We start from the raw sequence: 129,107 nt of genomic DNA, 5'->3' as shown, positions 1-129,107 counted from the left end.
AAAAATGCCCTGAGTAGTATTCTGAGTGTGAAAGACAGGTTGTTCAACCCTCAGCCCACATACCTCACATGTATGGGGTGACTGCTCCAAACTCACCTCCGACTTGCCTCGTAACAAGCTGATTTACATATTGTTGTCCCTACAGACTCACAGGCCTCCAAAGGGACAAATTATTTGATTGATGTTTGTCTTTATTGTCTAGGATTCCCTGCCACCATGCGTCATTGAGATAAAGTGAGTTTGTACCCTAAACTGTATGCATCTGAAGACTGATTTCTATTTCAAGGTTGGGCTCGGGCCAAGCCTGTAAAGACTTTTGGACTGATAAAGTCTGTGTCTGCACAACGGAAATGAAGAGTTACATGTGGAAAAAGTTACCTTTTTGTGCCTCATTGTTACCCCTGAAGTCGGCCTACTTTTTAACAGGAAGAGGTGAGAAAGTGTCCGAACCCGTTGCATTCAGACAAACACTCCTCCCATAAATCATGCCATTTTGTGGCTGTGTGGCAATTTGTTCGAGAGGAGAGATTGATAATGTCCTCTCCCTCGTAGACTCAGCCATTCTCGGTTGAACATACAAATTAGCAGGTACAGCAGACTGAGAACTGTTGGGCGTTTCTCCCACTCTGCTTCATTTCAGCCTCCCCGGAAAACCAACACTGTCTCCAGTTCATTAAAGATCTTGTCTGCAGGAGTAAGAAACAAAGGCCACCAACAAATAAACATCAACAGACTGCTGAGTTTCACATGGGCCCACGTTGGGTGTTTGTTGGCTCCGTTTGACGATCGACTCAGTGACCCTATGTGAACCCAAGAACTGAGCTCAAATACCTCATCCAGTTTTATTAATTGATGGAATACAATCGTAGGCGACCCACCAAAACCTCTTGATTAAAATTTTACAAAATGCTACAACCTGGGTAATATTGAAAAGGTGTCCCCGGTTGAACAGTAAAGGACATGTTGAAAGACTTTATCTAGTAGCAGTTGCATTTTGTGTGTCATCGTCAACGCTGATATTGATCACTGAATTAAACCAAAGATGAATCCTTCCTGATCACCTTGTTTACCAGGCTTTCAGTCTGTGGTGGAATGACTAATCAGGAGGACAAACGTCTGCCATCTGTTTCCGTACCAGGAAGTTATGTTTTCGGGGGTGGAGGCAGGACGCCAGTTGGCAGTAGGAGGGAATGAGGAATGCTGGGAAGGTTTTGGAGGCACAATCGGCCCACATTGAAGGCTTATTACAGTAATGAAACAGCTAGAAGCTGTGATTGATCCGATTTATTATCCAACGGCAATTACCTACGGTTGTGATACGTCTCGTTAAGGTTCTGTACCAAATGAAAAAATACAGTACAAGCATTTGATTGCTCCCCCTAACATTCCCCCACACATGTCACAGGGTGTGCTGGTGCAGGCTGAGGGAGGCAGGACTCAAAAGCAGTTTCCAAAAGTGCTCTTTAACCAAAAACGAAGAGACAAAAGTAGAGCCGCGCACCAACGACAGGTAGACTGAACAATGACGTGACAGGGGACAACAGGCACACAGGGCTTAAATACACTAGGAGGTGCCGGTCATTGGACACAGGTGGAAACATCAGGCAATCACAGGACAAGGCAGGAAGTGAAGCTAACCTAGGGACACAAGAGACATGAAACTACAAAATAAAACAGGAAGAAGAATCAAACCATGACAAACCGTTAGTGTCCCCTGAGCTATCACATTTTAAGCGCCTACATGGGTTGCAACAGTTTGAGGCAGTTTGTCCTCAAATTGAGAAAGAGACAAACGGACTGAGAGCCTTCAGCCACAACAGCGCTGTGAGGCTGTACCGATACAGCCGAGCTTAGAGCAAAATGCTAGCGTCACGATGATAGCGAAGCTGGATTTGACCCAAGTACACTCTGGTGTATTGCGACGGTTCAAGATAAGACTTAAATAATCACCACGGTGGCATTTACTATCTATCCAGCATTATGTGAAGTAATCCAAATCCACCCCACCTTTACCAGATGAAATGTTAACCCAATAATATATAAGATAATTTTCTAAAATTGACCAGTATGCATGTAGATTTCTGTACGTAAATGTATTTTAAATATTGATGCTAGTGGCGGCTGGTTGAGGTAGGGCTACCCATTAATTTCAGCAGACATCCCAGAATAATTTAATGCAAAACTGTAAAGGTATGAAAAACAAAAAACTTCCTATATCTCAAATCTATTGCAACACAAAAAATAGTTGTAAATAAGAGTTTAACATATTATTTGTGTCACCCTCAAAGGAAATTCAGAATAATATATTGATAATATATTGAGTCAGTATAATATATTGAGTATAATATTAAAGTGTAATATGCTAATACTGTAGTATTTTACTTGAGTAAAATGTGTAATACATGCATTTTACTCTGGTGGTAGCGCTACTTTTACCAAAGAACAGAGTTCTTCTTCCAACACTGCACCCTGACTTGGTGTTCTGTAGTTGAAAGGCAAAGGTTGACCTGCTTCAAACAAGCGCTGCTGATAAATGAAGATAGCTATTAGTGGTGATGTAATTACATTATAGCTGGTTAATATTAACAGAATAATGGGGATTGTGAAATGAATGTTGGAATTGATGAGTTACGCATATGAAAGGCTGCGTTTGATTTGATTTCATCACCTCCCTCATGGCCTAGTTGAATCAGACGTTTTACAGACGTAAATCTCTTGTCATTGCCGCTTAATGACAAGCATGGTACTGACTCACACACAGACATACACAAACATTCAGGGCTGAGGAACTGCCTTAACTTATGACCATGATCTATGCGGTCTGCATGGTACACAGCCTTCATTCCTTGTCTGTGTTTCGACTTTTGTTTATTCCTTTGGGGCTTTTTTGGTCAGGAAGGGGAGGAGGTAGACGAAGACAAATACAATTACTGAGAATAAAAACCACCCACAAACCCATTGTTTTCTCTCTCACCTTCAGTTATTCTGCAGCGTACTGACAGCAACACCTGGCTGCACTTCCTGCATCGAAGATGATGCCGATGGATTCACAAGCCTGGTTGTTAAATGTAATTACAGCTACAGAGGGGGAAACTACCTTCTGATTGCTTTGGCATCTGCCTGTATAAACTATAGGGAAGGCAGTGGATGTGAAGGTTTGAGCAAGGTGGGTCCTTGTATGGTGAGTTAGCAGTTTTTATAAAGTACAATCCTGCTCAATGAAAAAGGTGGACTTCATGCTCAGGCCATTGTCTTTCAATTGGCATTACATTTTTTTAAAAAGCTGTTAATTTAGCTGTTTTCAGTTGGAAACCTCTGTCATAAGAGCAGTGGGAAACGGGTAGAAGACCAGACCTGCTGTTTTATTTTTTTTTCAACATTAACCAATGGTTTTAAGCAGTTTCATTAAAGCTACAATTGAAATCTGGGATTTGGTTCACTGGTTAAAAGAGGAGTTTAAGGTGTTGCAGGGACTGTAACAAACGGAGCCAATGGGTGAAGAGCTTGAGGTGAAACGGTCCGTCTCTCATGTACATAGGGTGTGTTCAGAGTCTGGCGGAATAAGAATTCCACAATTCCCCCAAAAGCCATTGCAGTTTTACGAAGTGGCAGCGCGTAGATACAAGTTTGATCATTGGCGAGAGGAAAATCTAAACAAGATGCACATTTTCTCCTTTCGGGTACTTTTATGAGGTTGTAACTGTTTTTGTTTTGGCCCTGAACACAACACACACAAAAAAGCTGAAAGGCGTCGCCCCCGCTGAGCAACTTCAGTACCATGGGAGGAAATGGGTGGAGGGGCTCCTGAGGGATGTTGCACTTCCAAGCCTTCTGCCATACAAACATACATACATACATACATACATACATGATTGATTCTTAGCTCTCTCTCTCTCTCTCTCTCGCTCTCTCTCGCTCTCTCTCTCGCCTTTTCCTACAAGTTCATACATGACCTTCCCCCAGCACCTCAAATCAATGGGCCCTTTCACTGATCACTCCTCATAATGACCCACTGTTTGAGCCCACAGATATTTGGGGAGGTGGAAAAAGAGAGAGAGCTTTGAGCTGCAGCTTTTCTGTCGTGAATTATTAGAGAAAGCTGGGTTGACACGAGTGTACGAGATTGATCATCATAGGCCTGGGCGGGTTGCAGTCTGCACGTACAACTAATTATTAACTGAAAATATGCAAATTATTATCAGCATTATGATATAGAACTGCCTTGCTCAGTTTCGTCTCACTGGAATTAAGGATTCCGACTACTGAAAAAAAAGATTCCAGGTTCAATGTTCATCCTCAAACCATTATCTTCAGTCCACTTGTGTCCCAGCGTACCCAGTCCATACAGCGTTTGTGTCCCAGAGCAACCAGAACCACTCTCTGGTCCCATTGCACTTCTCAATTTCTAAAACAGTTTAAGCTGACAAAGGTGAATGTCTTCAGTAAACAAGGAAGTTACTTCCTTCAGGATCCAGTAGCTTTTTAGCATTCATTCATGTTAGCCGGATTGCACAGGTCACGTGTCCCTCAGCACCCGCGCCGGCTGTTAATTCAATCATTTATCAAGATAAATTAAGATAAATGCAGGAATTACCAAGGTGCACACTGCTAATAACAGCCACTCCCCTATATTTTATTTGAACTGTGTGTGAGACCAAACACTGAGCTGGAAAATTTGGCTCGAGAGCCAAAAACATTGGCGTCGCTTCTCTGGAGCTCCGCCCCCCTGCTGCCGTAGTCCCACCTGCGGCTCCTTCTCTGCTGATTGATCTCCTTTCTTTTGTCCACCAGGACTCTTAACTTTGATCCTTGATGCTACTTAAAATGCAGCAAACTACATCTATTGTGATAATAGATAAGCAAAGTAAGTGAGTTAAATTACAAATTGTGAAAATCACATCTCAAAACAACTAGTTATCAGTTACTTCGATCCCTGGTATTAAACAATACGTTTCTGTCTGTCTGTGTGTGTGTGTGTGTTTTACTTTAGTGCATGAAAATGCATTTAAAGGTTTGCCTCTGAACCAAGAATGACAGCAAGATGAAACCAAAAAGAAACAACTGCAACTGAACACATTGAACATGAGACAGAGCGAATGGCAGAGAAAGTCAAAGCACTACATGGCATTAGGCAGAATGAGCCGCAGAGGCGTCATCATTGCACTTCAACAAAAACCCCTTTCTTCTCCGGGAATAAGGACAGGGATTAGTGTGTTAACCTCGTCCCACAGTGTGTTGATTTAACCCTCTGACCCTGCAGGATATGTGAGTGTCTCATTCTTTCAACATGCAAACACTCCAAGGCATTTCTTATCTTCCCGCTTCATTCTTATCGAATGAAATCATTGCAAGCATTTGTTTTCTCAGAAAAAAAGAGAAACTCTGTAAATCTTGCATGGGAGATGTCAAACACTAAATACTTTCACCAGCTTTGACATAATTTCTCTAATATATGCAATGTTCAAGCTCAACAAAAAATGTTAGTTTCCATATCCGCCCTCCTCGCACATGTCTCTTAATCCGGAAGTGAGTTTTGAATTGTGAAACACCCCTCCTTTTCAAACCCTCATAATAAACAAGAGCTGCGTCGGGGATAAATATCACATTTCACCATGTTTGTCTCATCGTGTCTAAACAGATTTACACACTACGGATCCGTCTGCTCGACTGCAGACCTGAAATGTTGATTCCAAATGAGCTGGCAGATGTGTATAATCTGCAAAATAAATGTTTGGTGTACAGTGTTTAAGTTTTTGCAAAGTGGAGCTTCATGTCGGACCAACATTTGAGCCAACTTTTGTTTGGAGCATTCGCTCCACCCGGTATGTACACATTATTATCAAGATATGAGACAGGCTTTGTGGAGTTTGTTCTCTTCTGGGCGAGTGCTTTGACTGCTGCGGCGGATGAGGTAAGAAGACACTTCACAAAGACCTATTCTCTTCCTCTAAGGCAGAACACTGTCATGTATGTGCTGTACAGCAGCAGCACAGGCTCCCTGGATCTGACAGAGAGGTCAGTGAGAGAGATGTCTATTTTTGGTTTGCCTTTTTAAAAGAAGCTTGGCTCTTAAATGCCATTGGCTTCTTGCTCCTTTGAGCATTACTGTACCGGAGCACACATTGCTAGATCATCAATCATGTCCCGGCAACCTCAAGTGTCCAAATACTATTCCTTTGCATTCATGAAAGAAAGGGGCATGGTTTGAGTTTTTCGTTGGCGAGGGGATGGTGGATGTTCCAGGTGCATGCAGGTCTGTGATGTGGAATGATGATTTTATTGCAGCAGGGGATTATGGCCAGCTTGTGTAAGCATAAGGCCACACACAGTTTGAGGGGCTTGAAGGTGATAAAGGCATACATACTTATCTGTTGTACAGGACAGGCTCAGTAGTCGGACAATCTGCATAGGAAAGTGCTGCAGGCCTCAACCAAGGAAGATCTTTTAGAGGTTCTCAAGTCGTCCAAGAACAGAAAACCTCAAGAATCTTTCCGCGAATGTCAGTGCACAGTAGATATTTGCTGATTTGAACAATTTTGACAATTGTATTGTTTTGGGGGGAGGGGGGGGATTAGGTCAACTTTCAATTACACATTCATATTTCCATTTTCTGCTGATAACCAGGGTTGCTGTAGCAAGTAGAATTGGTCCTCCAGCTTTTCTTGCAGGCCACATGGGGTATGTAATCCCCCGCACGCCGTTCTGAGTCGGCACCACGGTCTCTGCCTGTAAACCCGCCAGTGAGAGATACGTAGATCCACAAGTAGGCTTCACCACGACACTGCAAAGAGCAAAGTGCCCCATTAATCTGCCCTTTACTGTCAGGCTCCATCTAACCATCACTGAGGTCTAACAGGATGTCCACGGTAACCTGGGCTATTTTTCTTGGAATAGTGACAAACCTCCAACGTCAAAGCGAGCAATCAAGCCTAATCTCAAAATCTTGGGCAGAGACGTAACTTCTCTGAAAGGTTGAGTGTTTCTCAAACGTACTGACGAAGGTGCCGTGACCCGCCTTCACAAGTCCATCTTTGCGGCAGAACTGTGGTTGCCTGTTAATTCGCACATTAGATTCAAAGGAGCACGTGTGACTTCAGTCGGCCTTTCATCACATACAGTCTCGGCTCTGAGAAAGCTGGCGTTCCAACCATTTACCCAAATATTTACTATCAAAAAGGTTATAAACTGCATGTGGATCTAAGCAAGACCTTTAACTAACTGTCCCATTACTGTTGGAATATATACATAAATATATATTTACTATATATACTGTATTAATGTTTGTGTAGGTGAGAGAGAGAGAGGTAGTGAGGTAAAGCGTCCTATCACATCAATGGCGGTCTGTTTGGCACGGAGCAGAGCTAAAAGACCATTCAGTTGTCAAAATAAAGCCTGTGGAGTGCACTGCGGGTCACTGCTGCCCTCTGAGTTGGTTGATTAGTGTGGTCTGTGTCCAGCAGTAGGCATCTTTTAATGTGCAATGCAGAGGTCCTCTAATGCCACTGCATGGTACGACATTTCAGTTTTAGCTGTAGAGCTGTTACATTGTCTCCCTTTTCACTGTTAGACGATCCATCAAGTGGTCTGCTGTGTAAAAAACAGGCAGGCAATGTATAGATTGAGATTTCAGTCATGGGTTGGATGCCCAGACTCATTTTAGAATGAGGCGGAACGTCTGCCTGCTGACCCATGGCGGTACATCTATCAAACACCTGGACCGTCAGAAGTTTTGGTCGACTGGGCACAATAAATAGAGAAGGACGGTGTGTGCTCAGCTCAAAGGTTCCCTGTTTCAGTGTCATTTCTCATATTCAATTTTAAAAATCACTTAATCAATCAGTTTCTAGTAGGTACCCATATTTCTTTGACTCTGTTTGTTTATGTTAAATTCATGTTATTTCTTTCCCCAAAGTATCGAGGTGGCTAGAAATGTTTCCATGCCAACTGGGGTGTCCACCTCGGCGCCGCCCGGCTCCTGGCCTAAATAAGTGTAACCATGTATGTGACGAGGACAGCGGTGGCTTTGGAACCCAACAGAAGCTTCAGGAAGGCCCGTCAGAGAGCTGTGGGTGATGTCACAGGCACAACGTTTTTTTCTTTTTTCCCACAGTCTGTGTGGCATACGCCAAGCTTCTGACTTTGTTATAAAGCACCCGAGTGTGTTTACGGCCGCAGTGGTATATTTTCATTGCCCGGGTCAATCTCCTTAAATGTAGGTGTTTCATTAGCATGCTAAGCTTGGACGAGGAATCGGACCACACCCAGAGAGAGAAACGTAGCTGTAGTAGTGCCCACATGGACGGGCGTCCATCCGGATCCTCAACGTGCCCGTCGGGGGTGCTGCCCACCCGGGGATTCTCTCATTCACACACAGACTCAGCGACTGGTGTAATTTTACAACCAGTTTGCCGACATCAGCCGAGCTGCTGGGAAGCCTCCTGTAAATCAAACTGACGGACAGAAGTGATTACAAAAAGATCAGGGTCAAATCCAAATCCCCCTCCAGCCAGATGTGTATCCTCACACTCTCTCCGCCCTGCACTGGCTCCCAGCCTCTCCCTCATCCCACGCACGTCACTGTGCCTTTTTCTCAGCTCATCGAGACTTCTGTTGGCTGCTTGATGCAAAGAGTAAAGAGATCTGAGAGAGTCTCACTTCTTGTTACGAGGTACTCGAGGCTCAGAGACACCGCTCTTCAACCAGACAAGGTCTCACATTTCTTTCTGTCATGCATGATTATCATATACATATATATTCATACAATTAAATGAAATCATATTTAGAAAAAAAAACCTCTTAAGATACGATACCATGCAGGACATTTGCTTTATGTAAATTCTTTGATTATGATGAAGGGGGGTCTACATCTACCTCAACCTGTTATAAAGTAACAGGTTGAGGTAATATACCTAAATTCAGCACATATTGGGGTACTTGAGGCTAGCAGGTCCGGGTGGTTGTTTTGACAAGGAGGAAGTGTGTGTCACACAAAAACATTCTGCCTCAGCCATTTTATGCTAAATGATAAAATGCTAAATTGTAGCATGAAGGAAAATTGGACATGTAACTGTGAATTTTTTAACATCGTTTAAAGGAAAGAGAAAATCATCTTTCACCACTTTCCTAAAAAACTTCTCACGTTGTTTAATAATCTGAATGCTTGTTGGAAGCCTCAGGTGAAAGTTCACAATATAAATGAAAGATTATAGAAAATAACAATGATTCTTCCTCTCTCTGGGTAATCCAAAACCTGTGATGTGACAAGCACTTGAGTAAAAATGGACAGTTGTGATTATTAAATCAACACATTTCATCTTTTGGGTGCATTACAGTTAAAGCTTCAACGTCTGGTGTGTGCACCTCGCTGGACGAAAAGTGCTGCATCTGTTGTGGCTCGCACAGCTCACAATGGAAAAGGAAATCTATTGTGGAGTGAGCAGCAGAACTAATTCCTTCCCAGTCCTCTGAAGGTCCGGCTGCGAGGCCTGCTGCACCGCGGCACACCTCCCGTACCGGGCTGCTGCTGCTGCTGCTGAATAGAACACTGACTTCACCCAATTCAGCAGTTAGTTGGATCGCCGGGTCTTGTCCCACCCACATCTGAACAGCTTTTGTTACAAGGGGGGGGGGCAAAAAAGGCCTTTTCAGATTCCTTTTTTTTCACTCCTCCCCTCCTTCCTTCCCTCCCTCCTCAGCATCAAGTGCAGCCTCAGCGGAGCGCCCCAGCTGCAACTCTCTCTCTCTCTCAGCAGAAGCCATGAGGAGAAGAGAGCCGTCACCCTGCTGATACCAGGACTCTGGGATCATATTTGTACATTTCTAGGGAAAACAAACAATACATTGCGGATTTGGCATATCTATCAATCGGATGCAGGCAGGTAGGAAGCATTTGTCATTTATTGCTGTTTATTTATGGAACCATGAGGGAAGTGTGCTCTTTAAAGCTTTTTTTCCTTTTTATTTCTAAGATGTTTTCAGTTTTCTAATAGACTTTAGTTTGTTTTTTGCTATTTTTTCTGGATGGGTGGACCCCAGAAGATTTAATTGGATTGTTGTACAAACCATTTCTTATTTTTATCAATTTTGAACTATGCTTTTAAAAAAAATCTGTTTAAATAAGTTACTTTGCAATTAACAGATTAAGGAAGAGAGGAATTGGGGTTTCTTCACATTTGAAATCTAATTTAAAGGTGCATTTATTTGTATTATAAAAGCATGTACAGCTGATGGTTACCTTTAGTTATTTTTGAATGGAGAGAGACTAGAGATGAAGAGAGACTCGTCTTTGATAATTACTAAAATATATTAAATTGTGTTAAAATTATGTTTCTTGACACCTTATTGTCAAGACCTAATGAGGTATTTTCCCTTGCTTTTCACCCTGGAAGCTCTGTTCCTAAGATGAAGATGTCAAAATCAATGAAACGTTTTTTTTTTTAATTAAACTCGACATTCAAAAGAGATCCATGCCTCATCAGCACTTTGGTCACTCTGTCTCCTGGGCCTCTAGCTATGGGATGGAGTGGGGGCACACTTTTTTGTTCAGCTGACTGCAGTAGGAAAACTTGTTCAAATGAGCGCCTTCTATGACCAAGAGCTATCATGGCAGCATATCAGCTTCCACTCAATGGTGAATGTAATTGCAGGCTTTCATCTGGATATTTGTTCTGTCTGAGTCTAGCAGTGGGACTGTGAAGCTGAACAGAAACTTAGAGTCACTTTTGTATTCTCATTTATTGAGGCTGTTTTACAGCTCTTGTGGGCTTGTATTTTATCACTTGGGGCCGGTTAGATGTTAGCCACTGGATATGTTTTATTGGAATCCGTGGTACACCGAAAGCCGACTGGTCTCCTTTGCATTTGCATGACAATGCACTTATTGGCAAACAAACCCTTGTTATGCCTGCAGAGGATGGTGTTGCATTTGAATGGTTCATAGGGGATGCCTCCCTCCCTCTCAGTGGCGTCTACGTGGAGCTCTGCCAAGGCAGGCGCTGTCTCATTGACAGGGAATGTGTGGTTGTGGACCCTCCGGATTATGCAAGTTTCAGCTGCATTCCACAGTTGGACAGTCTGTCCGTCACACACCATCTAACCCCTATGATTTCCCCTATTGTGTGACTTCATCACCGACTCTCCTACCCTGTAGTTAAGTGATGGTCTGCTGAATGTATTAAACTTTATCAGGGATATTGGCAGCATCACACTCATGCAGTAAAAAGCATGCACCAACAAGCTGTCCGGAACGTCATTTGAATGCCCAACGAGGAGTCGAGTGGAGCTAAGGAAACCAGATATGGCCATTACTGAAGGAGAAGGTTAACCATTGTGGCAAACCTCCAGGCCACTGTCTCTGCCCATTCGGAGAACCAGGGTTCATCCTCTCCTCCTTGCTGCCCGCAGCCTCCAGCAAGAAACAGAGGACATTAATCTCCTGTCAACCACACAGCTAATGCTTTATATGTTTTACTTTTCTTTCCCTTTATAATTGCAATGAGTATGAATCCATTTTAAAAAACTGGACAGTACTGAGTGTGTTTTCTCTTAGAGAAACGCGTGTCTCTATTCTGGGCTACTCTGCCTCCCTGTGGCCATACATGAGTCTGTTTGTGTGTCCTCGACCTGTAGGCCTCAACATCTAAGCTCAGAAATGTTTCAAGCTGACAAACTGATATTTTAGGGAACAGAAAGAAATCATTCAAATCTGGAATCAACAGGAATCATGATTTAAAGGAATTATGAAGGGTGTGGTAATGGTCTTCTGATATATTCGAACAGGGATTTGATTGCTTTGCCTAAATGAGTCCAGTGGTCTGCTGATGTCAAAAGAGGAAATGTCACATGGTGCCCAAAGTGATTATCAAAGAGGGGCAAGCACATGTGTACAGAGCTATAGATATTATACAATTATTAAATTTTTTCAGCTCTATTACAATGTCTAAGTCTTCCCCTCCACTCTTTATATTCCAGAGCCAGGCCCAACTTAACGATGGGCCCCATTCCCCTGTGTGTGCTGCTTCCGATGACGGTGCTGGCCACGGTGGTGGCTGTAGCTGCTGAAGGGAATGCAGTGGACGACGAGTACACCTGGCCACAGTGGAAGGTGCCTCTGGTAAGGAAAAGACGTACAGTGCCTCTCGGCAACCCAAACTTTTCAGCCCATCCTCAGCCGGAGCTGAGCGGGACCTGCGGGATAGAGTGCCAGCGCCGCCTTCCCGCCACCTCCCTGGACGACCTGGAGCAGTTCTTGTCCTACGAGACGGTTTACGAGAACGGCACCCGCACGTATACCTCCGTCTCGGTGCAGGGCCTCAACGAGGTGGCCGCCTGGTCCGGCAACGCCTCGTCCGGCTCGCGCCACAAGCGCGAGGTTTACGGCCCGGACACCCGCTTCACGATCTCAGATAAGCAGTTCTCCACCAAATATCCCTTCTCCAGCACCGTGAAGATCTCCACAGGATGCTCCGGGGTTCTCGTGTCGCCCAGACATGTGTTGACTGCTGCCCACTGCATCCACGACGGCAAGGATTATCTAGACGGGGCGCAGAAGCTCCGTGTTGGTATTCTGAAAGATAAGTCCAGACGAGGGAAAGGAGGCAAAGGGAGAGGAGGGCGAGGAAAGGGCAAAAGGAGAAAGGGAGACAAGGGCCAAGAGGAAGTGCAGAAAAAGGGAGAGCCAGGAGAGAAAGAGGACCGTAAAGGAAAAGGCAAAGGCAGAAAGACCAGGAGTCGGCGAAGTGCAGAATCAGGGAAACCTTTGTTTAAGTGGACCGGGGTGAAGAAGACCCAGGTGCCTAAGGGCTGGTTCAAAGGGGTGTCCAACGGATTGACTGCGGATTATGACTATGCTGTTTTGGAGCTGAAGAAAGCCCCGAAGGTCAAGCATATGGATCTGGGTGTAATCCCCTCGGTCAAGAAGCTCCCATTCGGGAGGATCCACTTCTCTGGCTTCGATGATGACCGCCCTGGTAACCTGGTGTATCGGTTCTGCTCCGTCTCTGAGGAGTCCAACGACTTGTTGTACCAGTACTGCGACGCCAAGCCCGGCTCCAGTGGCTCCGGGATCTACATCCGCCTCAAGGAACGTGGCAAGAAGAAGTGGACGAGGAAGATCATTGGGGTTTTCTCCGGGCACCAGTGGGTGGACGTAAACGGGAACGGGATGCAGCAGGATTACAATGTGGCGGTGAGGATAACACCTCTCAAATATGCCCAGATCTGCTTTTGGGTCCATGGGGACTCGAGTGAGTGCCAGGTAGCCTAAGAAAAACACCAGCAAACACTCTCTCCACACAAGGGACACCCTACCTACTCTCTTCCCCCAATAGCTTGCCATCATCATAATGTAACTAGGGGCCCAGGCGACGGCCTCTACTCCTCCTGCCTCCTTATCACCTCCCTTGCCTCCTAGGGACTCCTGCTACCGTGATCCACACACACAGCCATACAGACTCACTGTTGACAACAACAAGAACTCGTCAGTGCATCAAGAGAACTGTGGCTCTTCAGCGTTTCTAATTTATTTGCTAGAAAAAAAAACAACCAAGAAAAAAATATGTTTTGTATGTACTTAAGATCGTTCAGATCTGCTGTTTAGTTTTATATATATTTTTTAAGATTTCATCTATTTGAATATTATGTGGGAAGAGTGTAAATTAAAATGTTAGTGAGTTGAGCCCCTACATTCTTCTCAATTCCACCAAAGCTTTGTTTGGAGAGTATTGCAGTTTTCTCCACCACCACTGTAAAGATGACTTTGACAAAAGACCCAGATTAAATATATATGTAACTTTGGTTACAATTGGACTAATAAGAACTATGACATAATTGGTTTTATAAATGTTTTTAAATTGATGTAACTGGTGTTTTGCATATTGTTTATTGGGAAATGTGTTTCTTCTTTTCTCTTCACGGTGAAATGTGGTTTCATTGTTGCACATAATTGTATTGGTGCTTATCCAGAGGACGGCGTGGTGCTAATTTATGGAATTATAAACCGTTTTGGGGCTTTAGGGGGTACTAGGAGACTTTTCAGAATATATTTTGATAGCCCAGAACTGTAACAATGTATTTCATATAAGGCGACATCTGGGGTGTTAAATGGAGATTAAACCATTGAAAGATTTCTCTAATTCTAAGGGTTAAATGAGATTACCAAGGAAATATCACAAATTTAAATCTGCAATATTATATTTTTACTTTTTTAAGTTGATGTTCCAAAAATGTATGCAAGAATCCTTGTAAATACCAAATACCTGAAATCAACGATGCCAACTGAAGACTACCAACCATTAAACCAAGATTACTACATGCGTGTTTGTGTTTGTGATTATCCTAATAACAAAAGATCTAAACTATACACTGGTAAGTGGGCACACAAAAAACCTACTAACTCAACAACAACTAATTGTTTTACTGGGGGGGAGAATTTATTATTGGGCTCCCCTTAAAAATAAATGTTGAGGAAATCTGCATATCATGTTGAATGTCTCCATTAAAGCTGCCCTAATGAATATATTCTATATGTTTAATGAGACATGTCATATAACAGCAATGAACTATTTGGCTCAAAGCTTTAAACAGGCTGGTGGAGTTGGCAGCGAGCTGGGGCAAATAGGGGAGCTTATAGCAGCCAAGGAGATATATTTCTCTCATGTGATGAATACCGAATGAGAGTAAATATTGGATTCATGTCTGTCAGCTGGGAAGAGAAATAAATAAAGTGTTGCTGTGTGTCTGCTGTAAGTGTAAATAAACATCTGCTTGGCGCTACCCACCAACTTTATAGGGTGATAATATGTAGTTTGTCGGTGGTCAAACATCTGTTTGGCAAAGTCTCAGGATGAAATCCCAAATCTGCATATTACAAGCAATGCACTTTGAGCTTTTTGGGGGTCTAAGACCTTGAGCATTTGCCCACTTTACCAAGCTGCAATCTGGCCTTAGTGATGAGCACACTGCTGGGATTTAAATTCATAAAGAGCAGTTTCAAACTGACACGTCTGAAATCTTTGTGATGTGGAAGAAAATAAATCCTCAGTTCACTCCGTCATTGAATTTATTGCACCTCAAAGGGCTTACATGCACTGGGGCGGGCCATCATAAATAAAACAAATTCACAACTAAACAAAAATACAGTTTTAATTATTCAGTTATGAAAAACGTTTATAATCTCCCATTGTTTTCTCTGAATCATATCAGATTCAAAAGATCAATTGCTTATTTAGTCCACTGAAAAGACAATACGCAGAGCAGGGCTACAGCGCAGAGCCGCTGGTTACACAGCAGCTGTCCACATGCATATCAACACATTGATTGCGTTGTTAGTCTGCCGGAGTAGAGGAGCTTTGTGTTAGCAACGACAAAATGAACCACTTGGGACAAATACGTGTTCAGACAGAAATCACCATTAAGATGCATTTTTCAATTCATTTGCTTTAAATATAATATTGTCAAAGCAGCATTTGCAGCCGTAAATGCTGTCTCTCGGTCCGTCCTGTTCCACAGCAACGGTAACAATTGGTCAGTACAGCATCACGGAACTCAAAGGGACCCTTTAGAGTTTGGGCCACCCTTTGTGTGTAAACAGCATACGTTTTACGGTTTTCAAAAACTCGCTTTTCAAATGTTTCATGAAGATATAAATTAATTCGACACATTTTCTAGGCCTCAATGATGCACCCAAAGCCTATTTGGTGAGGAACAGTGAGTGTAAACAGAACTTTATTTGACTGCTACAGAAGAGCTTGCTGCTGGATGTTAATGTTAATTAATGCTAATCTTAATTCATTTGAACACAGTTTAGTATGGCAATGTAATATTGTTTTACACTAAATACTAAAAGGAATCATACTGACCTGGTATTAGTTATAAAGAAAGCACAGGCAACAGACATATCCACACGGGGAGAGTCAAACCTCAGGTAGAAGCGCGTAGTTATACAGAGGGATAGTTTGAGATTACCACTCTGACTTTTACAGGAGTTAATTGTAAGATATTTGCTTTAATAGCCATGACAGCAAATATTGATTGCTGTTCGAGGAGGATTATTCTAACAGAAAAATAACATGGAAATTTAAGACGGGGCGATCGAAGAAACACAAATAAGCCACAAGTTAACAAGAAAATGAAAATGATCCCTTGCTGTTCTGGTATGATTCAGAAGCCCATGGAAGTTATTTCTCAATAGACAGTCACCATGAAGCGGTACTTATATTGGTTTCCAAATACTTTCAGAAGATGATGGGAAATAGAAGGATACTCACACGACTTATTACAATTTCATGTCAGATTCACATTTATATTTCTCTTCAACAAACATACAGAATAGAGAAGCATTCCTCCCCAGAGAAATCTATGTACATCAACAAGGAACTTTCTGTAAACAACACACAACAGTTTTCTCCCGAAAAAATCTACCGGGGCTTTGTTTACCACTCTTCTCCAATCAGAGTGGGACAAAGAAGAGCTCCTCCCCCTTTATAAGGAGGCGGGACACATGTAGGGTGATGGGTGGGGCTTAGGACACCAAAGCACAACCATCACTCAACACTGGAAAGAAACCTAAACACATACTGTCTTTCACTAACTTTTGTGAACTTTTTTTTTTTGTCTGGGTTTTGCGTGATTTTGCTTAGACAAAAGACTGGTACATCTACATAAGCACTCGGTTGTATTTTTTTGTCATATATATATATAGATATATATACATATATCTATATATATAGATATATAGATATATACACATATATATAAATAATCCCTATATGTTTCACTTTCACAATTTGTGCTACCACATGACACAGGAGAAGGGGGGGGGTGGGGGTTGTTGATGGTCGGGTGGAGAAAAGAGGCTCTTATGGTAGCTGAACATCCTGAGATGTTGACAGACACCAGGTAAAGGTGAGAGGACCCTGCTCCAGAGAAGAAAGCAGCTGGAAGACAGGTAATAGAAAACAGTCACATTTTAAATAATGCAAAGCTGACAGACAGTGATTTAATTTGTGTTCTACTCCCATAAAAACTGATAGTGTGTTTGTATGGTGTGTATTTTTTTCTTAAAGAGGTTCAAGCACTACACAAACAGTCAAAAGAGTCCCGTATGGAGGATCTGGTGACATCGGTGAGGTTGCAGATTGCAACAGACTTTTATTTTATTAAGTGAGTAGGACTGCAATGGCCAACGTGAAAATGCCAGTGTTTCTGTACAGAGCCAGTTTTTGGTTTGACGGGATCTGCGCTGCTGTAGAAACAGGATCGCAGGACTACGCTATATGAAGATGAAAAACATCTCATTGTAACATGACGAAAATGTGTTTCTTAGTTTTCGGTAATTATACACCAAAGATAACATTCTGAAATGATATCATGTTTCATCAACAGATTCTCCCTCAATACGTAGCAATATACTGTTAGTTAACACTGAATAGTTGACACTGATCCATTAAAATCAAAAACAATTGTGACTCCTATTTTTGAAGTCATCCCTCAAGCGTCTATCTTTGTCATTTAAAAATATCATATATACCTCAATTACCACAGTATGTGACATACTGTTCTGCATAGACTATACTGCATGTTGGGGTAAAAGCTCTCACCTGGGGCATTATAAGAAGTCTTTGAGGTTAAGATCTGCCAAAGGGTCCTTTGGCTTCTTGGGGCTCTGGCTTGCGGGTCCTGGAGGAATCTGACAAAAAAAAAAGAACAAAAACATTTAAGCATCATTTCACGATAACATGAATCTTCCTGAAATTAAAAAAAAGAAATGTATTCATTATCCACTGTGGGCTTTACTATGGATGGTTTGTTACCGATGCTCCGGGCGGAGCTCCTGCTCCCCCGGTGAAGGGAGGTCTCATCATGGGCTGTCCCATCATAGGCTGCCCCATCAAGGACTGCCGCACAGGAGCAACCGGCCCACCTGCAGGAGGCTAGTAACACAGGAATAAACCCATAGACGTTTAAGGGCTATGCAGATGTATGCATCACAATGATCTGCATTTCACATATTTGTAAACTGCAATGGTCAATCCTGCTGATGGAAAGTCGATAATGGTTCTGGGGAGACTGCATGAAATGAAGCCCACCATGCCAAAGCCAGGCTGTGCGCTCATTGGTGGCACCATGGCTGCTACTGGGGCCCCAGGAGCTCCAGGGGCGGCACCGGCCTACAAAGACACGGAGAAGAGCATGTGTAAGATTTCAATAGTTACATTGGCAATCGCCATGTTCATTTTTGTCGTTTGTGATGTCTATAGAATGGTCTGTATTAATATACGGCCTTTCTTCTTTACAAAGCAACCTGCCTCACATTCACTCATTCATACAGGGATGAAGGCGTAGCTGCTGTGCAATGTCCTGGGCTGCCCGTCGGGAGCGACTTAGAGTTCAGTGTCAGTGCTCAGTGACAGTCACGCAGTAAAACGATTTTATTTTAATTACGTGTGATGTTAAGGTGTATTGTGGATGCAGTTCTTACCATGGGAGCTCCTGATGTAGCCCAGCTTGTGGGAGCAACATGTGGCATCCAGTTGGCTCCTCCTGTTAGCTTCTTCTCACTCTGTGGGTCCCTTATGAGAATCAAACACAGGGTTTTTATTCATCTAAAGGAACCCGTACAAAATCAAACGACTGCAGTAGTCACATATCACATATTTCCCTCTTAAAACTTGTAATGAAGTTTAAAACTTGAGTGTGGTGCTCTCCTAATTTAGTATTGAAGAAGTCCAAAAACACAACAGCTCTCTGGGAGCTGTGCATACACGCATACAAGCCGACACAAGCATAAAAGTTACATTTGTACGCATACACTTACTTTTTCTTCACACCAAGGTCTGCACAGAAAAAAAGAAAGAACAACCAGTTACACATCTATTACTTAGGAAGGGAGAGGAATGACGTCCCGACGAAACAAGCGGCTGTGTACCTCCAATCAGGTTGGCCAGCGACGAGTCCAGGTCCCCTCCAACAGGTTTAGCTGGGGGTAGTGGGGCGGGGGGAGCGGCTGCATTGCCCCCCGCTGTGACAGTTCCCATGCTTCCCGCTGTGCTTCCAGCAGTGCTACCGCCGGTGCTCTGGGGCGTTATGGAGGGCATCAGCAAGTCGCCTAAACCACCAAACACTTGGAGGGAGGGTTCGGAGTGACGGGACATCAGAGAAACAACACGCATTACAAACCTGCGAATCCCTAACCTGGCTAAGATGCAAGCAGAGAAGTGAGATTATGTGAGAGCAGTCACCACGGTGAAAGGGGAAAATCCGGTTGTGACAGCGTCAGTAATCAGCTGAGCACCTCATGCACAATGCAGGACCGTCCCGTAGATCTATTTCAGCATTCGAGTTAGAGCAACTGCACTCACTTGGTCAGCTGCTCTGCTAGTCTACACATTCATCTAAGGGACTAAACTGGCTGATTTGGGAATAAAGCACTGTTTTTTTAACAAGGTGTCATCGGATCTCACAGGTTTCCATTGCAACGAACCTATACAGACGCATTGTGTCGTTGACAGTTGGTTTAAGGTGTATTTGCTTCACTCAAACCTGCCTGACGCAAGTGTCATGTTCCAAATATGCTCATCTCAATTGATTTTAAACTAAATTTTATACACAATGAATAAGACCGATAATGTCTTTGTGTAGTATTATTTAAAAGGTTTTAATTGACATTTTGGTCTGTTTTGAGATTGAATTTAACTACCACTACGGAGATTGGCAGAAGCTATACCCTGTTTAAACCCTTTCAGCTAACTACTTCAACTGCAATACTTGAAGTTAACATTTTCCAGCATTAAACCATTCCAATAAGCTATATTTCAACACTAAGTACTTCAAGCAACCATTTTAACTCTTGGTTCGCTTAAATCACTATTTATGGATTACTTTTAGTAAACTATTAACGATACTGCTTGTCATTACAGTTTCAATATTGTTTTAACTATTTAACCATTACTTTTAGCCATCTGTTTAGCTCTAAGCTATATTTCAACTGTTTATCCATTGTGTTTAGCTAAAATCACGAAAGAATAAGGCTTCTCACTACAATGTGATGCTGTTTGATGGCCTATAATTTGTTATATTATAATATAAAAACTGCAGACTCAACTGCCTGCTTGGGCCTTGATGGCTTGTGTTTACTATAAGAGCCACTGCTCTATAACAAGGGTCCCCAACTTTTTTGCCTCACAGACCGGTACCATCAGACCGGTCTTGAAGGTGCAGCAGATTAACACTCCGAGGGGGAGGGATTAGACGCTCAGCACAAGAAAAATGCTTGTTTGACGCTTGGGAAGAATTGTTTCAAAAGAGAATTGGCGTCAGTCATTTTCAAAATCAGAAATGTATATATATACAGTACATATATATATAAAAGATATATTTCAACCCAGCGGTTGGAGACCCCTGCTTTATAGGACAAAGGGAAATTAGACAACAATACAGTCTGTCTTGTCTCATGCAGGAGACAATCTGGGGGTCATACTGCAACATGCAGAGATGCAGAAGGGAAGACGTCCAAACTGCACATGATGCAACGCACTGCCGGGTGGAACTCACCGGTTACAGATTAGAAGAAGCAAGCAATGACCCAGCAGAGTAGAAGAGGATGTGGAGAGAGGTGAAGTAGGAAATCAATGAAGCAAAAGATAGAGGGTGTGTATCGAAAAGAACAAATAAGACAGAAAGAAATAAAAAATGAAAGATCGCGGAGAGGTGGTGGGGTGAGCAGGAGGAGGAGAAAGCACAGCAATTGTGAATGTATGAAAAGTACAAGAGAAGAGCAATAGAAAAGAAAAATCATTGCCAGAAGTGCTAAGGTGCTGAGGAGTTGAGCAGTGAGCATAAAATATTTATGTATGAGGAGTGACAGCAGCACGGGTCAATCATGCGATAGTCAGGCTCTCAGCAGAAAATAGTTCAAGGTAGTTCAGTTTTAATGATGCACCGCAGATTAATGAGCATCAAACAAGTTACCTGTGCAAATATCAATGAATACTTGTTGAGATTCTTTAAGATTTTAGAAGGCATGACAATGAGACAAATTACCTAAATGAATATAGGGGGAAAAAAAACATCATAATTATTTACTTGAAGCATCAAAGCCACCAGAGGGCACCGGTGTAGTGGTTCCAGGGTCTTGTGCAGATGGTACTATTGGAACCTTAGCCGGTACAGGCGCAGCTGGAGAGCTGAGGGATCCCAGAGCATCAAAGCTGGATTCCAGGAGGTTGTTCTGCAGCGGGGCCAAAGCTGGAGCCAGAGGCGGGGCAGCAGTGGGAGCCAGGGTGGGGGACATCAGGCCTGGAGGGGATAGCAGACAGAACTGTGATACGTAGCACTGGTTTCTGACTCAGCTGAATTCCACGGGGAACACTATGAACGTGATCACTGAAACAACAGGAGGCACACGAGACGTCTCGGGAGCTGGTCCCCCTTCTGGTCCCCCCCCTTTAAGACCGCACGTTTTCAAACCATTTACAAGACCCAATCTTATTAAGAACAATACGTAGAAAATGTGATACATTATCTGAGCAGGACATCGCAAAGCATACCAGAAGGAAGTAAAAAATGTGCATGATTTTTCAAACATTCAACAATTCAATATTAAAAATAGATCAGACTAATCAAGACAAATCTGAAATAACAAATAACAAGTCCTGCAACACATAAAACTGTTTACTACAATATCTTCTGAAAAATTTCATTTTTATTGATATATCAGTTAAAGAGGCTTTTGATATTTACATTTTTTTGATAAAATTGTACCATCATTTCAGTAGAATTTTGAATGCAGGACATTCACATCATGGAATGGAGTATTTCTACATCGTTGTACTGGTATTGTTAATGGATCTGTTTTTTGACATCCCTTTGACGGACATTCTGCAAACATTTTCAAATGAGTCCGACTCCAGTTGGAACTGGTGTGTAATAAAATGTCCCTGCCAAGTCTTTGTCATTATTCATTTGAGTGCAATTCCGTGCAATTCATTACTTCCTGCATGATTTCTTAATCTGCATAAAACATTTCCATCGGCCGTTTGCGAGCATGAAAACGTTTTGCAATGTGCTGACATCTAATCACAATTTGCTGCTCCGCTCAGCCTTTGTAATCAAACCATTATTTCCATAAAGACAGAGGAGGAGATTCACCTCCCAGCAGGTCGTCCGCAGGCCCTCCAGGAGCAGAGCTCTGCGTCTCCTCCACAGGGCTGCCGAAGGAGTCTGCAGGGCCGTCCAGTTATCCACGACGCAGCATGGGGGCAAGAAAGGGGGGGAAAGGGTCAGCCCTGGACCTAATGCAGGGGGCATATCATGTTGACATCAACTATGCAGAGCTGGTGCTGAGGGGAATCTCTCCCTGATTATCATTATCATTACTGTGACTTAACACGCCGCCCTCCTGTTCTACCAACCGCAACAGCCTTTGTTTTGAATGGTGAGAGCAGTGCAAGTTCAGCACGCGGGTTTGCTTTAATATTTCCTATAATAATGGTTGAGCAAGAAAATCTGAGAGACGTAATCTGAATGATATCAATTTATGCAACAGGTGCAGCAGAAAAAAAAACTTCCGAATGTTTTTCTGAATTTTGACCAATGTCCCATTGTTCCTGAAACTACTACTAAAAGGTTTCATCTGGGTATCTGTAACAATTCTCGTGATCCGTGATCCCACGATATTTCACCCAAGCTCCAATGGTGCAAATCCCATGCAGGGTCCAGGTAACTCTCCCCTGAGAACCATCAATGTCAACAAAATGTGTACCAATCCATCCACTATGTCGACATGCAAACAACTATCTGATAGTTACTTTGGGTCTGAGGTGCTGAAATGAATTAACACCTGGAGAACATCACACCATCTGGACAGCCTCACGGGTATAAACATTAACTAAATCATTTACTGTATCAAATGAGAAATACATTAGGAAATAGTACGATTATACAATGCACACGGTCAAACAGCTGTAAAAAGATGTGTGCGTTTATGTTTGGATGTACAGTACCCAGCAGGTCAATGACGGGGGCGGGCTCTGCTTTGAGAGGAGAGGACGCCTCTGGGCTGCAGGTTGCGGCAGTGGCGATGACAGGAGCGACCTCGGCGGCAGCAGCAGGAGCTGGAGATGCAAATGAGTCTGAACAGAGACACGTGCAGAGACAAAAGCAGTAAGATTAGATTAAATGACTCCCAAGGCAGTGTGACAGTGTGACAGTGTGACTAGATTCATCACCAACAGTGTTATCCCAAAGAGGAGAAACTTTGCTCATGAACTTGTATGCCTGTTCTGAAAGGCCTGCAGACATGCATCTCTGCATCTCCACTGTGTATCCACAACCTCGAAGCGTGCACCCTTTGGGACCAGTACAGGACTAGTGTGCATGTGCATGCGGACACCATGAGCTGTGGCTGGCTGCACACTTTGTGAAAGAAGAAATGGAAAATGGTGATGCGGTAAAGATAAAGCAGCTTAACTCACCGGTCACAATGTCTCCAGGCGGAGCCAGCTCGGGCAAAGGAGAAGGCCCGCGTGAAACGGCAGGCAGGTCTAATTGACCAGCGCAAGCGTGAGGCAGAGTGCGAGAAAGAAGGAAACCATGGAGCAAAGTAAAGTGTTAGCGCGGCAGGTAGAAGGACAGCTTAGATAGAAAGAAGCCACAACGACAATCCAAGAGTTTACATGCACAGATCTCATGCCACTAATGGGGACAAACCAAGACATGGGGGGGGGGGATAAAAAACAGTCAACAGAGGAGTGGACGTATGGAAACCAGAAGAGGTGAAGAGGTTCCACACACAGAGAAATGGTTATCGACTCCTGTACCTGCACCAAAAAGGTCTACGCTAGGAGTGGTAGCGGCTTTGGATTCTGTGGTAGGGCTTTGCTCAGGCATAGAATCAAACATATCTAAGAACAAGGACACACAATCAGATGTGCATTCAGATTTCAAGTCCAGTGAATACAGAATGATGGATTAAGAGGAGAGATGAGGGGTTATTAATTGGGGTAAGTTGCTGTGTATTAGTTCAGTGCGATGCAAATTTAAACAGTGCAAATGTTAAAAGGTCATATTGCTAAATTTCAGGATGAGGATTCCCGCTGTTCGCATCCGTGACTTTAGATGTGCTTTTGCTCGTTTTAGGCTTAACGTCTACAGCCACGTTAGTGGCTCCGTAGGGCTGTACGTAATGAGTTAGATTTAGAGTTAGAGTTCTCACAGGTTCACATAAACCGAGCTAAAGTACTAATGCTTGCAAAGTAATATTTACCAGGTTAGTTTGATGAGTTCAGCCCTTTAGCTTGCTGACACTAGTAAACTAGCAGCAAACACAAATAACACTAATTTAAATGTCTAACAGTAAAGGCCAAAAACGACTAATGGCGCAAAATGTAAAGTGAGATGAGTCCCCCCCCGTGGGGAATATGAACATCCGCTTCGTCTGCAGGTTTGATGTCAATCAATCCAACAGTTACCGAGATGCTTAAGTCTCGACCAAAGTGGTGGTACGATTACAAATGCAAAATGGCTGGAAATACATCAGCCCATCCATCTATTATCTATGCACATCTGTGCAGGGTCACTGGCAGCTGGATCCCATCATAGCACATATTGGGCCAATATGAAAACTGACATTGAGCAATATTCCATTTTAACTAAAGTGCCTAAGCTAAAATAAAGCATTCTCAGCTGTCAGTATGTAAAAAATTGGTCACAAGCGGGGAAAGAAAGCTGTTTTTAACTTTCATATTTAGCAGGCTGTCTCTTAGTATGTGTCACGGTTTGGGCTCTCTTCCTGTTTTAGTTTGAAGTTTAATGTCTCTTGTGTTCCTGGGTAACTTCACTTCCTGCCTTGTCTTGTGATTGCGTGATTGTCTCCACCTGTGTCCAATCACCTGCACCTCCCTTGTGTATTTAAGCCCTGTGTGCCTGTTGTCCCCTGTCGCGTCATTGTCTAAATGTACTTCGTCGTTGGAGCACGTCTTTGGTTTGTTTGTGAAATAAAGATCACTTTAACTGGAAAAACTCTGCGCTTGAGTCCTCCCTGCATCCTGCTTCAGCTGCGATCGTGACAGTATGGTAATCAAGACAAGTTCAGCAACATCCATTTCCTCCCCAGAGGCCAAATTAACACTGAGAATTTGGTCCCCAAACAATATCTAAATAATGGACTATAATAAAATGGCATACACAATAAATGTCATTTTAAATGTTTTTCAATATATAAATTTAGCAAAGGAGGTCAAGCTGCTTGATTGACATGAAAAAATGACTTATATCTCCAACAAAGGCATCATGGAAAATACAAATAAAAAAACAATTCTGAAATGTAGGGACTGGGTATAGTAACATTGCCACTACTGTCTTCATCATCATCATCATCATCATCATCATCACTAGCAAGAGCAACACAGTCATCCTCAGTATCAAAACCTACATCATCATCATCATAATGCAGGGAAATGCAGTGAGAGGCGTAATGAGAGCGAGAGGACTTTACCACCAAAGATATCTAGAGTCGGAGCGGCGGCAGACTCTGTGTTGGTGGTGTCGGTGGTGGTGGTAGTGGTGGTGGTGGAAGAAAGGGTGGGGGCAGCGGGGGCAGCGGGAGCAGCGATGGGGGCGACGATGGTCGGCGCCTCACTAGAGGTGGGAGGGGTGACGGCGGAGGCCTCTGTGTCGGCGGGCATCATGGCGAACAGGTCCAGCTCTTGAGCGATGGCCCCACTCCCCTCCGTTGTAGCGAAGGGGTCTTCAGGAAGAGCGGCACGGGGGGAGGGGTTGATTGATGGGGTGGGAGGGGGCGGGGGATTTATGATTAGAGAAGAAATTAAGGGGAGGGTGAGCGGATGAGGAACAGGAAGGGGGGTGTTGGGTTTGTTAAAGCAACACACACTGTACAAAGCTAAAAAAAGAGATTTAGCACCTAATAATAATAGTAATTAAGCAAACTGCTTTCTGCTTAGTTGAACTACACAGAGACCAAGACCAGGGGAACTATTAAAAACAAGCTCACAGTGATATAAAAAAAACATTTACATAGTAGCCATTTCTAGCCAGTTGGATACCTTGTCTTTTCTTTTGTGATGCAGCATGTTAATATGTTGATGTTCATTGTCTCAGTTTCGACTGTTGCTAAACGGTTAGATAATGAGTGGAAAAAGTTTTCCTGGTTTTCTTTCTATACAGCTTAATAATGGAGGTCAGAATAAATGAAATGGCCAGGAATGACATTGAGGGCCCCGGTCATTCTCCTGCTATGTAGAAAGCAAAATAAAGAGACTAAATAAACCTATTGAAAAAACATTGAAAAAGAAAAAAAAGCTTATTGTCATGGTGTATCAGGGTTAGGTTAACTACTGCACTGTGCTTTTTACTGCAGTATTCATTGGGTAAATATTAGGAGGAGAAGAGTATTTGAGATGAGGGAGGAGCGGGTTCATGACTGGGGCATTAAAGCGGGATTTGGGTGAGACAGTAGGCCCTGTTGGCTACTGTCTCCTATGTCAGCAGGAGCAGCTTTGATATAATAAAAGCAACAGCTTTCACATCCAAACACACCAATACACGTTTTGTCACCCACCAGATCCACCAAATGCATCGGCAGCAGGGCCCGCGGCGGCAGGACCGTCTCCTGGGGAAGGTGCAAACGCATCTGGGGTATTGCAGACGCAAAACATAACAACCGACAGACACAATGGATGTAAGGAACAAAAGATGAGTAAACATGAACAGGGAAACAGAAATGAGAGGTCAGCATCAGGAAAAAGCAGAGAATACAAGAAATATGCAGCCCAGGTCACTGCAGCAGAAGACCTGATTGGATCAGTCACGTGGCGAGTTTCAAAGGGCTGCATAGTGCTGCATTCAATGAGTGCACCACCTGTGCAGGTTTGTGAAATGAGGCAAGTTGTCACAAGTGACTTGTACTCTGTGACAACAAGGGGAATGTCGAGGTCAGGGATGGACAAAGTCTCTCTTTGAAAAAGAAACTCAATTGTTTCTTTTCAGCAAATATTAAAATGATAAAGCCAGATTGTAAATTTAAAAAATCCAGCTACTCATCTTCTTGACATGAAACTGTTAGTAGGTCATTAGGGGAAAATCATTAAGGGTGATGAATAAAACAAGCAAAATTCCTAAAATACCAGTCATAATAGCAGATTGATTGTATTGCAGTGGGTTGACTGTGCACGATTATGAAAAAACACTTCAGTGAATGTTTACAACTTATTAATGTCAAAACTCATTCAAATCTTCTTGGGGCAATTATACAGCCTCGAGCCAACCCAGAGAAAAACAAGCAATCCACAATACTGGCTCATATTTTTGCAATTTGTGCCACAAATGATACACTCTTTGCTCTGTGCTCAATGCTTAGTTGGTGTACATGGTTGCAACGGAGCACGAAGTATAGAAAACCATAACATTCGAGTAACAGCTGAAAAACACATAACCGTCAAATCTTTGAACATCTCAGAAGGTCATTGAATAACGCCTATGATTGTTCTGAAGATGTTTCCTTCATCCTTCATACCGTGGTAACTGGATAACGAAGATTCTAATGCCTGATATAAAAAAGTGCAACTCTTTTGGTGTATATCAGGACATTTCTTTCAAATATTTTATGTTTTCAAACTAAATAAACCAGGAAATGTGCCATTTACTGTAAAATATAGTAACTTAGGAACCACATTAAAAATATGTTTGGGCAGCAGAAAAAAACTACCCACATGGTTGGAGGAGTCTTATGGTTTCTGGCAATGCCGTCAAACAGCATTATGTATTTCTTAAACAAACCCATGATTTTTTCAAAAACTGCAATTATCTCTTACTAAATATAAGATGTTCTCTTCTGTTGATCAGATATAATGGAAATACATGAGAGGTACATTGAGGCTACATTTAAATAAATGTTGCAAATATATTGCATTTGTATACATCTGGTTAAGAAAACAGTACAGGTGCTTGTTGTTGGAAAGCCAGAAGGCTGCCATGCTGAGTATCCTGGTCTATATTCTGTCTTTGACCAGACTGACCTCCGAAAAGGTCCATGTCAGCAGCTGAGGCTGGAGCTGAGACGGGCAGCGTGGCGGGTGCCGGTGTGGCTGCAGCGGCAGTGACAGCGGCAGTAACAGCGGCAGTGACTTTGGGTGCCGGAGGTGCAGGGGCAGCCACCACTGCATCAGCAGCATCAGATCCTCCCTTCGCTAGGAGAGCTTCAGAGGCTTCATCAGCTGCAGGCGGAGCTGCTATGTGGATAAACCCCCGTAATCCAAACACCACGGCCCAGTTAGAAACGCCCCGAAAGAGGGAGACAGGAGGCAAAAAGATGGGGAGGAAGGCGGTAGTGTGAAAACAGAATTGAATAGACAGTCTTAGCAGGTGAAAAGGTGAAATAGCTTGATACTAAGACAATAAGAATTTAAGGTAGAAAGTCAGGTGAAAATGAAAAGCCTGAAGGAGTTTCCCCCATGTTCTGTTTACAGCAGAGTGCGAACAGAGGACTCACCCTCAGCCAAAAGATCTGTGAAACAGACAGACAGAGAGACAACACATTATTTTGACCCATGGAAATGACCTGATGAAAATTCGTATTCATATTTCATTTGCAAGCTGCCAACATTAGTCAGGAATCAAGTCAGTAAAAAAAATCCACATGGGCCGATAGTTAAGCCCAATAGCGCTAAAAGCACCTTCATTTGCTTTGCAGTATATTTGGACTGTGGCCATCTTCAGTCTATCAGTGGAGATAAGGGGCTAAACAGAGAGCATGCTAAAGAGAAACAGCAGCTTTATAATGATTATAATATACATAATCACAGCCAGATTGTTTCAGCTCATTCTCCACCAAGTTCCACTTGATATTAGTACCAATAACTTTCCAGAACAGACCATAACTTTGATTTGATCTTCTTCCAGACTTGACTAAGACACTATTAGCTTCTATTAATTTTACTATGATATAAAATTGCTCTGGAGGGACTTCAAATCAGTGAAAATTGTCCTAATATCCAAAGATTGTTAGTTGACATTAAACAATGAAATTAAAGTCTGTCAAAATGCCATGTCATCCACTAATACTACTTACTCTGTACATACATTTAAGTTTAGGAAAATCTATATCTATTTTCAGTGCATAAAAATGGCAAAACTGTGGAACTAGCTTTAACTAGCTAATGCAGTTGACCAGTCGATCTTGAAGGCAGTACCAGTCAATCGTGTGGCATCGATAAAAGAAAATGACGTCACGTCACACATGCGCTGTGTGACAAAGTCTGCAGGAGAATTCAACCAAATCATTGAGTTAATGTTAGCCAGCTAGTTGGAGCTGACAAAATAAGATGGCAACAGCTTTTTCAAAAATCTACAGTGAAAGAATTGCAAGGGGTGAATCTCCCATCACTACAAACTGCAAAATTGTGCTTAGCAACCGTAACTAAGGTGGTCGGGGCCTTAATGGTCAGGTTCTGACGGAGCTCAAAGTTCTCACCTCCCCATCCAGTCGTGGAGGATGTTGCTGCTGCACCCTTTGCTGATGAGGATATGGGGTCTAGATCCAACAAGAAGCCATCATCAAGAGCACTAAACAAAAAGAAAGAGAAAGCGAGAGGGCTGATGACGGAGGCAATCCGTCTCAAATGCAATTTTGACGCTCAAATATTGATGCAGCACATCGTAATGTTATCGAGCGACTCTTACTTGCTGATAGGAGTGACGGCGGGGGCTGTCGCGGTGGGGGTGACAGAGGGCGGAGGAGGTTTGGCAGGTGGCCCGGGTCGAGCTGGGGGCCCACCGCCAGGAGTAGGAGGGGCACGCCTGGCCGGCGCAACAGCGGCAGCAGCTGCCGCCGGCACGCTGTTGTTGGCTGTCGCATCCTGCTGCAGAGAAAGATCCTCTTTTAACGGAGTTATGTAAGCAGCTTCAAAACATCTGAATCACCTCCTGTTTGTCTGCAAAGATCTCAATAACTTTGCTATATATATACACGTAAGCAAAGACTGCTATTATTACCGCTAGATTGTCATGAAACCCAGCTTACCTTAGTGGGCGACCTGCAAAAACAATGACAGCACATGAGTTAAAGAGTTTAAAGATGCACATGGTGACACATAATGGCTTACACTGACATGGGAGGCAAAGTGACAGCTTAACTATCACTGTGGGGTTTGTTCCAGGCAGCCAGCATTTTAAAGCAATTACACTCAGTACACATGTGCAATTAAGGGACGTAAGTCGCACGGCTTAGCAATAGCTAGCATCTTAGCCTCTGCTTCTTTTGGACAAAGCTTCCCTTTCAACATTGCAGACAGAAAGTGGGAGCTGAATGTTTCGAAAGTGCATGCGTCTAAAGCTTTGCAAAAGTCAGGGCTGATTGTGCAGAGGATGAAAATGTTAGAAGGGGCATCAACTAAAGTGCAAGGCTTATCAATGTTCTTGATGACATTGACAACAGTGATGCAAATTATGAAAGGTCACAAATGAGAGCATCACGTACAAAATAAAAAGTATTTTTTTTTCCGTAGAAATGGTTTTTGAGCAGGATAAAAGTTGGCAACAATACAATTGTCAGGTGCTTGCTCAGATGTAATTTCTATAAAATATGGTCTAAATACAAGTCCTTTTCTTTTTGATACTTACTTATCCTCTCTGAATTGTGTAAATGACACGGTAGAGTAGTATAGGGGAATAGAAAGAAGAACATTTGCAGTAACACAAAGATGAAACAGTCAACCAACCAAGGTTCATGTTGTACTGCCAAGCTAACAGACCTTCAGCATGGACGCAAGCATTACACTGTGTAATTACAGGATTATTGACGCTCCAGCTCCGTGTTACTGCTGGTAAACAATTCAAACGAGAAACAGCTTGCAGATATATTGAGCTACTTACGGCTTCTTCCCCTCCAGCGTGTTGAGGTGGGTCTCCAGGGACTCCAGAAGACTTTCTGGGGCCTGTAGAGCAATAAATAAACAAGGTGAGAAGAACAAGGACTGTAAACGTTGGGAATGGTTATAGAGGACTGGCAGCACTGATTATAACCCACAAGAAAAGAGAGTGGACCATATAGTCAAATAAAAACGTAAAAACGCCGGAATAAGAGTTGTTATATAAAACCATTCCCTTTGCAGCACCTTCTGCTCAGGTTGAGGTCATAGTGGTTTATCTTCTTCATCCTCAATGACAGATGTCCACCAACATGGGTTAGTTACTGTCACGGTGAGGCCAGGCCTCCTGCTGGTATCATGTGGAGGGGCGTGGCTCCAAACTGAAGCTCATGCTGACACCTGCTCAGGCAACCAAACTGCATTCAATCAACCAATCACCTGGCAGTATCTCTACCCCGGTTCTTCATCCACTGGTCACCAGATCGTTGTTTGAACTAACCTGGTAGTGACTACGCTTGGCTGCTCATTTGATAGGCGTTTCAGAGATATTGGCTTATTGTATATTCTATTTGCAATACAATTTACAGTACAAAAATCTGATGCTTTCCTAATTGCCAGTTTGATTTGGGCCTGCTGGATAGCAATATTTTTACGAACCAAATGTGTTTGTAGCATTGATTTTCCACAATTTAAGGGGGGGGGGGATTAAACAGGGTAAACAAATGTAACCGGTGGCAGAAAAGAAAACAGGGAACAAAGTTCCAGCCAGTCACGAGGCAAAGCTGCAGGCTCGACCAAGCTAAGTAGCACGCTATCACCTGCCGACATGCAGTCACATACTGTAGTTTGCTTATTAAAAGGTCAAAGTTAATACAGAAATTAAAAAACATGACGTATTCACTTTTACAGACAGATGTCTAAAATATGATCTGAAATGACGGACCTAAATCTGCCTTGACAACACTTTGACAAAGCCAGTCGGACAAAACAATGTCTCTTGTTTGTGCTGATCTAAATCCTCCAGGAGGGAATAAGAGTGGAAAGTGGTGACGGGAATGAGATCAGTTCAATGAAGTTTGATGGATCTGGATCTGGAAGACTAATAAGCAGTTGCTCACCCGGTTGCACAAATAAAACCTCATCTCACGTACAGTATTCATGTTTTAAGACGGGACTCTTAGATATGTAGTTAGGGCTTACGGAGTATTACTTGAACCACTGGTGCACTATCGCTAGTAACAAAAAGGGAAGCATCATTCAGACTAACCAACTATTATAGAGATATTACTTTGCTGTTATTTCCAAACATAAAATCAGATTTGACCAAAAATCAAAGTAACATTTCACTATTAACAGTGTCAGAAAACTGCTGCAGGATTGTGTGAAGACAATTTTTTTTTATCTGAAACAAAACATCAAGAGTATTTTCAACTAAAACGGTTGAGGTTGACTATTCTGTTCACTTATAGTACATGTAAACGTACAATTGGGTGCAATCTGTGCAGGTTGCATTATCTGTCGTTCGATATGAAGTTCAAATTAAGCTGAGTTAATCACCACTTGGCTCCATAGTAATGGATCATCTCAGCTAATACATTGGATCGTTACAGGTTATCAACCCCCCCCCACTTCTATTTCAAGTAGTCTACAGTGTCACATTGCAGTTTGTTCATTTCGGCATGCTCAAAACAATTAGCTTTCTGTGTCCCAACAAGCCTGATTTTAATCAGAGTGCATCACAGCGCCCCCTCTCATGCAAGTCATCCTTACTGCTACGTCCACGCTCTATACAACTGTGTTACAGCCATAGAGCTTCCACAGAGGATATGTGTAGATACCATTGAACCAAATCAGGAAAACCACAATAGAAATTGGTTCTGTGATTCTGGGAATCACATCGAAAATCTAAAAAAATAATAATCAATGACCCAAAAATCAGGTTTTGTGAAAACTCTTCAGCACACCTTAAGGATAACAATCTGCTGTCCCATGAGACAGCATGTTTGATTCAGCAGTGGAAAGCAGCCACGTCAGCAGCATTGCTCGGCACATCGTCTCTTTCAGTCACATGGTCCCACTTCACCAGAGCGGCCCAATGTCTGACCGCCGCGTGTACGCTCGCTGTGCAGTGTGCCTCATTCAAAGGGGAGTTCATAATGTTGGCCTTAGCTAAGCTGTTTGCTCCCAAAAGCTAGCCGTGTGCTCGCTACTCACACTCTCGGCCTGAACGATCAATCTGCACCTCTGGAAGTGAAAGGAGAAGGAGGGGCCCGGGGATGGAAGTGGAATTCCTTTTTACGACATAGTGTGGCCGTCAGTGAATTTCACAAATATTATAATCTAATAATGGTGGATGTAGCCAGGAGAAACAACAGATGGTAGCTTTTTGACATTTACACGACATGCACATGTACAGTTACGAAAAACACAACACTAACATGCTCTTGTCAGCATGTCGCCTTAACAAAAGGAACAAGGAATAACAACTCACTGTTAACAAATAGTTGGGAGGAAAAGCCTCAGTAAATCTTACCTGAGTGAGTTCAGGTATGTCATTTTTGTCTATCCCCACTTGCTGTAAAGGAACAGAGTGACGTTTCAGTGCAACAGGTACTAAGTAGTACAATGTTCAATTGCTGTCAGTAATATAGACTACCTCAGCAATTTTGAAGAATTCTGAAACCCGAGTCATCCGTGTCAGGAATCTTTTGTAGATCTCCAGCCCGTCTTTACACTGGCTTCTCTTCATCTGGAAAAACTTTTCTGGATAACAGAGAAATGCCAAACGTGAGTGTATATCTTTGTTGAATTACATCTGGGGAAATTCATTGTTCGTTCTTTTGGTCAACAAATCCCCCGAAACATCCAGAACCACCATGGAAATTATACCGGAGCACCGTGGTTTTCCACAAAATGAACTGAAACACATCACTGAGCCACACCGTTGCTCTGGGTTACAAGTTCCTGACTTCCTTACTACGAACACACACTGCGGGTCATCGTGTTCGGCTGCTGGAATTATTCACCAGAGCACCAGATCTCACAAAACAAGGCGACTGTTTACTTCGACTTGAGTGACGTGTGCTAAGAAATACAGACGTCACCTGTTCTTGTGGTATTTTTGTCCTAAATTCCATCACATAACTTGGAGCTAAGTGCAAAAGACAAGTTAGGGAGGTTGTTAAATGACTATTTAAATAGAGTGATTATGTTTTTAGAAAATGAATAATAAAAATGATAATGAATAGTAATAAGGCCTGTAGCCTTTAGAGGGATAAGGATTCCAATTAAGTTCTTCTGGATATATTTTATTCTCTACTTCATTCGATATCTATCATATGAATACAAGCATTCAGCTGCATGATGTGCCACCACCATCACCAGACGTGTGGCACGGTCGTACTTTTGAACTTTTCTGGAACATCTGGGCACGATAACTGCCCAACGATATCCACAGCACCACCACCGGTATTGAGCCGATCCAAATTAAATGGAAGAGCGCATGTGCGAGCAAAACACGTGTGTCTCTTTGTGGGATCGAATGCAGGCATCATTACTCCGGAGTAGTTTCCCGGGCGGGAGAGTAGTGGTTCATTACCCAGCAGGTTAATGATGCCGTCGTTGTAGCAGGCGTATAACTTGATCAAATCTTTGAAGAGGAGGAGAAAGCAGGCATTTATCACCCCGTTGTTCAGATCCGGTGCTTGCACCTGAGGACAGAAATAAAAGCCAGGATGAACAGCCTGATATGGATTTTGAGGATGAACAGAAGGAACTCAAAATAGATTTTAGGCAAACAACAAATTCACTTAAGCAGTGATAAAAAAAAGCGACCATACAATTTCAGCCAAAGCAGATATTGTTACAGGTGATGATGTGGGTCATCTCCGGTAGTCTCTAGCCTTCCTATTGAAGTTACAGATGCATAATTGCATAATACACAGTGAAGAACAAGAAGGGGGAAATCTGCATCATTCGTGTACATTTTTGTTTCACTGATGGAATACACAGTTAAATTCAACCCTGCGACAGTGGGCGTCAATGTGAAAAAAGGGCTATTATTGGCACGTCTTTGTAGATGCTGCTACAGCATTAAGCTATGTAAAAACCGAGCTGATAGCCTTTTCATCCACTGTGCTTATCCCCAGGGAGATTCATTAACCTCGTTTTGCGACTTTGCTTGCGAGTCACTCACTTCAAAATCCAGCAGCGCGTCGATCTGGCTCTGCAGGGTGGGCATTCCTTTCAACAGCTTCTCTACTGACATGGTCCTCATCGCTCCGTCCGCTCTGAGATCCGGAGGGAGGCGGAAAGAAACGGAACATGTGAGAATTGAGCTGCAGCTCTCAGACAGAATGACTCGGATCCACATACTGTTTGTCCGTCAACACATGGGATACCTGCGTGTACCTGTCACACGTCCTGTATTATCCACCCTGCAGTTACATCTTTCAGTGCCAGCTAATGTAGCCACAGGGACCTTGTGTCGGCCAGATAAACAGAGCCGTCCACTCTGAAAGCATGAGTAATAACCCACTCTGTATTCACCTACAGTACGCGGCTATACTGCGTGCACTGAGTGCAGTATAGCCGCGTACACCAGTGGGATGTGTGTTATTCTGATAGATGTGGAGGGCGAGTAAGAAGGGAGCATGTGCAGGTCACGGGTAAAGTGAACCAAGTAAAAAATCAATATAAAGGCTGAAATAATCATGCGGCTTGACGTCACGAGGAATGATGAATCGTTACCCTTTCTTGACTCGACCAAAGTCAAAAGCCATCTGTCTGTAGGAGAAGGCCTTTTCGTTGAGATAGCGGCTGTAGCGCCTGATGAATGTAGAACTGTCGTAGCCTGAGGAAGAAAGAACCCACGCGTAAACACGACAACGGGGGGGGAAGAGTTTCAAAATGTCTTTAATGTGATTGTAAAGAGTCTTTTGACCCTAGACCCTACCTGTTATAAAGATTTGGGCGATAAAATGTCAAACGTGGAAGTGGATCTCTCATCTCTTCAACCTTGTTGACATTGTTGTGAGAGCTGCATTGAAAGATGCCACCATACGTGTGCCTATATGCTAAGCATGGAGCTAATGTTACGCTCCGATTAGCTTAGCATAAAGTTCAAATTAGCGGGAAACGGCCAGCTCGGCTCTGCCAGAATCCATTTATTAGCATCTCTAAAACATGTAGCCTACATATAATTATAGGATCAGGCTGGCGGTTTCCCCCTATTTCAGACCCCGTGCTAAACGAAGCAAATGGTCTTTAACGGAAAGATATGACAGTGAAATCAATCCGTATATAACTTTTTTTTTTCTATATGCCTAAATAACCACACAGAGCCAGAAGTCTGTTAGTGGAGCTTAATGACTGGAAGCATGGAGGAGACAGATTATAAATTATAAAATGTACTGTTGACGAACAAAGATACCTGAAACTTCAGAGATGTTGGCAGTAAGGAGTTTTAATTAATTAGTGTTTAAAATGTCTAAAACGTCACTCATTTGCTTCCTAAATACTCCCAATACTCCAACCACACTAGATAACACCATTACCAGAAAAAAAGACTGACTGTGTGTTACATGTATTAAATGGAGGTGCGAAAGAGAGAGCGCGCGTGGTACACAGAAATATACACGGGTAATTCATTTACAAAAGAACGGACACAATGAAGGGAGGACAAGGACGGGAGGACTGGGTGAGTCAAAGACAGGGAGAAAAGAAACTCCACCCACCGTGGGAGCCAGTTTTGTCCAGGAAGTTGCTGAGGTTGAACAAGGTGTTTCTAGATGCCAGGAACTGCAAGAATCTCTGCAGGGGACAACAAATAGGTTTTCTTTCTCTGCTGGACCCTGAATGTCCGAGGGGGGGGAAAATGGCTCCAATTGAGGCGAAAAAATTGCTTAGTTAGATGATTCTTTATGAAACGCACCCAAGACAACATGGTGCCGGACAGATCTTTGATGGATAATAAATACCAACGGAACTAAACTATTAAAAAATATATAAACCAGAATATACAACACACAGTTATGAATAAACACATTTTATTCCAGCAGTCATAGCCTGTTATATACCTCCACTGTCATGTCCTAACAGAAGGCTCCATTTTAACGTGTAAAAAAAGGAAGGCTTCTTTAAGGTTCACACCCATCTCAGTAGAGCCGTTCAGCGCTTCTAGCACTAAACCTGTGAAAGCGCCTGCAGCAGGAATGGAATTAACACGAGAGGTGTAATTCTAGGCTAGTCTTTTTCATCAGGGGTTAGCGAGACATCCAGCATTAAAGGAGCAATAAGGCAGCCTTTTTCAGTGGGAGGGTGTGAATATGAATCCGACACATGAAGGGTTTCAGAGACCATAATAAAGACACACACAAGAAGCATACATGCATACCATGCACATGCAAAAAAGTGCATTTACACAAAACGGAGCATACTAACATAAGGGGAGCAAATACCACTTCATTATATTATTCAAACACAAACTAAGCGTATTGGTGATATATGGGTACAGTGTCCCCATAGAGGTTCATGGCACCACAATAGTTTTTGCATCAACTGCAGAGGTTAATGTTTCATATCACTAAATCGCTTCTGCTCTCCACCACATAGATGCCGGGGGGGGGGGGGCGTCCCTTGATTTTGACCTGCGATAAGTATTGACGGCAAACGAATAACTAATTAGCTGAGGCATGAGCTCAAAGGATCTAGTACAGCACACTCTCTACCACTGCAGAATACAGTCCCTCTTCTTTCTCTGGCATGGTCTCTCTTTGTCTCTCACTGTCTCTCTATCGTCATCTGCAATTCAGTAGTTTGGTAGTTCGGTCGTTTGGCTTCTTTGATGGGCCGTAAAGGAGCATCGCTTTATCTCTTTTGAGTTGTCCCTCGGTGCCCATTCAGAGCTTCAGCTGTCAGGAGATACATTGGGTCACAGGGTCAGCACCAGGAGTAAGAGGGCCAGTCCCTTGCTAGTTCCTCGTCTGCAGAGGTCCACATTTACAACCACGCAACAGATATAAAAATCTAAACGTGATTGTGCAGACATGGGGTGTATTGCCAGTGGCTCACAACAGTGAGATGTTTTAACATCCCTTAACGTAGATCTAAAAACAAATTATTATTTTTGGGCTGGGTCACTTTATTTAACGTAGTTCTTAAGTGATGGCAATGGCAATTTTCAATCAGCTATAGTCGCTAACGGTCCACTGCTGTTTGTTGCCATGCGGTTAGCGTACAAAAAACACTCAGGTCTGGAAACCTCACTAATGAGGGAACTGAGAATATGAAATAGTTCAAGATTTTTATTAAAAGCTGTTCAATGTGTTTATGCATGCGCACATCCCATCATCTAAAAAACGGAATAAAGTACTGCAGGTTTGATAAGGTTAGAATATGAATTTTTGGATATGTATAAATATTAAAGATAAATAAATTAAATCAATTGGTGGTTAAAACTATTTTAGCTTGTCTTGATAAAAAATAATTGTCGCGCAGTTGAACCGTTCCTTATATACAGTTATTTCTACCTTTTTATACTTAAACTATAACTTACTGCATGTGCAGTTGATCTGTGCTCGTGCATGTTGTGTTTTAGAGCAGGACATTGCGTATCCAGCGCTGCCCTACTTTAGAACTGGGAGCTACAACCGGTCAGCTTGGGGTAAAATCCCTTACTCACGGGTTTCTGAACACTCACCCACTTCCCCCCCAAAACATTTAAACCAGCAACCACCATATGTGCTCAGGGTGCGTGTAATAACAGTGTGTTGTAACCTCACCTCGTTACCATTCACCATGAGGTGATGTGTGGTGATCAGGGCCTTGAAAACCACCACCCAGCTGGCGTTGCCGACCCTCTCCATCAGAGTGTCGGCCATCTGGGAGACGTTCACGTTGGTCTCCTGGGTGGCCTGGATCAGGTCTGGGAGGCGTCGAGGAGAGGAGAGACAGAAGTTCAGATGGTGGATATTAGCAGCAGGGAAGAGACTCGGCTCTGCTACAGCACACGCCGAAGCCCTTTTCATTCAAGTGATGAGAGCAGATGGGCGAGAAATGACACACAGGATCTGATGCGGTGGTACAGGGTGTGGGCTTTGCAGCATTTCCAGCCGCACTCACTTGCATCCTAATTTTCTATTTCATACACGCCGTGCAGTTTCCTGAGCACATAAAATGAAATTAGAAATGTTCACGTGATTGGTATTAATCCAAAAATTTCCCTCCAGCAGCAAGGTGTTTTGTACCTTTTTAGATTTGGAAAGTGTACGATCTGTCAGCTTCTGCAGGGTGCAATGTGTGTCTAAATCAGCTTTTTTTTCACATTATTCTTTCTTTGGCAAGTAGCACACTCACCGCAAGCAGGAGGGGTGAGTTTTAACAGAATTGCCTCTGGAGGCTGCCGTTTCCCTTCTTATTGAAATGTGATATATTAAGTGCATCACATTACATCACCAGTGCCTGGTGTGAGTGAGTCACACTGACTCGTACCAGCACAGGCAGAGGAAGAGTGGAATATGTGGAGAAACTGTCGTGACCAAAAGGGAAGAAACGATTGCAGTCTGAATCACAATCAGCCACGAAACACAGGCGGGGCTCCATGGAGTGGTGCAGAGTTAATATCTGTAATACAGCACCATCTGCAGATGATTGACTCTACAAATCCACATATTTCATTCTACAATAAATAATAACGGTGATATTGCAACTAAAACGATCTGCTAAAGTGACCTGCTCTGTGTTGTGATAAATAAAACTGTCCTTTCAAATGATCTCTGCAAATGTTAAGCTGCATAATGGAGCACGGCCATAAAGACAGTTTCTTCTTGACCCCTGCTGTTACCCGGAGCTCATTTGAGGCCTTCTAGCATCTGTAGGCGCATTTTTCTGGTTTCACAGCGGAATCTGTGTAAGTTCCAATCACAGCTTGCAGCTGTTCCCAGCGATGAGCCCACACTACTGACAGGCTAAGCGGCTTTTGGTGAGTTTTTATTAGCTAATGAGAAAGATATTTTCTTGAGTAGGTGGTGGAAAAAAATGAGGTAAAAGGAGAGCAAATATTACATTTGTTGGGAGACCAGAAACACAACTCTGGAAATATATATTCATATATTTGGTGATATTCAGGTCAAAATGTGTTGGTTTTATACAGCTGCTTCTGCAGCCCTCCGCTCAATTAATGCTATATATGATCGTAAGAGCTAAACCCGGGTGACTTCGGAACTGTGTTCCCCCTTTTTGTACACTAGGTGACGGTCCACTAAACACTGATTAGCTTGTGGACTTAGGTTGTGGAATTTACGGTGTTTGACCCCGGAAGGACAAAGGGCTTTGACCGCCAAACCGGGCATTTATACCTACCAGGAACTGTTGCATGTTAAGAATGGAATAAATTGATTCTAAAACGTAAGCGTGGGCTCGATCTAATGCTTCCCACTCAACATTGCGAAAATAACAACAACATGCAGAGGACTCATCAACGGTGCGTCATCCAGGTCGTTCCCGGAGGTCGATAGACCTCAGTAGCTCATGAAAAGTTGACTGAGCTCCTTTAACAATGACAAAAATGTTCATTCCCTAAGCCAGCATTAAAACTGAATAATGTGATAACTTGATTTGTATAGAAATCTGCTATAAAATGGCTATTCTTCTCACTTCTATTCAATATCTATATCTATTTTCTTCCCTGGCTTAATGTAGACAAACTGATGGCACATCTCACACTTTGCACACCTCACACTCGTTACATCGACATTGAATAATATCGGGTTCGTTTGATCAAGTGCGTGCAACTTACAAACGTGTCAGAAAGAACCATCGCACCACGGCAAATCCTTAAAGAACCATTCAAATTGTCAAAATGCCAGCACTGACAGAGCAACTGATGTCTTCCACTACTCCTATTCTACTAACTTTGTAGTACTACGGTTCCCTGACAAAGAAAAGATACTGGTTATTTATTATTATTCATTAAACGTCCCAGAATAATTGAGTGAAAGCTCAACAAATGTTAATAAGATTTAAGTAGGCCACATCGTCATTTTAAGTAAACAATGCAGGACCGTTTTTAAGTGTGTTTGTAGTTTCCATTTTATCATTACCAGGAAATAGCTTTTCTAAGTTTTGAGTAGACACCCTTCTTGTTCTCTTCCAACATTCCCAGTTAGGGAAAGGGTGAAAAGTAAAGCAAAACGTAATAATTCACCTGAATCACTGAATCCGTCCCTGAACGTTGCTTTTATCAGACAATGGGATGGTTAGATGCACATAGTAGAGGTAGAGTCCACATAGGGGTATTCTTAGTGTGATAAGTAGCTATCAAGTCAAAATGGTGGCTGTTTGGATCATGTGATCGAACTGTGAGATTTCTCTCATTGGTGTGTGGCTTAGAATTAACTGAGCATCCGTGACATGAAATGAAAACTATTTATTATAGGGACTGTTCGGGGAAAATGGTCAAATCGTTTCTTCTGCTCTATAATTCATGGCGCTATTACCATGAATACATCAAGTCCGATTGCCCACGGACCGGAGGAATAGTCATGCAAAAAAGCCTTCAAGGTCACTTTTCTCTGACGCCCGGCTTCAGCTTCCTCCGTCATGCTTTCATCATGCGGGAATAACTGCTATGCACGTCCTCTCCAGTGGTGAAGCAGCACAGGCACACACGCAAAGAGAGACAGACAATCCCCATCGGGAGGATGAGTCAGCTGCCTGCGCCGTCCTGTGCTTTCCATCGCTCCGTCTCTGTCCTCCTGTCTGTCTTACTCCTTCCTGTCTCTGTCTGCCCGTCCTTCTGTCCGTCTCACTCCTTACTGTCTCTGTTTGCCTGTCCTTCTGTCCGTCTCACTCCTTCCTGTCTCTGTCTGCCTGTCCTCCTGTCTGTCTCACTCCTTCCTGTCTCTGTCTGCCCGTCCTTATGTCCGTCTCACTCCTTCCTGTCTCTGTTTGCCTGTCCTTCTGTCTGTCTCACTCCTTCCTGTCTCTGTTTGTCTGTCCTTCTGTCCGTCTCACTCCTTCCTGTCTCTGTCTGCCTGTCCTTATGTCCGTCTCACTCCTTCCTGTCTCTGTTTGCCTGTCCTCCTGTCTGTCTCACTCCTTCCTGTCTGTGTCTGCCTGTCCTCCTGTCTGTCTCACTCCTTCCTGTCTCTGTCTGCCTGTCCTTCTGTCCGTCTCACTCCTTCCTGTCTCTGTTTGCCTGTCCTCCTGTCTGTCTCACTCCTTCCTGTCTCTGTCTGCCTGTCCTCCTGTCTGTCTCACTCCTTCCTGTCTCTGTCTGCCTGTCCTTCTGTCCGTCTCACTCCTTCCTGTCTCTGTCTGCCTGTCCCCCTGTCTGTCTCACTCCTTCCTGTCTCTGTCTGCCTGTCCTTCTGTCCGTCTCACTCCTTCCTGTCTCTGTCTGCCTGTCCTCCTGTCTGTCTCACTCCTTCCTGTCTCTGTCTGCCTGTCCTTCTGTCCGTCTCACTCCTTCCTGTCTCTGTCTGCCTGTCCTTCTGTCCGTCTCACTCCTTCCTGTCTCTGTTTGCCTGTCCTCCTGTCCGTCTCACTCCTTCCTGTCTCTGTCTGCCTGTCCTCCTGTCCGTCTCACTCCTTCCTGTCTCTGTCTGCCTGTCCTCCTGTCTGTCTCACTCCTTCCTGTCTCTGTCTGCCTGTCCTCCTGTCTGTCTCACTCCTTCCTGTCTCTGTCTGCCTGTCCTCCTGTCTGTCTCACTCCTTCCTGTCTCTGTTTGCCTGTCCTTCTGTCCGTCTCACTCCTTCCTGTCTCTTTCTGCCTGTCCTCCTGTCTGTCTCACTCCTTCCTGTCTCTGTCTGCCTGTCCTTCTGTCCGTCTCACTCCTTCCTGTCTCTGTCTGCCTGTCCTCCTGTCTGTCTCACTCCTTCCTGTCTCTGTCTGCCTGTCCTTCTGTCCGTCTCACTCCTTCCTGTCTCTGTCTGCCTGTCCTCCTGTCTGTCTCACTCCTTCCTGTCTCTGTCTGCCTGTCCTTCTGTCCGTCTCACTCCTTCCTGTCTCTGTCTGCCTGTCCTCCTGTAAGTTAATGTATACCACTTCAATGTTGTCATTAAAAACGACAGCAAACACATGTATTAACTTGTGTGCAAATACTTTTTCTTTTTTTCTTTCTATTTTAAGTGTAAAATATTACAGAATATGTCCACGCTACAGCAGGTTAATGTCAATACACACACATCGTTCTCCTTCAGCTTGAAGCCGTCCTGACTCCATAACACAACGGAATGTAAAGTTAGTTTATAAAACAATAGAAACCAAAAGGAGCAAAGGAAGCTCTGTTTCTTTGAGTATTTCTTTGTGTAATTTTACTGATTTCTGTTCATAATACAGAGTATAAACCAAAATTCCACTGTAGTTCATACGACAAAAAAATATTTGATATAACTAAATCTAAAATGCTTCTAAAGTGTGGTGGTAGCCAATCATGAGTTGGTATTTGATCTCCTTTTTCCCAGTTTGACATTTCTGTGTCCTCACTGACAGCACAAAGAACACGTCCTTCACAAAACGCCTGCAGATCTTTCTGTAGTTGTTGCACAAGGTTATTGGTCACATGAGGATTACAAGAGCCTCTACATGTTTTTACAATGTAATTCTTCTACACAGCCGCATACACGCATTCTAGCAAGAGGATGTGCAGGCGCATGCGTATCCTCCCCTCCCAAGTCGCCATTGCAGTGCAGCGAGGGAGCAACGAGAGGGAAACCATTGGTTTGACGTGTTCCCATTCTCAACACAGTGTGGGTGTCTGTGTGTGTGTGTGTGTGTGTGTGTGTGTGTGAGAGGTTTCAAATAAGAGGCGGGAGATACAAGAGAAAAGGACACCTGTCTGAGGGAGGGGGCGCTCGTTTACAGGCATTCATGCGACACCTACACTACACTAAATAACAGACACTTGCACTGCACACTTCAGAATGCAAGCACGTATAATGAGTCAGCACTTTGTTTGAGACTGTGCATGCCACATGCAGCCTCATCTTTTATGCACAAAATGTCCGACGCAATCTTTCACAAAGCGAAATGGTAGCACGCTGCAAGCTGACACTGGGGAGAATCGCTGGCTCAAAAACAAGCAGCAATGAACAGATCTTTGAAAATATTTCCTTTTTAACGACAGCTTGTTATGGCGTATTATTCCACAACGCTATGGTTACACAAAAAAACAATTAAAAAAAATCTATTGAGTTGCATTCAAGTGACAGTAAACCTGTCCAGTGGGGCTGTGCATTGCTTCTACTATTTGCATCTCTGGAGAGCTGCTCTGTGTCAGATGATGTCACCGAGCACACATCAGGGATCAGGGATGCAGTGCCTTTTTTTATATACTACTTTTCTTTTTAACAGATGCTAGGTATTAAACACAAATCATTCCAATAGCCCTTTAATGCCATTTTAATTGCTTTCAGATCTACCTGTTCTTCTTCTTTACGCTTTGAACTGATGTGCTTGAATGATCTCCAGAGTGTCAGATAACTGTCACTGAAGACCACATCCGGCCGTCCCCTGTATTCTGCTACAGCTAACAGACAGGAATCCAATTTCAAATAGCACCTTTTACCTTATCAATAACTGAAAGTGATTACCAAGATAAGTGTGAAAAAAGGCAATGGAGGACACGGAAAAAGCATAAAAAAGCATATACACAAGCCTGCATGACGCACATCCCCCCCATATTTTTGAGATGAGAAGATAGAAGATATTTTTTTTAAATGTAGCAATAAGCCGTAAGGGGGCGTGTCAAGGTGGTTTCCTAGACAACAAGTCCTTGTATCATCAGTGGCATCAAGGATACAGTAGAAGTCGGAGGTATCAACTCCGATTGCAGCAAACTGATGGGGCTCATCCAGCCAAAGCCAGATGTACGTGAGTCACAACAGCCAAGTGAATCCACACTGACCTCAGCAACAAATTCATATGAATTGTCAGTGAAGTAGTTGTCTGATTGTTGTTGAGCGCTCTCTCCCTATGTATGAGAGTGCATAGCGCAGTGCCCCGCTGCATGAGCGACGCCGCGGCGAGCCACGCCGAGCGTTTATTTATAGCTCCTCTCAGCCTCAAGCAACATACAGGGGGGGGAAGGAGAAAAAAATACCCAGAATGCACTCTGTCCCAGTGTAGCGTAGCACCGAGGTGGCGTGGCAGCCAAACAAAGAGGAAGTCATTGGGATCTAGAAACGGTGGAGGATGGAAGTGACATTAGAGAGGGGGTTGGGGGGGGGGGGGGGGGGGGGGGAGCTGGCATCCCACACAAGTTGCTGCTACTGCTAGTGGACACAGATCGCAGCGGCGTCCTCATTCAGATACATTTCATTTGGTCTTTGCTGCTCATTGGGAAGAAAAATCCACATCCGTCGGGTTTGTTTAAGATTTTAAAAGTGACCGATATCAAAAGCTATGTGCGGCCGTTCAGCTGAAGACAAACCGCCGGGCAAGCATAACGAAATGCACCATGAAGATGTGGCAAGGTGGGTCTTATTGAGATTCTAAGGCCGTCGAACACAGATTTACACCAGCTTTTAATGCAGGGTATGCGTTTTTTAGATTTTTAAAAATTCTCTATTAGCCTTAACTTCCATATGGTATTAAAAAATCCAGATGCCGATTAACTAACCAGACTTAAGTTTTAAGCGCTGTGGGTTCTAAATGATGCATTTTATACGTATATTTTATACATTTTATGATATGAATGGAAATGGATTCAGTGGTACAGTATTAACTTTGAAAGCAGTTCTCCTCTTCCACTATCTATTATTCAAGAGCACCGTTGCTGCATCTTGAGCTTTGCTTGCTGTCCTATGGACTGCTATAGCAAATATAGCTTCAGAAAAATACAAATAAACAACAATTTGAAAACACCCAGATATCCTATAAAATAATGTTCTACTTACTTCTTACATCTCCAATTTATGGACTACGGTACATTAAATTCCTCCTCTCTAGCTCCCTTTACCCCTTTTAAGTTGTTCTCTACAAATGGGGCTTTGAATCCCCCCATATGGAACAGAAAAAACAGTAGCTTGTGTGTTTCTGTTGGGTAAAGGTTCTCCTCCAAAGAGGCAGAGACAGATACTCAGTACATGTACTGAAATGCTAAAATCAACCGGAAAGAAGATCAGGAAGCTGCAGAACTAATGAAATAAACTAATAAATTAAACATGGTGGGAATAGAATAACCGCTTGAGAACCTACTGAAAACGTTCAAAAACATCAAGGAAAATAATTGTATAGAGCTTCACAGTCAGATGCATTAATAAAGAAAGTTTGAGCTGTCTTATGTTTGCAAATGATCATACTACCGCTGTGGGACATGGCTGCGTATTCCAGATTTAACAGAAAGCACCTGCCTGCTTCTTGACATTTGGTGGATGCAGGACAGTTGAGCTAAATGAAAAGTGACTGAACGATATACATTCACCCCCACGGCGAAGGTCCCTCTCAGAGAGGCTGTCTCCAAACTTTGTGAAACCACATAAGCATCCCCAAAGGGTTCCTTTCATCTGATCATCCGTTCAGTGGAAAGAAACATTTTGTGACACTTTACTTTTATTTTTTTTGCAAAGTCTGGGCCTGGGGCAGAACTGCAGCCGTTATCAAACGGCAGGAAACCTGAGCCCCCCCCCCCCTCCTGCATTATTGATATGCCCATGTGTAAACATGGCCCTCTAACGTCTGAGCTGCTGCTGCTTAACTGCACACCGGGTCACAGGACTTCTGGGTACAGCAATCATCCGGCCCTTTGTAAGTACAATAAGTCTCCCGTCTGACCAACAGGATCCAGGGCATCGTGACCCGAGAAAAAGAAGGTTGGAGGAACATTTCGAAAGGAGAAGCCGATGCATCTGAATCAGCTACTCGTATTCAGAAGATAATAGTCTAATAGCAGCCGGATAAGGGGGGGGGGGGGGTTCTTGTCCCAGCTCATTAATCTGGCCACACACTGCTGGTGGGTTTGTCCACCTCCCACACAGTGTTTTGCACTAGAGAGGAATTCTGGCGCCCCGTGAGATCAGCACTGCAGTGCACGCTGAGTCCCTCTTACCCACCTCCTTCCGCTTGCCTCTGTTCTCTGTGAGTCGCCATTAGGGAAGCGTCGCAGTGAATCATCACAAAGTAGTAAAGAGACACAGAGAGCGGTGGTGAAAAGATTGAGTGGGCGAGGAGGAAAGAGGGAAACGGGTGGCGACCAATTCAAGGAACAGAGAGAGACGATTTTTCTTCTCTGCCTTTGTTCTCACACAGTGTGCAATGTGCATTCATTTCAGAGCGGTTGTAAGCCTAATAGACACGTTGCCTCTCACTTTTATAACAATAAACTCTGGAGGTGCTTCCTTTTATGGTTCGTCATAACGAGGTGCAGAAGGGTTGACTGCTGCTATGTACACACCCAAATGATCCATGAACCAACGCATGAGGTATAACACCTACAATGCCCATGTGAACACGGCGCTTCTCAGCGAGGAGAACTAAAAGTAAGCTGAAACAGCGAATCGATGAACATGCATATGTGCAATACGCAAAGGAAGTGAAGGCTACCTTCTAACTGCACCACCGACTCAAAGCAGTGGGCATAGAGGGCACGAAGGTCACAGAAGAAGAGGAGAGGAGATGCACTAAAGACAGTACTACGAAAATAGATAATGTGGATATTCAACTCAAGATTACAATTATCCATCAGTAAGTTGACTGAAAACACCTGGTCTGTAATCTGTTGAAAGGCATTTTTTAAAGGATTTAACGTTTTTGTACAACAGTATGGCTGGTTATTTGGTTGTTTAAGACTTTTATTCAAAAGAAAGCAAAATACAAGTGTAACCTATGTTTAATTCGGGTCACAGGTTATTGCTCGTTAACGTGGGTTTAAATGGAGATCTCGGCCAGTCACAACCTACTTGAATGATTTATGTCGATCAACTGAATTGTTGATCTCTTCTGTGTTTCGGCTCACTGCAGAATTTCGAAAAACACCCGAGGTGTCATGAAGGTGGTGAAGGTGTCCTGCTGCTGCCTGTTGGAAATCTGTCCTACACTGGATTGCAACTGTGAAGCAGCATGAAGAAATAACTATATTCTATGAAGATATCCACCCTGACAGCGGTGGGTCTGAAGGCCCCAAGTTCAATGTTTTTCTGGAAGGAGAAAACAAACATGACTTTTTACTCATTTTACTGAGTAAAGACTGGACTGAAGCTTCCTGTTGGAGCTTTTTCTATTACAGTATTTACAGATTGACAATCCACGGACACGAAAGTCTCAGCTGCTGTTGCCAGGAAACATTAAATCCTTTCTAGAAATATGAATACCTAAAGTAAAAACACAATCTCAGAGCCGATAACTAACAAATGAGCTGCTAAGAAGTGAGAAGACTCTTTGTTAATGGATATATCCACTGGCAACAGCCAATACAACTTTAAGGCAATGTAATTGATGTTGGGTGAGAAAATTCATACCACCAAAATGAATAGGTGAGTTGTGAGGGATTAAATAGTGATCCATCAAGGTGCTGGTTGTGTCAGTCAGGCCACGCCATGAGCCGCCTTAATCTACCAATCAGAGGCGTCGTATACTTGATGCTAAGCTAACTAGCTTTATATTTATTGTATCAGTCTTCTCATTTGATACCGAGATATTATGGTATACATTTTGGTTTTATGGATTATGCAACAAAAAAAACGTTTAATGTGCGCAAACACACATGAAACTTTACTCCTCCCCTGCCCCCATTTCAGGGAGACAATCTGCCCCTCAAACATGGTAACACACTGATGGTGACTCATGTTGTGGTAACAGCACCTCAGCAGCCAAAGGGGACCCTGCACACTGTTTATGTTTCTCACTGCTTATCCTGCTGCTTCCTCCCCCCATCGCCAAGCACACTCTCTTGCACACACACACACACACACACACAGCAGGTCATGTGCCCAGCATTTCTCTGAGCCAGGTATAATCACATCTTTGCGTTAACAAAAAACAACGCTAATTGGAGCGACTAGATTTCCAGCGGTAGCAGATCTGGTGATGATTAATGCAGCAAACAGACAGAATCTGAGCCATGAATAGGTTCCTTATAGGATAGACATCATCTCTGTGGTTTCAAGGGTTAGGGTTGGGATAACCCTTAAGCTACAAAGGATCTTAACAGCAGGAGGAATGAGAGGTTGGGGGGGGACATGAGATGGAGGCTGTTAGGAGCTGGGAAAGCGATTGGGCCTGCTCTGCGGAAACAAAGCCATCTGCGTTGGGCAGGCTGCTGGGTTGTTTTTTTTACGTGAGGAGGAGCAGCAAAGAGCGTCGCTACAGCACTAAAACAGGAAGAGGGAGCCGCCGCCACTTCACGCGTCACCCTTCTGATTTTGTGACCAACGCCACAGAACTCTTGGCTGGCAGTAATTATCCTAATGGCAGCCCATTCAGACAGCCGACTCCCAGCTGCATCGCCTCCTCTGCCTTTGCAAAACAAAAAGAGACACTTGCGTCCTCGTTCAAAGTCCTTGCTTCTCCGGGGTGGGGAGGGACACGCGTTGAGCGTGTGAGGCTGTGCACGCATATCGCACATCCAGTAAGCCAGTGGTTCCCAAACGTGTTCAGTCAAGGGCTCCTCTTTGTTTTTAATTAATTTCATTAAAATGTATATACACTCTTTAGAGTGTATATACATTATATCACTCTCCCTCTCGCTCTCCCTCTCCCTCTCCCCCTCTCTCTCTGCCTCTTTGCTGCGCTCGACCACTTGTAGCCTGAGTCTCTCTGGGGTGGTGCGTGGTTCCTACACAACGCATGTTAAGTATTCATGTTTGTTCCGCTTTGGTTTTTTGTTAGTGTCGTTGATGAAGCCACAACCCACCGCAACCCCCCCCCCCCCCGTTCGGGGACCCCGCTGCAGTAAGCTATCAAGAGCCTTCGCTTAGACACCCTCTGGGCAATCTGTGCTGCTGCCTTAAGCCCTAATCGTTTGCGAGTTTAGAGGCCTTCTGATCTGTATCGCAATCATCTGTAAGGCCTCCTAAAATGAATGTCCAGAGACACGGAAGTACAAGTTTTATTAAAGCAACAATACAATTTGTCAGTGATTACAGTTCATGTTCTGCTGCTAAATCATTTGACATAACTGCAGTTGCTACTGTATGTATTAATGTGCTGGAGACTTCCATCTGAAATCCTGTGATTTATCGTGAAAAAAAAGAACATGGGTGGAGAGGGTAGATGACCATTGAGCATTGATGCAGTAAACTAAAGTTGGGCTTTAATTGTGCACGGTAAAACATTCTAAAACGGTGATAATAATAAAGAAATGAATGAATAACTTCCCCTTAACAAAACCGTCTCACGGCTTTACAGTTGCAGGTTTGTTTTGGTTCTGAAAACAAGTGTCTGTTGATAGGTGCAGCTCCGTGCCCTGCTGCTCTCTGGAAGTCATTTGGACATTTGGATCAGCTGAGCAACAGACCAATGCACATTTAGCTGTCAGTGGAACAATCCATAAGAGATTATTTTTAGATTATAGACACTAATCCGGGCCTGGGTTGGGGGAAGATAAGAGAACAAATGAATCCTCAATTTGTTGTCGTTTTTTACAAACGTATTATATAGGTGAATGGATGTCACATGATATTGCTTTGATAACGCTGGTCAGTTCAACCAACCAGGACACGTACAGAGTGACAAAGAAGCAAGATAAGAGCTTTCCTTACATCTTTCCAACATCTTAATATAATTATAAATGTCAATTACATTCATAGGAGTCAGAATGTCTGTGAGACTGGGTAGATGCTATATAACATTAGCATGATGGGGAGATTTCTGAGGGAGCATTATAACGATGACTATCCATGATTGTCTTTTATCAATATAGATGCTGTATAGAATAGATTGGTTTCACTATGGTTACATTGAATATCATAGTTAAGGGTCTTTTTGTTCTCTTTGAAATAGGACATGGAGGTAAGATGAATAATGTGACCTTGTTGATAGTGTGCATGTTCTACAACAACACGTTTCAGGTTTCAAGGATTTTTGTGGTCACCAAAAAAAAAAAAACGATGGACTTCTGGGTGTGGGTGGGTAAATGTCAGCTTTGAATGAAATGATATATACTGTCAGATATCCCTGTGGCAGTTCCTCTAATGTGACATTACCTCACCTTTCATATATTTCTGCAAACTCTTTACTTTATGATGCAGCTCACTGGCCTAAACGAGCAAACCTCTACTGATAACCGTCCTTCTGGTCTACTTTACACTTGGCGAGCGTACTGCTGGGGTCCCGTGGATGTGCAGTGTGAAGATGGTGCGAATTGGAAACGCGCCACATTATCGCGTTCATTACATCGAACCGCTAAGGAGTCCATGCAGAAGCATTGCAGTTTCATTACGAATGACCACGCCCGCACTACAAACAGCGGTTTTGGAGAACTACAATTGGCAAAACGTGACCATTTATCAAGTCTTGAGTCTTAAAATGAACTGCAGACCTGCTACAGTAATGTGGACCTAAAGATAGTAATCTAGGGTTAAATGAATCGTTGTATTCAGCGTAGAATTAGCAAGAATCCAGTGGGCAGCATAAGCCTCTATCTCCCTGTTAAAGGATTCAACATCTCCTTACTAAGAGGAGGGTGGAGTTCTGTCTTCTTATGAAAGAAACATGTTCTTGGCTCAAGCGGAGGCAAACTGCAACACTATGTGAGGAATCACTTTTTTGTCTGCGACCTGTGCAACGCAGCGGCACAAAGTGCAGACACAAACTTTGGCACGTGGGCGAGCTTTCCACTTGGTTGTGCTACGATTGAATGCGGCCCATCATTCACTTCGGAAGCCTGGAAACAAACAGACAGGCCGATCGATTTCTCCCAGCAGGCCGGGGATTGCCGACTCGGACTTGCTGCCGTCTCCTTCGGGTTTTCATACTGAGGAGATGACGGCGGCGTGATGGCTCTCATCGTGTGTCGTACAACAGTGAAGGGCTGCTGTTACTCGGGCGTCCGTATCCAGTAATAGTCGCACAAATATAGCTATTACCGTCACTATATATCTGTAGGGTTCATGTTTAACATTTCTCCATCTTCGCCATCTTCATTTCTTCTTCTATGGTCTGCACCATGAATCCCTTTGTCATCCTTCACCACCTATACCCCTTAAGAACTGGTTTGCCCGGTGTTATCATTCAGATCTGCCCAAATGTTGCCCAAACGTTGTTTTCACTACATCATTGTAATGTTCACATTTGTCACTACAGATATTTCTGTGCATTAACCTTTTTCAGTAAATGTTTTCAGAAGCACTAGAAGTTACGGTACACAAAGCTGACGCTCCCCTTTCAGTGCTAATCATTAGCATCCTTTAGTCCGCTTTTCACAAATTGAATGCCAAAGGTTCTTAAACAGACCTATACTACAAAATAGGAATAAATGTCAAATGGACTGACCATGGTGGGGATGTCTTACTATTTGCATTGGTAATGGCTGTAACCTGAAATTGCATCAATAGGTAATAGTAAATGCTCTCATGTATACAGCACATTTAGATTTCTGTACTCAAAGGCCCGCTCCGTATTCCTAGTGTTTGTAATTGAATTGGCACCGTAGCCTCCATCATTTCCCTCACGTGTTCAAGTCTAAGCGACGACAACTCAACAAATTGCATGGGGAGAAAAAAACGTCGGTGATACACGCTGCACTGCCACATTTGTGATATCACAGGGGACACGAGTCAAGCCGAAAGGCCTGCATGAAGCGACGAAAATGTCCTGTTTTAAGACTTTGTACCTTGGTTCTGGTTCTACACTGGCCCTCAACTGCCAGCACGATGGGGGAGGAAACCCCCGCTGTAATAATAATGATGGTTTGCCGTTCAGTTAGTCTGAATTAAAGTAGTGGATTCCTCTAGCAGAATGTGTTTGTGTATGGGTGTGTGAATATGCATGTGCATGTGACCATGTGGCTGATGCCCCCCCCACTACAAGCACATTAACACACCCTGGAGGGATGGATGGGAGGGGGGGGGGCACCATGGCTCTGGTACATGAGAAGGATGGATGGGAGGGTTGAAAGGACATAGGATGAGAGCCATAGGGGGTGTATAGATCTATAGATGTGTAGAGATAGATGGGTGGGTAGGTAGGGATAGATAACTCACATTCCAGGTGCTTTTTCTTTGGAGCGGTCTGTTCATGTGTGGTGGCTTTACACACAACTCGGGCGACGTCGGATCCCGTCAGGCTGTACTGCGCCGCGGCGATGCGGTCCGTCAGCGTCTGACCCGACATCTTCTCTCTCTCTCTTTGGATTCAAGCTGCTGCTACCGAGCGTCTGCTTACGGTCCTACCCCCCCCCCCCACCTGGCCCCTACCACCACCACCTCCTCCGACTCCCCCCCCCTTCCCCCCCACCGGCCCCCGCCTTCCCCCCACCTCCAAACCGGAATGGACGACCGGCCTGAGTAGTCCCAGCCGCTCTCGCAAGCACCGCAAAAGCACAGCGTCGAGGAAGAAGGAGCAGCTCGCTTCCTACACAACTGCGAATGATAGGAGTTGCATAACAATGCTCGGATTGGCTGATCCCCAGTCAGTTGCGTTGGATCCGCCAAATCATGAATTGACCTTCTTCCCTGAAGACTGGTATATTCCTTATACTGTATATTTATATACAGGCAATTGGATAGATAGATAAGCAACCATATCCAAACGAGCAATCCTTGTCCGGGTTGTACAGGCTTTTCTTACAGTTCCGTGTTATTTATCGGCATCTCTGACAAAAACGGTCCTCTCCGGATGATGCGTGTCGCTTCCTCCAGCCTCCTGGATAATCCTCACCACGACCACCAGTCAGACGGTCCTTGTGTATCAGAGGGGTGTGCAGCGGAACATCAGCTCTTGGATGGCATCATCATCATCATCATTATCATCATCATCATCATTATCATCATCTCCCACCATCCAGTGCAGCGGTTTTCCCTCCTGCTCTTCCTCGCGCGCTGGGTGCTTCCTCTCTGCTGCGGCACACCGTCAGCTTGCAATCGCCAGAGATGCGCGCTTCAGGCCGGGTCGTTGGATGGCGGTTACCCTGGTGGATTTACATCCTCTTGTTTATTTCATTATTAAAATACTTAGAATTTCTCATCCCGCCCCGCCTTCTTCTCTGAGTCAGGTGACGCAGTGTTACCAACCACTCCCGCTGCCTCTTTTCATCGCGAGAGCTGGGTGGAGACGAGAGCTGGGTGGAGGTTGTGGATGCACAGCCAGGCTTGATTCACGTCGGGCCTCTACCACACCGTGAAGGTCACATCAAGCTTGGTGCCTCGGATGACGCTGTTCTTTGCACACAAAGTCACGCGAAACCGCAGGCAGACAGCACGTGTAGCTGTCCGTGGTGCTGATGTGCGCTCTTTACCGTTAGGACATCGGTCCGTTGCCCACTGGTTTTGGATCAATTGGATGACATTTATTTCCCAAACCCTTTTGTACAAAGGCAATACATGGACATATTGTGTCAATAATATTCAACGCAGTCATTTCGTACACATTAAGGTCATGTGCTTTAAAATAATTTTATAGAAATGCATTTTGCCTGCTCTCGGATATTAGCTACATCCATTTGTATTTAAAAAAAATGGTAACTATGCAAACAAAAATTGATTTGGCTAGTTTAATCCTTTACATTGTGTAATATCACCTCATCCTATTGATTTGTAAAGAAAAGTCATGACCTGAAAAATACTATTGCTGTTAAATACAAGTTGTGAACAGTCAATTGTATATGTCCACCGAACACTAAATTGTTTTACTCAACCAAACAAGTGGCTTAAATTTATACTTCCATTAAGTATCATGCACATAAGTGCAGATCGGTGCCATTGACCACATCAAAGCATGCAGCTTAATAGGTCTTCATCACGGAGGACACAATGTGTCGCACCAGGAAAAGCACAGGTGAACTATTTAACAGATGAAATCCATTTAGCTGGTTGCCTTTAAATGCTGCACAGCTGAGACACCTGAAGATGACTGAGCCTTCCACCTATAACAAGTCGAAATGTACGCGGTTAAAAAAAGGCTGTTTGACTTACTTTATAGTTAAAGGTTCTAAATCTGTGTACCCATATGTACAACACCTGTAATCCCAAACAAAGCACAATCACAAAATAGACTAGAGTATGTGCATAGTGTCAACGCATTTTTAATCTCATGACAACAGTGAGAGCGCATCTTGCCCTCCCATTACAAATCTTTATTAAGTCACGTCGATATGGAATGGCACAGCATCTTCACTTTTTTCAAAAGGATTCACATAAAATGTTAAAAGTCATCAAAGCTGCTCCATATATACAAATAATTAAAATGAAATACAATAGTCTTTAAAAAGTGAAATAATCATAAATACATAAAAAATGTACAAACTACCTTTTCCCCATTTGTATGTTCCTTGTTCTTTAATGTACAAGTTGAGGATTTTCACTAGTGTTGATAAATTGCGTATTAATTGGCCTCCCTCTCCCTGTGTGTGTTTGTGTTTTCACGTCTTGATGAGTCCTTCTAGAAAGTCCTTTTCTACCATTTCCTCGATGTTCTGTCGAGCTCGACTCCAGAAGACTTTCTGGCTCTCCAGTTTGTGGCCCTCCTTGTGGCTGGGGAAGGAGCCGTCTGCGGGGTTGTGGGCGTAGGCGGGGCCGGTGCGGCAGCTGGCCTTGCTGGTGAACACGTGGCTGAGCAGGTTGAAGAAGGGCAGAAGCTGCTCCATGCTGCGGATCACGTAGAGGGTCAGCATCAGGTGGCCCGGGTCCCAGGACAGCATCCGGGTGGAGCAGTCTTCCTCTGGGTTTTTCTACGGGAAGGGGAAATGGATTATAAAAATGGATGCGCCTTTCTGCACCCCGAATGAAGCGGGGTAGATCTGATTGAGAAAAGGGAGGCCTTAAATGAGTTTTTCCTGCATGTACTCTTGGAGTCCTTTGAATCCCTTTTAATTACTGTGTATCCAGGGGCAGAGGGGTTGGATACCTTGGCTCGTTTCCTCAGCAGCTTGGCCAGTCGGACCACGTAGGGTTTAAACTCTCTCTGGTGAGTCCCTTGGCGTCTCACTTCCAATCCTGAATCGTCTGAAGCCTCTGGGATGAAGGCCCAGCGGTACCTGTAATGAGACAGGAATAAACAACTTTCATCAAATTGATAAGTCAGTCAGTGTTTTAAGGGATCCATGCATTCATCAAAAATAGTGACAGGCTAGCATATTTAGCTAATTAAGTCCAACTGATTCCACAAAGAAATCACAGAGGCAATTATGACCATGGGTCGTCTGTACTGACATTTGAAACTGAGGCAGGCTCTCAGGAGGCAGGGCCAAAGCAAGGTCCAGGAGCTTGCAGGCAGACAGATAGAGATTCAGCCAGCGCTGGCTGTTGTAGGAGGTGGAGAAGCCATTCCCACCAGAATAGGTGGTCTCTAAGCCGGCCACGGACGGCCCTGAAGTCCTACGGGTGGAGAGAAGAGGATAAATCATCGAGCAAACACAGGCAGAAGTGAATTTATTATGGAACTATCCACTCTGTATTAACAGACAACATACCTTGATATGTCTTCATCTGCCATTAGCTCCTGCTCCATTAAAAGAAACACTTGAACCTGCAGGGAAACACATGTAGAATGTGTAAAGGAGTAGGAGTGTGTGTAAAATATGTGGAAAGGGCTAAAAGGAAGAAAAATGGAAAGATTTAACAAGTGAGCCAAAGGGAGAAAGCGACATCCAGTTCTCACCAGCTCAGTGATCATGGTTGGCCACAGCGAGGTGAGGTGTTGAGGGGACATGCGCAGCAGCAGCACTCTGAAGAACAGGAACACCTGGGCATGAAGGATGGGCACCTGAGGCAAACGCAGGCTCTCCACCAGACGCTCTGAAAACATGCATACACGAGCCTTTAAGTATCTGCTCAGCGCAGTCAAAGATGCAGGTGAATAAATCGAGTAGAAACCTCAGTACACAACGCAGGTACATGTTGAAAACGCTGCAGCATTTACCTTGTATGTCAGGCAAGTACTTCTGGTACTGGTCCACTTCACTGCTGTAGATGGTGAAAGCCAGGCGTTTGAGCAGCATGGCTCTCTGCTCCAGCTCAGCATCTCTGTTAGTGAACAGACTCAAAGAGCTGCTCTGGGCTACAGCCACCCGGGCTGAAGGGAAGCACACACAGTCTAATTTAACCCCTATATAGGCTACTATGTTTTTTCCTCATAAAAAAAGGATAGTGGGTGTCAAAAAGGTTTTAAAGATAAATTGATGAAAATATGTAAATTGTGAAATGTGGCATTAGCTATGTTACACCCACAGATATTTTTTCTCATGTGAACGGGCGAAAGACTTAACAGGAGTTTAAATATGAGTGTGTGTCTTCATCCAGACACATTTTAGGATGAATTGTGTCTGGTATGAGGCACAAAAAGGGCAAAACACTCATCGGTCTGCAAATGTCAGAAAGAAAACACGCGATGTGCTAAACGGTGTGAAATCACACCCACTGGTGACATGTACACGGTTACAAATAAACAAAAGAATCGTAAAGCTTACTCATGAGGTCTCTAAATGTAGTCTTGTCATGAGTCATCAAGTGGTCAATGATGGCTCTCCAGCTGAAAGATTAGAAAAGTACTTAATTAACAAACTTACCTTGAGCAACAAGACGAACCCTTCAATGCAACACTTATGTAAAATACGATATTTACTTTAATGAATCTCCGGTGTCCCCGAGATCTTATTTATCTTTTCAACAAAAAAAATAATAAATGTCCTATTTAGACAATAGATGTGTACCGACAGGGCACACACGGCCATGCTTTTTATTCATTACTAATTCAAACATTTTAAACAAAATATCAAAATGGGTCAATATCTAAGATTTGTTTGATTACACTTTGCGGATGGCTTGCTAGAGACAACGAATAAAGTTCATTAGCAATTAATACAATTATGCCCAGCCATATGTAAAAACAATGAACACACACATTTCATACACACACACACACACACGTGTATATACATACGTAAATATACACGCGCACACACATACACATATATGTACATACATACATATACGAGTGCCTCTTTCAAGAGTTATTGGGTCCAATATCATATTAGTTCTCGCTCACTTTCTTTTATAGCTAACATCTACTCCAACTACAGTTTCCTCTCCTACTCACTGGCTGACACAGGAGGAGTCCATTTGGAAAAAGGTGTGGTCCATGAAGAGGTCGAAGGCCTCCTTCTTCCAGGCGCGGCGCGTGTACTGGTACCCACTTAGGCTGCTCAACAGTTGGATGCAGGCCCGGTAGCTGGGGGCGTTGTGAGCACTGCCAGAAGGAGCAGGAAACATGCAACATAGACAGTTCATGTATTAACCAGTTAAAGCCATCGCACAGTGAAGATGTGAATTGAAGATGTTAACTTTGAGCATTTAGCCAAAAAAAAAAAAAGAGGGAGAAGACATCCCCACCTGTGGTTGCGGAGGTAGGGCACTACGTAGTGCATGATATTAACCAGCAGTGGGATCACCCTCTCCTTCTCATCACTGTAGAACACCATGTCCAGCAGATGAGCGAGCACCTAAGAAATGAATTCAGCATTCACTCATGTCAGTCTTACACATGCTTTTAGCAGCTTCAGTCCTTTCCAATTCAAAGTAGAACGTAGGAGTTTGCCTAGAACTATAAAGTGTACATCTAGTATATGCAGTAAACTACTGCACCAACCAACAGCATAATGAAAGTGCACTTGGCTTGATGCATTGCTTTGAATGAGCACATTAATCTATCAACTGCAAAAAGCCGAAAAAGCAGACGCACATCTGAATAATTAGCTTCTGGTTTAAATGGTACAGCTCACTTACAGCTTCACACAAAGCCTTCACTGGTCCACTAATAATCATTAAAGTAAAGGTGGGCAGGTGGTGGTAAATGCGTTAAGAGGAGAATAGCTGCAGTGTAGGACGGTGCTTCAGGGAAACAGGCGTAAATCTTGCTGGTAAATGTGAGCGAGAGAAGCTTAAGATGTCACAGAGATGAATAGTGATAACAGGCTGACAGGAAACAGGAAAGTTTTGCTGAGTCACAGAGTGCTTTACCTCGGCCAACAGTGTGAGGGCGTGAACGCTGTACACTGATGGAGTGAAGCTGGAGGCCTCCATCACTGTGAGCATTAAATCTATAAAACACATACCAAATGTTAGCAGCAGCTGCACAGCAGGAAGAGGATTAACGCTGCCAAGCAGCCACACTGTGCACAACATTCAAAGTGCTCTAATTTGACCCCCCCGTCTCACATTCAGGTTCTTCTTTTACACTTAATTTTAAGAGGGACAGCATCCAAGCTGCCTGCTAAGTCATCACTACTTCACAATCATCTGATAGAGCAACAAAGAAATCCTCTTAAATCAGGCAGCAAAAGTTTTTCCGTAGTTTGGTTTAGAATGGATTTAAGATCCATTGAAACTGGATTTTTTAAATGATATTGCATATTCAATGACACAGGGATTCTCCAGAGTAGTACTAAGTCCTTATAAACATCAGCCCACCTTCTACATCAGCTTCCAGGTTGGTTCCATCCACGACTATCTGGGGAGAGGCCTTCACCTCCAGGTTTCTCCTCAGCCATGTGGTTTGCTCCAGAGAGGAGCCTGCGATGGTCCCGATGGCCTCCACCACCTTATGGGTCACATCCTGCACACGCCAGGTACATACAGTCACTTGAGTTCAGCACAACTGTGGCGACTTTACAGCACGACATCAAAGAAGAACTTGTTAGTAAGACGATGTTATTGTGTGTTAAAGTATGTAGTTTAAGAAAAAAAAAATACTAAATAAAAAATAAAAAACTCTTTTTGATTGACAAAATTAAGAGATGAATAGCAGTCAAGGTGGCTCCAGTAATAACCTGCAGCTCCCGTTGGTCCTTCTTGCTCTCCAGATTTGGATTCTTCAAGATAAACTCATTTAGAACTCTAGAGAAAGCAACAGGAAAGGGTTAAATAAGGAAAATGAGCTAGTGAAAGTTGAATGTGTAATCTCCAGTGAATGATTCATTCATTTAGAACCACACTGTGACCATTTAACTCAGACCAACATCCACTAAAGTATAATTGTACAGGTTATACCCTGATTCGAGTAAATTGGCACATCAGCACCACACTTAAAAGATGAGAAAAAAGAGAAACCAACCCGAGTATGAGAAACTGTCCGGGGGCGGGCAGGCCCAACGGTACGGAGTCCTTCAACAGTACCAGCAAAGATGGCCAGCTGTCAACTAAACTGGACACAGAGATCCTAGGACACAAGAGATCATGAATGCAGAGTAAGGAGGTTGGAAGGCAGACACGGTGTCTACAAAAACGAATATATACACTACTGTGTGCAGTGGACTCACCTCTGCACATACGCATAGAAGAACTGCAGCATGCAGACCTCCAGAGAGAGATGCTTCTGTGGTGAAATATTAATATAATATTAGTGCCACAAACGACCATGAACAAGGCAAAAGGAAATGGGTATCAAAGGACTGGAAAAAAATGATCTAAAGATGGCAACAACAACAACAAAAACAACAACCTTGTCCTTTGCAATGGCAGGTGGCTGCTTGAGGACCTCTTTGACCGTCTGCATGACCGTCTCAGTGCGCATGGCGCTCACTGAGCGAACCAACTCCACCAGCAGCAGCTGTTCCTCACTGGCTAAAGGAATCACCTGAAAGACATGACATACATTAAAGTCACACTGAACAATGCGTTTACAGACTCAAAGAAGAGCTTAGTTTTTCCTTAACCACCGTTTATCAGAACACTCACCTTATTTCTGACCGGAGTCTTGACCTGTTTCCTTTCATTCCAAACATAGGCTATTGCGGCCATAAAGTGAGTACCATGGTTCATGGAGATCGGACCCAGCAGCTCGAGGATTTGCTGCCGCAGGTTCTGTAGAACGATGTTAGCAAGGAGGTACGGTCAGATTTATTATGCAAACTGTTTCTCTTACAGGCCATACTGCCACAAGAATATATTAAAGTGTGTAAAAACAGCTAAAAGCAAGAAATTAATCAACTGTATTACTACAAAATCAAATGTCCCACATTGTCTGCATTAAGGTGAGCAGCTAGTCATCTGTAAAGGCTGCAAATCAGCTCATTGAAAATGTAAAACAGCCACCTTTAGAAAAATTAGACATAATACTAATACATAATAATAATCAGGACATGGGCAATATGTTTTTACAAAAACCACAGAGCTGTGAAAGAAGTGACATTCTTTAAGCTCAATATTGAGATTCAGTTCTTACTGCTATTTTCATTATTAACCATTTTGAAAAGAGCTATATTACTTTCTCTGCAGAATAATTTTGGCCTGGCTGCAAACACATCACGCCTGTTATCTGTGAGCATTTCTTCTACTCAAAGTAACATCGCCTGATGTACCTTAGTGGAGCCCAGGTTGATGTTTGACGTAGAGGCAGCAGAGGCAGCCGTTGGCTTGTCTGAGCTGTCCGCCTGGTGGAGCACACTCCACAACAGGGTGACAGAAGACATGATGGTGTGGAGGATGGAAAGGATGCCTGATCGAGCCTCCGACAGGTGCTTCTGGTCAACACTCACTTGTAACTGAGAGGCAGAATGTGCACAAAGACAGTCAGTGTACTTTATGGTGCCAAAGATGTAGATCATATCAAGCATATCTTAATAAATTCCAACAAAAATATTGGTAAACTGCGGCAAAGAATTCTATAATTGCTTTATATTCATTTCATATTTGTGTGTGCGCGCTGAGGTTGTAAAAAATCGCAGAGGACTGAAGGAGCAACTTGTTGGTGCTCGGCGCCCTCACCTGGTGGTACTGGGAAGTGGGATCCAGCAGGCAGTAATGGATGATGGCTGTCACCCCCTCCAACACAGTCAGAATTAGGTCAGGAGGGATGCAGAGAGCCATCCACTGGGGTCTAGAACATTGCAATTATGAAATATGTTTAAAAACAATTATATGCAAAATTATGAATGCCAAACATGATCACCATTGATTCATCAAAGAGAAGGATGATATGTTGTGCAGCTATCGATAGTGCCATCTGGTGGCCGAGCTGAGCCTAAGCTTTATGACATTGCAATGCCTTGGTAATGTATGATGGTGCGTCATAATAATACTTCTCATCAGTCAAATCCATGTAGATAGATAGTACCTGGTGTCAGTTAGTCCTGTCTCGTAACGGTACTGATGGAGAAGATTGTCCAGGTTCCTGCACAGCTGCAGAGTGACCGAGGCCACCACCCTCCTCAGCACCCTCCCCATGTAAGGGAGAGTGGCCGTGATTAGTCCTATCCACTGGGGATGCATCTTACACGCATGGTGCTGATGCAGCGCCCTGATCACGGCGCACAGGAACATGCCCTGCGCTGTGATCGGCTGTCCGTGGAGGTATTGCAGTGATGTCATTGGCTGCTGAGGGTTGACATGCTCCACCTCCCCACCCAGCATCTCGAAGCCGGCCCCAGCACCGCCTCCTGTTCCTACGCCTCCCACACCTCCTCCCACGGGTCCCCCTTCTCCTCCTTCCTCAGCTGGCACCAGGACCCTGTGCTCGAGAACGACTAGGCTCTGCAGCAGTCGGAGCAGCTGAGACTGGACGGCGCTGCAGCTGTCTATCTGGTCCTCTGACAGGTTGATGACGCTGTCCTCTGACAGACCTTCCTCCACCGTGGCCACGTTGGCCTCTGCCACCTTCTGCTCGTGCCACTTCTGGGCACTAAATATGGAGGAGAGCAGGCAATGGAGAACCACTTTCTGGACTTTGCACTTAGAGAGGACGTCACTGATGAAACTCGCAAAGCCCTTGGCGGAGCCACCTGTGACTTTGACCAGCTCACTGAAAAGGAGCGTTAGGACCTCGACGCTGGTCAGCTGCATGGCCCGGTTCCCCGCCAGGTCCTGAGGGCCAGCTGTCAGGTGGGCAGAGTAATAGCTTCTCAGGAAGTACAGACAGAGGGAGATGATGATCTCCAGGTACATGGCACTGCGGAATGAGTGTGAGTGCGAGTCCTGGGAGATGGGGCAGTAGAAGTCTTTGCCCATGACGGAGACCCTGTGGCGGGCAAGGAGATTTTGGAGCAAGGACAGCTGCGGAGTGTAGGTGTTGTTGATGCTGGTGGTGGAGATGGCACTTACAAACCCTGAGGGAGCGGCTCTGAGCATGGAAGCGATGGCCGACAGGGCGTGTAGCGCCCGGGAGGAGTCGTACAGCTGGAGGTAGAGCAGAACGTGCTGGTAGAGAGGATGGATGTTAAAACGAGGCGGGGCAGAGGATGATCTGCGTTCCGTGACACTGACACCCCCGGAGGTCCCAACGGATCCCGCGCTGGGAGATCCGCTGTCACTCTCAATCTCTGACACCTCACCTTCCCCACAGCTGTACCAGTTCTCTAGATCCAGGCTGTCCCCAAAGAAAATACTGGTCGGTCGCAGTTTTTCAGCCTGAATTGCCATCTTTCGCTGCCTTGCCTCCTCTTTCCTCTTGGCCTTCTTGATCTTGGGCTTGGCCCCAGTGGATTTGTCTGACAGCCTCTCCATGATCTTCCCTTTAAGGCTGAGCTGGGTGCTGCTGTGGCTACGTTTACGGGACTGGAGGTCGTCCACCTGCAGGTTGTGGTCCAGGGTGGCAGGGTCAAAGCCATCCGGCAGTGTGACAATGGACGGTGAAGAGCTGTGGCGAGTGATGGTCTCTCTGTGCTCGTCCTCTGCAGACACGTCAGCCTGCGAGACATGGAGGAACTCCAGCGTGCCTCCAGCCAGCATCTCAGGTAGAGTCTGGTTGTTGGGACCCGGAGGAGGTCCGGCGTCCTGACAGGGACCAGTAGAGGTTTCTGAGGAAGTGCTGTCTGTGTCTGTCTGGAGCCAGTTTTCATGTTGAGATGAGACTTCAAAAAACGATCCATCGTCTACTAAACTGGAAACACGGTCCATCAGCTCTTTCATAACAGAAGACACAGCGTTCTCTATCGAGTCCTCAGACGCGTCACAAGAAGAACCAGGCTGTTGCTCCGAGCCATTGACTGGGCCAACCTCTGCTTCCTCAAAGCTGCAATTTTCCACTGTAGATGATTGAGAACCACTGGACTCAGAGCTCTGGAGCTCCCCCTGTTGTGCCGCGGGGTGATAGTCACCAGCTAGTTGCAAGTTCTCACTGCTCAGGCTCAGCAAGGACAGGCTGTCGCTCAGGGGGTTGACAGTGAGACAGAACGGCTCCATGTCCCCCATCACAAGGCCTCGGAGCTCCTCTTGTGTCCCCATCACCCCTTGGATCTGACCGAAGTCTTGAAAAGGAGAGAGAGAGGGAGAGAGAGACATGTGGATCACATACAGTCAATGTTTAAAGAAGGTACACCATACATGGCAGTGAAACTAAAAAGGCAGTATTACTGGCATTTGCTTACTGTCTGAGAAGCCGGAATCCCTCGTGTAGAGGGCTTCTGATGGCTCCTGTTCATGGGGTTCAGGGCACACCTGGGCCCAGTGGCGCTGGGCCTGCACCCTCTGAATGGATACTCGGTGGGTCTTGGGATGGAGCAGAACTAGCAGGAGAGGCTCTAAAACCCGAGCAATATCATGTCTCTGGAGAACCTGATTCAGCCAAGCCCGGCCAACAGCGCTAGTGCACGGATCCCAATAGCTCAGACTGTCGAGCATGATGAACAGAGATCTGAGAAGGACAAAGTGAAACGAAGATCACAAGGGCCCTTCTTTATACAAACTACAGTTCAAGAAAAAACAGTTCAATGTGGCTGTATACCTGTCAAAGGTGCGATTAAAAGGCGAGGATTTGTTGATGTTCAAATCTCTCGTCAAATGCCACAGCACAGAGAACTTCACATGGGCCTCCAGCTGAATTCTCTGAAAGCGAAGTGTGCATGAGCATGACTTTTTTTGACAGATAATGATGAAGCACATGCAGCTCTTTTGTGTGTGTTTCGTGGGATGTAGAGTGTCTAGTGCACTAACTTTGTCTCTGTGCATGAGCTGCTGGCTGATGACGTCCTCACAGATGCTGGAGGAAGGCACCAGGTTGTGGAGCTGGTAGAAGAGCTCCACGCTGCGTTGATGGTGCTGAGGAGTTCCTTCACTCAACTGGTCCCATAAGATCAGAGCTACACTCTGAGGGGGGGGGGGGGTGTGGGGAGGGAGATTTAACGGGGTTGACACAATAAAAAAAAATGTTTTCCACCGTTGGCTAAAGATGAACTGTACCTTAAAGAAGTTTGTCTTGTCAGCGATATATTTTAGGATTCCCTGAGTGAGTGGTGGCCTGATGACGACAGCTACCCGACCCTGGCTGGGGCTCATCGGCTGGGCGGACTCTGAGCTTCCCCCGGATGCAACGCTTTCAGCGGTCACCATGGCGACCGACTGGGTGAGTCCCACAAGGTCCATGACCAGGGAGATGGCCACACCCTGCAGGCTGAAGTCACTGGCCAGGCAGCAGGCATCCATCAGTGTCTGCAGCCACACTGGCAGACGGACCTGCTCGCTGACTGTATTGAAGGTGGATAGAAAGTATTCATGTCATGAATTGGACTGTAAAACAGCTGTACAACATACTGTTACTATGCCTACCATTAAATATTAAAAAACATCTTGTACACATCAAAACAGAGGGAAGATATTCTACTTAAAACCATGATCCCAGTAAGCCTTTCTATATACATCACTTTGAATGGCTTTGGGTATACCAGAGATAAGGAGGAAATGTAACCAAACTTACTGAACTGCTCTTCCTGTGAGGGTGAGGACTTGAGATTGCCTTCTGCGATGTAAACAGGGAAACTGGAGCATTCCAGGAAGAGTTGGCAGGCAGCGGTGAAGGCAGCAACCAATTCCCTCTGGACCAACCCTGCTTCTGAGCACGAGTCTATACGACCAGTGGGCTGGGAGCCTTCTAAAACCGGGGGCTCCAACACTATGATCTCGCCTTTTTCCCCCTGCGCTTTGTCCGCCTGCCCAGGCGTAATATACAAGGTGATGAGTCGGAAGAGAAACTGCTGAAAGTGCTCCAGGCAACACTGCATGACCGGTTTGTCCAGAGGCTTGTTCTGAGATGGGCCTGAGGAGCGCCGGCCTGTCTTGACCACTGTTTGGGGATGAGGGATTTGCTCAGGCTCATCCGGGCCATTGCCCTGGTACTGGACAAAGTCTGTGAAGCCACTTTCGCTTTTGCTTTGGGGGACTTTCCCATCCTCAAACACCTCACCACTGCCTCGCTCCAGAGTGGAAGGCATAGCCTGCAGGAGGAAAAAGGAGGACGTGTGAGAAGTGAGTGGAGAAACAAAGAGACCTAAAAAAAAGGTGGCTAAATAACTTACGTGTCCCACTGAGTCTTTCCCAGTGAGCCAGCCGCATGCACAATATCTGTGCACCTAAATACAATGCATTCTTTACACAAAATGTCGACATGATCCAACGGTCAGCCCCACCAACAACATCTGGAACATAACAGCCTGCCAACAATTTGATTAACAGATCATTTAGCAGAGAGACCCGCATTATAATAACAACTATATTTATTGTATTACATATATGTTTCCTATGGTTATGTTGAGATGAAACATAAGCTTAGATGTGATGTATTCCTATCTAGAATCAGCCTGAAGACTTAATCCATATCCCCTATATTGAGTAAATGCATACCTTAGAAGTAGTTAGTTATAGCAACAATGTACACACAGCTGTTGGGCTTGACCCAGGGGACTGCAGACAGAGGGGGTTCTTACTGCCTACAGTCAGCCTTTAGGAGCCAGAGGGCAAAGCATTCTGATAGAGGCAGCCTTCCCACTCTGGGGCCTGGACTCAGATGGCACGTTTGACAGCAGATTCTCTTTTATGTCCCTCAGGGTGGATGGGGGGGTTGCAGTAAGTATTTAGTGGATGTATGTGAAATGTTTTCCACTCCAATGGATGGGGCTCACCCACGAGGCATTGCTTGCTCATCTACTCTTCTTATTCCTGGGAGAGGAAAGGCGACCCGGGCTCAGCTGTTGGGTAACCATCTTCTGCGCCCTTCTCCCCCACGGGCCTACCTCAATCCATTCAGTCCCGACCCATCACCCGGCATTGGACCCTTTGACTGAACGCCTCACTGAGCCCTTGAACACTTAAAACAACCAGGCTGCTGGACGGGGACCAGGAGCAGCAGGACGGCCAAACGATGCATTTGGTCTGAGCGTGTCTTCAAATGCCTCGTGTAGAGGGAGTGCTGGATGACAGGGCCAGTCATGGGACCACCCAGCCAACACGGGCAGGAGAGCCGGAAGGGCCCCTGTTCAGGGACCAGGTCACACCATCAGAGCCTGATCTGATGGGCGTTTAGACTAACTTGTAGGGGAAGTAGGTCGAACTGGGATTTACGCTGAGTTGGGCCGCAACGGGGTCCATGCGTTTATCAAAAGATTTTTTAAAGGATCAACGACCAAACAGAGTCATCAGCTGGCAGGCTTTTTCAAAATACTGGCATTTGGCATGGCTGGGGCATTACATTTGTTTTGGTGCTTGTGAACAATTTCTATTTCAAACTGACCACTAAAGCAAAGAGACACTCTGATCCCATCGGAATTTAAGTGACAGAAAAAAAAAACTGACACAAGGATGGATGGAGAAGAGCATTTCCCTTACAATTTTGTGGAACTTTTCCCCCACTACTTCTCACCTGTTTGCCCTCCTTGCCCCTGCTCTCGTCACTTGCCGGGTCTGAGCGATTGGCGGTGGGGTTCAAGTGGCCCTGGAGGCCCGACGGCAGGGCCAGAGGTGACACCAGCGGGGGCTGAACTTTGCTGAGAATCTTGGAGCAGAGACGAAGGCAGTGGGTGAGCTCCCCGAGGCCCAGGGCCTGCAGGTGACAGGTCAGGGCTGCCAACATGCGCAACAGCAGCTGAGGAAGGTGCTCCGTCTGGATCTCTATGTAGGTCTCCTGAAATGTTGGAGACACGCAGAAGGGAAGTTAGGGCGAGAGGAAGCGGAGTAGTTATTGGGTTTCTGGAAGGAGGTGAACCTGGTAGAATGTAATTACGGCCACTAACTAAAGCCGATAGGGGACTTTAATTGACACTTTTAAAACTATTGATTTTTATTTATTTTTTTAAATAGTTTGCTTGGTTTAATATTATTAAACACAAATTGAAACCTCAATTAATCTCATCTCTTATACTCCTAGTTATCAGAGTATGAATAGCATACAAGCGAGGTAGAGGTAAAAAATGCAGGAACAAAGTATAAAAAAACTTGAATGTTCTATAAAGAACAAAATCTAATATGCTACGGTCAGGTCCAGCCTCCAAATAAGAATATTAAAGCTTAGATTCCGCGGTTTACCGTTTTCCAAAGACATGCCTACAATTTTCCATTTGGTTTTTGAATGTTGGATTTTATTTTATTCTAGTAAAAATATATACACACAAGGCTGACATTATTTTCCTGGAAAAGGCTCTTCCCAGTTGGATCAGACCCAGAACCTTCCTTTTCCCCCGTTCTCATGAGTTTGGTTTTAAAAACAAGTATTTTGACTCAAGCAAAACACGTTATGTTAAGAACAAATAAATCATATAGAAATTATCGTAACATGAAGTAAATTAGAGGAGTCATATTTCTTACAAATATGTGAGCAGTGCAATAGCATAGAACTGCATGCATGCTAAACAGAAAACACACTGGGCAGAGATTTCATTTTCACAAGATCCGCACCAAACAGCCAGGGTAGGTTTTCACCACACATAATGACTGTTAGCATCCCACTTCACCCTCTGGATCATTTTATTTAGTATTAAAATATGTCTGAAATGATCACTCAAAGCAGGGCAGGAACAACGCTGGCCTGGGGGATGTTGGCAGGACGTTGCAGAAATGTTATCGTAGCCTCAGTGAAGCAGGGCGAGGTGAAAAAGCAGGAAAGAACAGTACTTTACCTGGCAGATTACCCTCATGCTTCTAGTAGGCTTAAGGAGAAAGAGCAGATCGTTTGAACAGACAGGAGCAAGCAGAGCACACGCCACACAACACCTGGTTTGTAGTAACACACTCTGTCTCTCGCTCACAGAACGCAAGGTTCCCTTTGTCAAGCTCTTTCAAGCAAATACACACAGACATTCAAGCATTTAGAGGGTAAAACAAGAGGGAGGGGTTTCCAAACTGTTCGGATAGGAAATTCTGTATAGACAATCATAGTTCTATGTAAGTAGACACAGGCCTTTTTGAACCGGATGGCAAAAACATCCCAAGGCTGGAATTAAACTTTTTTTTAAGGGTGGAAAGCCCAAGCCTGGGCAGGAGACGAGAGACTGTAGATGAGGGAAGAGAACGGATGTTTTGGAGGGACACACACACACACACACACACAAAAAAGAGGAACATTTTGAGGAAACTGAAATCTCTAAAATGAAACTTTCAAATATGGGAAGAGAGACTGAATAATGGCAACAGCATCAAGGGAAACATAATGAATGGAAAAAAAGGTTTAAGAGTCTAATGGTTGAGTCAACGCAAGGACAGAAACGGGAAGACAAAATTGTGCAATAGACATTAAGGCAAAATGAGACAAAAAAGACAAATAGAGAAAAAACAAAGCAAAATGGAAAACTGACAGAAACAAATAGAAAGACTGAGTAAGAGACAGGGATAAATAGATGAGAAAGAAAGTGGAGAAGAGAAGAGACACACACAGAAAAACAGATCGAGAAAGACAGGTAAAAGAAGAAAGAAAGAAGTTCTCACCAAAGAAACAATATCCAGCAGGAAATCAACCAGCTGACAGAACTCCACCAATGAGAGCTCTGGAGGCTCAAAGCTCCCAGCATGCCGTGGGGCACGTGTGTTGCTGTTCATTGTCCTCCTGCAACACAAGCAAACGTTAGTATTTTTCTAGATGTTGAGCAGTGAACTAGTGTGTAAACCTGTGGATCCACTTTGTTTGAGGTCAGTAGTGGAGTTCTGCGGTTATGGTTGTGGGAAACGCATGGGAAACTAGCTCTGGCCTGCTGATATTTAGTCCGTCCATAAAGTGCCAGATTGTGTACTTACGCACACATGAATTTGAACAAACAAACCTGCAGCACTCCTCAAACCAACGAGCGATGTAGTCCCACATGTAGTACGGCTCAAACGAGTTGAAGAGGAGGTTGGCCGTTTTAATCAGTTCGGCCGTCTTCTTGTTCTCTCGTAGTTTACTATGACAGAAGGTTCGTTTAGCATCTTTGTGTGAGTGGATAAAAAAACGAACAGAATTCTCCGTTATCATGTCAGCCATGTTTCAAGTTGCTTATTGTGTAGAGATATCACAATTTTATCACTTCAAGTTCAAAACTTGAATGTAAAATACAACATTTTGACTGACAAGTCTTTTTGATGGCCATTTCTCATTTTGTTAATAAACTTATAGCATGCATTTTGCTACTTTTGTTTTGCCAGTTAGCAGGCTGTAAATAAAGGTTGCTCAAGGTAGTTTAGAAAATATTCTAATGCTGAAATGATTAGACTATTTATGGTTGTAAGGTCAATTTCCTTTTCATCAGATGCATGGGCTGTGTATAACCTGCTGAGGTGCGTCTGATCTTTGCTGAAGGGACTCTGGCTCTGGAGGTCCAGCTCTGTTCGGCACTGCGTGTGAAGAGTCCGAAACACCTCGATCAGAACATCCTCTAGGATTGCTGGACCTGGAGAGATAGGTACATACATTTATTGGCGGCCTGTGTGACATATTTACATCACTAACTACACTGTCGGACTCTACATCCATAGACTGGTTACCAAGTTCTGGTTTGTCCAGCAGACTGATGAGGATGCGAAATGGCTTGAGGTCGTGCATGAGGACGCTCTCCTCTTCCCCGCCCCGGGCCTTGCCCTGCAAGATCCCCACCATTGCCTGAAAACACACAGTCACACACACACACACACCTCTATTACAATAAACTATCAAAGTATCTTAAGTCCAGAGCGTTTTTTCTCACCATTTTGCCTATAATATTTGGCACAACTAGTCGCATTCCAATTTAAATGTTTCCCCTGGGTGTTTCACGCTTCGTCTGCCACTTAATGGTGTGAAGTCAAGAACAGACGGTCTCTGTAGTACCAACGCTCTCCCAATGGAGGGAGCTCCAATAGCTTTTTCAGAGCAGATGGCGGACAAAAATAATTACGATTACAAAAGAAAAAGCACATTGAAAAACAAAACTTGCCCTCCTGTCAGCTGTTTGCCTCCCTCCTGTCATTCCAATGCACATCCGTTTCAAGCATGACAGGACAGACTACACAAGTGTGTCCATCTATGCAAAAGACTGGGAGGATGGAGAACTTCAAAAAGACACACTACTGGGAGTGGGAGAAGAAAGCAGGACGCACATGCAAACCCCAGAGGACGTGGAGGAGAAAGATTAAAGGGACGGGATAAATTGGGCGGCTTCCCAAACAGAACAGGATCTGCCAAACACACTTGGTCTTCCCCTCATAGACATACGTCTCAGGATTTTTTCAGGAAGTTAAATTTAAAGTAATCAAAGAACTTTTTTTTGCAGTTACCTGGACTAGCATGTCTTTAGAAAAGGTGTTGAAGTAGTGGCTGGCGTGCTCCTCTGGGTTGCTCTGCCGAGTGCTGCGGGGGCCTGTTATCACCCCGTTGTTGTCGAAGCCTTCAAAATGAAAAGACGTGGAGTCATGATGGTGTAAATACTCAGATGTACATCCAGAATATGTGAGCACAGGGCGAGAAGCAAAGGACCTGTCCGGAGTGACAGAAAATTGAGTTTTAATCTTTATGGGTAAATGTATTATTATTAATAAATACAGTATAACATTTATTTCTATCTTCTCTTCTTTGAAGTTCTTCTTCTTGTTGTTCCTTTTTAAAGTCCTAATGGGCTGTTGGAAACAAATTTCAGCCGCAGTAAAAAAATATAAGCCAGATTCATAGTGGTACAAGCCATCAATCATCATTCGCGATTCATTGAAGGTGCGCCTTTTAATCCAGTGCGCCTTATAGTCGGAAATCCCACTCATTGAGGAGGAAAGCTCCCTGACTGACCCATAATCAGGCTTCAACTGGAATTAAAACTGTTCAGTATTTAGATAGTTTCGTTTGTTTTGGATCACTTATGTTGATCTAAAATCTGACATATTGCAATATAGTGACTGTTGCAAGTTGCTTTGGAGGTCAGTGTCCATCATGAGCCATGCAGACACTTACCAGCATGTTCATCCACAGTGTTGCAAACAAGAGAAAATACAGTAAGACAATGACCACAGCATACAATAGAACAGTCACTGAATGTGCCACACAAAAAACACATTTCGGTGTATTCCTGTTTTCTTTGACCAAATATGAATTCCTCTCTAAATATTCCAGAAATAAAGTTTTTGAACCTTGGTACATTAAAATGTTGGTACTGTGCCTGTGTGTGTATTTCGCACCCAGCAGCCAGGCGTAGAGTCTGCGGTTGAGCGACATGTCTCTTCTCAAAACCACATGCAAAGCTGCTGACAGGATCCGGATCATGTCAGGGCGAGTCGCCTGGACACAACAAAGAAGTTTAAAAAAAATGACTTTGTGACTGATTTTGTGTCTCACACACTTCCGCACTTCCAGCCCTGACAGGTCCAGACATTTTTTGGGGAGAATTCAACAAGCAGCCAGCATGTGCCTCAGAGGGACCTAATCATGATCAAACTCATGCAGATGCACAAGGAACAAGACACAGTTAATACTGGGCTCTCGTTATTGTAAGACACACAGTATCATTTCTGTTAGAGGAATTGAATGTATTGTATATTTTTTACATTGTTGATTCTGTACACATGACATCCATTGCAGTCTGTCCATCCCGGGAGAGGGATCCCTCCTCTGACGTTCTCCCTAAGGTTTCTTCCCTTTTTTTTTCCCCCATTGAAGGTTTTTTTCATATTTTGGGGAGTTTTTCCTGTGCCGATGTGAGGGTTTCGAGACAGAGGATGTTGCATGTGTACAGACTGTAAAGCCCTCTGAGGCAAATTTGTAATTTGCGATTTTGGGCTATACAAAATAAAATGAATTTAATTGAATTACCAAACTGTGGCTAACACAGCTCTCCTTACCTGGCTCATGTGGAAGGGGAAGCAGAAGAGGATGAGGTCCAGGGTGCTCCTCTGCACCAACACACTGGAGTCCTGGACTGAGGTACTGACCGCCTCCACCTGGTGAGAAACAAGACACATGATTAATCAAATTGCCTATTCATGTTAATATCATTTTAATCTAGAGCATTAAACAAAATTATAATGTCAACGCCTCAGTCAAAGATCTACGGGGAAAGTGGTACGTTTTAATCATCTGAGAATGGTGTGCAAACCTTTTCAGTGTAAGAGCACACAATGCTCTCAATCTGTATTATTGAGAAAAGGATGTTGGTATTGCAATGAACAGTCACGTACCATGAGCTCGATGTCACTGCCGATGACGTAGAGCTGGTCTTCCATGGACAGCTTGCGATTGAGGTGCAGCAGGACAAAGGTCACCCCGGGGAGACGCACTGCAGGGCTGGTCAGGATGCTGCCCCACAAGGCACTGTAGAAGGCCGCCTGCTCCACCGCCGCTGCCACCTTCTCCAACAGGGTGTTGGTTCTGATGAATAACATGGGAACATTTGACACGAAAACACACACGTCCGCGGATTGAACTTCTGCTACACGAGCACCTCAGAGCGATCCCTTCCCAAAAGCAAAGCTGGCACCTGGACCTAAAAAGAATACTTGTAAAGGTTGTTGAAGATTGACTAGTGTGGAGTCAGTACACCAATGTAATCGTCTTTATGGCGAAAAGAGCCACAGGGAGAATGTTCTAGCTGGTTGTGTCGGAGTCACATATTGATAATATTTTCTGAGTTGCATTAGTTGCACAGATTTGAGTGCTTCTTGGTCAACTAAACATCTCACAGTACGATCACATCATGAAACAAAATACATTGAGAGAGCGAGCGAGAGCGAGAGCGTGACATTTGGAGCTCATTGCGAAGCTTTGATCTCACAGGTATCTACACATACTGCATAACAAATGTAATTTGGGAAAATAATGTGGTTTTAGGATTTCGGCTGATGTGAGGCAAATGTCCTCGGTGTGAAATAAAATGACTATCACTCACAGGACAAGGTAACATGATGTAGTAAAATAATCTTCGGTAAAACTTTCCTGCTAAACCAATTTAAAAGATTTACCGTGACAATTTAAGCTTAAACTATAACAGCAACGCCCTCTAGAGGCCGTGAGAATAATTAACAGCCGCACTGATGAGTTAAGTCAATTCACTTCTTTTTTAACATCGGAGACAGCTTTCACAACTATATGAACAGAAAATGGGAACACAATCAAGTCAATATATGACAAACAAATCGATAATAGACAGACTTCAAATTTCTAGATATCCTAAATGTAAACAGCGGACACACGTCCCTGGAATCAAACCCTAAAAATGTTCAACTGAAGAGACAAAAGTCTGTGCCATGAGGTTGAAACATCAATCTTGCAATGAGTCACATCTCAGTCAACATTTACACTATGTGAAATCAATTCCTTTCCAAAATACGCTTTAAAAGTCCTTTTCCTAATGGCCTGTTCCGGTAGCCCCGGTGTGCATTAGAAGTGTCTTTTCCTTCCATCCCGCCTCTTCCCACCTGTCGTAATACTCAGAGCCCTCCTCCAGGCCGGGCAGCACCCCGGTCAGCAGTCCCTGTAGGCCTGGCTTCAGAGTCTTTCCCAGGGGCAAGTAGTAAGTCTCGTAGAGCCCCAGCAGCACCGGCTTCACAGACATGGCGGCATTGGAGAGTAAAGGGAAGAGCCCAGAGCTTTGGGGATGTAACAAAAACAAACAAAAAAATATCAATTATTTTGATACTAGCAGAAAGATTTATGTCCAGCAAACTAGTGGCCAGTGTGCGTGCAACTACAGCATCACCTGTATAGAAAGAGGTCTTTGGCCAGCCTCTTGGGTCCAATGATCTTGAAGATGATCTCGTAGGTCTCCAGGGCCTTGCGATGGACCCCGCTGGGCAGCGCAGGGTGAAGGCATTGGGCCAGCCGTTTGCCTATCGTCAGCTTCTTGGGAACCACTTGGTATTTTGCATTGTTCTGCAAAACCTGAGACAGGAACGGTGGACATGAAGCGTGAATTCACAACCAGTGTACACCGACAACATTCCTCAGTGTAATTCACGCAAGAGCAGATTAAACGTGACTTTGTTATAGCATGCTAAAAATAAAATGCTTGCATTTTTAAATGTGCATTCAACCGTTCTTGTTTTTCGGTGCAGGAATCAAAACGTGCAGCATGTAAACTATAGCAGTGTTTGACGGCAGCCTGACGGAGGTCATCACCTTGTTGAGCTTGCCCAGCGCAGAGATGAGGTCTGCCCACTCACTAGAGTACTCAAAGTTCTTGAGGGCTTTGTCCACTGCTGCCACATAGTTCCTGTACTTGGAGTCACTGAGCAGCTCCACTTCCTCTGCGTTCATTCTCCTGGGTGGTTATTGCGCTAAAGTGATACACCAGGCACACATATGTACATCACACCGCAACTGAAAAACAACAAGAAAAGAACAGAAGGTCAAAAACACCAACTGATAACGGGTTGAGGTCGATCTACATGAGATAAAAGGCACTTTACGTTGGTCCAACCTAGTACATGTCAGAGTGTAGCTATGGCCACTTTAAAAGACAAAGTATGGCACAAACGCACATTTACAGTCTGTTTTTTTGTGTGTTTGGAAAAGGAGGGATACCATCGAGAATGACCAAGGATAAAACTCTGCAAAAGCTGGATGAGGATGAGGATGAGGATGAGGGTGTGTGTGTGTGTGTGTGTGTGTGTGTGTGTGTGTGTGCAGTCCATACCACACTGTGAAGCTTCGCCCCTCTTCTAAAAGAGAGTTTGATCTTGATTAGACACAGCCATTGAGGGTGGAACTATTTACACGGCTGATGACTCAGTGCCAAGAAGTTAGTTAGTTAGTGAGCCCTCGAGCACCCTGCAGCCGGGCGGTGACTAATTAATATTACACACACCTGTGCCGTTCCCGCTGCGGCAACTTCACGTTGGGTCAAACAAGACGCCATAGATTCACTGAAAGGAGCCGGGCTCGTATCAGACGTTTGGATTGTAATGAAGTACAGTTCTGAAACGGCAGCGTCCGAGCGCAGGCTTGTAACGTTATTCAAAATGTCAGGGGGAATTAAACGTTGTGTGTCTTAGCTGACTGGAGTACGTGTGTCAACCTGTCGTGGCGGGTAACACATAAGGGAGGAGGGGGGGAGGACATATATTATAAAACGCACATTTGACGTAGCTCCGGGATGAATTGCGTTCAATGTGCCACTAGCGTTTAGCATTCCTGTTTTAGTGGCGCGAGCTAGCAGCCACCTTGCCACTAGCTAGGTGAGGTGATTTCTGCTAACGGATAACGTTACATTGCAGCGTTGACAAATCGAGCCGATGAAATTGCTTACCGTTATACGATATAGGACAGCAACTGTGATTCAATCATGAGCCCGGTTGGCTGAGTAGAAACCGCTGACAACTTCGATAATGTGACTGGAGAGCAACCTAACGTAACGTTTGTAGCAGGTTGTTTGAATGCCGGAGATGCAGGGCCCGGCTCCGATGTCTCCCGTTCACATGAGTTCCCTTGACAACAAGGCGTCGGAGGCAGACGATGTGTAATTGTATCCTACATATTCTTACTCCTCTTTGTGTTGTCCGGCGGTGTGTAAATAAACACTGATGCGCGCATCAGTAGCTGCCAGGGCCAAATGATACAAAGCGAGACGATTGACAGCTCCCAGACTGCACTGCAGATTAGCTGTACGTCCAACCATAGCGTCCAACCGCCCCGCTCTTCCGCATGGATGTTTTCCGCCTCTTAGTTGTGTCAAGTCACCAGAAATATAATCGGAAGTATATATATTTTTTCATCAAATTTAACTGACTTCGAAATGTGTCTGTAAGTTGCCGTACGATTCAACTGTTTAGCTGTAAGCATGTGTTACCACGGTGACAATAAAAAGAACAACCAGAGCAAGCTTTTTTTAAATAATGTTTGTGACTGGACAAGAAAAGATTACCAGCAAATTCTAACACACAACTGACAATTGGGATCCAGAATATCACCGGCCTGAAAACTCAAAAGATCGCTAAACCTTGGTTGTTCTTTTCAAATATTTGCTCATATAATACCAGCTAATGCCATGCATTTCTGGCTAATCGTGTGGTTCTGTTTTATAGAAAGATCATGTGTCAATCTATTTATATGCACTTATTATTGCTATCACGTTCAATATATAAAAATAAAAATTGTATAATCAAAATGCTAGATGGCTGTCAGTACTTATAGAAACAAATAGTCTGGTAAGCATTTTGTTTTGAAATGTGGGACCGGATGCTCTTCTTTTACTTATGGTGTGCTTAATGTTGGCGACTTGCTCAGACGTCACGCTGCAGACAAGTAACGTCAGTAGCCGCTGGATTTCACGAGCGTGCTGAAGCAAATACATGTAACTTTATATTTACCTTATTTTGGATGTAGTGTCGCCGAGTTTCTCAGCCAAACTCAGATTTGATTAGTGCGTGATTTTAAAAATATATATTTTATAATTCCTTGCCTAACGTTAAATGGCAGAACTGGAGGGGCCAACCAAAACACATGGAGTTGGAGTCTTCTTAGAGCTGAGAAAAAGACTGCAGAGTGGACTGCTTATTGTCGGGTGAGTTGATTATTTTCAATAGAAAGCTAGCGAGCTAAACCGTAACCGTTAGTTAGCGGTATGTCATTTTCTGGCAGGCTAACGCCAGGCTAGCTAAGCGCATTAGCTAATGTAGCCGAATGAATGTGAATGGATGCTGCGCCTTTACTATTGTCGTTAGTTCACTATTGTTGTCGTGTCAAATGTGAGCCTGTTGTTTCAGTGGCACGTTCAGACCTCTGAACTGCTGTTGGCCCTGATTCTTGCCACCCGTGTTGGACAATCTGCAGAAGTTAGAAGCAATATTTGGTAAATCACAATGATCACACTAATAGATTAGTATATTTAACGTTAGTCATTACATTTCGTTTACACCGGGACGAACTAAAATATAAAAATACACCTCCATATATGACAATGACCTTTTGATATAAGTTACCACTGGCAGGAACTTTTCTACATAATGATTACTTCTCTACAGTACTACAGCACTATACATGTATACTCTATATTGAGTGCAGGACCTTAGTAATGAAGTACTTGTGATATTCCCTCTTATGTAGATGATTTGATTGTTTCGTTATGCATTAGTTGCAGTGTTTGTATGAGTGTTTGCAAGGCACCTTGTAAACGTCATACTGCTTCATCTGTGATGATTTCTTTCATATATTCAACGGACTGACTACATATTACACTATTTTTCTAATAACAACCCCCTGTGCGTGCTGAATGTGGTGTAGTACACCTTTACTCTCACTAGATGAGGCTAAAGACATTCGCAGACAACCTTGCAAATCTCATTGGACTGTTGTGCTCATATTATAACATCAGATTACTTGAATCAGGAAAAAAAAACAATCATTATATAATTGGAAATATATTTTTGGCTCACCAAACATAATAACCCGTGTGTGCGCGTGTTTGTATGTTTCCGTGTGTGTCCGTGCTGTCCTCTGTTTACCTTTTTATATTTCCACTGGTTATCTATTTTATGTCACATCGCAATGACTTGTGGGTAATTGCCTTGGGCAAGGTCGGCATCCAATGCTGACTTATAAAAGGCACAGAAAAAAAGTGTATCAGGGTTAATACCAGTGGCTCATATTAACTTTGGAGTCTTACGCTACAGGTGTTTCCATCCTTCAAGCCAAAATTTTTTTCTCCTTGCTCGAGTCTGACATCAACTATGAAGCTATGAGAAAATGTTTAGCTTATCATCTCATTTTGGGCTACAAAAGTGTATTTTTTTATTTTTATTGTCGCACACAAACAATTCCATGACATTCACGTGATGGGAGACCAAGAAGCACCTTCTTATGATACGGGCCTCCATGTGCTTTGGAAGAAAAGCACACGTCTGCCTCTTATGTTCCTCTTAAACCCGCGGCCTCAAAGCGTCTGCTCGCCTCTGCCCTCCAGGAAAAACGTGGCCACCAGTCCCGCCGATGTGGTGGTGACGGGCGGGGAGTCATCGCTCCACATCAAGACTCCCAAAGGCGAGCTGAGCCTGACTCTGCCAGCAGGAGTCACCTTCGAGCAGGGCTCCTGCACGCCGACACCGGCGGGAGACTTCTGCGAGGAGGAGCTGCATTTCCGACTGCGCATCGGCGTCACGCGAAGCCCAGACGAAGGTAACGTCCAGGGCGACTGTGGGGGAAACGCACCCAGGCACGTGCCACCCCCCTCTGCTTCGCTCAACCAGTCAGCGCCAAGGCGAGAACAAAGTCTTTTTGGGAGCTATTTAGAGCTCGCTTTTTTTCTGACATAATTGGAGTGAGTCTCATCGCCATTTGAGAGACTGTGAAGATGTACATTTGGATTTCCAATGGCCTGCTAGCAACTGATCATCTGAGTCATGAGAATACGCCCCTTTTCCTCTCATAACATCAAATGCGTCCCCCCGAGTAATTGCATAATATCCACAAACTGACATCTTTTGGCAATTTTTCCTGGCACTCCCTGGGCAAGAAGTTCTAACAAAGGACAGTCATAGACATATCCAATCAATATCCCACTGATAGCCCGCTTCCTGTCCAAGCCACCTCCTCCAACCAGTGTTTTTATTGACTCTGTGTTCTGCGGTACAAGGTTACCATCCTTTCACCACATGCAACTCATTTATTTGTTTCCACAGAGACGTCTGACAGCGCGATGGAGACACTCCGGGCCAAAGAGACTTATTGCTTCCACTGCCAGGGCTGCATGACCAGGCTGCTGGAGGACAGGTGAGGCGAAGACGCACAAGCACTGTTGGTATTGGGGGGTTTTATGTTCATCCTCCTCGGCAGGAGGATGAGGAGCAGGTGTTTATGGACTGTGTGATCCGGCAGTTGAAGGGATGGTCTGGGATAGAAAAATTGATGAATGGAGCCACAGTCGTCGACTTGACTAGTTTAGAGTAACACAGTCTGTGTGACGTAAAGGTCTGCCATTAAAAAAACAATTGTTTCTCACCTTGAGGGTGTTCAAGCGGACAGTGGTGTTGTTGTTAAAACCCCTGGCTTGCATCTTTCTCCGGTCAGCAATGTGACATGCTGAAAATTGCAGTCGCTGTATTAAAGAGACCCTCGGCCTCTGGCAATGTTTCTCAGCAATAACCTAATAAAAGTTCCTCCAAAAATATGTTGTTGCTTTCTGCAAGATCTGTGGGAAGTAATAATGCCAAGAGAATTGCTTGCAGTTTAAAAGCAACATTTTGCCTCATTATGCCTCAATGTATTCCATGATATGGCTGATCAGAGGAGTTAATGGCACCATTGACTGCAACCACCACAATGTACAATGAATGAACTAAATGTTTTACTAAAGTTGCTCCAATCAGGGTTTTATATGGCCAATGGGTCAAATAACCTACATAGTGGGAAATGGTCATAAGTGACGCTCTGCAGACGAGCATCCACAGTTCCACCGTTTCAGCTCAATGTTTTGGTTCCAGAGCTCAACATGTTCTCTCATGGCTCTCCTCAATCTTGTCAGATGTTTTGGACAAAATAAAAGAGATTAATGAAACCTTTTGCAAGTTACTCGCACAGCACCAACCATGGTCAGCGACTAACTGGTGAACACAGAGGAGCATTTAGCAGCTTAGGTGCCGAAGTTTCCTCTGAGACCAAAACAGTGGGTTCATATTTCAAACTAAACTCATGTGGGGAAACTGGACTTCAATGGAATGCTAATGTTGCTCCTACAACGCGACGAGGTTCATCCAACCGTGCTAAGTGAAGCAATGTGGTCATGGGATCAATGGGATTGGCTTTTTTTTGTGTCTCCTCAGAGAGTTTAAGCGCGTCCTTCCTCTTCCCAACTGCAACTGGAACGCCATCGTGGACGACTGGTGCTGCCACCCTGATCCGTTCGCCAACAGGAAGCTTCTGCCCCGGGCAGAGGACTGTTTGCTGGGCGACACCTTCCTCCTGCTAGCCAAAGATGGCGGCTGTGCAGAGACCCTCACCGAGGAGGTGAGCCTGGTCGGCTCCAAGGACAGTCCGGATTCCAAGGTGAGCAAAACGAGCGGATCTATCTCTATGGTTGGTTTACGCCACACAAACCATCCTCTCTACCAGGAGTGAAGGGGCGGGGCCCTAAATGGTCATTTAGAGATTCACGATTTCTTTTTTCATACATGAGACACGCTCTCCTCCTCTTCTAACTCCAATCGTGGCTAAAGATAAGGGCCTGTGTGCGCGCTGTGATGTATTTTCATTTTTTCTTACCGGTGTCTGGTGCAGAAGCCCTGCCGCCGACTGGCACTCATCTCCTGCAAGAGCTGTTCGTTGGTGCTGGGAGAGGCTGTTGCACCGGGTAAGAATCGCTCCGTGGATTATAATGATGATCTTCATTTTTCTTATGCTCACAAGGGTTTTTCCCTCTTGTGCCTTGCAGAGACACTGAAACTGTACATCACACAGGTGGTGGTGGAGCCCGCTGTGGGAGACAGACAGCCGGAAGCTTCACTTAACAGGCAGGTTTTCATCCAAACTGCCAGTGGTGACGATTCGCTGTTTGAAGCACATTCTTTTCTGGGGTATAGATGAAAAGGGGGGCTTTTTCAATTCAGGCTTCAGACTAAAACGTTTTAAATATTCCCAGCGGCTGCATACTTTATAGATTAAGCACACGGTTTGGCTTTTTTTTTCAGTCTTTTGGGAACGTCCCTTTTTTTAAAGATTCCGTATTTGAACATAATGTATTATTTGTCTTGCAGTTCTATTTTCATAATTAGTACAGTGCTCACTCGTGGCCATAAAACAATATTTTTTCCATAAGTTTATCTTGAAAAGCTGCGCCTAAAGAATAACACGGTGTCATCCGGGCCAAAAGTGATCGATACTCCCATCCTGTTTTAATGTGAGTGCTTGACCTAGACGTCGATATGCTCTATAAAGGGCAGAAATGCATGAAGGAATGAGCATGAGCGCTTGTGTACAGATCGCTCTTCCTGGAGCAGACTGTCGCAGCCAGGCTGTTGGGGCTGTCCACCTCACTGAGCACCTTCCACTTCTCCATCCAAACTCCTGATGGAAAAGCCTTCTTATTGGTAAGAACAACGTGGCGTAGTCAAGAGTAAAAATAGACTCCTCAGGTTGGTGATTAATGGGACAGGGGGAAATGTCAGGTTGTTACAGCAATACAAAAAGCTGATTGAAAGGGATTTTTTTTTTTTTTTTAGCATACTGCCAGGCTTTCAGCGTCTTTAAAATCAGCAACAAGTGGCTCTTTTGTAGAGCAACGTTGACACGCCACTGCACATCATTTACAGGAAGTTTGAGGGTAAAAGTGTGTGCCATTGCGTTTATGATCTAATAATAATGTGTCTTTAACTGCAAGGTTAACTGGCAGTTGGCAGGTGATGTTTGTTTGCTCACCATTTGCCTAAAATATGTTTCTGTATTACACAAAATGGTATCCTTTAAGAATTTACGTTACATTTAAAATCCTTTTGAATTCTATAATGAATGTAAAATAAAAAATAAATAAAAGTAACCTGCATCAGAGGTGCTCAGAGGCCCACGTTGTACCTTCCATCATATAGAAGGCAGGCTTTTTGCCCTCAGCATGTCGGTGTGTCTCTGTGTAAGAGGGTCACGACCGTACTCCGACTTTGTTCAGCGTGCGCGCTGGTTCACCTTCCCACTGCAGGAGCATAGACGTTTGCCAGGTAAATTTGAGCTGGGTGAGACGGTTCCAAGCCAAAGGACCCGGGTGGCGTCATGTCACCTCGGGCCCGTGTGACACTGTCTGCCCCTCCCAGGTCTGGCTACTGAACGGCGACTCGGTCACGGCGTCGGTTCCCGAGAGCTCTCTCGGCTGCCCGGATCCTCCCGGAGCCGCCCGAGCCCTGAAGATCCTCTACGCCTCCCCCTCCGAAGCAGGCGCCCAGCAGAGAGAGTAAGCAGATCGAGCGCATCCCCCCCCCCCCTCCCCCTCCCTCTTCAATCCCCCCCCCCCGCTTCCTAATCTTATCCTTTCATCTTTCCAGCGCGCACCCTCTCAATCAGCACCTGTCTGGGCTCACTGCGAGGGGGGATAAAAGAATACTTTGTTGACTTCGGCCTTGAAACCCTTTCCTCCGAGGGTCCCTGCTCGCTCATAATTGTCCCCGTGGTTTTTTGTTTTTATTTCCGCAAACGAGATTGCAGTCAACAGTGTTTATTGCGTCCGCGTCGTCATCTGCCGGAGCCGCGCTGGCGTGTGCCGCGGCCCCCCACGCGGCGGGGGCTGCTTTGACAGAGCGAGGCTCGTTGTTCCTCGCCGCGATGCATTAACAGGGGTGTAGGTGGATGTGCCGCGTTCATCCTCGGTACAGCAGCACCCCACCCGAAGAGCCTTCCACCCCAATTATTTTCAACTAAATCAGCACTATGCTTCTTTTTCCCTCCTCCTCCTCCTCCTCCTCCTCCTCCTCCACCACCACCACCCTGCATCGGGTGAAGGCAGAACGGAGACGTTTTGTTGTTTCGACTGTTTTGACAAGCCCACGAGCGGAGAAAGGGTAATTAGTGGTGAGACTCGCATGAAAGGAGACAGGCTTGTCTTACTGTATGCAGTGAGAGTGCATCGCAAATGATGTGATGGACTGTAGGAGCTGAGTGATGCATAGGAAACCGCTCCGCCAAAGGTGCACACTCGCTGCCAAGAGAGAAGTCCTCCTCGGGAAACCAGGCACGACAGCACATTTTGACTGGGGAACAGCTGTTTTCGTTAACACATCACGGGGAGGAAGAACTTTTCCCTTGTTTGTGAATTATGTCAAACTGCAGAGTGGATTTCAGCTTAGGCTCGAAAATGAATGAATCCAATGATTGTGCCTGAAGTTTAGACAGAAAAACAGATGCGTGCAGAGCTCAACATTTTGCTGATGTGAACTGCTTTCTTTCTAAATTACTTTTTGTCATTGAGCACACAAACGCCGACAGCAGTATACCTGCAACACGCTGATATCAATCTACCTGCCTGGCCAACTTTACCAGTCAAAATGTCTTTTATTTTGCTAAAATGTGAACGATAAATGATTTAGAGCATCAATAAAATGGTGAAAAACCGTGATTTACCATGTTTGCACTGTAGTGCTTTTAACACCAGTAGTTGCTAGCCAACCGCTCCGCCGCCACGTTGAGGTCGACAGAGACTTTCCCTCAATCATAGATGTCGTCTAAATGTCGAATTCAGCACCGTTCTTCAAAGTGCTTCACATCTGAGCTACTGCCACCTATCCTTGATGTTTCTCTCAAGTCTTGCAGAGCTAAACGCCTGTGTTACTCACACTTCAGTTTCCGTTTTGCATCATTTACCATTCATCACTCATCTCTGACATTTTCAAATGAAATGTTATGCCTGGGGAGCTGAATTCCCTAGATGATGCCCCACTTGTCCGGGATACAGTCGGCTGCAGCCCAATGTTGCCGTGTGTGTTGTTAAAACTACCAATAATTGGCTGGAGAATCGGCGAGCAGGCTCCTAAAGTGGATTAGGCTTGTCACTAATGGCGTTGACTCGATTATGAGTTGAGTGGAAGTTGCAGGCACCATCACGGTCGGGTGCAATGTGAATGAGGCCTCATGGATACGGAAATTGAGTCTAATGCAAGTTTTATTGGCGACTCCTTTTTTTTGTAGACTTCATTCTGTGCAATCAAACCTCACTGGATAACATTAATTACATTTCCATGCGCAAAGAATGAATTTGCTTTGCCGTGTCAACAAACCCTATTAACAATTTTCCTGTGCATGTAAACACAGCAGTCGTGTTTCCCCGGTGTGAATAATACTGCTCACGGATGGCTAAATATACTTTATTACCACCACAAACTCTCCTTTCAGTCCTCTTCTGTCTCTCTCTCACACACACACACACACACACACACACACACACACACACACACACTCATCATCCATCCACTTTTATGTGTCTCCCTTATCAAGTTCAGTTTATGGTTTATAGCTTGATTAAAGCATCAAGGCATCAATGCAATTCCTGGCTTTGTCTCGGTTGTGTAATGCTGTGCGGACGTTATAAATGACTCCTTCTCTACTGTGTGTGTGTGTGTGTGTGTGTGTGTGTGTGTGTGTGTGTGTGTGTGTGTGTGTGTGTGTGTGTGTGTGTGTGTGTGTGTGTGTGTGTGTGTGTGTGTGTGTGTGTGTGTGTGTGTGTGTGTGTGTGTGTGTGTGTGTGTGTGTGTGTGTGTTTTCAGCATTGTAACGAGTTGGGAGGCCAATGCCATAGGACATCCAGTGGTGCTGCCACTGAGTGTGTGTGAGGAGCTGCTGCAAGTGATTGATGACAGCAACTCCACACTTCCTGCGTCCATGTGCTGCATGAGGTCCTATGAGGTGAGACGGTCATTATGTACCAAAGTGACGATGAAGACATGCTAGTGTCACGACGCATTTTTTTTGTGAAAGGCTTTGTTTTCGGGATAAATGAGATAAAAGTGTTTTGATTTGATTTATTTGTATCCTTATCCTGTAGCTGCCAGGAAGCACTCATTTGACATACTTACACACCCTGTTTATCCGGTATTCAGTAGTGCTTGACTTGTGCTTTCATCATTTCACGATTCAGAGCTTTTCAGTTCACAGCTTCGGCAGAGGGATTATGTGGGTCAAGTGTAAGGTTTTTCTTTTTGTCAGCCTGTTTCCAGCTTCTCTATACCTGTAGTTGTGCAAAACGTGTATATTTAGCTTGAGTTGCGAAGGAAAGGCCTTTGACTGCAAAATGAGAGGTGCGTTGGTTTCGCTGACAACTCCATTCTCCCGGCCCTTTTAAACACAGGGGTGGGTAATTAGCACCAATCTCCTCCACCTCCTGCTCAGGAAGTTTAGCAAGTGACTACCTCCACTTTGTCATGCTTTCCATCTGCTAAAAAGTATGAGAGTCGGAATAATACAATCTTAGCTTGCCGTAGAAAAATAAGTGTGTTGTTGGACGTCATGTGAAGCTGCTTTTGTTGAATGCAGAGACGGGAGGTGTTCGGTTTAGACAGCAAGCCTTCGGGTAACTCATTGAAGAAGAAGAAACCTTCTTGCCTCAAAACAATAACCTGTGCAAGAATATATTTTTGTGTAAGGACTTGGTGGAACAGAACATGAGAACATGATTCTGTGTGAGGATGAAACATTAAAGGGAATGTTTTTTTTTTCATTTTGATGGCCACCTTCACTCATCTTTCGTATAAATACTTCAAATGTTAATACAAGTTTAATCAGCTTTGTAGTGGAAAAACGGTGGTAATCCTTTATTTGCATATCTCCTTCATGGATCATCACCTAGTAAGGCTGCCAACTTACTTTCTTTTTGCCGTGACAGCTTAAGCCACAGCCTTTAAGACTTTGTATGTATTCATCCATCAAGTGTCTATATCTAGGACCCATTCTTTACCCAATCCGCCGTTAACGTTTTCAGACAGAAACAAGAAGCTCTTTTTTTTTTTAATTGACCATTTTGTAAATCATATCCCCATTTCAAACCTCACCTCCAAATTAGAGTAGTAAACCTGACACCCTTATTGCAAGGGTTAGCACATCTGTGCAATACAAGAATGGAAAGCTTAAAATAGCAGCACTGAGTTGGACAGTGATCGTTCCATAATACCAAAAGGTTTGGGTTTACTCCGACAAGCTTCCAATATGAAATTCAGCGGTGCGTCACCTTTTTAAAATAAGTGGAATGGAGGGCTCAATCACACCCGGATGCCAGTCTAATTATTTCACACCCAGTGGGATTCTGTCATGCCATCACCGTACTGTGCCTCACACCGCTTTCCACTTTCTCCAGTTCTGCTCTCACAGCGCGAGCCCTGAGAATTTCCAACTGTGACTTGTCTCACACATTGGGGATCAAGGATAAAACGAATTGGGGGGGGGGATTAGGAAACCGTTTTTACAGAAATTAGGCTCTGCTGAAATGTTGAAGGCTGTAGATGGAGCGACCCGGACACAGGACACAACGTTTGGGTGGCGGGAAGCGGCTACAGCTGCAAAGTGGAGTGCGATAAAGCGACACACTTGAGCCCTTCCTGATAGCAGATGCTCACTCTGGAGGTAATGTGGGCCATCTACAGTACCGGAGGTGGTCAGGGACCTACTGTCGCACTTTTTTAAGGCCTAGGTGAGAAATCTCCTTTATCCCTTTACATCGGTGACTGGCATTATTCCTCACAATCACTTCTGCCTCATTCAAAGGAAATTCTACGATATGATAGTATTTTACCCTCCTTGCTGCGAATAATATCTGCATGGCTAGATCCCCGCAATTCAAAATCACGGACTTTTATGAGAAAATGAAGACCCTTCCTGGTTTGTGAGATCACCAAACTCTGTGTTGATGGACTATGCTTTCGTGGTGTTTTAGTACGTCATGGCTGTGTAAGCACAGGTGTAACTAATTGCCTCCAGTACTAAATTTAGATGAGCCAGTTCCAGCGCTCACTGGTCCACTTTAAGGCAACGAGCCATCATTAGGATCATCATTAGCGATGCTATGCCATGATGAGTCAAAATGCCTGCTGTGCATTAAAATTCTGCAGGCCAAGGAGGTGACAATCTAGCACAATGTGTAAACAGTTCTGAGGTTCATTAATAATGAGTGTCCCGCTACTGCTATTGTGCATGCTAGCTCACTTGCACACTTTCAAAATATCTGCTGTGGAGATGGATTCCACCAGCACCCTGGGACCGGCTCACATTAATGGCATGCTGTTGACACGGTTATAAATAAATAAATAAAAGGGCAGCAGCCTAAGCCAACATGGATTAATAACCAAACCATAACGTCCCATAATTGATATTCACTTATTAGGGAATTGAAGGTTTCAGTTCAAACACTAGACGTTGCTTCCATCCACTGTTACAGCACAAACAGAGTGACACTACTTTCGGGTCATTTAAGTTTCCTTCCGTGAGGTTCAAATCCAGTGGCCTCCAATCGGCGGAAATGTATGTTTATTAAGACTGGAGTTTGTTAGTTTGGTATCTCTGTGTGTGTGTGTGTGTGTGTGTGTGTGTGTGTGTGTGTGTGTGTGTGTGTGTGTGTGTGTGTGTGTGTGTGTGATAATTTCAGCCCTGCAAATGGATCAAAGCACTGCACTGTAACCCAGCCTGTTATTATTCTGCATGTGGAATGTCTACTGTTGTCTGGGGGCCCGCCCTCTCTTCCCTGGGCCCGCTGGTGTAATGGGGTGTAAAGTGGCCCCAGCTCAGTGTCACTCTTTAGCTTCGGGAACACACACCTCCTCCCCCCCCCCCCCACACCTCGTTAATCTCCTCCTCACTCCCACAGAGACGGCGTGTATATTAGACCGAGGCTGAACTAAAAATGGCAAACTTGTATTGTTTAACTAACGTTAAAGTTGTATGCTGCCTTGTTAAATTGTTGTCATTGACTGGCAGCAAATGTCTTGGAGGTGTGACTAATTTATGACTAACCTGGGTTGGGGGTGGGGGGGCAGGGGGATTATTATACAGTCATCTTATTGGTACCTTATTTGTTATTTTGAGTTACTGAAGACCATCTTGACACCAATTGGTAATTAGTGATTTTACATTTCAATTCCATTATACAAACATTTGACTGAAAATGTTACAAAATTCTGAAATCATAAATGTCATTATTTCAGGATTCATCCTTTCTGGCCAGGAGTTGCTGTTAAGAATGTGAGGGGATGTTTTTAAATAATTATTTTAATAATATAATTATTACGCCTCTCTTAACTAACAATAGAACAATGTTGCTCATTAGTTGTGTGCCGTGACATGATACAAACTGCTAATAATTTGACGGTAAATTCACGCACTCGCTGCTCAGGTTAATTCGTAGCTGTAACAGAAAGGGTTAAATACTCGAAAGGCATTGATCAGTCCACGTGTCTCCGTTTGGGACGCGCCAATGTCTTTGCCCACGTGTTGCTTGCAAGGCTGTGCAGGAGCGTTTGATTGTAATGTTTGTGTGTTTGGGATGTAAAGGCCGGCTTCGGACTTCATGCCTGACTCGGACTTTGTCTCCAAATCACACCCGCATGCAGTCGGACGGAGATCCCCTATTTTATAGTTAGCTATCCTCTCCTCAGGGTGGGGAGGACGTTCCACCCAAGGACCGTAATTATGTATATCAGTGACTACACCCCTGTTGGTCTCTGCTCGAGCTGCAGGGTTTCCCGGTTCGGGGTGGTAGCATCTGCCGCAACATGTTTCTTTGAAGAAACATTCTTCATGCTGCTTGTCAGCTTGGAAGTGTTGTGCCAACAGTCCCTGCCACAACGGCCTCAAAGAGTACGCGTCTGCTCAAAAGACTCTCATGCCATTGTCTCAGAACCTTTTAATACCCCGACATTTCCCCTTGTTCTGTAAAGGCCCTTCTACTAAAGAGCTGCAAGAGCTTTGCAGTGAAGTTTCAAATGGTGTCGTGCTGAGGCCCTTTCAACGAGATCAAAGAGTAACACGTTTTAAGCATATGTTCTGGGAAGACTTGCTAACGGCAACGCTACAAGTTTCATGTCATTTTCCCAGTGCCCTTTGAAAAATCTGAAAACCTTTTTTGTGTGGTGTCTTATGATCTCCGTTAGGATCTTAAAATTTTTAAAAAAAGAACTACACTCTGCAGAAGGAAGTGGAACACTCATTAGTTTGACTCAAAATCCCAAACAAGGGAGTGTAGCTCTGTCTGTTTTTTGTGTTTCTTTTCCACACAATGCCCAACTTTTTCTAGCATGGCCTTCCGTTCTCCTAACCCAACCAGCGCAACATCATTAAAAGACACCTTTAACCCATTGCAGCCCTATGTGGGGACAATGGACACTTCAGGAGTTGTGGGTGTTGTGCCTCGCTCATCTCGACCTCAGCAACCTCGGCAGCCCTCCGTTTCTTACCCAGACCCTCTCGCCCCTTCTAGGCTCCCGTCGCTCTGGTTCCTCGTTACACTTTGTCTTATTGTTTTCTCACCCTCGAGTTCATCTCGAGTTGCAAATTCCCATTGATGCGCCCGAGTGGTGAGCAGATACTGGCACGGGGATGGAGAAAGACGGGGCCTTGAGTGAGGCAAATGCCCTCATCCATCATCCCGATTTTAGAGCTCTCAGTGGAGCGCGACCATGGTCTGCAGCAGGCAAACACCCAGGAGTAGCAGATGGTGCGAGAAAATGGAAGGGAGGGGAAGGCAGAGCTGATCCGTTTTGCTCTGCTTTGTTTGTCTGCATGCGTGTTTTCTCAAGTTAATTAAATCACTAGTACCTGAGTTTTTTGTTGTTTCAAGACGGTAATGGAAGATGATGTGTTTCTGTTGCGGATCAGCAGACCTTAGAGATCCAGTGCATCTGTGCTTGGAGGAACGAAAATCCTCATTGTACAGGATTAACCTTTTTTTTTTAAAGTGTATTCTGTTTTCATTTTATTTGCCACAAGTAGAGAAATGCATGTAATTAAACGTTTTCTAAATGTTTCCCTGTTATCCGTAGGTGGCGTATCTCAGACTCTGAGGTCAAAAGGCCGATGCCGGGAGGTCCAGACTCCACTCGTTCCTCTTGGAGAACACATACTGTATGCTTGTGTACGTTGAGGTCATATCCTGCACAGCTGTCTAGTAAGTAGGAGGCTGCTGCAGAAATAAAACGAAGCAAGCCTGGAATAGTTTTTTTCTTTCTTTAAAAAAAAAAAAAAAAAAAAAAAAAAAAAAAATCCAAACAAGTTGTGTCTTCTAGTTGCCTCTCCACATGTTTGGTGGTGTCGTCACCTGCAAACCAATTCATGTTGAAACAAGTTGCTGCAACGCATTTAAATGTTAAAATATAGTCCCTAAATGTAGAACTGGATGAGATTCACGGGACAATCATTATTGTTATTCATTGAATAAAAAGTTTCTTGATGGTACATCCTAATGTTGATTTATATTGGCATGTACCATACTGGTTGGAGACCACGTATGTGTACATTGTATGTTTTCCCATTTCTAAGCTTTATTTTCTCTTTTTCATTCTCAACAAACAGATTAAACTGTTGTATTTTTTTGTAAGATTCCCTTCTTCCTGTTTTTTTCTCTGCTGGAGAGCACTCCAGCTCATATGTGGGACATTGTTCTTGAGGTGGCTCTCGGTGAAAGCTTATTATAGAGGCACTTCAGCCCCAGGGTGCAGCAGTCCATCCTCCACTTGAGTGTAATTGCAGCTTGTGAAGCTCGGTGATTTTTGTCTCGTTGTGGCTTTATTTGTGTGCCAATGACTGATGACTGATATTTATGTAACATGCGTGGTAACGAGAATCATTGGTCAAAGTGTAATGGTTAAACACTCTTCACCTTCTAATGTTCATCGTGATATGGGCTGGTCAAGTAGCTCCTGCGTTATGTCAAAGTACGTTTCACACATAGTGGTGGGAATCTGCCGACCTGGTCAGTCCAACACTGACCGAAGACTAATGTATTTAAACCACTATTGAGTGCCCTGCCGTGCATTTCTATTCAGACATGCATGGTTCCCAGAAGATGAATCCTATTGGCTTTGATGATCCACTGACTTTCCTGATAGCGCCATCATGCATTTCACAGTTTTAGTCTGTGAAATGTAAATTGGCACCAAAACATCAGATGGATTGATTAAGTCATTTTTCACACATTCGTGGTCCGTCATTTTGTTTGTATGTCTGGGCTTCCCTGATTTAGATGATCCCCTTACTTTATCTTGTTTAAAGATTTCAACTAAAGCAGAGAAATTTCTCAATATAGTAACAATTATGTATTTTTGTATTGCGTTAGTCTTTAAATGTAAATCATGTTGTTTTTATTCATGTACACGTTTCTTCTTCTTTTTAAGGATGTGTGACATTTGAAAGCTTTGACTTTTCCTGCGAATCAACATGAGCCCATTTGGACTTTGATAATAAGCCCAGCTTTGTGCCGAGCTGGGTCAGTTCAGTAAAGCAAAGAGATCACAACTGGACCTTACGTTGGCGTCACCGCTACTCTGCGCATAGTCATCTCACTACCCATTCTCCATAGGTTATAGCTGACCAGCAATGCAGCATCATTTGTACCTCCATGTCTGTTTTAGTAGCGACGGGGGCACCATTTTTTCCCCCCCCGCTCCTAAATACATGCCTAAACCTGCTAAATTCTGATGCGGCAAAGGACAATTACTTTAAGGAATACAGAGACGTATTGTGGCCGCTAAGGTGGAAAGGCATAGAGTGAATTGGCTAATTAAATACATCCAGCGCTGAACCGCCAAGGGGTTCTCGTTTCTTTTCGGCCCTTTCTCCCCAAGTGCAAATGAAGTAGGCCCCAAATAACCCATTCGTTTCAAGGCCGCTGAGCAGAAGGAGCTACTCCACATTACGTGCTGCTGTTTTGAACACACCGAACGACTCAGTCACCCAGGAGCCATAAAGAGTTTCAGACACTCTGTCTTTCTACCCTTGAAGGACAATAGAAGCGTCAAATTAAAAAGTTTTTTGCCCAGGATCTTCTGTTGACGCTGTGCAGCTCATTAGCCTTTTCGGTTATCATGAAAAGATCTGTCTGAATAAAGGTCTTCTCCATATTCAGCCTTAGTAATGACTTGTTCATGGCTAGAGAGTTTTGGCTCGCTGTCCTTATTCATGTGCACAGCAGATTTGAGGGTAAGAGGGAAAGAATATCCAACTGTAAGCCACAGATTTGCGCTGCTGCTTACTTTTCCCGTTGAGGTGACATCCCACATAAGGAGTGATCAAGTCTACGTGCGCCACAGTATGAATTTCAAATTGGGTTTTCCAGTCCTTTGCCTTTGCTAATGTGTTTGATATTATTTTCGGATTAAGTGAGACAGTAGAAAGAAAGAAAGATCCTTTTGGGGGAGGTCAAGCCACCAAGCTTGTCTTGTCTCCAAGAGGAAATGAGGCATCAGATTGAGTTCCTGTCACCCGATCCTAATGGTTCATCTATCCTCAGAATCCTGGAGTTGTTTCTGCATAACAGAGATACTAGTCTTTTTGTTCTCCTCTTTTTAGGTGTCACTATTAGGGTGGAAAGTCAAGACAAAAGCATTAAAAGTTTTGCTTTTGCGCTTGAAAAGCTAAATACCTCCAAAGGAGACTCGGGTTTTACAGCCCTGCGGTTGATTGATTTAAACGCCGTCTCAGCCGATATTGGCTGGGATTAACTCCAGTGATTCACATTCTATGAGATCAAAATTAGAGGATTTTTGTTATGCAAAGATACAAAATATCACAACAATGTGTAACTTGTGATACATATTGGGCCACATATTGAAGAAGCAGATGTTTTAATTAATGTCTGTATATTGTCAACAACTTAGTGTCAAATTAAATAAAAAAGTTAAATTGAGTGTCAACATTTATTTATTGAATTTTTCAATTGGACTTGTGGATTATTTTCTTTGCCTTTATATCAAATGTTCATTTTGTGAGTGAAATATTAATTAAAGACTGGTCTCACCACAAAAAAATATTTTTAGAGAAGGCCATTTGAAATAACTTCTCTGACTCAACATTAATCTGACCATTGTTCAACCTCTCGTCCAGTGTTTCCTGTGAGTTAATCTCGTTTGGAAGAATATTTGAAACACATATTGGACTGGCTGTGTAGCATTACTTCATGTGTTTTATAAAGCATGTAACTGGTCAGTGGGTTTCCCGTAGCTCCGGATGACTGGTGTGAATTCTGCAAAAACCCTCGCCCACTTAAAATTCCAGCGCTCAGCCAGAATTCTTAATATCTAATTTTTCAGTCCACATCCGTATGCAATGGCTCCTGGGTAAGCCCCTGGGCCGGGGTCCACCTATTAGTTGCCCTTGCCTTTTTAGATGTGTTTTTGTTGTACCCTGCTTATAACACGCAAATATCTCAAGAAGCATTGGAGAGATTGCCATGCAATTCTGTATGGACTTTCATTAACCCCAGAAGGTGAATAACAATTACTTTGGTCATCCCTTGAATTTCCCCTTAATAATCTCTTAAAATGTCTGGTAATAAATATCACATAATGTTGTATGGACATTCATGGTTGCCAAGTGATGTGTCCTAATGATTGTGGGATTTCCCAGTTTTTTATCCTCTTTTGTTTTTCTTGCTAGCACTGTCCTTGTGATCATGTTAGCCTTGAGCTGTGTCCAAGTACTGAAATCCTTTAGCATATCTGTAGGCTTTTAATCTGGTTTCCTCCAAAGTAATACTGTATTTTTCTCTCACTTCCCCCAATTGCACCAGAACTTTAACAACCACCACCCCGCCTCCTACACCAATACATCCGCCTGTCTCTCACCCTCTGCAACTCCCCCATCTTGGCTTTCTAACAAGGCCATGGGGCATATCAGTGGAGCCTTCGGGGGCTCATTCGCTTGTCCATTGGTCCTAACAAGTCTCATTGGCAACCTTTGAGCAAATCCATGCCAAGCCTTCCAGCAGGACAGGCCACAGTGTCAACCAGCTCCCGGAGAAGACTGATACAGCTGCCTCAGTGAGCACGAGGCAAAAAAAAAGATGACTCCAAATAGACACCAGAAAAAGCCCTTTTCATAATTCTAATGCTTGTGACAGCTCTATGACAGAGATAAAACAGCCTACTATCACGAGTGCCTGGTCCAATATGAGAGTACAGTGTGTGAAAAGGATACTTGTCACATGCATCAACAATATTTGCGTTGCTTAGGTTGCAGGATGCTGGTTTTAATTTGTTAAAAACATGATGCAAAAACTCTCTTAAATTTGGAAAGAAAGTGTGGTGGTAGAGGGGCAGACAAACGCGTACTCAGTTGAAAGCTCGGGTCTGACAGACAGGAGACATTTTTAGCTGACAGCTGACTGAGGAGACGGAAGCCATGCTGGAAGTGCGGTGTTAGAATAGCGTTTCTGCAGCCAGATATCTCCTCCCGCCCGAGGAAAGATGAATCGGATGCTGCTTCTGAGTCTGGAGACCGAAGAGCTTTTGCATCTCTGTTCGGGAGCGGTGAAATTTGTATAAGCGGTTATGTTCGTCATGTATTATGGAAAAATGTTCCTGCTGCAGTTAATCTGTATTTCCTGAAAGACAGTATGCCTTGTGTGGGTTTGTATTCTAGAAAATTCTGGTGATGGATGGGCAGCAATTTAAAAGAAAGAGGAAAATCGTATATAAAATAGAAATCAATATAAACGATTGAAATCTTTTAACTATTTAGCAAAGCTACATGATTAAGCTGTGTCCCACGAATGAAGTGACAGCTATATGGACTACTGTACTGCTTCGGGGGGGAGATCTAAATGAGGGATGGATAGTATTGGGCACAGGAAGAGACGGAGAGGGAGATGTTAACGACAAGGCAATCTGTCAGCCCTCGCGGCTGAGACAAATGATTTACCCAGGCTTACGTTTCCTCTGCATGCCTCTGGGGTTCATCCACGGCTGCTGTGGTGTGGCGTGTTGGACCTTTTGAATGAAAAGTGTACAAACAGTAGTAGGCAGTTGTAAGTGTGCTCTGCCTCAGATCGGAAATATCACTCAAGTCTCTTTCCTCCGTACATTTCTGGAGCAGATTCACAAAGCCCCATGATAATCCCAACTTTTCCCACATAAATCACACATTCTTATCTTTGCTTCAGCTTGGCAATTCGTACCAATTTACATCTTTTGATGAACTTTCTATGCAAACATGCAACCCCTTAAATTAGCTTTGTGTTTGGTATGAACATAACCGTTTTACACTCATAGCAGCTCTTTACTGTTGCATTTTAACCGAGAGGAGCTTTGAGCTAAATGCTAACACCAGCATGCTAACATTGTCCCAATGTTCTGATGGTAGGTTTATCTATGTAAGCATGTTAGCATGCTAACATGGGCTTATTAACACACAACACAAAGCATAAGGCTTATTAGCTTTAGCCTATGTGGTTTTTTTTTGTTATGTATTGGATGAATTAACTAACACAAGATTTATTCAAATGATTCCTGACAATAAGTTATGTATTGCTGCAAAAACGATTAACGACAACACATTTTTGAGCCTATTTTAAAGCTATTTTAGTTTAGGTTAGAACAGACCTCTGCCATCCAACTAGTTGTAACAACACACAATAATCTAGTTTTCCCCCCAAACGTTAAAAGACGAGCGATACGTCGGAGCGTCCATCATCACAGCATTTGTAAATCCCAACAGAAACTATAGCCAAGGTGAACAATGCGAGGACACAAAATTGCTCAGCACATTTCTCTCCTGTCCTCTCCCTCTCCTTCTCCAGGAGTTTTGGCTGATTGTAGCCCCGGGATAAAGAGGCCCTCTGTTTGTGTAGCCGACCTGGCCCCTAGAACCTTACAGCAACTCATCCATCTCAGGATAAACCCAAGGAAAGTGGAAACCTGGAACAAAGGCGGATAATAGGCAGAGACATGTTCCCACTGGCCAACTGGGATTGTTTCCATTTGTGCATGCATGCCAGATTGTGTGTTACCCATTGCCAAAGATAGGCCTTCCATTGCAATATATTTCCTAAAATCTATCTTTAGATGGGATCAGACCAAGCCAAGTTTTCTGAATTGTTCCAGCACTGTGCACATTGTAAGTCTGTGAGGCACTAATGTTTTTGAGGTGCAAGTGTCCTATTTCCTGGAGCTTCTCCTAATTTATATTTGTAGAAAGAAAATGCTTAAATATAATGCACCCTTCTTAATTTCAACACTTTCATGTTTTTTTCTGCTACAGCCTCACTTAGTCTGGTATTGTCAGGACTCGGGTGCAAGGGCAAGGAGGGAGGACTCAGATGCGGAGTATTGGAAAATAAAAGGACTTTAATAATCAAAAAACTCAAACTCAAAATCACTCCAACCAAAAAAGGGGAGGAAGGAGGCAAAAACAAAACAGACAAAAAAACAGGGACCTGGACTTGAAAACATAGACTTGACTTACTTGACAGGACACAAGAACGTCGACATGTAATGACGCCACCCACGACAAGAGACTCACAGGACTTAAATACACAAGGGAGGTGCAGGTGATTGAACACAGGTGGAAACGATCAGGCACGGCAGACAATCACAGGGGAAGACAGGAAGTGAAGTTACCCAGGGACACAAGAGACATGAAAACTACAAAATAAGACAAGCAGACCCAAACCGTGACAGGTATGACCAGTATGGTGGCTGATATTAGCAAATTATACAGACTTAACATAGTCAGCTGACTTTATTAGGCATCTTTTACGTCACATTTTAAAATAAAATGTTTATTTCAACACAATATTTCATGAGAGCAAGCTAAAATCAAGTGTAATGTGTGGATTTTGTCAGGCTTTAGCAGCACATCTCTCCAGTGTTATCATGCCACTAAACGACGCCTCTTGGGGAAGTCAGCGTCTTAATCAGGGGATGCTATTACAGCGGCCTTTTTCCTCTGATCTTTCTCCGTCTCTTATTTGTCATCCCGTCACCCCTTCATTACTCCAACAGCTCCATCACCACATCACAGAGTCGCTCGCTGCAGACGCGACCAGCGGGCCACAAAGACCAGACTCTCGTCACTCCCGTTCTTGTGTTTCATTTGTGGTGCTTTTAAGGCGCAGTATGCACACCTTATTGTCGCTGGTGGCACAATGCGAGGGGGACTAACTGGCCTATAGGGATGGTGGTGTGATTACAGTGTGTGAGCATGGACAGCCGATGCGTTGTCATTAACATTTTACACTCCTCTTTGTAACATCAGTGTACCACCGTATTATTTCCGGTGGCTTTTGCCAGCAACCATGCCAGCGCTGTTCAGGATCAGTGCTGATGAAAACTCTGTTAATGGGCATGAGGAGGAAGTGTTTCATTTTCTCACAGCAGCTGCCTGCTTGACTTTGTAGACTCTTACACACACACAAACACACACAGGCACATTAATTAATGTCTGCGTTTACTTGATGTACTTGAAGTTAAATGTGCGTGCCATTGCAGCTCTGGATTTTCAAGTTGCTTCCTTATTTCAAAACAACCACAAGAACCCATCTTTGTAAATTGAATATTCATGCACATAACAAAACATCCCTTTTTAATTGGTCAGGTTTTGTAATCAAAATATCAAGAGCAAATGTACACTATAGTTGCTTCAGACTTTGTGCAAGAAATCTTGTTATTTGGAGATTTGTTTTGTTATTTTCTGAATAATGAACCAACAACACAATAAGAAAATTGTTTCAGGATCCCGATTAATGATTTCTGTTCTATGTCACAAATTGTTGTGAGGATGAAAGTATTAATATCTTCATAACCTGTTTTATTTATTTTGGCATTATGTAGTAATAGTTTTAGGCATGGGCGCAATTTATGTAAAAATAGCAATACCATAATTAACATATTATCAATAGAAATCCTGGCCTCAAAATTTGACAATGGTAAACTTCCCAATAATAATATGAGCAAGTGTCAAGAATTGGGTGTCATAGTTGCCTCCTGGTGGGTTTATTTACTATAAATGCAAGACTGACTGACCTTTTAGTGACAAATATTTACATATTAAGGTGACCTGCTTTGTATAGTGATGGATATTCTCTGTTGAAGATAACAGTTGACATATTTTGACAACACTTCTTATAAGACGATGTATTGTTTTGTATGTCAAATAAAAGAGCCAGTTTTCTCAGCTTCATGCAAAGTCCAAAACACAAATGGATTCTGCGACAGCCATGAGATCTTCATTTGTCTGCAGATCTAACTGGTCACACAGGAGGGGCGAACAGAAAGAGACCCTGCTGAAATTAGGTTCTTTAATATACAGAATTTTTCCTCCATCAAATCATGGAGAAATTTGTCGGGTAACAATGCCCCCAATACATCATTCCATAGTTCTCGTTTGAAATAAATGGATCTTCAACAAATGGCTTTCTCTCTGAGGGAAGATGAAGGGAGGTGGGAGGCATCAGGAGAAATGACGCATTTTATCTCAAATTGCAGTGACTTGCCTGCATTCCTTTGTCGTTACTGAATGGATACCTTTTTGGGCTGCCCACTCATGAACCTGCTAAACCACAGGTTCAGCTATCAGACCTTCTGCCTGCCACCATCCCCCACATTGTTTAGCGGATTTGCGGAAGAGCGTGATGGATTAATTCCTCTTGGGTTGCACTTTTTGTATGCTTCAGTGATTTGCAAGAATTTGGTTTCTTCAGAAGTGCAAAACAAAATATGGAGAAATAACACAGAGAATCTGTAAGAAAGTCTTAACTTGGTGTGTGAAGTTACAAAGAAAATGTGAGTTGGTATGTAGAGCAGGATTTTACAAAAAGCTAATTGAGTTTTTATCCCTCTCATCTCATATCGGTTCTCATAAAGAGGAGTAACCAGATAGATCCTAATTGCCCAAAGCGTTGGCTTGCGGACGGCAACACAGAAATCGTGGACCACTATCTGGCATCTACATATGAAGCTCATGTTACTTTCCACTTTAGGAATATTGTATTTCATCTGTCTGAGCCTTTACTGTATCTGAAGCCTATTTTATTATTCTCTGGAGCTGCTGCCAGACTACTCCGCTGGCATGAAGACTCGTCTCATTTCATACACAGAATAAAAAATGACAAGATGGAGGGCATGAGGGCGGAACGACGTAGTTGACAACTGGGAGCCCGAGATTGTAACGGGGAAATGTGAACGTGAGTATTTTCGTATTCACTGATCTTCTCAGGAGAGAGGGCTCTATTAGAGGGCTTGGTTATTGTACGCACATATGGAAAGCTGACAAGCTGCATAGCTCTGAAGGACCAAATGTTGTGAAAAGTTATCAGACAATTTGCTGCAACATCAACAAAAAAATATTGTTGCATTATTTATTTATTTATGAAACAATACATATATATATATATATGCATATACTGTGTGTATGTTGTATGTGTGTATATGTGTATATATGCAAATATACACATATATATACGTATATATATGTGTATATATATATATATGTGTATACGTATGTACATATTTAACTACTAACTACCCTATAATATCTCTCTTGTCCTCAGCAAGGACAATGTAACGTTTGGAACTGTTTAAACGTTCAAATTATAATAGTCATTCACTTAAAACGTGTAAGTGGTCAGTTATTTATTGTTCGCGTTAAAGTTTGTTCAGTGATGCTAGAATGGCGGTACCTGGATGACATGTTACACGGCTGAAAGTACATGGACATGACAAAGATGACATGTGGTGTTTGCCAAGTCCAATAAGGTTGTGATAAGGAGTCAGAGAATATGAACGCCGTGTGGTTATATCATTTCAACATCTCTCCAGATATATACGAGATCACCTGTAACACGAAGAAATTGTTTTTTCCTAGACTAAAAATGTAAAAGACCAGAGAGGTGCAGGTTTTCCTGTGAGGCTGCCTTGTGTTAAGACCTGTGAAAAATCATTCTAGGCAACATAGAAAATCCTATTTCCTCTGAGCGTTGCAGCCTGTGGACTTGAACCAGTGTCCACTTCAACACCTTGGGTACCAACAGATTAATGGCAAGAACACAGCTTTCATTCTCTGTGTGGGTCGCGTTACACTGTCTTAGCAGGAGAAGCAGAAACATTTTTACATTTTGCGCCACGCGACCTTGCAGGGCGCTGGGGTCGAGCTCCTCCTGGCTGCCTCTGCTCCCGGATCCTCCCAGCTGCATGGCTGAGGTCATTACTCACTTTGGCATCCTGCGATGATCTATTCCACATCATATATCCAGTCGTTTAACGTTGTTCCCCTCACAAAAAAACACCCCCAAGAGGAGCACCAGTACCAAAAGCCTGATATGGATTGTCAAAGTGCATCGTTCAGCAAACTCTTTGCGCTGCGCTCCTATTTTATTGGAAAAACTTTTGAAATGTTTGCTTTGCATGTGCTTTTCATATTCTGTTGATTGTCAACTGTAGTTTGAAAAACATCGCACACACAAAAACGAAAGCAGCCATCACAGACGGCACAATGATCTAATTCAGTTGTATTTAGCTCGGAGACTGCGGACTCGTCAGGAAGGTACCCACCTACTGTCACATATTACGTCATGTATGGAATCCCCTACAAAGACAGACGGGTTGTGGTTTCTGTGACTTCTGGAGCATCGTTGCTTGGCGACTTTTGACTAGTGACAAATTTAGCAAACTCTTCACACCACTGGGAAAAACTTCTATATACAAATACTGTATATAGAAGTACAATACATTAAGATTATACAAACCAAAAGATAATTTGGAAAATATAAGATCTAAAATAGAGAAATAATCATATATTCAACCAGACAATGTAATGTCAAATTTATTTAATTCTTCACGTTGATATCTCATATCATAAAAGCAATACCTCTTTAATACATTAAGTAAAGAAATAGCTGCCATTACATTTAATTACCTTTTGTAAACACACAAAGTCATAACAGACATGCATAACATTACATTCCTTTACTAAACCAGGGGATTATACACTGTTTACTTGCTAAAGAGTTTGTATGCAGCTAACTACAGAGCTGTTATGCATTCTGGCTTCACACATTGCTTACCTCTTTAATCAGGTTTACACTCAATCTGGGCTCAATCATTGTAAATGGCTTTCCAGACAGGGCTGTGTGGATTGGATCATGACCCAGTGTAAACACGGCCATGGTGTAACTGAGCAGCAAAGTAACATTTTTCCATTAGCTCAGAGGTTCACTGTTATCTGGTCCAGATCACATTTCCAGGTAAACAAATCCAGAGAGTTGATCTAATAACTTACACCCTAGCTTCCTTTCTCTGCAACCTCATTTCTGTCTCCGCACAAATGGTGCACTATTGTTGACAAAGGGTCCAGCTCCAAGCGGTATGTTGATCATCAACAATCTTCCTTAGGCTTCTATAATGAGCATGAACATCGGACGCCATGTTGTTTTATTTATTGTTGCTGAATAGTTTGACATAAACCTCTTAGCAATACCCCAAAACTATAGCGCAGCATTCTTCTCACCAGTGGGAACATCAGCTCATGTTAGCCAGGGTGAAAACACATCTCACTTCCTGTTGAAGGGAAAACACGAGAGAGCACTTGATGGTCAAAAACATTACTGTAAAAGAAGCCGGTGGGGTCCTTATGTTTAAGTTCACAAAAAAATAGCTTTGAAGGAAAACACCAGCGTCCATTTACACTGGCCAATTGATCCGCTGTTCTATTGAGTGAGGAGAAATTAACACAGAAATCCCCCCTGTGTGCCTGACAGATTGGTAGCTGTGGCGCTCGGAGGTCACGCGTCAACATTTGTTTCAACCATGTTGAGTGAAGACTGACTTTTAAGACACAAAAACGTTGTGGTAGATTTTTTAATGAAAATGAAAAATCATCAACGTGTGTGCATTTGTGTGTGCAAGTATATGCTGTAAAGCTACTCATAAATCTCTTTATGATCTAGTTATTTGAGCTGTATTATGTTATTATGTTCCCATTGAGTCATTACAAAGGTGGTTGTTGCTTACACACACACACACACACACACACACACACACACACACACACACATCATCCCCCATCATCAGCACAGAACAATTTAGTGTCTATAATTAAGATACGCTGTATGCTCTTTCTTCAGAGGGGATTTATTTTATTTTTTTATTAAAACTTATTCTTTTAAGTCCTCCAAGAGTAAATGTCACCCGGGAAAGGTCAATTTGTCAACATTATACACCGTAAGTGTTCTTAAAAATTCTGTGAACACAAACAAGTAGCCTTACCTGAGCCACAGCGCCGGCGATTCTACGTATAAAAGGTCATTCTCCGAGTGCATTTTGACATTTTCCATGTTTCGCGGTGAGTTCTGTCTACAAGTCGTCCCACACACATCGTAGCCGATCCACGGTGCAGCTTTTCGCCTCTAGATCTCTCCCATCCCTGCATCCACACGTGACCGATGGTGCGCGGCCGAGCTCGCCGAGGCGCTGTCAGCTCAGATCCGTCTCTGTTCGGGACGCCGCTCGTTCATTAAGTAGAACTTGGCTCAGCGGGGGGGAAGGGGGGGGGGGGGGGGCGGGCTTCCGCAACACGCTCTCGGACCACATCATAAATCCACATTATAGAAGCGGAGGCATCTCATGTGGAGGGTGGATGCGGTTGATGGGGGGGGGGGGGGGGGGATGACAGGAAGCCAGGGGCGTCCACACTCTGCTGCTTTGGTTAAAGGATCTTGATTGTGATTTTGGTCTACACACCTAATATGACAGCAGTTTATGTCACTGATCCTTTGGGCCTATGGGAAAGGTCGCGGGCTGGGGTCAACATGTGCCAGGTGTGTGTGTGTGTGCGGTGAATGTAATTATGGGACTCTGATCTGCAACCCGATAACCTGCCAGTCTGTCTCTCAACATCGGGAAAGTCAACTGGCATATTAAATGTGGCTCGCCAAACACAGTGGTGAGGGAGGGGGGGGGGGGGGGGCAGGGATTGTATGCGCCGCTGGGATAGAGGCTGGGGCAGGGCTCGACTGGTGAACAGGTTTTTGAGGGTCAGTATCTTCTTCCACAACAGGTGGCTTTTAAATGAGATTACTTCATCAGAATAGAGTTTCCTAACACTGTGTTTAGTGGAGACTTCTGTCCTGATGATGGTTCCTTGTCTGGAGGGAGGCAGGGAACAAAAGGTCTGTACGGTTAAGACCACAGATTACATGAAGAGATTGCGAGAACATAATTGGCTGCAGGCCCGCTCTGCAAAATGGACAGTGATTTGTATCTGGCTGGGGTGAAAATAAGGCTCCAAAAATGGGAGTGACATACGAGGCTTTTCTGTACCCAAATCCCTTTTAGCCAATTTTTTGTACAATGTTCCCTTTCGGAGCTTCAGGGGAGGATTAGAAACGCGAGGACATTATTTTGTTCCGAAAGGCTAATTTTGCAAGATATAGTGTAGTTCTTTTGTGGGAGATAGAAGTGAAAAAAACATATCCTTTGGGGGGGAAAAAAGTAACAAAATAACAAAGTGCGTCTATATCCATTTCGTTATCACAGCATCCAACTGACCATCAGTATAATATACATCAGTCGTACCATTGGAGAGTAAGTCTCAGGATGTCAAATCCATCTTCCTCGGGGAGAATAACACTTATTCAACATCTGCTTTAGCAAAAGCAGAATAACACATCCATACACAAAAGGTATCTTCCCTAGGGGGGACTGTTCAGACGAAAGGGCATCCGTGCCCCCCCACACACACACACACCTCGGTGAGACACAAGAGCCGGCGGGCTGCGGCGTCTGCGACGAAACCCCGCGTCAACTGACGACAAACAAAAAGCCGAGAGCCGAGGGAGCTGCCCGAGAAACAGCGCTGCCTCTCTGGATCTCTGCTGGCACCGGAAGTCAGTGGCGGGTTATTTGGAAGCTGTTTGGGAGACCGGCGTTAAGAAGCACAAAGGGGCCAGTGAGTGAGCCGGGAAAAGGTGTGCCTGGAGAACTCGCCACAGCCCTCCGATTTATTCTCCTAGCCCCCCCCCCCCACCTTTTCACTGTAATTACACCCGCTCAGCCAAGCGTGGCTCGAGGCGTGGCCGGGCAAAATCACTCCTTAATATGAATCTGCAGAGTGTGCGAGGACATGTCTCTGTGGAAACATCAGGTTGTAAGCAGCCTGCCCCTGGAGGTTCCTCCTGGGACAAAGAGGTAAGGGAGCCTCACTTTGGGGGATTGTGTGCGTGTGAAGTGTGACCATCCGTTTCCAAATTGAACCTGCAACCATCACAAATCCATGGTGAGGGAACAAGTGACGGTAACCGCCTTTGGGCTCGGCCTGAAATCAAACCTGCAAAGTCCCTAAAACACTGTTTGAGGCTTGCACCATAATAAACATTCCATTTATCGGCGTTTCTGAGACAAAGACATTTTCCTGGCGGGAAGTGTGAAGCTGAAGGTGTGACGACACGTCTTCAGCCCGAGCGTCTGCTGTGCTCTGAGCCCCAGAACAGACGGACGGCGAAACCAAAATTTATCCTTCACACCCCCCCCCCCCCCCCCCTCGCGTTGAAAAAAAAAAAAAAGCATCATCGGAGACAATTACTACTGCAGCAGCTGATGGCACAAATGAATTAACTCTGGGAAATCTGTGCAAGAAGCAACGCTGTCAACAACGCGCGCCATGTTGCCGCAGGCTACCTGGGAGTCCAGTTGGACATGTTGTTAGGGGGGGGGTTTTCTCACATGTGTGCGCAAGAGGGAAATGATTACCTATTCAGGTGCTCTTCACCGGGCCAAGGAAGGTCATTCCTGAGCGAAGGACGCATTGAAATAATCTTCATTAACTTATCCTGCAAACACGCATGGTGCACCCTTCAAAGAAAAAGCACACGCTAATGATTCATCCATACTATACTTGACGGCGAAAGTTGCAATTGACAGTCTGGTATAAACGCTAGTGGGAAGCACTTTGTCCATGGATACCAGTTCCCTTAAAATCGGGGCTGCATGAAAAGCCGCCGGTCCTCATCTCCATAATACTCCTGTGTGTGTGCGCGCCGCCACAAGAACTCAGTTTGCATGTATCAAATGTCATGTAGCAGTTTTCTATTTTGCACCTGGAGTACATTGAAAGGCTTCCATTACATGCTGGAGTCTACCGAGAGGGGTTGTTGGATGTGAAACCTGCCTACAGGGCTGTGGCACACAGATGTTATTTTGGGGAATTGGCTGCAGAGCCAAGTTTTTTTTTTTTTTTATCAGATTCACAGCAGGCAGCAAATTGGATGGGAGATTAAATAAAATAAGGGAAGAAAAGAAAAAGTTTTGTGCTCTCATCCCCTGCAGACAGTGCATTTAAATTCAGACAGAATGTCCTCTATTCAGCTCATTAATTTGACTTTATTTCCTGCTGCAGCAGCTCACCGCTTCAACTGTTGCCGTAGAGATGTTACAGTATAAAATGACGTTCCCACACATCGTTGAACTGGAGTAAGTGTTAGTGTTCGCCATTGGCTTCGTCTCAGGAGGGAGTGAAAGCCGTGGATCGCACAGTCCTAACATTAAAAACTGCCCTTAGTTGAGACAGATACCAGCAATCCAGACGCATTTTATTTTGCCGAATATCTTCACAAAAAAAAAAAAAAAAAGACCAATTACATCCACCAACTAAATCCAATAACTATGCAATGTGCACTATAATCATTCAGAATATGCATACTCTATTTCACAAGTTCACATAATAAAAAGAACCAAGTCAGAAACAAGCAGTGCAGCATTTCTCTGCATCAGAGGCATAGTAACAGGGATGCAATGCTTTTTTCACCTAAAAGTCAATCTGCTCCATACGTTTATCCTTTAGGAAAACTAATAGGATACATCACTCCTTGTAACTCTCCAAAATAAAGAAGAAAAAAATAAATCCTTGCCGTTATCCATGCAATGTTACGTGGAGGATACTCAGCCCACATCACAGCTGCCTTTATATTGGACATGCAGCAGTTGTTGAATGGAGGCTCTGATGGGGGGTTAATTAGGAGCAATGACAGATGCAACATCTGGATAGCATCATGGGGGTGGGGGTGAAGAGAACTTTCATGCATATTTCAACAGTATAAGTCATGTCATATATGGATATAGAGATAGATATACAGTATATGTATCTATATCTATATGGATATGCATCTCACTGCGGGGTCCCAGACAGTGTCCCGTCCTCGCTCACACATCCGAATTGATGCTCAGGTTTGCCAAACGCGGGTCAGAGTTGATCTCATACCTGTAATGGTACCCCTCCATGTGGTCCCTACAAGCGTCCCGGATGTTGTAAATCCACCGCTTGATGCCCTTTCGGTTCAGGTAGAGCACCAGCAGGAATATGACGCCAATCAGCGCCAGCACCAGCCCCAGGAAGACGTACGAGGTCTCCAGCACGCCCTCCATGTCGCCCGAACACTTGAGCTGCGACCGCTCCACCTGCAGGAGCGGCCGGCGCCTCAGGGCCTTGGGGTCGGCGCAGGTCAGGTTGTGCGCGTCGACGACCTGGGTGGAGTTCTTCAGCCACAGCAGCATGTCCTCGAAGAAGCAGTCGCAGCGCCACGGGTTCCCCGCCATCTGGATGCGCAGGGCGGGCTTGAGGTCGAGGTCTTCCAGGGTGGCGAAAGGCAGGTCCCTCAGGCTGTTGTCCCTCAGGTCAAGGTCACGCAGCGGCGGCGCCTTCAGCGTCCCGTTCAGAACAGAAATGACGGAGCTGTTCTGCAGGCTCAGGTTGATCAGGCCGGGAAGACCCGCGAACATGTCGTCCGGAAGAATCACAAGGTCGTTGTTGGACAGGTCCAGGACCGCCAGGTGGAGGAGGTTTCCTCTCAGTAGGACGCGTTGGACCACGTCCATGAAGGAGTGGTTGTGGAAAGACCTGCTGAGGTTCAGGAGCTGCACTTTGTTTTCCAGCGGGAAAGCCCTTTCGCTGAAAGTCTCGATCCGGTTGTTGCTCAGGTCCAGCCGCGTGAGGTTGGGCAGGTTGTCGAACACCGTCGCATCCACGGACTCGATCCCGTTCCCCCCGAGATAGAGGTCCGTGAGGGACGGCAGGCGGGCCGGGAAGGAGTCCACGCTGACTCGGGAGATGCCGTTTCCCGTGACGAACAGGGACTTGGTGTTGGCCGGCAAAGAAGCCGGAATCGCATCCAAGTCCTGGTTTTGGCATTTCACAGTTTGCGAGAAGCACGTGCACTTGTCCGGACAGCCGTGACAGCACGGCGCGGCTGCAAGGAGGAGGACAACAACAGCCAAATGCATTACGCCGCACATGTGTGTTGTCCCTCGGATTTCTCCGCACGACGGGCTCAACAGGCGCATCTCGGGTTGCACAAACGGGTGTGTGTCTGTCTGTGTGTGTGTGCGTGCGTGCGTGCGTGCGCGGAGCGTGCGTAAAGATTACTTTACAGACAACCGACCGCCTTGTTTTTCCACAAGGGAAAGTTTTTTCCACTGTGTTTCCCGCCGTAAAGCTTTCGAAAACCCGCAGCCAGTTCCAACCCAGACTCCATGGACCTACCCCCAAACCATCTTCGGGGAGGATGACTCTACGTTTCCATAAAGGTGGTGCAGGACAAAGCTCGCAAACTTCCGAGGTTCTGCTCCTCGTTTGTCTTTCCCAAACCTAAACCCCGTTTTCCTCCCACTTCCAGCAAAAAGAATCGAGTCGGAATGCTGAAAGTCAGATCGGAAAATAGCTTACTCGGGCAGCTTGTTCCGAAACAGAGAAATCCTCGCCGTGTCCCGGAGGTGCCATGGATCACTACGTACGTGCATCCAGTTCGCTGCTTTCTTAAGCCGGGGGAGTCTGGAGGAGAAGAAACCACAGCAGCAGCAGCAGCACAGTGCAGACCATTGGAAGAAGGGAGCGTACCATTTACAACCAGAACGGGGGGTGGATAGAAACTATTACAAGTTTCTCTTATATTGTAATTTTCCACTGACTTCTCTTCTTATTGTGTCTTCTTTTGTGTAAAACACACAGCCCAAATAAACAAACAAATCATTCGATCCACTGATGATAATGTCACATCACTGAAGGACTCATTAAGATGCACCCTCATCCCTTTAACAACCATTGTGGATGTTATGGGTCTCTAAAGCATAAAAGCAATGAAGACAATGAAAAACACCCATAAGAATACATAGGTTATAAGATAACAAGCTCATAATAAGAGCAAAGGAAAGATGACTTTGTGTAATTTGAAAATGCCAAGTGCAATAATGAGAAAAGGTTAAACATTTTATAACATCAAGGGTTCTTCAATATTTTGTCATTTCAAAAAATAATCCAATTATTTTAACTATTTAAATGCACTGTATTTTCGCATCCACCTTTTATGAATGATGGGTGGAGTGACACCGAGTTCTGAAAAAAGAAACCCTCCGCTTTTCGCATTCGGCGCTGCTGGATAGGTGAGAGGGGGACGTGCTCATCAATATGTCATATTTGGAAGACGTGGTGTAGATCCCAGTGTAACCCTAGCTTCTCCCTACTTTGGCCCCTTACCAGTCTTACTGCCGGTCACTGTGACAATCATCTGAGTAATACCATGAAACCTTAAATGAAATTGATCCTCCACATGAAGTCTAGCAGTTGATTATGAAGCAATTGTAATAGCTCACACAACTGTACTCACAAAACATATAATTACCTTTATTCCCTCAAATAAGTATTTCTCTGCCTTTTTTGCAACTAATTATGAGTGGAAACTTTCATAGGAATTTAAACGTTCATGGTTTTAAACCACTGTGAATTAAGTATAAATTAATCACATGTGTCGTTTCCTTCTATCATTCAAGATTAATTCACAAATATGTTACGGTTTTTATACTAAAAAACATGTTTTCAACGTTTGATCATGCTGTTATAAAATACATTTTTATGAGTCAAAACGGCCCGTGACATCATCGAGACAGAAACAACACACCCTGCTGCAACCAACAAACCCCCAAAAGTCAACCAATAGGATAACGGAATGCACACATCCCGGCCAATCATAAGTCTTGACAGTAGCGAAGGTCTTTACCTAACCTGCAGCGTTTCAGCCTTCCTGTGCTGTCAAAATTTACTAGCCCTAGAGGGAAAAAAGCCGAGAGTCCTCTTTGTAGTAATGACACAGTGGATGTACGTCGTATTTGCAACTTTCTCCATGTCCCCCTATTTATTCATCTAGCGAAAGGTAAGAAATGATACAACGCTAATTTCCATAATAGCTCGCCAACAGTAGCTTTCGCTGATGTGTCAGTCCAGCTAGCTTAGCTTGTCTTTCACTAGCTAGCGACCTTACGTTGAACTTAACCAGTGCTTTTGCTCACAGCCGGTGTCTTGTTCGCTCTCACATATGGAAATACATAGCTCGCTGTGACGTGGCCTAGCGGTTAACGTCATCCAGTTTGCGCACTATTAGCTATCTTAATGTTAACTAACTTAACGTTAGGACTTGTGAAATGACGTTGGTTCGCTGGCAGCGCTGCACTGCCTGCTAGCATCTTTGTAAAAGATGTGGGAAATGTTTTCTGCTTATCTTGGTCTATGTAACTAATTTGCTCGCAATGGCTTCAACGCCACCGATTACACAGACACGAATGGGCGGCTTAATATGGTTGCACCTGACATAGATATTAAGAAGCTAGTTAACTTAACGTTAGGTTAGCTGTTACTAATCATGCTGTTTAATCATGCTGTTTAGTCAACAACGATAACCCCCTTGGTAAAATCGATGCACTTTCTCTTACATAACTTAAACTATATGGAACGTTTTAATTCACCATAATCTATTGTGCACAGTGTTGTCAAATAAGTTAGCTGTCTTGCAAAACCTGTCAGCTCAGCTGAACGTAACGTTGTGTATTTACTTGATACGTCAAACTTGCTGTGAACTTTAGAAGACTCTTTTCACTTCTCCAAACTACATAGCTGTACTTTCACTTTGCAAGTGCACAACATGTGAATGCAGGCTTTTGTTTCTCATTACTGACGTGTCTCACATTTTTCTCCTCAGGTGCAACATACAATTATGGAGTTTTGAAAGGAATTGTGAGAGTTTTGGGGGGAAAGGTGGCCTTTCCCCTCCAATTTGATGGTTGGACTGTTGCACAAGAAGGTCGGAGGGTTGTTGAAATCTTTGCCTTTTACATATTATTAATAGGATATATATAATAGAGTATTTAGAGGAAGAAACTATTTTTGCTAACATTGAAATGCACACATTTTTATAAAACGCACAAGGTTTTTGTATTTATTGAATTCATGATGCCATCGTATGCGACAAGCACTTTAGTTTGTGTTCTAATCTCGGTTGACATGGTGGATTGAAACAAGCCGCAGAGAGTCTCTGGGGTTGCTAGGGTGCGGTGGAACCTTAACACAAGCACAATTCTAGCACTCCAAACCATCTCAACCTTTTTGTTGACACATTTTTTTTTCTTTGTGTACCTTTTTTCTCCTGAAAGAAGAACTCTCAGTTACACTAACCACTATTAGCATCGGTGTTTTGCATTTGTTACGTCGCATTGTTTTATTTTTAAGCTTTAATTTGCGATATTGGGTGGTGGGCCAGCAGAGGGGTACTAGAGGGGGTGTTCGCTGGGTATTGGGAGTAGGTCACGATGAGTCTAGCACTGCCAGACTGCACCCCCAAATGCCGCTCACAGCAGCATGCGGACGAGGTGGTGGCGGCACTGACGGGCGGCTCTGAGGGGCGGCTGCGGGCGTTTTTGACCTCGCACTGCCACAATGCAACGGCCTTGAGGGATGCCTTTGGCCGCACCGCCCTGCACCTGGCATCCTCGCTGGGAAAGAAGGCCCTACTGGCTTGGCTCCTAGAGAGTAAGAATGCTGACCTGACGGTGAAGGATAAGGAGTCCGGCTGGACGGCTGTGCATCGCAGCGCTTTCTACGGACATATCCACTGTCTCATATCACTAGTCAAGGTATGTATTCAACCTGGATCTCCAAAAACCAAAGTGTTAATTGATTGGTTTAAAGTCTTCCTATTTTAATGGTCCCATTTGCAAAATTAGTCAATATTATTTATCACTAATGTGGACTTAACTTTGAATAACCTTTGCCTATTGACATTGTTTCAGCATGGAGGACTACTCTCCACACAGGACAAGGAGGGCCTCTCTGTCCTGGACCTTACAATGAAGGACAGACCAACACACGTTGTGTTCAAAAACACGGGTAAGAAAAGCTGGATGGAAAAAATGTAATGAGCTCCAAACTCTTTATTGTGGGACCTAAATATTTGGGCTTGTGTCCTTCATCAGGGTACACAACAATGTTTGTTGAAATAGTCTTGTGTCGTTGTGACATGAGTGGTGAAACTGTCGATCCAATATTTTGTAACCAGGCTTATTAACGTCATTGTGACTCATTCCGTTTAATGATAGTGTTTCCCACACATAGACTAATCTGTGTCTAAATTTGAGAGCGCAAATCAGGTTGATGTGCGTGAATCAAACATCCTCGAGCAAATGTCCGTCTCGCGATCTACCATGGTGACTGGCTCCGCCCCCTTACTGTCAAAAAGAACAACAGCAAGCACGTAGAAAGCACCTTCGAGCGTTCACGTTCCGGGTGCGAGCAAATATCTCGCACGAGACTGACTTTTTGCTCGTGCAAGACTTGCAGGGGATTGAACTCTTCTTGTGCTATATAATGATTTAAACTCGTACACAATCACTAGAAAATTATTCTTTTGTGAATCAACAGGACACAACTCTGTTTTTATCTATTTTACCTTTTTTTAAATTCTATTTAAATGTGTCTTTTTATTTTGCATTTTTTTCTGTTTCTTTATGGCTCTCATGTCTTATGTAAAGCACTTTGATTTGCCTTGTTGTTAAAAGGTGCTATACAAATATGCCCTGCCATTTTTTAATTGCAGAGAAAGACCAGTGGTTCAATTAAGCTTCAAGAGGCTCCATGTTGTGGTTGGGTATTTAATCTTGTTTTTCTTCGTTCTTACAGACCCAACTGAAGTATACACATGGGGAAACAATACTAATTTCAGTCTGGGTCATGGTAATCAGGAGAGCCGACAGCACCCCGAGCTTGTGGATGTGTTTGCCAGGACGGGGGTTTACATCAAGCAGGTAGGCTAACAACATGCTGCTGTTGTGCAGGCTCTCCATGGAATGAAGAAAGTGTTTTCATACTGTGCAAGGCCTCCCTACACTAAGAAACCCCAGTCACATGTATTACTCCAGTAATGGCCTCATGCTTCAACTCAGTGCCAACATGTGTTAAAAAAAAAGAAGCAGATACACATGGGCACTCCAGATAAGGCACACCACCTGGGTAAACCAGCAAAACACTCCCTCCCCAGAGTCCAATATTACACAGCCTTCTCTTCAGAGTGAATCACCATTTGTAAAAAATAAAAAGACAATTTACTGGGGTGAAACCTTGTTTGAGTTTTAAATTGTTGATAACTGAATTAAGTTAGTTATACAGCTATGGCATCAGAAAAAAACCCCTCTTAGTATTGATGTTTGACATGTTTTGAGTCAAATTGAGGGCAGAGTTGGGGTGTCACGTGTGGACTGATTGCTCTTCCTTTGTGAGTTTGTTACGCCGGTCCGTGCGTGGTTAAACCACGGTGCCACACTATGCCAGCACGACTACAATTTCATGCATTTCTCATGTGGAGCCTCTTTGTGTGATTAATATAGCCGCTGGCACCAACTACCCCGAGTGGTGTGCGTAGTGTACACACCAGATGCTAGTTATCGGAGCTTAAGTATAGACTATGTTACATGTGTTGTAACATAGTAATAGTAATCCATTCTTAAGACTTTGACTATGGGGTTTGTTAAAACATGATTGACCTGGGCTTCATGTCCCGGTATTTTTGACAAGAGAAACCCTATATCTGAAGTTTCTTTTTTTGCTGGCATATAGGACTTAACATGCATAGTAATTTCATAAAGCCTTGTGGGGGACGGATAGATCTGATTTCATGACCACACAATGACCCAGTGCCACTGCGTTTAGTCTTTGTCTTCCTAGCCCAACCGGACAGGTGCCAGAGGTTAAATATTAATTCCACAATGACATGTTTTTAATTAAATGAACTACTCTGGTGTGTACGCATGTGTGCGAATGTCCACATCAATGCGATACTTTGGGGAAACATCCCTGTGCCTTATTGAAAGCTTGAGGGTGGCAATGTATTAGTAATGATGTTTGCTTTTCCACTTCTGCCCTGGCCTTTTATTGTCATAGTGTTTTACTATTGCTACAAGAGGGCTTGGCTGAGAGACATGGAAAGAGATGCATCACTGCCTCTGCTATGAGGTCCATATTATTATGACAAGAAGCTTTTATCAACCCAAACCTCAGACTGTTTTTTTTCCCCATGATAATATAATTTGTATTTTTCTCAGGATTTAAATAAAAATACTTAATGTCCTCATCTCCCCGTAGGTGGTCCTTTGCAAGTTCCACTCGGTGTTCCTGTCCCAGAAAGGCCAGGTCTTCACCTGTGGCCATGGACTGGGAGGACGACTTGGCCATGGAGATGAACAGACTTATCTGGTGAAGCTTGTTATAGCGCTATATCTATGTGTGCCAACCCAGACCCTGTATTTTGAAATCTGAGAATGAGTCTGTATTTCTTACAATTCTAATGTACAACCAACATTTCATGAGCGAAACATCTAGTATCATTGCCTCAAGGCGATTATTGGCCTACGCATTAACCATGCATTTAGTTCACAAAATCCAGTGTTGGAGTTTTCGTTTATGATATTTTTTTAGTGTGTCCAATAACACAATCATCAGTTTTTGCCCAGAGGAGCGGATGTTGTATTTAGGCTGTGTCTGCCAACACTTCATAGCTTTGAAGCCTGTTTGTGAATATGAATCATCATCAATTCAACTTCGCCAAATGTCCAGATGCTCCCTTTGTTTAGCAATGGATACGGTTAAAATATATAATAATATTTATTATATAATTTATAATAATATTTGCCTCCATTAGCTCGCACCGGAGACTGACTTGTAATTGTACTCCTTATCTTCTCCTTCTCGCTCCCCTCCAAAGGTTCCTCGGATGGTGGAGGGTCTCATGTCCCACCACTGCTCCCAGGTGGCGGCAGCTAAAGACCACACAGTGGTGCTGACGGAGGAAGGTTATGTCTACACTTTTGGCCTCAACACTTTCCACCAGCTCGGTCTGGCGCCGCCTCCTGCCTCAGCTCATGTCCCTAAACAGGTAGGAGGCAGCAGGGAGGCCGATGCAAAGGGACCGATGACATTTTCGCAGTGCATGCAACAAGCATTATTTATGTGCCAAATGACATTCTGTCTGTTTGGTGAATGAAATAAACAATACTCATAGGTTTCTCCAATTTGCGCTCTGTTTTACGCGTACATCTTTCTTTTTGAGATGGCTGTAGTATTTTTTTACATCCAACAACGTTGACATTTACAAAACTATTGTATACTATTGCTTCAATGTCCCCGTGACATGCTGTGTACGCAGGTGTTCTCCAAGGCGCTGAAAGGCCGGACAGTGATCGGAGTTGCAGCAGGAAGGTTCCACACAGTGCTATGGACCCGGGAGGCAGTCTACACAATGGGACTCAATGGAGGCCAGCTGGGTGAGTGTCAGCTAAAGCCAGCATTGTGAGAGGAGATGGCCCTGCTTCTCAGATGCTAAATGTGACTCAACAGTAGGGCTCGGCGGTATACCGGTTTCAAATTTCCTCACGGTATGAATTTTTCACACACCGTCACATCAGAGCATAGCCGTAACAACTGTTGTCGCTCTTTGGCATGCAAAGAGACACCACAACACAACAGTTTGTGACACAAACAATTTGTAACACTAATATTTGTGCATTTATAAACGCTGTATGTATGTTGTGTGCTCTCATCCAGGTTACTTGCTGGATCCTAATGGAGAGAAGTGTGTGACAGCCCCCCGGCAGGTGTCCGCTCTGCACCACAAGGATGTCACCATAGCGATGGCAGCAGCTAGTGATGGAGCAACAGTGGTCGTGACCGAGAAGGGCGATGTCTACCTCTTGGCTGAGTACCAGTGCAAGAAAATGGCTTCCAGGTAAAAAGCACAAAAACCTAATAATAATAATAATACACACTAAATCATCCTTTTAGATCCACCACCCACCAAATTGCAGACTTCTTTGAATCTGAAAATTGAGCATCACATTGAGGATGTAGTTTGGTCTCTTTGTATTCTTCAGTGCTCATGGATCTGATTGATATGTAAAGCATTTTCAAGCCACCAGAAACTCGTTCCGGTCTATATCAGCTCTTGTATCCTAATCAAACTTAATTTCAATGGCAGCCGATGGTAAATCCATATTTCTAAACTGGGAACTATCACTACTATCATTTATTATTTTATATTTATTATTTAAATGTGTTCTTTTTTTTACTAATTTAAAATTTTTCAGGCAGCTGAACATCAAGAAGGTGCTGGTCAGTGGTGGGTGTCTGGACCACCGCGTGGTGCCACAGATCTTGAACGAGGGAGGAGGGGAAAAACTGGCCGTCTTGGCATTAGATGAAGCTGGAAGAGTATGTGCATTTAGTAGTAGTACAGAAAATTCTTTATATCCTGTTATTTAGGCATGCGGAGAAGTATCCCTTGATACATGTGCCCAAACCTCTAGTGATACCATAAAACTTATATCTCACTTGTCTTGCTGCTCTAACTTTTAGAAACTGAAGCAGAATGTGCAACATTGCTATTTTGAATTCTCCTATTGTTATCTAACTGTATGCGCATTGAAGACAGTTATACAATACCAAAGCAGGCCATGTCCATGTGGGGCTCTATAGGTAAAGATGGTGACTAAGACTTGTCTGTGTAACTTTCCTTAATCTAAGGTAACTTCCATCCTTCTGTCAGGTGTTTTGCTGGCGGTCCTCTTCCAGCTCAGTGAGACAGTGCCGGTGGGCGTATGGGCGTCAGGTTTTCATGTCGGACATCGCTCTCAGCAAGAACGGCATGATGTTTGTGACTCAGGAGGGGGAGGGCTTCAGTGGCGTGTGGGCTGGAGAGTATAGGAAGTACGAGGAGAAGAAAGGTGAGGAATTTAGGTACATGGTGTATTGAGTCACTGGTTGGTCAGTGCTTTTCAACTGTCTCTATTTTTCAACACACCTTCAATGTCTCGAGCTTATTCACAAACTGCTTTGATGAAAGAAATGAACTTATTAAGTGAATTTGGGATTACTAAGAACAATAAGTAAAAGGGATTTAGCAGAAGATATCTTTATAGAACAAAAGTGTTTCTTGTAATCTCAGAGCGCAGCGTGGAGGTTTGCGGACACACAGACGCTGGGACGATGTATGAGCGGATTCGCCTGGAGAAACTCCCCAATGTCCACAGAGCTGTCAGCATCACCATGGACTCCAAGGGCCGAAACTTTGGAGCACTTCAGTCCGACCCCAAAACAAGGCAAGTTACGTGCCCTAGAGTTTCGATAATGCTCCTTTTGCTGTTTTGCCCCTGTTCTTAAATCTTTACATTTGTTTATTATTGCACTAAAGAGTTGATGCCTGAAGAGGATTTATAGAATGGCTGAGTCATAAACAAAGCTTTAGCTTATGATTCATCAGCATTAAACGGCTGATGCGAAACAAAAAAGGAGTGACTTTAAAAGCAGCGTCTCTCCAGGGACTCCATAATGACTGACCGCAGAAATTTACGTTTGCACATTCAGCCAGTTTGTTATTGCATACATTATTGGGCAATTAATTTCTGCGGGTGTCCTTAGGCATTATTTTTAGATCTCTGAAAGACTTTTCTGTTTATGGGAGGCTGTGTTTCAGCATGGAAGCTTCTCAGTATACTCAGTATACTCTTAAATGTATGCGTATCACATGTTCATTTTTTATCATTTGCTTGATCCACTACAATGACGTCCGCCCTGTCTTCCATCCAGCTTGTATGAGATTCCCAGCATTTCTCCATCCTCCTTCTCCCAACACTTTCGAAGACTTCTGGATGAGGCGGACGAAACGGACAGCATCCACGATGTGACCCTGCAGGCCGGCAATCGCACCTTCCCCGCCCATAAGTACATTCTGTCCATGAGGTCCGAGTTCTTCCGGAAGCAGTTCATGCCTGGGCATGAACTCGATGAGGAGCTCGACGGAGAAGTGAGGAAGAGCGAGGATGCTGTGGGCTGCGATTTGATCCTTTTGGAGAATATCACACCAGACATGCTGGAATACGCACTGCACTTCATATACACAGACTCCTGTGAGCTGCTAGTGCACGGGGCCCGGCCGAGAGTCTCAGGGGCCTCTACGGGACAGAACCAGGTTAGGAGAAGAAAAACAAATCCCCAAAGTGTCATTGGCTGAAACTCGCTGGATTTAAATATATACTATTGCTTGAATATGTGCAGAATATCTGTGTTAGACCTGCTGACTCTGCTGCTCCCCTCTCTCTATTGACCAGGACTTTGAGCAGGAGAGGCTTATCAGCAGCCTGCAGGACTTGAGCCTGAGAGGCCGTTCAGCTCTTGAGGTGTACCGCTCCCTGTCCCCCGCAACCAGAGATGGTGACAAGGCCAAGGCCAAGAGCAAGTGCGCCAAGCCTGGCAAGAAGGGGAAAGGCGGTAAAGGGGACAAGGCTGGTGTTAACGAGGGAGGGGCCAACCCAGTGAAAACGTTGCAAGGGGTTGCAAAGAAGCTGGGCCTGGGAAGCCTGTCTGCACGGTGAGATTGTTGCTCCAAACCCCGGTGCAGGAACGGATGTGATGTCATAGCTCCTCACTCATGCTTTCTCTTGTCCTTAACAGGCTGGATGGAGTCAAATATGAAAGTGGAAAAATCAATGTCACAAAGAAGAAATCTGGAAACAAGCCGAAGTTCTACCAGAAAAAAGGGTGTGTTCATGAGTGATCAGTTGTTCTAGACAAGATGGAAAATGATGAGGTTTACATAAAAATTCAGATTTTCTGATGTCTCCTTCTGTCTGTCTGTGCAGCTCCTATCTTTGTGATGTTACACTTAAATCTGAAGATGCTAAAGAGTTTCCGTGTCACAAGAGTGTCCTCTGTGCAAGACTAGGTAACGTCACCCTATCATCATCCATCAAAGCCACATTTTCATTCATTCACATTTTACATTTTATAGATATATTATTGCACGAGTACAGTACTTGCTCATTCAATTAAATGGGAAGACTTAACTGATGCTGTGTGTCCTACATTAAGAAACGTGTCCTCATTAAACCTGGCTTTCTGTAAAAAGCCCTTGTAAAGCTATGAAAGGGCTCTTCAGATAATAGCCTTGTGTGTGTAAATGCCAGTTTGTATTTGATGGGTATTTTAGATTTACAGATATGTTTAACTCTTGTTTCAGAATACTTTAATAGTATGCTTGGGAACCCCTGGATTGAGGTATGCCATGTTTCATGAGTCACAATGCTTGGTTGTTTTGTGGAGAGAATCGTATCGGCAGGGGACCTAACGTTGTCTTGTTCCCCCCCCTCCCCCCCCAGGCCACCTCTTGCTCTGCACTGGAGATGCCTACCAGCTCAGAGGTTCTGCACGTCATTCTGGAGTATGTTTACACCGATGAGTCCCACACCATTAAAGGTAACTTCTCAAGATTTATTTTGATCCAATAAAATATGGACTAATCATGAGTTGTTTGCCTAATTTGGACGTATGGTATTAATAGGACGCATTGTTATCTCCTTTGCCCGACAGAGTGTTCCAATGTGGAGTTTGTCTGCAACGTGCTGGTTGTGGCCGACCAGCTGCTCATCCCGCGCCTGAAGGAGATGTGCGAGGTCGTCATCACGGAGAACTGTATGCTGTGTTTGTTTTTTAATCAGTCCTCAATTGTGTCATTTACTTTGCCCGTTAGCGCTTTCCTTTTATCTTGAAATAATACTGCATTTGTGTCATGAAAATTACAATTTGTTTCTGTGAGACTACACTCTGCAGACTTTGGACCTTAGGGCAACATCTTTGAAGATTTAGTTAATTCTCATGCGCTTTGAGATCCAAATTAAGAAGAACTTTGTGGTCTTGTTACGTTAAGGCTACTCCAGTACTGAACTTCAGTACATTACTTTTTGATTCTATTCCATAATGTCTCAAAGGGAAATATGGTACTTCACTGATTTTCTTTATTATTACACTTTAAGTGTATTTTATTGTAATGCTTTCCTTGTCTTACATTTTTTGAAGGAAAGACTTTTCTGTTTAAAGGAGTGGCCCTAAATCTTCTTTAATTAATCATAAAATCTATTGATATAGATATAAATGGTAATGACAGCACTCGCACGGCAAACTAGATCTGTGTTGCAAGGAAAAATAGTTTCAAAAAAGTTTGGTCCACCTGCATTGTGGGGGTTGGAAAGTGGCTGCTGTCCTTATTACTTGTTACCCTGTTTCTTGAGATATTGGATGCATCAAGCTCAGAACCCGGGACTTTATTAAGTGAATTTTACAAATGGCAATTTAGGTAAACTATTTATAGGCACAAATGCATCTTTGAGAAGATTTCCAGTGAATGGTGAATGACTCCGCTCGCTTTGCTTCTGTCAGTGACTCTGAAGAATGGTGCAGAGCTGCTGGAGTTTGCCAGCGTGTACAACGCAGATCAGCTTAAGCTCTCCTGTCTCCAGTTCATAGTGGTCAACATGGCCGCTCTGCTGGAGTCAAAGTAAGAATCACAAGAAATGACCTCAACTGGATTTGGAAAGATCTTTTGTAAATCAGTTAAATGCACTATAGCATTCTTTTCAAGAACAGCTGAAACATTTTCACTATAACGTCTAAAGTATCCATTGGTTGCCAAGAATGTATTCAATGAAGTAAAGTTGTACATTTTCACATATTGCATACAGCAAGATAAATCAGGAGAGAGCAAAACATATCTTCTTCTCTGGCTGTCGGTTTACTCTTTTTGTTTTTTGTGTTGCCCTCAGATCGCTGGATATTCTTAGTGAAGAAGTGCTTATGGAGCTTTCTGCAGCCTACAGGAGGATGGTGAGTCACCTCGCATCCACCTGTAAAAACATCCAAATCTGCATCATCCTATCCATTGTCTTTTGAATTTGATTTGTCAAAAATGAAATGGCAAAAAAAAAGCAATTTTGTGAAGCGACCACTCGGAGGTCATAGATCTGAATCATACGCTACTTCAGTTTCCTCAGCAAATGTTCTCTAGACTTGTCATCTTACTAAGACTTTTAGAAAAGCATCTCACCCGCCATAGTTGAGAAAAATGTAATGTTATTGTGATTTCTTTTTTCTTGGATGACTCTGCTGGATGCAACTACCTCTGGTACCTTTTTAAGATGCGTTTTCTATCTCCTTGACAATGCAATATATGCTTTGTTTCAAAATAAAGTCAAATGTAACATGACTGCACCAAGTCCGCCTTGGTTTTCATATCTTACTGTAAATGTGCACAGGGTCAGGTTGTGATTGTTTTTCCTTTTAGATCCCGGCCATGCAGAGGAGGGTTATCACTCCGTACCCTGATGCCCCAGACCTCAGCGTGTATGAGGATTTGGACTCGGCGTTCAGCCCCAAGTCAGATGAAGAACTGGATCACTCTTGCAGGTATACAAACATAAATATTCAGTATGCCTACATAGATTGTCATTGGGTTCATCTGATTCAGCTGCCGTGCACAGTTCTGTATTTTTGTATACAGAATACACAATACTTTTCCAAGTGGGAGAAGTACTAGGCCACTGTATTAGCACCATTGTTCTGTTTATGCGTTGTCGGCTACTGTAGAAACATAGCAATGCAAGAGGACCTGCTCTCCAAGTAGACATGAAAGACTAATACTAAGCTAACAAAAGCAAAAAAGGATTCTTGTTTTTATACAATAATGAAAACATGATGACTATTCCGTTTTCTGCCAATAAGTCCGTCCCATTGGCCCCTTTTAAACGAAGCTTACCAGGCTATGAGCAAGTCCATCCTTTAAACGCCTGTAAGTTGAACTCCCACATACATATCTGCTAATGGTTGTACCACATTATCCCCTCACCCTCCAGGGAAATCCTGTTAAAGAAGGCCAAGATGAAGGCTAAAAAGAAACCACGGCGACGCTCTGACAGCTCGGGAGGCTACACTCTCTCTGCTATCATTCAAAGTCCTCCTGCTGCAGGTATATCGAAACAATAGCTACTTTCAAAAACTGTTAAGTAGCGGGGACACTATGTACTCATTTGAGTAATTTCCTCTCTGTCCTCTCAGTGGTCTCCCCGTGCCTGGTGAAGTCTGGCAGAGCTAACTCAACAGAGTCTCTGCAGGATATGCTCACGTCTGACTCAGAGGGCAGCTACGTGGGGGCGGGCAGTCCCCGAGACATCCAGTCACCGGACCTCCTGGTCAGAGCTGAGGTTAAGGTCTGAACACCTCATCAATTACATTTACAAGAGATGGGATTTTTGAATTGATTTCGTTGGGGGGAGGGTCTTATAGCTCTGTGCACGTCCAAGCACTTCTCTGTCTTCTCCGGATCATAATTAAACTTTTATAAAAGTCCTACACAAAGTCACACTGCCGTTCCATTAGCTGTTGTTTTGATCATCTTGGATAATTAAATGAATATGGCTACAATATATTATTAAGGTGTGTGAATAATACCAAAAAAAACAGATAGTGAAAAAATTTTTTTTATCATCCGCAGGAAGAGAAGGCTTTCAGTCAAGGGCTAAAGACGCCACCTAGCACCCCGGACTCCATGAGGGGGCCCCTCCCTGCACCCCCCAACTCCGCTCCACGAGCTATCCCCAAAGTCCCTCCCTGGTGAGCTGGACTTAAAGATCCTATTTTTTATTTGAACCTGTTGGTTTTTCCTCCTCCTCCAGCTATAGACCTGCCACCGGCATGCTGCTATTTGAACTTTCAGGAAACACAAATATTCCCACACATAAATATGTCTCAATGTTTTGTGAAGAATTAACATTTAAAATTCTCTATATTATTGGTTAACGGCTCTGAGAGAAGAGCTGTTCAATTAAGTAAAAGTAAAAAACTTAAAATATTGTTTAGCTATGTTAGAGATTTGTTATGTGATTTGACAGTCAGTTGTTGACTTTTTTCATTCCAGGATTGATTTAATTGAATATTCCTGCTAAATTCTGTAGATTGAACACTGCAAAGGAGAAAATCTTTTTTTAAAAGCTCGTACAAGCCACGCTGACATGGACCTTGTGTCCTGCACATTCCAGAAAGTTTGGAGAGGAGGAAATGATTTTGTCCTAATGAATAGGTGTAAATGTCTGATCTGCATCTTGTGGGTAGTATGTGTGACTGTGTTATCACAATCTGCAGTGCTGCTCCTCTACCCCCGGTCCTGGATCTGAGGACCATCATGGACATGGAGGCCAACTCTCTACAGACCCTCAGAGCAACTCCTAAAAGCCCGGGAAGGTGCGAGAGGTCCACTTTTTTTTTTTTTTTACAAACCAGGCAGTGATAATAATCAATTCTTGATTACTTGCACTAAAAGTACAGTTGAACTGTTGCTCTATTTATCAATTTTGATGCAATTGGTCCTATTGCCCAGTCTAAACGACATTACAATTGGTTTCACGTCATTCCCTTCAGCTAACAGCAAATATTTCCTCCTCCTGCCTGCAGTGTCAGCACCGGCATTAAGCACTCCCCTGTTCCCACGAAACTGTCCCAGAAGCAGAGGAAGATGTTGGCCATGGCCAACAAAGAAGGCGTTGTGGAGTCCGCTGCATCCAAAGCAACCTCCCCAGTTACCCCTCTGAAAAGCAGTGGGAAGGCCTGGTGAGCAAGCCCAAATATGAAGACCACTACTGTCCACTACACACAACAGCCAAAAATAACTTTCTGGTTGCTGTTGATGAGTTCATAGCCAGGGGACAGATGGTTTTAAAGCTATGAAGTATTTCTATACGTGTTTCAAATGACAAACCTCCAAGGGCCAGCTAGTTTTTTGGTTATTTTTCACTTCCTGCCCAACCAAGACCACACTGCACACTGCACAACGCACAGACATGAATAAGTTGGGCCAAAATATTATTTGTCAAATGCAAATGGATAGACCACTAGATCTCAATTGTGGTGTGGAAAGTGAAAATCTTATTATTATTATTATTATTATTATTACTACTACTACTTATTAAGTGCCCTTCAGCAAGGCCCTCGAAGCACAATGGCACCAGGGGCCGGCAGATCAAAAAACAAAGACGGGTATTGCTAAAAGTTATTATTCGTTTTACTTTAATCATGAATCCGTGTCTCATATATACTATTTCTCTCTCTGTCATTTGTTTCCACCTCCAGGGCAACAGCAGTCCAGTCCCCAACCTCCTCCTGCTCCTTTCGAGCGCTGCTGAAGGAGGAGGAGAACTGCATGATTATGGCGGCAAAAGCAGGAGCTCAGAGTGGCCAAAGTGCCCTGGTGGCGCCTGTGTCCGTCACCTGTGCAACCAGGAAGGTCACGTTCAAATGTGCCGAGAGCAGCGAGCCAGAGCGACCAACTGGGTGAGCACCTAATAAAACACACACACACACGCCCACACACTGAAGTACAAATACTCAAAGGCAAAGTTTGCTGTCAAAGTAATGTCGACTCTCGACGTCTGTTGAGTCCTGCTGTTTTCCACTTGGTGGCACTCTTGAGGTGTTTCATGAAACTGCAGCTTTTCACACACGCATTACAACGTATTTTATATTATATTTTATACAACTATGACGATTATTCACCATTCTACTCAAATACTACCATACATAATCTAGGCCTTAATTAAAAACCACATTCTAACTTGTTTAAACATATTATAATCATTCCAATTATTTTTTCAGATGTTGCAAATTTTTCTTTGCAATGTGATGCACCTCGGAGAACTAAAACGGATCTGAGACAATGTCTCACTTTAAGATTACAAAATGAAAGGGGAAGTAACGATGTGTATTTGTCCAGTCCTCGGGGGGAAGGACGGTTGTGAGCAGACAGCCTGACTGACACGCTCCTCTCTATTTGATTAACGCTCCACTCTGAGTCAGGTGAACAGGTCCTAATGACCCGGTGCCGCTGGGTTGACCTGCCCACCGACACAGTCATTCTGACCATTGCTCCATCCCCTTGACAGCTGGAGGAACACAGTGCGCACACACACACACAAATCCAGTTGGGGTTTACTTCCGTCTGTAAATATGTTCGTAGTTTAATTAAATACAACTGACAAAGAAGGCCGATTACCTTTTTTTACCACTTTTATTTCAGATATTGTGTTTGAGAGAGGAGGAAAAAATAAATGAAACGCTTGCCATACTGAGCCATCTCTGTTCACGTCTTAAAAGTGAATTTCCTCTTGCTTGCGTCTCTTTTATCAGACATCATGCTTCCTCTCCTGTGTCTTTGCAGCGTGAAGCGTGGGTAATCTTTGGAGCAGACTTGTAGATATTAAAGCCGGTGATGCTAATCTGTGTTGATAAGGGCAGCACTCATGTCACAACGGATCATACGGGGAGCAGGTTTTGGGTTCCCCTCAGTATTTGGATGAGCAGAGAGACAGACGAGTTCAAGGATCGCCAAGCGGCAGCATTCTCGTATATTCTCATGTCTTCCTTCTTTTTCCATATCCTAAATCAGATATAATAGAGATGCCTTTTTAATCTAATCAATGTTCTTTTTCCTTCTGATGTCTTAATAATTCTTTCCAGAGGTCTTTCCATATAGCTTTAACATGCATCCATTTTGATGGATGATTTGGAATGGGTTTTGGCCACATTTATAACATTGTTAATGCAGTTATGAAATAAGAAACCAATTTAAGAGCACACAAATCAGATTCAGGGATTCATATTGTCTTTGTGACGTGTCATATTTCCCATGTCATATTAAATAGATGTCCAACGATCCCTTTGGGAAAGGAAAATGCAAGATGGGTTGTCATCTAACTGAGTCTGAAATGATGAGGATACCTGACACATATTAATATAATATTGTCCTTCTTGGTGCCAATAAAGTATATTGAATTGAATGCCTTCTGCTTAGGCACATTTATTTATATAAGGCCAGGCCAATTAAAGGCAGTTTCTGCAGAGTAGAGTAGTTCTATATGTAGAGGCAGTCCTCTACATATTTTCAACGTTTAACGGGAGATAACGATTTAATTTTAATCATTAAGGTGTGTGTGTGTGTGAGATAAACAGGCAGCCGTTGACACACAGGAGCTTGTCAGAGGTGGTTGAATCATCCTTTTGTCCACGCACTTTAGTCCAACCACTCTGGTTGCTTTCCCTATCGCAGCAGCAGGCACTGATACCCATCCGCTCCCCTTTTTCTCTCTCTGTGTCACTCGTCTGTCCCCTCAGGCCCTGGGTGCTGGGAGCAGTGGGCAGCCCTCCCCTCTCCTCCCTGGTGACCTTTGCTTCCATCGTGGAGGAGGAGAAGGAGCAGGAAGCGGCGTTGATCCGCAGCCGGGAGAAGCCGCTGGCGCTCATCCAGGTACCGCGTCTCGTCCGTGCCCGTTGGTAGTCGCACACTCGCACGCGTGTATAAAACCTAGAGGTGGGATTTCAGGGTGATCTCGCCGCAGGCAGCATGCCTCTCCTTTCTATCCCGATCTGGCATGAACGTACCTAATAAAGAACGTGTTCCACACATTCCTAGTTGGAAAAGAGGGTCCTTTGGTCTGGTCTCTCTTTAAAGTCATTCCTGCTCTTCCTCAGACGCCCTCAAGCTCCTGTCAGCGCCTTCTTAAAACACTTTCTCTCCCTAAGGCTTTCTGCTTGCCGTGACGCAAAACACCCTCATTACCCTTAAGCGCTCAGAGTCAGCGTTTCCTCCTTTACCCTCGACTGTCATCTGGTTTTATCGCCCACATTTCCTTTTCATAGCTTGTTTTCTGTGTGTCGGTTTTAGATTGAAGAGCGAGCAATCCAAGACCTTTTGCTCCATTATAAAGCGCGAGACAACCCCGATGAGCTGATCGTGGTGGAGAGGTCCTCCAGAGGTCCTATGGCAGCCCCAACCTGGAACAAACACTGATGTGTATCAGCACAGCCGCGACATACAAACACAAGAACGTCCGCTGCAATTGTCAGTCCGGAGTTATTTTGGCAGAGTCCCTTCTTCAGCTTCCCAAAAACATCCTCCAATCCATCAGTCTGTGGTGAGACCAGCGTGGGATGTGTCTGACACAAATGTATGCTCGTCTCTGCAGTGTTAGAACTTTTATTTTATTGCAGCGTTTGTGTGTGTGTGTGTGTGAAAGAGAGAGAGAGAGATATTTTCTTAACTGAATGTGGTACCTGAAGAGAACTTTTGGGCTTACTAGACAAAACAACTCAAAAGTCAACATCTTTTCCAAATGCATTTGAAAATAAAGTTGCCAAAGAAATGAAGGGGTTCAATCCACAAAAAGGGTCCAAACCGCATCACCTTGAGGGTTAGTGCGTTTTAAATCAGTGGAAGCTTGTGTCAACAAGGAAAAGTGTCAATTGTAGTGGAGCTTGACAGTGAGCTGTTTACCAAGGCAGCATGTTTACTTTCTTTTAATGGTGGATTTTTCCCCCTCAAAATGCTGATTGTTACTATTTCAGCTTTGCAGTGACATGTTAATCCTCCTAGACTATGTTCATATTCAAAATCCATTATTTAATGCCATTATACTGTAAGTATATTGTCTCAAATCTAGCTTTCTAGCCTTGTGAAGTTATCACCTGTGTGTTTTTGGGAAGTTGGAGTGCCTTTTATCATTTATAAGTAATTCAGTTGCATCAGCATAAATACCATTTATCTCTTATTATTATTATTTGCTCTCCTATGTTATTTAGTTGTTTAACTCTCCTGGAGCCAATGTCAGCTTGGTAGGTACCTCTGATCTGATCCATGTCATCTCGTCTTCAGATGCCATTTGTCTGTCTGAGACTTCAGGTTGTGAAGAGAAAATGGCATCTAATAAAGTAACTCAGCGGCAATGTCCCAGGCTTTTGTCTTTCTTTTCTGTTTAGAATGCAGCAAACCAAATGAAAGAGGGAGGTGATTATTTCCTTGTCCTTTTTAATGAAGCAGAAACTTGAAGATGTGACTCTCACTGCGTCTAATAAAGACTTAATCTGCCCGTCTCCTGGCGCTTTAGCTGCCCTGCATGAGCGAAGGACCATTATCACGTCTCAGCCCGTGATTAACTGCGATGACCCTGATCTGAACAGCGAGTGTGGTGAGTTAGTGACTTTATTGGCTGTAATCACAGGTAGAGCATCACATCGGGAGTCAGGGAGAGCGCGCTCGCTTGGGGGAATATTTCACACACATTAGGATCTATTAGTGGGTGCAGAGATGACACGTGAATTAGAGGCGTAGCGTGCTGCTGTAGACCACTGCACAATGGGAGAAGCCTATGAACAGGTGGAATCTTTTGAAGTGGACTGGTCATCCCGAGTGTGTTCTGAATAGAAATGTCTTCTTTTTTTTTTTTTGTTGCTGAATAAATTTTAAATTACACAGTGATTATATTTCATCATTTGCAAGGGACTTGAGTACATGATTCCTGCTCATCAGTGTGCAGTGTTGATAACTCCTCAGCCTTCCTCAAGTCACCCTTTAAACAATACCCCTCACACCTTATACCGGACTAGGAGGCACTTTATTTGCACTTCCGGTGGCACTTAATCTGGCTTTCTTAAAGAAATTGTACTTTCTTGAGTCTGTAATCTTGTTTGAATGCGCTTATTGTAAGTTGCTTTTGATAAATGCGTCAGCTAAACAATGAATGCAAATGTTTCCCTTAAGTACAATACACATCTTGGAAGAAAGGGAAGCTCCCCATAGTAACAAGTTAGCCATTACTCATTTTAGCTATTTTAACAATTCATCTTTTTTGAACAAACCATTTGAAACATGTATCCATTTGGAAATAAACATTTTGACATTTGGATAATTTTATCCATTTCATCTTTTTGGCCTTCACAAAAAATAACCATTTAGCTTTAGTCGTTAGCCATTTGACCTTTTTTATTCCAACGATTCAATATCTAGCCATAACCTTTAGCTAAATCAACTTTTTATCAATCACTTTTTGCTAAAAGCCTTTATATATTAGTTTGAACTGTGTATTTAGCCTTTTAGCTTCGCACTTCAACTTCTCTGCCCGTCTGTTTTCCTGCACTCTTTTGCTGCTGGTCTTGTTTGTGCCAGGCGCATGGGAAAGTCATCAGGCATCCTCCAGACGGTGAGGATAACTGCAGGAATCATTTTCATTAAAAGGTACGTTTTAGACACGTGATGGAATAACGCCTACATTCCCGGCGTTCTCTTAGTGCCGGTTAGAGCTAAAATTGAGTGAGGTAAAAGCTGACGTTTATCAATTGCAATGTCATCTGTTAGGGTGTTCTGGATATTAAGGACTTATGACTAGTACTCAAACTTATTTTACGCTCCGTACACACGTTGCGTTTGCCCATAAACAAGGATTAAATGTTACCGTTTTAGAGAAATTGAAATGATTTCTTAAGATGTGTGTCTCATTATTTTCCACTACTGTGTAGGTTGAAACCTGCTGTTTTTTTCTTTGTAATTAAGGATATTTTCACAGTTAATTTGAGGT

The 129,107-nt window shown here is 43.9% G+C and overlaps 6 protein-coding genes across 19 annotated transcripts; 3 read left to right on the top strand and 3 right to left on the bottom strand.

The window, feature by feature from the left end:
• Positions 1-9,705: 9,705 nt before the first annotated feature.
• prss35 (serine protease 35) lies at positions 9,706-14,308 on the top strand. Its single transcript, XM_037454505.2, has 2 exons — positions 9,706-9,878; positions 11,971-14,308. Exon 2 carries the CDS (start codon positions 11,990-11,992, stop codon positions 13,262-13,264), a length of 1,275 nt encoding a protein of 424 aa, XP_037310402.2. The 5' UTR covers positions 9,706-9,878; positions 11,971-11,989; the 3' UTR covers positions 13,265-14,308.
• Positions 14,309-15,040: 732 nt separating this feature from the next.
• snap91a (synaptosome associated protein 91a) lies at positions 15,041-53,218 on the bottom strand. 9 transcript variants are annotated; one of them, XM_037454498.2, is made up of 28 exons: positions 53,022-53,218; positions 38,663-38,805; positions 36,617-36,692; positions 35,631-35,733; positions 35,077-35,170; positions 34,480-34,591; positions 33,538-33,644; positions 33,415-33,456; positions 30,886-30,947; positions 30,035-30,047; positions 29,695-29,873; positions 29,486-29,577; positions 28,505-28,519; positions 28,032-28,244; positions 26,576-26,647; positions 25,493-25,744; positions 23,817-23,900; positions 23,472-23,540; positions 23,001-23,129; positions 22,147-22,218; positions 21,082-21,294; positions 18,926-19,120; positions 18,815-18,833; positions 18,479-18,569; positions 18,087-18,167; positions 17,811-17,930; positions 17,598-17,686; positions 15,041-16,934 (listed from the first exon to the last, which is right to left on the bottom strand). In XM_037454498.2, the coding sequence occupies exons 1-27, from the start codon at positions 53,149-53,151 to the stop codon at positions 17,606-17,608; spliced, it is 2,859 nt and encodes a 952-aa protein (XP_037310395.2). In that variant the 5' UTR covers positions 53,152-53,218; the 3' UTR covers positions 15,041-16,934; positions 17,598-17,605. The 9 variants fall into 9 exon arrangements, with proteins under 9 accessions (XP_037310395.2, XP_062421369.1, XP_062421370.1 ...); XM_062565385.1 differs by having other exon boundaries at positions 18,926-19,105; XM_062565386.1 differs by having other exon boundaries at positions 26,576-26,626.
• Positions 53,219-55,035: 1,817 nt separating this feature from the next.
• Positions 55,036-76,826, bottom strand: dop1a (DOP1 leucine zipper like protein A). Of its 5 annotated transcripts, none has more exons than XM_037454488.2 (38): positions 76,403-76,826; positions 75,274-75,474; positions 74,855-75,036; positions 74,574-74,744; positions 73,338-73,527; positions 73,002-73,100; positions 72,342-72,441; positions 71,454-71,563; positions 70,686-70,800; positions 70,471-70,591; positions 69,986-70,105; positions 69,654-69,771; positions 68,849-68,878; positions 67,597-67,857; positions 65,659-66,175; positions 65,145-65,428; positions 64,899-65,051; positions 64,690-64,790; positions 64,334-64,599; positions 62,086-64,213; positions 61,737-61,848; positions 61,331-61,513; positions 60,708-60,833; positions 60,472-60,606; positions 60,290-60,345; positions 60,085-60,189; positions 59,801-59,867; positions 59,442-59,586; positions 58,992-59,071; positions 58,365-58,474; positions 58,072-58,221; positions 57,443-57,504; positions 56,896-57,048; positions 56,635-56,771; positions 56,447-56,502; positions 56,187-56,351; positions 55,882-56,011; positions 55,036-55,705 (listed from the first exon to the last, which is right to left on the bottom strand). In XM_037454488.2, the coding sequence occupies exons 2-38, from the start codon at positions 75,409-75,411 to the stop codon at positions 55,397-55,399; spliced, it is 7,485 nt and encodes a 2,494-aa protein (XP_037310385.2). In that variant the 5' UTR covers positions 75,412-75,474; positions 76,403-76,826; the 3' UTR covers positions 55,036-55,396. The 5 variants fall into 5 exon arrangements, with proteins under 5 accessions (XP_037310385.2, XP_037310388.2, XP_037310386.2 ...); XM_037454491.2 differs by having other exon boundaries at positions 71,454-71,536; XM_037454489.2 differs by lacking the exon at positions 76,403-76,826 and adding an exon at positions 75,791-75,857.
• Positions 76,827-77,368: 542 nt separating this feature from the next.
• On the top strand, positions 77,369-93,442 carry ube3d (ubiquitin protein ligase E3D). Of its 2 annotated transcripts, XR_005114435.2 has the most exons (11): positions 77,369-77,656; positions 79,055-79,266; positions 79,770-79,860; positions 80,910-81,132; positions 81,364-81,436; positions 81,518-81,596; positions 82,064-82,172; positions 82,887-83,023; positions 85,326-85,464; positions 90,582-90,706; positions 91,932-93,442. XR_005114435.2 is itself a non-coding variant. In XM_037454167.2 (10 exons), the coding sequence occupies exons 1-10, from the start codon at positions 77,565-77,567 to the stop codon at positions 90,600-90,602; spliced, it is 1,176 nt and encodes a 391-aa protein (XP_037310064.2). In that variant the 5' UTR covers positions 77,369-77,564; the 3' UTR covers positions 90,603-93,442. The 2 variants fall into 2 exon arrangements, 1 of the variants encoding a protein (XP_037310064.2); XM_037454167.2 differs by having other exon boundaries at positions 90,582-93,442.
• Positions 93,443-105,111: 11,669 nt separating this feature from the next.
• Positions 105,112-108,510, bottom strand: tpbgb (trophoblast glycoprotein b). The gene has a single exon (XM_037455171.2). The coding sequence runs from the start codon at positions 107,859-107,861 to the stop codon at positions 106,725-106,727; it is 1,137 nt and encodes a 378-aa protein (XP_037311068.2). The 5' UTR covers positions 107,862-108,510; the 3' UTR covers positions 105,112-106,724.
• Positions 108,511-109,551: 1,041 nt separating this feature from the next.
• Positions 109,552-127,479, top strand: ibtk (inhibitor of Bruton agammaglobulinemia tyrosine kinase). Its single transcript, XM_037453715.2, has 29 exons — positions 109,552-109,723; positions 110,546-111,476; positions 111,633-111,729; positions 112,519-112,643; positions 113,977-114,087; positions 114,596-114,766; positions 115,037-115,154; positions 115,435-115,615; positions 115,974-116,097; positions 116,432-116,609; positions 116,831-116,984; positions 117,472-117,853; positions 117,993-118,252; positions 118,336-118,422; positions 118,524-118,606; positions 118,901-118,938; positions 119,040-119,136; positions 119,251-119,352; positions 120,097-120,214; positions 120,480-120,540; positions 120,998-121,119; positions 121,566-121,678; positions 121,768-121,919; positions 122,204-122,322; positions 122,851-122,949; positions 123,160-123,315; positions 123,835-124,035; positions 125,872-126,004; positions 126,422-127,479. Exons 2-29 carry the CDS (start codon positions 111,153-111,155, stop codon positions 126,545-126,547), a joined length of 4,032 nt encoding a protein of 1,343 aa, XP_037309612.2. The 5' UTR covers positions 109,552-109,723; positions 110,546-111,152; the 3' UTR covers positions 126,548-127,479.
• Positions 127,480-129,107: the final 1,628 nt, after the last annotated feature.

The sequence above is a fragment of the Pungitius pungitius genome, chromosome 11, assembly GCF_949316345.1.
Source record: "Pungitius pungitius chromosome 11, fPunPun2.1, whole genome shotgun sequence".
Taxonomy (NCBI): domain Eukaryota; kingdom Metazoa; phylum Chordata; class Actinopteri; order Perciformes; family Gasterosteidae; genus Pungitius; species Pungitius pungitius.
The sequence above is the reverse complement of the archived record's forward strand: the minus strand, read 5'-3'. Positions and strand labels throughout refer to the sequence as shown.

Excerpts from the sequence above, each read along its gene's own strand:
- ibtk (XM_037453715.2), top strand. The coding sequence starts at position 111,153 with ATGAGTCTAGCACTGCCAGACTGCACCCCCAAATGCCGCTCACAGCAG. Across the intron at positions 112,644-113,976 it reads CGGGGGTTTACATCAAGCAG|GTGGTCCTTTGCAAGTTCCA; the intron begins GTAGGCTAACAA and ends ATCTCCCCGTAG. Across the intron at positions 115,155-115,434 it reads ACTCAATGGAGGCCAGCTGG|GTTACTTGCTGGATCCTAAT; the intron begins GTGAGTGTCAGC and ends GCTCTCATCCAG.
- dop1a (XM_037454488.2), bottom strand. The coding sequence starts at position 75,411 with ATGAACGCAGAGGAAGTGGAGCTGCTCAGTGACTCCAAGTACAGGAAC. Across the intron at positions 73,101-73,337 it reads GCAGTGACATCGAGCTCATG|GTGGAGGCGGTCAGTACCTC; the intron begins GTACGTGACTGT and ends GTTTCTCACCAG. Across the intron at positions 58,222-58,364 it reads CCCTACCTCCGCAACCACAG|TGCTCACAACGCCCCCAGCT; the intron begins GTGGGGATGTCT and ends TCCTTCTGGCAG.
- snap91a (XM_037454498.2), bottom strand. The coding sequence starts at position 53,151 with ATGTCGGGTCAGACGCTGACGGACCGCATCGCCGCGGCGCAGTACAGC. Across the intron at positions 38,806-53,021 it reads AAAGAAAAAGCACCTGGAAT|ACCTGATCCAGGCCACCCAG; the intron begins GTGAGTTATCTA and ends GACGCCTCCCAG. Across the intron at positions 35,171-35,630 it reads TTTGGTCGAGTCAAGAAAGG|AGCGGACGGAGCGATGAGGA; the intron begins GTAACGATTCAT and ends TCCGGATCTCAG.
- prss35 (XM_037454505.2), top strand. The coding sequence starts at position 11,990 with ATGGGCCCCATTCCCCTGTGTGTGCTGCTTCCGATGACGGTGCTGGCC.
- ube3d (XM_037454167.2), top strand. The coding sequence starts at position 77,565 with ATGGCAGAACTGGAGGGGCCAACCAAAACACATGGAGTTGGAGTCTTC. Across the intron at positions 79,861-80,909 it reads ACCAGGCTGCTGGAGGACAG|AGAGTTTAAGCGCGTCCTTC; the intron begins GTGAGGCGAAGA and ends GTGTCTCCTCAG. Across the intron at positions 81,597-82,063 it reads CCGGAAGCTTCACTTAACAG|ATCGCTCTTCCTGGAGCAGA; the intron begins GCAGGTTTTCAT and ends GCTTGTGTACAG.
- tpbgb (XM_037455171.2), bottom strand. The coding sequence starts at position 107,861 with ATGCGCCTGTTGAGCCCGTCGTGCGGAGAAATCCGAGGGACAACACAC.